Source organism: Arvicanthis niloticus, chromosome 13 (genome assembly GCF_011762505.2).
Source record: "Arvicanthis niloticus isolate mArvNil1 chromosome 13, mArvNil1.pat.X, whole genome shotgun sequence".
In the NCBI taxonomy this organism is placed as follows: Eukaryota; Metazoa; Chordata; class Mammalia; order Rodentia; family Muridae; genus Arvicanthis; species Arvicanthis niloticus.
Window position 1 is genome coordinate 76,152,849 of NC_047670.1, and position 141,126 is coordinate 76,293,974.

The following is a 141,126-nucleotide window of genomic DNA, read 5'->3' on the forward strand; positions in this document are numbered from 1 at the left end:
CTCACCCCCCTGAAAGCCATTGCTTTGGATTGTAGCCCCCAATAACATTCTTCTGTCTATTTGGCTACCAAGTCACTGAGAGATAGACATGATCATCTATACCAAAATCTCCCCAAAGGCTGGTCTAATTCCTTTTGTATTGAGATCTCCATTGCTTAGCACAGGCTAGGTATCCATAGCTTAGCACAGGCTAGGCATTTATCCAATGGCAGTTTGTTGGTTCATTCCATCAACATTTATTAAACAGCCACCAAAAGGCAAACGTGCCGTCATGAACAGCAGGATGAATCCAGGCAGGGCTTCTAGGCTGAAAGAATTCATAATCTGGGCCTATGTTGAAATGATGAATGGGTGCATATGTGCATAGATAGGTGGGTGATTGATGAGTAACTTGTCAGGTGACAGTTGAATATACACCTTTAATCCCAGTAATCAAGAGGCAGAGGCAGGCAGAACTTTGAGTTCGAGGTCAGGCCAGGTGACAGAGCAAGTACCAGGACAGTCAGGACACACAGAGGAACCCTGACTTGGAAAAACCTTTTTTTTTTTTTTTTTTTTTAGATCTTCTGCCTAGTGTGCCTATCTTTATCTGGCTTTTCTTTGAGTCAGACAGCAATGAGCTTGGAACCCTGGCTTCCCCCACCAAGGCTTCTTGGCCACATTCCTGTTCTCACATGCTCCCCTTTGTAAACAGAGTTCACTCCCAACCTTTATGTGCCAAAGGCTCCGATCAGGTCGAGGGGCCTTCTTCCCCTCAGCATCTCCTTTCCCTGGGCAGGCTACCAGACTCCTCAGAAAAGGACAAATGAATGCTTCTCTTCATCCTTCCTTTTTTTCTGGTTTTGTAGTTGCTTGTTTGTTTGTGTGCTGGGCTTGTCTGTTTGTTGGCTTTTGCCACCAGGTCTTTCTATGAAGCTCAGACAGGCCTGGAACTTTCGGCAATGCTTGTGCCTCAGCTTCCTCAGCACAGAGATTACAGTGTGTACCACACTACTCCAGCTTGGCTCCCCTCGTTTACTAAATACAGGAATCTTATGTAAACAAAATACAGCCACTTGACTCTTCGTGTACATTGACTCTAAGACACTCTTGCATGCATCTCATCTATAGCTGCCTTGGTAAACTAGATTATTAACTGCCCCTGCAGAGGCCAGGCAGACCCTAGTGCCCCGTGGAATGGTTACTCCCACACTCCTCTTAAACAGAAACATGAGGAGAAGGAACTAGGGCAGCCTTTGGAGATTTGCCCTCTCTCTCAACCCTTAACTTCTCTTCCCCACCCCAGAAACTCAAAAAAAAAAAAAAAAAAAAAAAAAAAGCTGAATGGGCCATTTCCCAGGGGCAGGGTACAATGGGGGAAGAAATGCAATCCATTTGACAGGCTCACAGGCTACAACTGCTTCCTGCTCATGCATGACACACAGGGCAACAAGCCCAGGTCAGACAATAGAGAGATCAGGGCTGGGCCCCAGAAAGACAGATCTCTCTGGGCCAGGAACCTCTCCCAAGAACATAGCCCCAGATTAAAACTCTCTGTTCTGTCCCAGAAGAAGAGAAACCCCATATGGCCTCAAGTTCTGCCTGAGGGCTCCATGGGTAAGTCCTGGCTTGAGCAATATCTTTCTACTTCCCCCGACTGGCACCATCAAGCCAGAGTTCAAGGGAAAAGTCTTCACTGGCAGAGAGAGGATTGGGTCAGGCTGCAGACAGGAGCTATGCCGTCCATCTGTTCTGGGGAAGGAGAAGGTAACAGTGTTCCAGATCCAGGACTGAAACAGGGAGTTCTCAAAGGCTATGCCAAACCCTGTCTTCAAACTGTCCTCTCCCCTGCAGCACTGTCCCAAGCAGAATCTCCAGGGACACCTCAAATCAAGAGACTTCCCACTTCCCTATACTCCACCCTTCCTCTTCCTCTCAGGGACAGCAGCAAGCTGAAGCCTGGTTAGCTCAAGGAGGTAGAAAAGTGAGCAAAGCCTCCCAGCCCTGAAAGATGGTGCCTGCTCTCCTCCATCCAGCACCCATGACCTTGCTGGTTCTTGGGATAGGTTTCTGAAAACCTCTCAGGCCCATTGGGATTTAGCCCAAAACATGGAACTGCACAGAATAGGAAGGCCTCTGGTGGGGTTTATAGCTCAAAGAACACACATGTGCAGGGCCTTGGGTTAGAACCCAAGCACCAGCAAGGATGAACGGAAGAGAGCTTGCTAGACACCAAGGCCACATGGTTCTATAAGTTTCGTGGTCTACATACATTAAGGCACTGGGCTATCAGATGCCCTGTATATGTCCAGACTCAGCCTCTTCCTCCAGGCAGATCCTAGGTTCAGCACTGAGACATCCTACCCTAGGCTGTCCTACAGCAGGCATCCTTTATACAGTTGGGGTTTTCATGAATCTGTTTCCCTGACCTCTGGGCAGTCTTTGGGTCCCTAACCTGCCTCTCTGGCAGCCATAGTTTCTGCACCTTGGAAACAGGAAGCCGAGGAGGCGGTCGATGACTTTGATCTGTACAGACAGATCCGCAGACCTTTACCTAAATTATCCGAGTAGATGGGCTTCCAGAGCCTCCTCCCAGGGAACAAAGCCAAGTCCTCAGAATGAATGACAAAAGCATTTTATTGGGGATGAATAGAGAGAGGAGCAGGGTTGCACGGGACACCAAGCAGTCTCTGTCTTAACCTGGCAAAGCCCGGTGCTGCCAGATGACAGAGAATGAGCATGGTTGTAGCAGATGGAGGTCCAGGATCAGGTGGACGCCGGTGTGACTAGTGGACCCGAGAGTGACCCTGTTGTCTGCAGGAGTTCCCATTCTTCATCCCCTCTGTCCATCGGGGTGAAATCAGACACCCCTCCCACACGGGGGCGGGGGGGGGTCACTTGGTCCAAGTTGAGAAGAAGCTACCAGGCTCCAATAGAGCAGAGGTCACACCATGACCAAGAAGATCATCCTGGAACTGAGGGACCAAGGCAGAGTGGGGGAGACTAACAGGATGAGCACCAGGAAGGAAAACTGGAGGTGAAGGGCACACAGGAGATATCAGGAACGGCCGACCCTGCCGGGCTCAGGGCCATCAGGATCCGGTCTTGTCTATCGTGGGGACCTCTTGGTGATGGTGGCGGAAGAGGTGATCTTGCTACCAGAACTGCCATAAACACCACCACCAAATCCAAAGCCACTTCCAGAACCGGAACCTGAGCCAAAACCGCTACCCAGGCCAAGGCCGATGCCAGCACTGCCGCCAATGCTGGCACTGCCACCGACTACCGCTGGAAGGAGACACAAAGTCCACAGTCATTCTCAATGCCAGCAGTCCCCAACCCAGACCTAGAGGGACGGATGGCAGATGGGGAGGTACTTACAGATGCTCACAGCACTCTTGCATTCTCCAGACATCCTGTGGGGAAGGGAGAGCCATGAGCCACACAGAACAGAACCCCACCTCCTTCAACACACAGATATTATGTGATTCTACCTCAGCCTTGAGCAGCCACACTATAGCAGCTGACTGTCAACCTGCTGGTCCTGGTCAGCACTGAAGTCTGAAGTCAGACGTCTAGTAGAGTCCTGACCCTAATACCCAAGCCTCCCTCACCTGCACTCCTCGCCCTCCAGCAGTTTGCGGTAGGTGGCGATCTCCACATCCAGGGCCAGCTTGACATTCATGAGAGCCTGGTAGTCCCGCAGCAGCCGGGCCATGTCCTCCTTGGCCTTCTGCAGTGCGGCCTCCAGGTCTGTGCGTTTGCTGTAGGCGTCTTTGAGGGCCAGCTCTCCACGCTGCTCTGCATCAGCCACAGATGCCTGCAGAGTCTGGCACTGTGGACAGGGACATTAATGGGTAACATCAGTGCCCTGCTTTAGAGAACTTCACACCTGGGCCAGCTTCCTTTGGTTAAGATGTTAGAATCCTGTCTGTTCTTCTTCTCATCTTTTTTGACTCAAGAGTCCCATTCCTAGCCTGCCTTTAATGGTAGTGCATGCCTTTAATCCCAGCACTCAGGATGCAGAGGCAGGTGGATCTCTGTGAGAGGCCAGTCTGGTCTACAGTGAATTCCAGGACAGCCAAGGCTACACAGAGAAACCCTGTCTCGGGGTTTGCATGGAAGTCCCATTCTTTCCAGACAGAACATACCCATGTCCCTGCAAGACTGCCAAGCCCACCCATAACATAACCTCACCAGATCAACAATAAAGATATGCAAAAAGCCAGGAGCCCTGTGTTTGGGTTACCACAACCACATTAAATAAGACACCCCGTGTGATTGGTATCATGATGTATGAAGGCCCTAACAGACAAGCCTAGTCTTCCAGTGCTCTGTCTGTTTATCCTCCATAAAGTTGCCCACACCCACCTGCTTCTTGATGTTCTCAATCTCTGCCCGCAGCCTCTGGATCATCCTATTGAGTTCTGAGATCTCATTCTTGGTGTTCTTCAGGCTATCTCCATGTTGGTCAGCTGACATCTGGAGCTGCTGGACCTGATACCCAAGGAAACAGGGCTCTAAGATTGTATGGCAGAGCCAGCGAGGGTAAACAGAGATGAAAGGGTAGCACCAGATGCCATGAAGTCCCCAGTGAAGTGAGGGTCGGTGGCACCTGGAGGATGGACTCATCTCACACGCCTACCTTGATCTGGTACCAGGACTCAACCTCAGCCTTGCTCTTCCGAGCAATCTCTTCATACTGGGCTCGGACTTCTGCGATGATGCCGTCCAGGTCCAGGTTCCGGTTATTGTCCATGGACAGCACCACAGATGTGTCTGAGACATGTGTCTGCATCTGAGACAGCTCCTACAAGGCCCATGTCCTCACATCAGACCCTAGTAGAGTCATCTTCCCCTGACACTAGCCTCCCACTGGTGGAAGTGACTGAGAAATGAACCTAATGGAGACAGAGGTGATATCCCCAGTGCTTATGGAGAGGGGAAGGAGAAGATGAAAGGTTGGCGACATTGCTGTGACATCGCTGTCACCAGAAAAACAATGGTTCTAGTCTCTAACGATCCCCAAGACCATAAACGTTCTGTGTGTAATGAGCCAGGTACTCTACGTGTTGGGTGGAAGGCAACAGAATGGAAACTTTTAGGACAACATGAGTTCTCTGCCATGCAACCTTCAGCTCTAAGCCTCTCCTCTAGGGCATCTGGTTCCGAGAAACTCTCCACTGAATTTCTCACTATACTCCAGTTCTTTTTCCCCACGACCTTGCCAAGAACCCACTGCCTTGACATAAATTGTTGAATCTATTAAGAACCATGACTTCCAACCCACAGCCTAACAGGGGTTGTCTCCCTCTACACAGAGAACAGGGGCCTCACCGCTTCATAGAGGACTCTGGTGAAGTTGATCTCGTCCTTAAGGCTTTCCATCTTGGCCTCTAGCTCCACCTTGATCATGTAGGCAGCATCCACATCCTACGGAGGTAGAGGAGGAGAGAAGGGAGTAGAATGATCATACTTCTGTGTTCTGCCTCTAAAACCATCAGGACGCACAGACAGAGCACAGTCCAGATGGGTTCTCACACAGTTACTTCCTTTTAGATCTCACCCACACTTCCTTTGATACCACCATTCCAAAAAGAGCCAAGGAAGATAAAGACAGGAAGAGAGATAAACCAGACACATGACTTAAGCCAAGGGCCACTTCAATGGGGAGGGAGGGATGCTACAAGCTCGTCCTGTCATCCTTCCTGTCTTACTTTCTTGAGGACCACAAAGTCATTCTCTGCAGCTGTTCGCTTGTTGATCTCGTCCTCGTACCTGGGGGTGGGGACAGGAAGACAGAGACCACCGTGAGATATTTCTCCCAGGTCCACTACTTCCTCTCAAACTCTGAGAGTTTGAAAATGCACAGATCATGAGCAACACTCAAGTGTTCATACGTGTACATCTAACATACTACCCATGAGGCTAACAGCCTCGGCACTGTTTATTCAGAGACATAAATAAGTAAGACTGTTTTGAAAGGACAAGATATAAAGGAGAAACCTCACTGCAGTGATCAGGTTAGATCATTGGAAAGACTGTCTTTCAGGCTGTGGCAGATTAAATGTCCTGATTTTAAATTCTGGGTCAGTTCCCTTTTCTTGGTGTGTGAGTGTGGTCATTTTCTCTGCCCCATCCTACAGAGGGCAAAAGAAAAGCTACTGCATAGTGTGAGTTCCTGTGTGTCCCTGTGTGTCCCCTATGTGTCCCATGTGTGTCCTTGTGTGTCCCGTGTATGTCCCTATGTGTCCCATGTTTGTCCCTGGGTGTCCCTGTGTGTCCTTGTGTGTCCCGTGTATGTCCCTATGTGTCCCCTGTGTGTCCCTGGGTGTCCCTATGTGTTCCCTGTGTGTCCCTGTGTGTCCTTGTGTGTCTCTATGTGTCCCTATGTGTCCCCTGTGTGTCCCTGTGTATTCCTGTGTGTCCCATGTGTGTCCCTAAGTGGCCCCTATGTGTCCCATGTGTGTCCCTGTGTGTCCCCTACCTACTTCTCATTCCACTCAATTCTCACAAACCATAAGGTAAGAATACTACCCCTATTAAAGATTATGAAAGCCACACTAATTGATATTCAGTTGGCTCTTTCCAAGCTATCTACCAGTCTCTGTTCCAATCTATGACCAGGCTAACGCTGCTACTGGTCCATTATATTTCTGAACCTCTTTGTACACAGCAAACCCAGGAACCTAAAACTATCACTGATTAAGGCAACTAGTGGTCACTGGGCGTCCACCTATAAAAATATGGGCATTTGAATATGGAAGCCAGCTTAGAGGAGTTTTCTACCCCAGCTTTGGATTCCTCGGAGCCTGAGGTCCCAAGCTACTGGAGAGGGGCCTGGGTATGGGCCAGCCCTCCCTCTCTCCACGTACTTGGTCTTGAAGTCCTCCACACTGTCCTGCATCATCTTCAGTTCTGACTGTAGGCGACCTTTGTCATTGCTCAAAGTGTCCAGGTTCTTCCTCAAGGCGTTGATGTAAGTCTCAAAGAAAGGATCCAGGCTTCTGGGGGATGTGGTGGTGGTCTGCTGCTGGAGGAGGTTCCATTTGGTCTCCAGGACCTTGTTCTGTTGCTCCAAAAACCGCACCTGCATTGAAAAAAAGACACAGGCCCCCAGTAAGACCTAGATGCTTTAGTAGGAGGGTGCCTGAGGCCAGCACCAGCCTAGGTGGGCCGCGCAGCCAGAACACCTAAGAGTCACACAGCTTGGGCCACCAAGCCCAGGGTACCATTATGACAGGCATGTTCCTGGGCCCATAGTGGTCTATGGGACACGCAGCTTGGAGAACACAGGCTGATAGTGCAGCAGCAGTTTTTAACTACAGCAGATCAAAGGCCCAGATGCAGGGCTAGAGAACAGAGCATCTGTGAAATAACCAAATCAAATAAGACCAGGAGGTACGAGCACAGTTGCCAGGCGCTTGCATTCAAGGGATACGGCCCCACAGTGAAGAACAGACACATTCCCTAAAGACTTTCAAAACAAGCTAAGCATGGTGATGCATGTGTGTGGTCCAGCACTCAGGAGGCTGAGACAGGAGGATGATAAGTTTGAAGCCAATAAAAGCTACATAGGAAAGCCTTGTCTCCTGAATCTGTATACGATTAAGTCTAACTACAAATGGCCCAGACATGTTCTAAGACTCAACTGGAATCCATCCTGACCAGGACTTCCTGGAGCCTTCACTCTCTAACGCACCTAGCCAAGTCAGCCAAAGGAGTGGCCTGGCAGAGCATCTCTGTGTTATGTTCAATCAACAAGACTCCCACCTTCTGAACTCAAAAGCAGAGATGAGAGGAGATGCAGCCAGCAAGCACAGAGAACTCTTAGTCTGGCGCTCAAGTCTGTGCTCCCAGGGTCACAGTAGCCTGCATGAACTACTACAGTCTACTTCAAGCCGGTGTACCCACTCATCCTTCCTCCAAGGGGTTCACTCTTGCCTCAAACACCTAAAGGAACCAAAACCTTGATACCCAGCAACCCAGAACAGCTTGGGCTAGAGTACCGCATAGGCCCCTAGCCATAGATCTCTGAATAGCCAGACTCCATGATGCATGGCTATAATTGAGCTACATAGGAAAGATCTCCAGGTCTTGCTTTAAAAAAAAAAAAAAAAATGGAAGCTGGGCTAGAAAAAGCAAAGAGCATCTCCTCTGCTCTTCAAGCAGTCTCAGAGACAAGGGGTTTCACCCAGAGTCAGAAGTAGGTATGAGGTGACCTCCTGGCTAAGACCCAGGGCCAAGGGCTTAGAAACCCTCACTCCACCACCCTCTGCAAAGGTCAGGCTCACTCGCCTTGTCGATGAAGGAAGCAAATTTGTTGTTGAGGGTCTTGATCTGTTCACGCTCTGCCGTGCGAACTTTCTGGATCTCTGGATCAATCTCCACCTGAAGAGGTGTCAGCAGACTCTGGTTGATGGTAACTTCCTGAATACCTCCAGCAGGACAGACGGGGAAGCCAGGACCTCCTCGACCGTTGAAGGAGCCTCCAAAGCCACCGCCAAAACCACCGGCACCAAACCCAGCACCATATCCTCCAACACCGAAGCCTCCGGCACCTCCGTAGCCACCACCTTGGCAGGACCCAGCCACGCTCATGGAGATACTCTTGTGACCCCCAAGGTTGTAAAGACTCCTGCTGCCGAAGCCCCCAGCGGAGCAGCGCCCTGCACCCCCAGACATGGAGGCTGAGCTGAAGGCCACCCGCTTGACTCCACCAGTAACAGCTGAGCCACTGCTAAAGCCCCGGGAGGCTCCGCGGACACTTGTCTGTCTGGCGATCATGGCTGAGAGAGGAGGCAGCTGTAACGAGCGTAGAACAGAAGCGAAGCAAATGCTAGGTCCTGAATGCCAGAACCCTCGGCCCTGGTAGCTTATATGGGCTGGAGGAGCAGGGCTTGGTTGCAGGGGCATAAAGGGAAAAATCTGAAGTATCTCTGGGCTGGGCTTTTGGCAACGGCCCATCTCTCTTGCACCTGCTGAACATGTCACTAAGCACACCTAGAAAAGTCATTGGGAGGGCATGGCTTACGGTCTCATCTCTCCCTGAGCCAGTGCCCCAGGGCCTCCTGTATCTCTGCCCACCTGACTCAGCTCTGCAAGGCCCCACTGCCCTTCCTCCTTCCTTCCTAGCCTCACAGGGCTCCTGCTACAGACACATAGTCTGATCACCCCTACTTTCACACCACAGACCCTGAAACCTAAGAACCTGGGTTCCAAGGCACAGCCTGCCATTGCCAGGCTACACACCCTGACCTGTGCAAGCTGCTCCCTGAGCTCAGCCCAGGGACTCATAAATTGGAAAGAATGCAAATATTTACCTTTCCTCTCAAGACAAGAGAGATTGTAATCACGGACGGGTGCTTGGTAAGCTGTCAGAATCTACTCTTACACCTGTTTCCATCATTCATATCCTCCGTATGTTCTTGGCCCTTTGTTCACCTACGAAACAAGGCTCTTCTCTTACAGTTCCAGCCTGGTAGCCTTTCTAACCAAGACCTAAAGGAGCTTCTAGACAGGATTCCACCGTGTGGCCCATAGCCATCCTGGGGCTTACAGGGCTTCCCCAGAACACAGCATGTCTGGTTTTTCTGATTTGGCCCCAGAAGTCTGGAAAAAGAATGTTAGGTTCCTAACATTCTTGAGGCTGAGGACCGCTTCAGCAGACGGATGCAAAATCATAGTTTTACCCCTAGAACTTGGGTTCTTCCTAACTGAGCACAACTGGCCTATACAGAGTCTATTCGTCTTTCGCTAACTAACTATGCAATCTGAGGTGGGTCACCTGACCTCTCTGAGACCTACCAACTCATATATAAAACAAGACATGTTCCTGTGCACAGTTGGTAAGACAGTATTTCCAAGGCGCCTAGTACATAGGAGGCCAACAGGCACCCGTTCTCATCCTGTCCAGAGACTAGGAAATCCAATATGTCTGTGCTCCCTCCTCCAACTATCACTGAGGAAATGACCCACATGTGGGAAAGAGCAGCCACCAGCACACGGTAACCCCACTAGCCTGAACTATACCCGTGTCCCCCCAAAACTTCCTTGATGCACAGAGAGTTCAGGGTAGAGGTCAGTACAGGTCAGGCCCTAAGGATGGAGCTACAGGAAAAGCCAGACAGTCCAGGAGCCCGACCAACAGTCTTCCCAGGTCTCCCCTCCACCTCTATCCTGCTGTCACTGTCCAGCTGGCCACTGTGAACCTACTCAAGGGCTGGGGAGACAAGAGCCTAGACCCATGACATACGCAGAAGAAGCTGGAGCAGGTAAGCATGGCCGAGCAGGGAGGTGCGGCCCCTCTGCCCCCAGTGTCTGCTGGGCACCAGTTTCGAGCCAAACTCTGTGATTCAAAGGGCAAAGGGGACTGTGGGACACTGGCAATCAAGACACTGGCAATCAGGCCTTTGTGTGTCCACCCTAGTCTGGAAGTGGGCGTGTCTTATCAGGAAGGTAAGAACAACTCTAGATGTCAAGGGCCACCTGAGGGGCTGTTGTGAGAGCCACCGTTCTGCACTTCTCTCTGCACACATCTCCACATCTTATCTCTGTCCTCCATGTGTGCTAAGGCCCTGACAAGGATTTGCCAGATGAAGCCTAGGGGCCTCATGCCACGTCTCTGGGTCTTGTATCTGAGACTGTAATACTCCAAACCTGGGAGAAATGACATCATCAATGGTCATGTCAAGTACTGAATAAAAAAGACTCCAGGACTGGAGGTGAGCATCTTCAGAGAAATGACACAAGCACCCTCACTTTGTGCCTGAGGTCATCCAAATGACAAAGCCATAACTGAAGATCTCCCTGACAGTTATCTGAAGCATGTGCCAGCCCCTTCAGACAAAAGGCAGGAGAGGGAAGCCCAGTGAATTCTGGGTAGAAGCAACTCTCTTAGAATGTTTGTCACATGCTGGACAATGATGGTTTTTCTTGGGAAAGTTTTATTCTTAGCCATTCTTGCAAAGAGATGATGAGACTCAGAAAGGTTGTGGTATTCACCTGAGATACAACAGCTCAAAAATAATGAGTTTAGGAAACCAGTGCTATAGGCGTAACCTCAAAGCTAATGACCTTAACTTTGGAGTAGACACTGCTTTATATGGGTGTCTACCCCATGCAGAATTCTCAACTATGCCCAGATGATGACCCGCCAGAGCAGCAGCAGAGTCTTGGGGAACATGGCAGGCTCCAGCTCAGCTCCCTTCTGTCCCTATGATCTCTGACGTCATTTGTGTGACCTTGTCCTAACAGGTCCTCAATAAGTTACAACAGTCTTCAATGGCCAGTCTTGTACCTTCCATTTAGCTAATTCCAAATTGATATAGTCACAAATCTTATGATAAACCCAGATCAAAGAATGTTCTGGTCTCCATCCACATCCTGTGAGTTTATTAAATCAGAATTGCCCATCCTTCACAGAATCCTCACCCTGGAGATAAGAAACTGCAGGAAGACACAAGCAAGAACTTCCCATTTGAGATTGTTTTTAGTGTCTGTGGGAAGAGGGGCAAAGAAGAAATGTTTCCTTTCTACACGGGGCACAAGCAAAGACAAGTGTCCACCAGGAGGTGACATCTGAAAGCCAGTCCCACACTCCCACTGCAGCCCTGTGCATAAACAGCTCTTGCTTTTGCTTCTGCCCTTGGTGACCCTGCTTCCTTTGGCCAACTGCCCAAACCCGGCTCTGGGGAGTAAGCCGGGTGCTGTCAGGCATGGAACAGGAGTGGGAGGGTGTGTTCGCTCGGAGCTTTCTGAATGCAAGAGGCGAAGCCTTCCCATTCAGCTAGGGATTACAGATGCTGAGGCCTCTGTCACTGTCAGCCCTAACCTGGGGAACAGTGTGGGAAAATGTCTTGCTCTCCCTGGTCTGGTGGGTGCTCTTGCCCCACTGGGTCACCTAACCCCAATTGCCCCATGTCCTGAGTCACTCTGAAGGAACCAGAGCCAACCAGAGGTGCTCAGGAGACCCAAGGAGCTGAGAGGAAGGTAAGGCCAGAAAAGCCCATGGATCAGTTGCTCGCTCTCCTGCCCCTGGCATGTGCCAGCAGGGGCTTTCAACACTTGCACTGCCAAAGCACACTCAATGAAGCTTTCAGGCAACAGAGATAGAAAACAGGCCGTAACACAGCAGCCTCACCCTTGCAGGTGGCCTTCTGTCCCCCATCACCCTTGCAGGGATTCTGTCCCTGAATCCCTCAACTGGGAGTGCCTTGTGGGAAGGTTCCAGGTCAGTAAAGTCACTTCTGAGCTTGGACAAACCAGGTAAAACTGTATCACTCAGTTTCTGGGCCCCATTTTACTGTCAAAGGAGCTGTTTTGACTCTGCTGTTAACGTATTGTGGCTTTCGAGCATGTGTGCTCTCTCCAGTCTCCCCCTACCACCAGCAGCCTGCTCTGGATCCTATGAACTAACAGTTTAGACGGCCTATTGATTTCGTTTTCTCTGTGGGCAGCATAACTCAGTGACAAACCTGGACTTTGGGGCAACATTTTTAAGGCTCTGCATGCAGCTCTGTGTTCCTAAAAAGTTACCTAACCACTCTGTGCTTTGTTTTACCCATCTGGAAATGGGGGTCAACAGTGTTTAAATCACCACGGGCTGTTGAAGAAATGTGTCAGAGAATCCAAGTGCCTGAGATCTCATCCCTAAAAGTCTAAAAATGCTGGTGAGGCCCCTGGAGAAAATGATCAGGGATGTTGGGGACTTAGGGGGTGTCGTTTGCCAAGTCAAAGCCCTGTGTCCCCAGACAGGGTTTGCTTCAGAATCTCTGCTTGTACAGGCCTTCCTGAGTCCTCTGGGGAGCACAACTGAGAGCCTAAGTTCCTGTGTGGAGTGTTCAGCATTCAGGCAGGAGGGAGGCTCTGACTGAGCTGTAGGCAAGGTTGAATGGTGCAGAAACAGCTGGACCTCAGTCTTGTGCCTGTCAGTGAGGAATGGAATACAGGCTGGGGAGGAGATGCAAGGGGCTGAGGAAAGGATGTGATCTCAGAGACAGGACACAGGGAAAGTGGAGGGAATTTCAGCAGAAAAGGGACAGGGCTTGAAACCAAAGTCCTAACCACCGTGATATCATCTGTCACTACAAGGGATATGAAAACTAACTCCTAGAAACCTCCATTTTCCAAGTTGGAAACTGGAGAGCCCTGTGTCCCTGTTGAATCCTGGGGCAAATCAATGTGTCTATAAAGTCCACAAGAGCCAGTTAAATGTGTGTTCGTATTGGTGGCTAGATGTGTGGGGGGGGAGGGGGGTCGCGGGGGGTTACAGGAGAAATCACCTGAGGTCTGTGCAGAAAATCCTGAGGTCTAGGGAAGGAAAGGGAGGGCTTCCTAAAGCACATGCTGTCCATGTCCAAGTCCCAGCCCCTCTTTCTACAAAGGAAGAAACTAGGCTTGGAGAAGATCAAGACTCTGCCCAAGTTCACACAGCCAATAGCGGCAAAAGGTGAGATCTACCCAAAGTCCTCCTGGTTCTGAAGGCAGCAGTGTAGGAGTCTGCCGCCTGCATTAGGTCAGCACCCCAGATGTGAGTGCTGCCCAGTTGGCACATTCCTGTTCCCCCGGGGGACAGACTGGAGCCACATACAGCTTGCGGTGGTTGCTGTTTATTGAGACACATCACAGGCACAGACAGGGACTTGGACATGAGGTGACAAGGTTGTTCTGGCGAGAGGGTTAGGAGCTGCTGGTCACTGGCAACCCCTTCTGCCTCCTCCGGCCTGCCCTGAACTCAAAGTAGATCTGCTGAGGTGAAAAAGTAGAACTGGACATCCAACCCCCTATAAATGGTCAGGTCACCCCAAAATCAACCAGCTGGTGACCCTAATCTGCCTCCCATTCCACTGCATAACCAAGGAGAAAAACCTGAGTAAATTCGAGCCCTTTCCCAAATGCAAATTATATGTAAATTGTGCACAACAAATACTCAGCCTCTGTGGTCCTGAGAAGCCATGGCCAGCGTAAGGACCAAGGCCCAACCCGCAAAGCCTTGTTGCTAGTATCTCCGACTAGAGGTCTTGACTGTAGTGGTCTTCCGCAGGATGGAGGTTCCCCCAGAGACCTGACCGCCTTTGGCAGCGCCATAGCTCACACTAGCACCGAAGCCGCCCTTGCTGGCCCCGCCAGCCCCGCCCAGAGAGAGGCCACTCCCGAAGCCAGCCGCGCCGCCTGCGCTCACGGAGGTAGAGTTGCCGGTCACCGCTGCAAACAAGTAAAGGCTCAGGACCAGAGAACTGTCGAGCCAGGAAGGGGCAGGGGGAAGCCCAGAAACCCACGAACGACTGGAGTGGGGTAATGTGGTAAACCGCTGGAAGCTCACACTGTCAGACCCTTTGACCCTGAATCTAATAGAAGGGCTCCTTAGGACCTAGACGAGGCATGGGAGGGGCGGGACAGAAGAGGGGCGGTGTGGAGGGTAGATACTTACAGATGCTGATTGCACTGGGACAATCTCCGGACATCCTAGGGGAAACAAGGGTCCGGAGCAATTAGCGATCTGGGAACCCATGTGAACTTCTTCCCTCTCTCCCTCTACCTCTATGTGCATCCAGCTCAGTGCCAAGGCCTGAGGACAAGACCCAGAGTCATAAGTAGTAGGAGTATGGGGCAATCCGGATCTCAAGGCCTTCCAGTGGAGCCTAAAGGCCGTTCTGCCAGAGGCTTTAAAGCCTCCCCTCTCTCCCTGCTTCCTGTGAGACCACTGACAGGTCCTGATATCCCTAAGGACAAATCTTCCTATCTTTCTCAAATGAAGGAGTTGAGTCTGTCCCAGCCAAACAAACCTTGCTGCCGAGCCTGGACACCCCAAGGGTTACAGATGGACAATCCATCCAAGAAATGAGCAGCAGAAACATGGAGAGCTAGGAGAGACACCCTAGACGACCACCACCACCCTCTGCCCCACAAACAGATCCAGGTTTCCAAAAGCTGTGCAGAGGGGCTGCCACCTGCTCTCTTCGCTCTCCAGCAGCTTTCGGTAGGTGGCGATCTCCATATCCAGGGCCAGCTTGACGCTCACGAGATCCTGGTATTCACGCAGCATCCGGGCCAGGTCCTCCTTAGCCTGGTGCAGAGCTGTGTCTAGATCTCCAAGCTTCTTCTTAGCATCCTTGAGGGCCATCTCCCCATTCTGCTCTGATTCTGCGATGGCTGTCTGCAGCTGCTGGCACTGCCCCCAGGAAAATGGTATTGGGAACATTGTCCGGGATCATCCCATTCACCCCTTTGCTCTTAAGCCAGGAGCCCCACGCCCTACCCAAACAGTCTGGGAAAAACAGAGACAATGTAACTGAAAGGGAATTTAGTAGAAGCAGTAAGGAAACACAAAAATATAACCTCAATTCTTCCTGCAGATCCACACAGGGCTTTGGAAAAAGTAAAACGAACAATACCTTACTGCCAGGCAAAAGCCTTGTTCTATCTATAGAAGAAGCCACAGGGTTTGGTCATACCTACATAGAATCAGCATCCCCTGCCCCCTACACTGACATCTTGGAATAGGATGTCATAGTCTTGTCCCTTGGAAAGAGGTCATACCACATGCTCTACCACACGCTGTGTGGCCTGTGGCAAGTCTCTTCCCCTCTCTGAACCCCAGTCACTTCTCTTGGGAGCCCCTTTCCAAAAGGAAAAGGTTGATCTTGATGAGCCAGACTTTGAGTTTTCCAGGCTGACTCCATGGCCCACCTGCTTCTTGGCTGCATCCGCCTCACCCTGCAGTCTCTGAATAGTGCGAGTGAGTTCTGCAATCTCGTTTTTAGTGTCTCGGAGGCTGTCCCCGTGTTTCCCAGCTGTCACCTGCAGCTCCTCATACTGGAGGCCAAAAAAGGTGTCAATGAATATTGAGAGCCCTGACCCGCTTGATAACCGTTGGTCCCAGAGCCTACCCTCTGCTGGAAGTCCCATGAGAGCTGAGTACACCAGGTCCCACAGCTCTGAGGACCCTGTGGGCCAGGCCTCTCCAGAGGAGAAGGTCCACCCCGAGCCTGCACACCCAAGCTGGTCATGTACTCACTTTGGTCTGGTACCAGGACTCAGCCTCAGCCCGGCTCTTCTGTGCGATCAGCTCATACTGGGCCTTGACCTCAGCGATGATGCTGTCCAGGTCCAGGCTGCGGTTGTTGTCCATGGACAGTATCACGTTGGTATCAGACACATTGGTCTGCACTTGGCTCACCTCCTGTAGAAATAAGAGCAGCTGCCACCAGAGTCCTGCCTTATGCCTTGGGCAGAAGCAAAGGATGCAGAACAGGACCCTTACATGGCCTCAGAGGGACATCCTAGGCTTCCTCGGGATCTTCCCTAGAAAGAATCTACCACTGGAAAAAGAACATTCATCTCCCTGTTGTGAGGTGGGCATACATCCTCCCAGTTGATCCTCAGGTCTTCTGCTGAGAGATCAGGGGAACAAGGAGAGTGTGCCTCCCTGCCCTGTGCCACCCTGGCTCTGTGCTAGCACATCCACTGGTTTCTGTTATTGTCAGATCCCCTGGAGACAGGCACTCCCCAGCTAGCCTGAAGGCTACTTCTGTGCCCTCAGGGAAAGTGGCATGTTCAGGAAACTACCTGCTCCACCATCTCTTGTGACCCTGATGATAACAGAGAAGAGAGGCTTGGCAGAATAGAAACCCCTATCAGGGTACTAAGGAAAGGGGAATGACACAGAAGCCAGACACTCGCAAACCTCGATGGCTTCCGACAGTCAATGCACTAGACCACGGTGTTCTCAAGTCCTCCTTGCATTTCTATGGCCACTACCTTTTTAAAAGATGCATCAGTGACCAGGAAGGTGATGTAAAGGTAACAGGAAGCTGAGGGTCTGTGATCCGTTCACTGGGTCACAACACTGGCTCCTAGGGGGCTCTCCCTCTGTCATCCCTCAGCTCCCTGAGCTGCTACCAGACTGCCCTCAACTCCAGCTGTCAAGTCACCTTCTATATTCCCACTGTAACCCTAGTGTGTCACACACATACATACATGCACACACATGCATATACACACATACATGTGTGCACATACATACATACATACACACACATATGTGTGCACACACACTTACAACCCAGGAAAACAGACAGAGAGAGACACAGAGAGAGAGGGCGGGAGGGAGAGAAGAAGAGAGAGACAGGGATATCAACACCCTTCACTTTCTAAGTAGCTGCTGTAGTTCAGGCACTAGCTTGGCTGTTCAGCAAGCACGATGAGTTAGATTTCAGGACACTTCTTTTTCTAGTTCCACAGAGAGACTAAGTCACTTGTCCCAAATCAAAAAGCAGTAAGAAGAACCCTTTTTAACCCTTGGGAACCTGACCTCAGATCCCGAAATGGCTCAGACAAAAAGAGTTAAGGGAGAAAGAGACAGAGACAGAGATGGCGTCCAAAGCCGTATCTGACAGCTTGGGACATTGGCTATGTTCTAAACACAAGGGTGGGAAGAAATAGGTCACTGAAACTGGAAATGAGAAGTGGCAGAAGTTAGGGGCCTAGGGTTCTGAGGTCACCCTCCAGAGGTGTCATGGACAAACCCAGAGCATGGAATTGAATTCTGAGAGCCAGGTTGACCATCATGAATGGCAAAAGAACTGTTGGCCTGGCCCTTCTCTTGCCCTGAAAGGAACTCTTTGACAGGAAGTAGTCCTTCCACATGGTCCACAGCTGTCTTTCCTTTCTATATTTTTACTTAAATCTCCCAACTTGCCAACTTCCTGCCACCACAGACACTGTGCCTTCTGATGCCAAGGCCACGCCAAGGTGATCCCTTCCTGTGCCTGCTTCTGAATGATAGCTCTTCTTTAAGATCCATTACAGTTGTGTCCTCAGAGGGCCTCCTCTCCCCTGCCCTCCAAAAGAACCCCCACCACAGCCTCCCTGTGTGCCTTGGCACCTTGAGCCTGTCTCGGCAGGGCTTTCCTTACTTAAGAACCTGACCCTAAGGGCAAGAACTTTGTCTTACTTGTTATGTGGGAGGAACCCCATAAAAGCTTGTTAAGTAAGTGAGGTAGAGTGATAGAAAGGGATGCTGGGTAAGTCAGCTCCATGCTTTGAGCAGAGCAGAGCCAAGCCTGAAACATGAGAACAGACAATAGAGCATGAGAGTGGACAGGGACATCCTAACTCATGAGAGACTGCCATGAATCCCCAGCAAAGAGAAACGGGGAAACACTCAGAATCCCTTCGGTTGAGCTCCACCTGGCTAACCAGAGCGAGGACAGCAGAAAAGCTGAGAATGCAAGGGGACAGGAGTGACACTGGACCAGAGTCTGCAGAAGACCCAGAAGTCAACAACTCCACTACTGTGTCATCTGCCTCGCACCTTTCACAGAGAACAGTCTTCAAACTGGAAATCCAGGAAACAGAAACCCAAAGGGGGCCTTGACCTAGGCAACCTCAGAGTCTAGCCCAGAAGGGCCGATCCTAGGAGGATGAACACTGAGCCATCCCAAAGAAACAAGGATGAGGAGTCCAGAGTCATATCTGGACCTCTGACCCCTGTGTGAACACACACACACACACGCACACACTCACACACACACTCATTACAAATAAATATTATTTAATTAAAAATAAGACAGGGTAATGTGCTCCAAAAGATCGTATATTAAAGATATTGGTGGTCAGGTGACAGGTCCTCACATGTATTGTCCAAGCTGGCCTTGAACCTGAGTCCTCTTGCCTCAGTCTCCCAAGTACGATATTATAGGCATAAAGTACCACACCATCTTGTTTAATTGGATGTTAAAGTACCCTGGGCCCTTTAACTATGCAATCTTGATTAATAAAACAATACTGTGTTGGGAAGTCACCAAAAGAGACCCCTAGGACTCTGTTCTTAACCCTCACCCCCTTATCACCTCCATCAGTCGCTTACATGGAAGTGTCATCAAAGACCTGAACAGGAGGAGCTAGCCTTGTCTTAGTTCATGGAGTGCTTATCTAGCAAGCACAGAGCCCCGTGTTCAATCCCCAGCACCCTATAAACCAGGAGTACCTATGCACACCTGTAATCTCAGCCCAGGAAGATCAAGACTTCAGTCATTCTCAGCTACATGGCCAGTTTGAGGCTAGCCTGAGCTAAATGAGCTCCTCAAAAACTAGTAAACATAAAAATATTTTTAATTTAAAAGTCAAAACAGAACATTTACCCAGTTTGAAAAAAAAATACAGAACAGAGCATAGTACCACCAACACATGGGATAGGGTGATCCAGTGCCCGAGGGCTTACATAGCATTGTATGATGGTATACACCTCAGTAGCATTAAAGGGGAGGAAGGGGGCGTTAACTCTTTTATTTTTATAAATACTCTACTGTCAGATGTGGTAGAACAAGCATATAATCTCAGCATCTGGGGAGCAAGCTGAGGCAAGAGAGCTGCTGTGAGTTTCAGACCACCCTGGACTACACAGTGAGTTCCAGACTAGGGTACATTATACAGCAAGGCCTTGTTTCAAAAACTAATAGCTGCAGATTTCTGAGTTTGAGGCCAGCCTGGTCTACGGAGTGAGCTCCAGGACAGCCAGGGCTACACAGAGAAACCCTGTCTCGGAAAAAAAAAAAAGGGGGGGGGGGTGGGGACTAATAGCTGGAGATACCACTCAGTGATACAGCACTTGCCTACTTCTTGGTTCCATTCCCAGAATGCACATACACACACATATACATACATATATGCATGCATGCATACACACATGTGCACACATGCATGCACACACATGCAAGCAAGCACAAATGCACACATACATGCAAGCAGGCATGTACACACAAACACACACACATACACACATACATGTATACACATACATACAAGCATGCACACATCTACAAACACACACATACACACACATATGCATGCATGTACACACAAGCATGCACACATGCACACACATATGCAAGCACACATGTACACACTTTTTTCAACTACCTAATTACTGGAGAAAAGTATGTGCACACCTCTCTTGAAAGCATTCATGTGAAAACCTCCAGCGATTGTCTAAGCACCTAGGACAATAAGATGTTCTCTAAAACAGTACATGAGCCACAGGAACGCTGAGGTGCATAAGTAAATACCCAATCTCCTTCCCCATTCGTCTTCTGAATACATTTCCTGACCTCTCAATGCCTCTTTTCATCATTGTCATAAAATTCATTCAAGTCACCTTTTAACAGAGTAACAACAGCTGCCCTCACAGGCAACAAGCACCCTGCACCTGGGGCATTGGGTAGAGGTTACACGAGCCCCCTGGCTGGCTGGCACAGAGGGGTTTTGCCCTAAACAGAAGATTAGCTGGGAGGTCCCTGCTGATCCTGGGAATATCTGCTTCTCTAGTAAATGCCCACTAAGCTCAACCCTCATGTTCTAGTCTGCAAGACTCCCTGTCTCCCGAGACCTGTCTTGGAGTTTCTGAACCATCCACTACCCTACTGCACCAACCAGGAACACAGTCCCTGTTGGCCCATTCCTGCTATCCCATTTCAAACTGAGCAACCAAAACAGGGTAGAGGGTTGGGAGGACTGCCTCGCACTAGTTCTGTGACCAAGAAGTAGTTACTCTAAACCACAGCACCATTGGTTCTCAAATGGGCACAATAGCACCTACATAGTGGAGTTTTTGAGAGAAGTATGCACAAAGCTGGCTCAGGGCCTAGCCCTGCTGAAAGCATCTATTTATGAGAGGTTGTACTCATTAAGGGGGTGGGGTCACAAGATTTTTTAGAGTGTCTCACCCTGGCTGGCCTAGAACATCTATGAAGACCATGCTGGCCTCAAATTCACACCACCTGCCTCTACCTCCAAATGTTAGGGTTAAAAACATGTGCAACCACACCCTGCCCCATCCCGTAGGCTCCAAACTTTTACCAGTTAAGTAATACTGGTAAGTTCACACCTCCGTGGGTGACTCTCCAGTGATACATGAATGTGTGCCAATCATGTCTACCCATCTGTCTCCTTACCATCTCGTAGAGCTCTTGCAGGAAGTCAATTTCTTGTTTCAAGATTTCCGATTTGCCATGCAGATCACTTCTGCCCAAGTATGCTGCATCTACATCCTGAGGTGAGAGGGAGAGCAAGCAGAGCGCTCACGCCCCAGATCCATCCAGACCCTGGCAGCCGAAGGACCTCCCCCAGTCTCGCCACCCCACGCACCTTCTTGAGCAACACAAATTCATTCTCCAAGGCAGTGCGTTTGTTGATTTCATCCTCGTACCTGTAATACAAGGAAGACTCAGGCCAGCTCAGACCAGTTCTGTCTTTTAGGCAGTGGGTTCACCTGCCTCCCAGCAAGTCTTGATGGGCTGAACTCTACCACCACTTTGAAGTATTTTGGGGAACAGTTCTTTAATGCAGTAAACAGTGAAGAAGCTTGGGGGTGCCATTGTTTAAATACTTCCTTCCCCTTTTGGAAGAAAGAGGTACTGAATTCACACACTATCATGAACTACAGGAAGTCATTCTTTGGATCAGAGCCCTTGAAAGGCTCTACCAGACAGAACAAGTGAGCCAACAATGACTGACCTCTGTCTCCACTTTCAACAATCAACTCCTTCCCAACCACTTCTGCTAATACTATTTAGAATACTATAACAATACTATAATAATACTATTTAGTTTAGAAACTACCAGTGTCGAGTTATAGGAAAAGTTATTTTAAAATTACCCTTTAGTGTTATAAATATGTGGTGGGAAGGCCATTTGGATCTCCATTCAAAGACTCATTTTTCTAAATTTATGATATTCATGGAGCAGTTGAAAATTCCATATTAGGTATCCCGAGAGGCTGAGGAATCACTATGCCGAACATTTTAGATGTGACTGTGGTATTTTGTTTAGGTTTTGTCAAGTCAAGTTAGGCAGATGAACTGCATAAATAGTTCACTTATATACCTGCTGGGAGTTGGATTAAAATTATGTGAGGATATGAGGAACCTGTGGCACAGACGTAGGAACGTCCAGGGCTGGTGTTTCTCAAGAAGGGACTCTGGAATGCTGGTAAGTATGGGCAAGAACACGGGGATGCCTGTGGCCTTCCTCAGCATCTAGAGAATGGTCATGTATATACTGTTCTTGTATCTCAGATGCTTTTCTGAAGAAAAATAACATTATTATGCTCTAGATAAACTTGAGCACACTGGGCTGTGAGCTGTTAACTCGTAACTGCCATCAAAGGAACCATGATATAAAAATGAACTTCGTGCTTGGCCACCCTGTTCTAGTTCGCCCTTCTCCAGAGGGTCTGTCTGGCCAGTCTCTCACATACACCTAGTAAACATATTTATGAAGAAAGTGATGAGGTGGCTAGATTTGCTTGGTGACATGAAGGGAGGCAGAGGAAAAAGAGAGAAACAAAGTGAGATTGGCTGAGCTGAGTGTGGATGACGAGCGTGGGGTTCAGAACACAATCCTCTCTACCTAATAAAAAGGACATTTTACAATTACTAAGCTGAGTGAGGTTATCATACATGTAATCCCTGAGGCTGAGCAAGAGGAGAGCAGAGAGTGAGACCCTGTTTGAAAATAATAATAATAACAACAACAAATCGACCAATAAGCAAACATGAAACACACACACAAACATGCCCCTGCCTCAGCCCCCAGAAGAAGCAGCTCTGCCTGGGTGGGGGTGGTCTTTTCCACAGTGTCACCCTCTGTCTCGTAGGAGAGCATGAGTGTCCCTCACTTGTTCTTGAAGTCCTCCAGATTATCCTGCACGTTCTTCAGCTCCATATTCAGCCGCCCCCGCTCGCTCTGCTGGAAATCCAGCTGCCTCCTCAGGTTGTTCAGGAAATTCTCAAAGAAAGGCTCCAGGCTCCTGGTGACCCCTGTGTTCTGGCTCTGCTCCTGCAGCAGCACCCACTTCGTCTCCAGCACCTTGTTCTGTTGTTCCAAGAAGCGTACCTGACCAGGGAAGGAAGGATGGGTGGACATCATCTGGGGAGCAGCATCTGGCACAGCACGGGCCAACATCACTGAGGTGGTGTGCATTCTACATCTCTCTGGGAGGGAGCACTCCTGCTCAAACAACAGTCCAGACAGACAGAAAGGACTCTAAGGAGTTAATAAAGGTGTGTGCTGGTCACCTGAGCTACTCATTCTGTTCTCTGTCTCACTTTCCCACTTGTCCCGGATGAAAATGGTTGAGGCCAGTGTTTATGAGACCAATTCTGCATCAGTCAACTGTCTAAAATATCACAGAGGCCTGGGGGTGACACTGCACACCTCTGAACCCAGCACATATATATATATATATATATGTGTGTGTGTGTGTGTGTGTGTGTGTGTGTGTATACATATACACAGAGAGCTACAGAGGATTCAACACACTAATACAGACATATGTGCACACATAAATAAAATTAAAATAAATAAAATTTAAAATGAATAAATAAATAGCATCAGAGAAACAGCTGGGGATGGATCACTAGTTAAGAGCACTGGCTGCTCTTCCATAGGATCCAGACTCAATTTCTAGCACCCACACAGCAGCTCACAAGAGAACCAAAAGTCACAAGGGGAAAGGGTGAGAAGTGGGTGACACTTACCCTTACCCTCTGCCTCCCGGTCCCTCCAGGTGCCACCTCCACAGAACCCCAGGCCTAGTCACTTGGCCAGGAGCCCTGTAGCACATATGCCTTGGTGCTCAGGACTGTGGAGTTCTGCAGCCTTCGTCACAGTTATGCCCGTGCCTCACATACCTGTGTGGTCCTGGACAAGTCTCAGGACCACTCTAAGTCTCAGTTTTCAAACTGTAAAAATGGCCAAAGCATCACCTATCCAGGCTTCTCGTGGAACCCCGAAGGTAACACAAGAGAGAGGGGAAAGGGCCCTTCTGTGTTGAAGTGCAAATCATGGAGTTATCCCTCAGCCCGACTCCTGCAGCCCAGGCTCAGAGCCAAGGTACACAGTGCTGAAGGAATGGAGCAAGAAATGATACAGGTGGCACCAGAGTGATCCCGGTCACCCTGGGATAGGGGTCCAGAACCCTCCCAGAGTGTAATATTCAAACTGTTCACTGGCCACCCTCCTTGTGGTCCACCCCAAACTGAAAATCTTGGCTGGAACAGGGCGCCAGGCAAAGGGCTTCCTCTTGCCCTCCCTGTTCTCATTGTGTGGGACCCTGAGGCTTCTTCAGCTGGAGAGGACAGACAGAATTCCAAGGCTCCAACCGTGGATGATATGTAGGTTTCCTGAGCCATGCACGGTTGCCCACGGCTACAAAATGACTCAAGTCATTAAAGGCCAACTCCCTAACAGGAACACTGGGGACCACACATCTTTTAATAATTGGGTAAGGCTGCTGCTTAACGGTATGAATGATACCATAGGAAAGGCTCCAATACAGTTGGGCTGGGCCCCTCATTCACCAAAGAAACCCCAGCCACCAGGTTTTAGCCCCAACCTCAGGTAGGCAAAAACCACAGTCAGTCACCCAACCCTAACAACCTAATGCACATGGTAAAAAACTGCCTTTGCCCAGACCACCCCACATTAGAGTTTCCGCTTCATCCCACCCCGCCCTGGTTTTGCCCACCCACCTTATCAATGAAGGAAGCAAACTTGTTGTTGAGGGTCTTGATCTGCTCGCGCTCCTGGGTGCGCACCCGCTGGATCTCAGGGTCTATCTCCACATTGAGAGGCGTCAGCAGGCTCTGGTTGACAGTGACTTCCTGGATCCCCCCAGGAGGACACACTGGCCCAAATGTCTGCCTGCCAGCCCCTAGGCCCACATAGGCCCCACTGCCAAAGCCTCCTAGCGCCCGGCCAGAGGAGACCCCACCAGCCACGCTGACAGAGATATTCTTGCCTCCCAAGTTGTAGAGGCTCCGGCTGCCAAAGGCCCCGGATCTGGACCCAGAGCGGACCCCACCGCCACCACCGCTGCTCCTAGACATAGTCACTGAGCTGTAGCTGGTTCGCATCTGACTCCCGCCACCTCCACTGGCTGAGTTAGAGCTGAAGCCTCCTTTAGTGGAGAAAGTCTGCCTGGACAAAGAGGACCGCATGATTGTCAGTGAGAAGGCAGCTGAGAGCAAGAGGAAGCCAGCCGTAGTGAACTACTGAGCCACCAAAGGGCTTTTTATCTTTACCCAACTGGGCCGGCCCTGGGTTCCACACACTCCTGCTGTGATTACCACAGGTGAGAGGGAGGGGCCCCGGGGTGGGGGGGAACCCCTCTCCCCCGGGATGTGGGAGGGCCTCGCCCAGCCATCACTGAGACTGAAGCGTTGCTCCTGAGCAGAGACTATTTGAGGTGGGAAGCACCCCACCCCCACTCTCCCCACCCCCACCCAACCCCACCCGGTAAGCTCTCCTCACTTGGAACAGGATGATAGGGCTGCTACAGTTACCCTCACCACCCAGTGGCTGGCTTGGTCTCCTCCTACGCAGCTCTGATGGCCTGCTGTCAATGGGGCTCTGTGTTGTGGGGTTTGTCCCAGGGCCTTGTGGTAAGCCAAGGCCCCAGGGCCCAGCGCTGTGCAGGTGGCAAGGGAAGGTGCATTGGGCAATGGGTTGTAGAGAGGGTGCCCAGGCCTGCTCCAGTCCCACCCCTCCCAGCCCACAGCCTCCTGTCTCTTGGCAGGTCCAGTGTGGGGGGCACAGGTGACAGTGCAGGGGTGGGGCAGGTGCTCTTCTGTCTATACTGGCAGGTGTCTGGTGGGTGGGAACCCTGTGTGAGGCAAAGAGGACCCAAGGACGAAAGGAGGGTCCCTGCCCAGCCATATGCCTGACTGGGCACACAATGTGGGTTAGATGGCTTTGGCTCTAACCAGGCATGGTAGTGCACACCTATATCCCAGCACTTTAGAGGTGAAGGCAGGAGGGTCAAAAGTTCAAGGCCACCCTGTCTCAAAACCAAAAAGAAAAAGAACAAAAAAAGAAAAGTGCTCAGTCTCCACAAGCAGGGTGTTGAGGCTTAGGACCCCAGCTGCCTTTCCTAGAACTGGAGGTAAGCAAAGAACTGTGACCACCCCTAAGCTTTTCCTTGGTGGAGCCTTTCCAGGGGGACCCAACCATTTTGGAATAACTGAAGATGCACACACATCCAAGAAGCCCTAAGTGGCTCATCAACCTTCTCCTTCCCTGTCCACGAGGACTCCGCCTGCTCAGTTTAGAAGAACATGGACACTCCCGGTCACTTCACGCCGGCCTCCACTCTCTTCCCAGTTCAGGCTTCTAGAACCAAGCTCAGTCCTAGCAGAGTTGGAGAGACTTCAGACACCGGATCACAGACAGTGGGAGTGAACCTTGAGACTGGCCCCCCCTCACCTCTCCATCATCCAGCAAGCAGAGGGCAGAAGGACAGAGACTGGGTTAAGGCAAAGATGGGGCAGTATTGATTCTGCCAGGCTAGAGCTGGGATCCCAACAGAGATGCAGAAGACCCGAGTGAGGATGGTGGCCTCTAGGCTCCAAAGGAAGCTGGGAATTTTTCCCTAGGGCCACTGGGATATTCAAGTGGCTCCTGTTCACTTGAACTGTTGAACCCAGCTCCTACCAGTCATGAAGAGCCACAGAAGTAGCCCCTTAATGCCACCAACAAGACTGCCTTCCCTGCTTGAACTTAGAACGGCAGGCATTTGGGAGAGCTGGGCTGAAAGACCAGTGCTCACTGACCTGCGTGCCTTTGGGATACTCTCCACCTCTCTGAACCTCATCTAAACATAACCCACCATAGAAGTCCTTCAGGAAAACAATGCCCTTGGAATGAGCCATCTTCTCCCACCAACCAACCTCCGTCTCCTTTCCCCAGGCTGAGAACACTTTCTCAGGCTCCCTTATCTCCGCCTGGCAGCGTGGGAGAAGAGATAGCTGTGTGAGTGGAGCCTAGCCTCCAGGCTGCTGCCATGGTCCTCTGGGCAGGAAGATGATGTCAGGCAGTGTTGTGAGTCACTGTATGGCTGGGTTGGTGGGAGTGGGAGTGGAACTGTAAATATAAACATACCCCGCCTCAAAGACTAGCATTCAGGCATGCGACTCATGTATGTATCTACAAGCATGCTCTCTGTGCCAGGCTTTGCACTGGGAGAGCAGTGGCAGATACCTATGCAACCCAGGCACACTCTTGGGAGACGAGGTTGCTTCTCACAGACAGCCTTCCCTTCCCAGCCTGATGGATCACCTCAGGCAGGGTCCTGTGTGGTCGCTTTGCCTCCTCTGCCATTTGTAGCTTGTGGCTCTGTGGCTGATTTTAGACGTCAAGCTCGATCGTTCTTTGGAAGTCTTTTTTGCATAGCACACACATACCCTGATTTTATGTGGACCAAACTGACCTTAAACTCTCTGGGTAGCCAAGAATAACATTAAACTCCTGATCCTCTCACCTGAAGTGACACCCATGCACTACTACACCTGGCTTCTAGAGTCTTTCCAGAGGAAACGCCAGAGCTTTGTAACTAACTAGTGGAGTTTATATGGGAACAATTGTAAACAGGAGTAAAGAACACAAAGATTCATGAATCAAGCCACCAGCTCTCCAGAGGTCTCCTGCTAAAAAGGATGCCACAGCAGCTCTGGGAAACAGAAGAACACTTGAGAGGTGATTTAATGGCTACTGTGTATGAATTAAGGAAGTGAGCCTCCTGCCAAGGTTTGGTCCATGGGCAGTAAACACCTAGGCTTGATCCACATCTGTGGCCACCCACAAACATTGTGGAGGAAGGTCCAGGGAGAGGGTTTCCAAACGAAGAACTACAGCCTACCAAGTCTTCGACTGCCAACTCCGGAGACGCTCACCTGCCGGCATTCCCCGATAGCAGGAGACAAGAGCATGGGGGATTTAATGCTACTGCCTCCAATAGCGTGGGTCAGAATAGCTGATAATGGCAACTTGTATCCCTAATGCCTAACAATGTGGATGCTGAACTGCATGGAAAACTCCGGGAAAGATGCCTCCCAAGAGAAGAAGGACTTTTCAGTCTAGTAAGACTCGGTGTTATCATCAGTGCGTACCAAGAGACAGCTGTGTGACCCAGTGTGCCCTGGGCACCTTACATGTAGGGTTGGCAGGCCTTCCCCCAGCTCTGTTTGTGCTCCCTTGTCTCCATCCTACCTTAGAGCCACCCCTACCTTCCTCACAGCTGGGCGCTGCTCTCTTGTTTCCTTCTTCCAATGAGGATAACCAAAATAGAGATCCAAAGGGAGAGAAATTCGGATTCTTGCTAACTCCCACCCTCCAGCGCACGCTTCTCCCTGGGGTCCCTCCCCACTGTTCCAGAAACTACTCTCTTGTTCCATGCCAAGTCTCATGCCTCCTCAACTCTGGGCAGGGCAAGGCTTCTCCTTGGCCTGTCTAGTTTGAAAGTCTCCTTGGTCCCAGGTAAATTGAAACAGTTAACCCATTCACTAGAGAGGTTGGGGCTGCTTCCCAGCTTCTTGTGGTTTTGAGTCCCTGGCCTCCTGGTCCTTGTTAAGATTCGGGAGGTAAAATCCTTCCTATAAGCTCACTTCAGCTCATGACAACAAAAAAAAAAAATCAGGGCTGTGAAAAGAGGTGAGGGCTGAGCACAGTTCACTGCATGGGCTAGACCTACTATGTGCTTTAGGACAAGACCATTAACAAGTTCCTCATCTGGGGACAGGGAGATGGCTCAGTGGATAAAAGCATTTTACTGTATAAACCTAGAGATCAAAGTTTCATCCCTTTCCCTCACACCTGGAAAGGAGAAAATCAAGTCCTAAAAGTTGTTACCTGGCCTAACTTACATACACACACACAGACCAGAAGAAGGAGGAAGAAGAAGAAGAAGAAGAGGAGGAGGAGGAGGAGGAGGAGGAGGAGGAGGAGGAGGAGGAGGAGGAAGAGGAGGAGGAGGAGGAAGAAGAGGAAGAGAAAGAGAAGAAGAAAGTAAAATTTAGAAAAAAAAATCTTCATTTGTTTTATGTGATGGCGGCTCATGTTTGTAATCACAGTGTTGGGAGGCTAAGGTAGGTTAATCATGAGTTTGAGAATAGTTTGGTTTACGTAGTTCCAAGCCAGCCTTTGACCCTGTAGGCTCAAATTTAATTATTTAATGAAAGAAATTTTTTTAGCTTTGATTTTATTTTAATGATATGTACAAGAGTTAACAAATTACAATTAAAACGAAATTTGTTATGGTAATTCTACAGAACTTAAAACCATGCAACACTGCATGGTAAAAACAGCTTCATTCATATACAAAAAATGTTCCTTTGAGACTCATGACAGTGCCTGGAAATTTCTGACATAAGCTTTTTGCAAAGAATATTTTTAAAAATGTAAAGATCTGATTAACCGATTAGTGCAATATTAGGAAAGGTAATAAACATTATTAGTAAAGAGGTTACAGTAATTTGTACCAGGTATAAACAGGGTTCAATGTAGTCTCATTAAATAAATGTTCAGTTAAGAAAATAGTTTTGAAAAAGATCTTATATTGAAGCCATGTATTAATTTTGTTGAATCAGCTTATATAAATCAATAGTCAAGTTTATTCAGTTAAAGAAAATAGGACTATGCTTTCTTATACTCATAAATAGTATATATATATACATATATAGCCTATATTCAAGTGAAAAAAAGTTCTTTGTAAAAAAAACAAAAACAAAAAACAAAAAACATACTGCCAATCCAGCTGCTAAGGTTGAAATAGTTCTTTATCCACATACTAGCTATGTTGGTAAAAATGTCTTATTTAAATCATATTCAACCAGCATAAATAGTTAAGATGAATATTGTTGTAAACAATAGAAAAACCAAATTTGTTTGTATTTTAAATTTCATCACTGAGTAACAATTTACTTCTCAGCTTAGAATGCTTTATAAAGGCTCAACATTTAATTTAATCAAGTCCAAAGCCCACTAAAGAGTAAACACAGTGAATGCTTTTCAAAGTGCATAATTTCCAAGGCTTCCACTTGTAGTATTTATCCAATACCAGCTCACCAGCAACAAAATAAAATGTGCTTAGCTATAAAAATATTAAGGAATGTTACTGAAAAGGAAAGGCTATTTGGTAGAAGTAACTACAAAAATAATTAGTTCAGAACTTTGCAAAGCTTTAAAGCAAGAACATCAGTACACTGTCTTTCCATAAAACTTAAAGCATGATCAATACCAAGACTGTAAATGTCTACCTTTTATGTACTTAAAAAGGAATTGCAACAAAGTATCTCTTAAAAAAATGTTAAGACAAATGATCATGCAGGTGTTGATCTGCAGGCATTTGGGGATGCTAATGTCTTGCTGGACTGTCGTTTTTGGCTTCACTGGCAGCAAGGATGGGCAAGGTGCTACTTGGAAATGCAGATATGGGACAAGGAGTGCCAACATTTTCATCAGTGTCGGAATCTGGCGTTGTAACTTCACTGTCCTGAAGTCCCAGGATCTCACAAACTGCTTGAGGCAATTCCTTGCACTGTGCCATCTGTAGGGAAATTGCTTCTGCTTTACACAGTATGTCTTCCACATCAATTTTCATGGACAATTCATTGATGTGCTTAAGGATTTCATTGAAGCCATAATGCTTTTCCATTATCTGTTGCTTTTCTGATTCCAGGATAGCACAATACAGAAGAAGATGAAAATTCTTACAGGGCAGTTCAGTCCACATTACCTCCCATAATCGCAGTATATCTAGAAAACTAAATTCCCTTTTAAATCTGATTAAAAGCCGTCTGAAGCAAATATATAGATATCCAGAGTCCTGGGATTCTAAGTAGCTACAAAATCCACTGTCCAACAATCTGAGTAAGGTGCTCAGCTGGATTAACTAGGTCTTCATGCCCTGCATTTGTTCTTCAAATTTTTGATGCATCTGGTCCATGTAAGAGGCAAAGCACCAAAAGGCATCCATTTCATTTTCCATCACATACAAAAGGGGGGAAAGTAAGTTGCTCATTCCTTGTACATATCCTAAATCAAAGTCATACATGCAGTAGGTCATCAAAATGTCGTGAAGCAGAATCAGCCCTGGGTTATCTTGGCCTTCATAAAACTTGTTTGTTCGATCTGTTCTGTTGACATCTTTCTCAATCAGACTCCTATAGTCTCTCAAGCATGAATTTCTCTTCTCTTGTGCCTCGCTGACAGACTTCCACTGCAGTTTCATCCTGAAGTACTCATCAGTTCTTTGGTTTTGTAATTGAGTTCTTTCCTCTTTGGTACTATCCCAGGGAAAATAACCCAGGAGAAATTTCCATGCTTGTTTTCTTAATGAATGACTAAGACCCCCTCTGAATATCCTCTGCTTCATGCTCTCTACCTTTAGGACTCTCTTCCTTCAGAGTCCAGGCTTTTGATCCATTCTTCCAGGGACACTGGTTCCCGCCTTTGAACAACAAGTCGCTCTCCCAAATCAATTCTTGTGATGACTTCAAATCCTGGTTCTTCTTGCTGATTTATCTTTAGACCTGGAATAGCATCACTAAGAAAATCCGCCACTTCTGAAGGTGGTCGTTGATGTGTAGAGGGATCGCTGCCTCGAAAACTATCAAAAATGTAGTTTGTAACTTTGGAAAATCCTGCCATGGTTTCTCTATAAGGATCCTTTTTAATTTTTTGTATTAAGCCATATGCTGGTTCATCAAGAAGATTTTCAAAAGACTGTGAAAGACTCTTTTTCTGACAATTGACAAGAAGTGTTCTACTATCTTGTGATGATTCACACAACACCACATATTTCTCAAGAGACTCGATCAGTAGTTTGCTATCTCCTTGATGGAAGTGCAGAGCAGGAAGCATGATGTCATCCTTTAGACAGAGGACCAAATACGACCAGCCCATACCCTCTTTGCTTTGCTTGATTGATTTCAGGTCTGCCAAACTGAACAGGAATGACCATTTGCTTTCCCCATTTCTATGGCTTGGAGCATCTCCATTGGTATGTGGTTTCTTCTTAAACGACACTGTATTAACCATGTCCCATTCTGCTTCATAACTGTCCTGGTGTTCCGATCCTCTGTGAGCTCGCTCTTTTGGAGCCTGAGTCCACTCTACAACTGAACTGGAGTCCTTTCCAGCATACAAAATACTAGAAGACTCTAAAGCATCATCCAATGGTCGCCAGTCCACTATTACTTCAGCATCCTTTTCTAAAACACGCAATATTCTGGAAATTAAGCTATCTTGGTCATTTGCCTTTCCACAAGATGAGTGAATATATACCCCTTCTTGTACATATATAATCTTCCCGCTCACAACGCCCGCCGCCATGTTCCTCGCACGTGCCTGGTGATGACGTAGCAGAACCTCATGTGTCTCTCGAAAGAAATTTTTTTAAAAGTCCTCCATTAGAAGTACAATGGAGGCCCCAGTAGTCAAGAACATTCCCAAGCTAACTTCTGTGATACACATGCTTCTCAGAGGGCAATCAAGAACTCACCTCCCAAACAAACACCCGTGAGTCCCTCCCTAAGACCCTCACCAAAGCACATTGTAAGAAGCTGAGCCCTTGTGATAAAATTTCCCTGGAGAGGAGAAAGAGAAGGTGTACTTCACTAGGACTCAGATGAATTACTCTGTCTGGGGTTGGGCAGTGAGAGGCGGCAGTGATGGTGGTGGTGGTGGTGGTGGTGGTGGTGGTGGTGGTGGTGGTGGTGGTGGTGGTGGTGGTGGCTGCTGCTGCTGCTTCTGTTGTGTTTGTCTGTCTGTTTGTCCTGAGATGGGATCTCACTTCACTCTGTAGCCTAGGCTTCTGGAACCCATGTAGCCTAGGCTGTCCTTGAACTCATGAAAATTCTCCTTTCTGAGCCTCTTAAATCTGAGATTGCAGACCAAGCTACCACTCTGGGTTGTTCTCAGAGTCTTCTTACGGATGAGATCACTGACGCATGGAAAGAGATTGTGTACTGAGTCAAAGTCACATCACCAGGAGTGTTAGCGCTTGGACCCAAGCGCCCTCCCGTGTCTTCTGCACACAGGTAGGCATGCATGGCTTCTTCCCAGATAAGAAATGAAGAATCCTGCAACTGCCCTCTCCCTGGTACAGAAGCAGAACTTCAAGACATCCCTCAGCCCAGGCCACAGAGCTGACAGCATGGTCAAGCTGCCTCTCTCCAGGGCCCAAGACAGTAAAGGGAACAGGGAAGAAACATTAAAGAGACCCACACAGCATGCAGAGTGGGTGGAGAATCCAGTCAATCCTCCCAGAACCTCCTAGCCCCAACCCTGACTCCCACATGAATGGCTTCCCTCAGAGTTTTCTGAAAGAAAAGAAAAACATTTCTAGGCTCAAGTTCAGACAGGTTCAGGGATCCACTGGAGCCAGGGATCCACTGGAGCCAGGGACATCATTTCAAATCCCCATGAGATCCCTTTCCTGTGTGCAGGGAGACAAAACACAGCCAAGTGGTGCCAGGCTAATAGAGACACAGGGTCTCCCCCATCAGAACCAAGTGTATAGCCAAGGACTGCAACAGAGCAACCATGATGTGTAGGGCACAGGAGGGGTCCTGCAGCTCAGACTTGGGACAGTAGAAAAGAGTTCTAGGAGGAGGAAAAACTTGATGCAGACTTAGGAAGAAGGAGCAGAGAGCCAACTAAGGTTGGGACCAGAGTAAGTTCAAGCAGACGGACTTAATGGGGGAACAAGCTTCGAGAGCCACCAGACATTATGGGGACATGGAAGATGGAATAGTGTGTTCAAGGGACACCTTGGGGACACACCAGAGCCCTAAAGGACTTCCTTGATAAGATGGTGTGTTGTCCAAGGAGATGCCATAGGACACACTTGGCACTGTAGATAGTTCCCAGGCTTCCTTCTGAGGAGAGTGGGCTAGGGAGATGGACAGCCTATGGTTTTCCTGATAAGGTGTACAAGCCGGGGCAGAGTTGTAATGCTGTAAGCATGGCATAGAATCTACACTTGCCATGGGGAACCTTGGTCTCTGCCCTTCTACCTCTCCTCTAAACGCCCTCAGAACCCATTTCAAAGCTGTTGCCAAGCATCTGGGCTGGACTGCACCAGCTGGGATGTTCCACTGCCACAGGAATGCCATGGCCAGGACAAGGCTCTGAGGTGGTGGGGAAGGGTAGCAGGAAGCAGGCTGGCTGCCCTAGGTATCACTGAGGCACAGAAAGGGGGACAGGATAAAAAGGAACCTCCCACAAACCCCCATTTGCAGCACAGGAGATCTGAACTCATGGCAGAAGGCCAGTCCTTGGCTGGAAAGAAGCCTAGTCTCACAGGTGGGAGGGACTGTGCTGGGAGTGGCCAAAGTGGACAGAGCAGGAGAGATGTGGAACCCAGTGCTTGTCAGAGGAGCCACAGTGCTGGTCCACAGCATCAAAGAGCCAATCAGACTGAGGCTCTGAGCATAGTTTGGGAAGAGGGGAAGGACAGGACAAGGACTGGGTGCTGTAACACTTCACAAAACAGAGAAACAGAGGCAGGAGGGTAGGAGAAGGGACCAAGTAGGCTCCTGAACTCCAGCCTCCAGCTTCCAGTAGGTGGCCTTTAGACACTCCTCCTACTGAAGCATATCTGAACTAGGGATAGAGTCTTGCCAAAGCCTAGTCTTCCAGGCCAGCCTGAAGACTATGGACAAGGGGGTAAAAACTCTGGCTGGAAGGCAGAGAGCATGCACCCTGTGGGGACCATGCACATGTGCATGCATGCACACATACACATGCACTCTCACACACACACACACACACATGCATATGACACACAAATGAGACACAAATGAGTTTGCAGAGCAGGACACTTTATTGACTTTCTCCAGTGCCCAGTGGACTGCCTTGGGCTGTGGACACTGGACATAGGGAATGGGCTCAGAGCAAGGCTACTGGGCTCAGAAGGGATGCGACTGCCTAGTCACTCAATAAATGACAGACATTTTCCTACTTGATTCCACTGTCTCCTTCAGGATGGTGCGGCAGCTGGAGCCAGAGCCAGAACTGAAGCCTGAGCCAGATACAGAACAGGAACCCATGATGGGGCTGTACCCAGATCCCTGGGGGATCCCAAAGCCGCCAGTTACGATGCTAGAGCAGCCTCCAGACCCAAAGCTGCCTTCCCAGCCTCTGTAACCAGAAGTGCCCACTTGGCCTCCACATTCTCCCCTAGGCATGGTCACTTGGCCCCCACATTCTCCCCTAGGCATGGTCACTTGGCCTCCACATTCTCCCCTAGGCATGGTCACTTGGCCCCCACACTCTCCCCTAGGCATGGTCACTTGGCCCCCACACTCTCCCCTAGGCATGGTCACTTGGCCCCCACATTCTCCCCTAGGCATGGTCACTTGGCCTCCACATTCTCTTCCAGGGATGGTCACTTGGCCTCCATGTTCTCTTCCAGGGATGGTCACTTGGCCTCCACATTCTCTTCTAGGGATGGTCACTTGGCCTCCACATTCTCTTCCAGGGATGGTCACTTGGCCTCCATGTTCTCTTCCAGGGAAGGTCACTTGGCCTCCACATTCTCTTCCAGGGATGGTCACTTGGCCTCCACATTCTCTTCCAGGGATGGTCACTTGGCCTCCACGTTCTCTTCCAGGGAAGGTCACTTGGCCTCCACGTTCTCTTCCAGGGATGGTCACTTGGCCTCCACGTTCTCTTCCAGGGATGGTCACTTGGCCTCCATGTTCTCTTCCAGGAAAGGTCACTTGGCCTCCATTTTCTCTCCCAGGGATGGTCACTTGGCCTCCATGTTCTCTCCCAGGGATGGTCACTTGGCCTCCACATTCTCTTCCAGGGATAGTCACTTGGCCTCCATGTTCTCTTCCAGGGAAGGTCACTTGGCCTCCATGTTCTCTTCCAGGGATGGTCACTTGGCCTCCATTTTCTCTTCCAGGGATGGTCACTTGGCCTCCATTTTCTCTTCCAGGGATGGTCACTTGGCCTCCACATTCTCTTCCAGGGATGGTCACTTGGCCTCCATTTTCTCTTCCAGGGAAGGTCACTTGGCCTCCATGTTCTCTCCCAGGAATGGTCACTTGGCCTCCACATTCTCTTCCAGGGATGATCACTTGGCCTCCATGTTCTCTCCCAGGGATAGTCACTTGGCCTCCATGTTCTCTTCCAGGGAAGGTCACTTGGCCTCCATGTTCTCTCCCAGGGATGGTCACTTGGCCTCCATTTTCTCTTCCAGGGAAGGTCACTTGGCCTCCATGTTCTCTCCCAGGAATGGTCACTTGGCCTTCATTTTCTCTTCCAGGGATGGTCACTTGGCCTCCATCTTCTCTCCCAGGAATGGTCACTTGGCCTCCATTTTCTCTTCCAGGAAAGGTCACTTGGCCTCCATGTTCTCTTCCAGGGATGGTCACTTGGCCTCCATTTTCTCTTCCAGGGAAGGTCACTTGGCCTCCATGTTCTCTTCCGGGGAAGGTCACTTGGCCTCCATGTTCTCTCCCAGGGATGGTCACTTGGCCTCCATGTTCTCTTCCAGGGATGGTCACTTGGCCTGTACCAATTCTTCCAGGGATGGTCACTTGGCCTCCACAAGTTCTTCCAGGCACAATGCAGCCATCTGCTATAGCTGCCAAGAAAATGCACTGGTGTCACAGCAGGGTCTTCAGCACCACAGGGAACCTTACTCTCAAATCCCCTCATACTCACAGACAGTGACCTGGCTGGTGTGCTCCTTGGATATTCTGGAAGAGAAGGAGCAAGAGGGGAAATGCTAAGAAAGGCTGTGAAGACTATACTCCCCCATTTTAAATCCCTCCCAGCAGAGTTGGTTACCCTTAGCAACTAACGGTGACTCTCAGAATCCCCTCTAGCAAAGAAAGGCCTGCACTGGCCTTCCGTCCTCCCCAAACTCAGTCTCCTAACCCCAGGTCCTCTCCAGTTCCCCCACCTGCACTCCTCACTCTCCAGCAGCCTCCGATACATGGCAATCTCCACATCCAGGGACAACTTTGTGCCCATCAGTTCCTGGTAGTCACGCAACATCTGTGCCATGTCCTGCTTGGCTGTTCTCAGAGCACCCTCCAGCTCATCCAGCTTGGCCTGAGCATCCCTCAGAGCCATCTCTCCTTGCTGCTCTGCATCAGCAATGGCTGACTGCAGACCGTCATTCTGGAGGGAAGTAGAAATGAGGGAGAGAGAGGTTGTAGTGAGCTTGACAGGGCCTCTCGAAACACCCACCATGGATATAATTTGATGTCCAAGATTGACCCTAACTTCATGCACTTAAAATTATGCATGACCACCCATGCCTAGCCCCTTTCATCCCAGGGGAAAACATTGCCTAACCGTCTCTTTTCCCATGGCAAAGGGCTCAGTAGGGTCCCCCAACCTCTTCATGTCTACCTAGAACCTCAGAACATGTTCTTTTTGGAAGCAAGGTCTTGACTGGAAGACTCAGTTAAACATCTCGTGATAACACATGATAATTAGGGTGAGCCCTAAATCCAGTCCCTGGACACTGAAAAGCTAGGTATGAAGAGAGAAGCAGAGATAGGTATGGGAGATTCAGCATCAACTCAGGTTCAGAAAGGAAGAGATCATCCAAAGGCTTTCACTGCTCTGTCCCCTCACAAATAACCCAGGACAGGGACAAGATCTCCTCTCTAGGTCTCAGAAAGGTGATAGGTGGCTGAGTGGGGACCCAGAACCCCGAGACAGTATCAGTCTCTCAGCCCTATGCAGAAAAGGGGGTGGGCTCTATCCAAGAAAAGGTACATATAGTGGGAAGAGGCTATGACTCCTCAGGGCTGGCCCTAGTGTGTTTAGTTTAAAAGTGGATTTACAAGGGCTGGAGGGATGGCTCAGTGGTTAAGAGCACTGACTGATCTTCCAGAAGTCCTGAGTTCAATTCCCAGCAACAACATGGGGTCTCACAGCCATCTGTAATGGATCTGATGCACCCTCTGGTGTGTGTCTAAAGACAGCTACAGTGTACTCATATACTAAAAAATAAATAAATCTCTTTTTTTAAAAAAGTGGGTTCACAGAATACATGCAAACAAAATACCAAATCACATAAAAATAAAAATAATAAGTAAATAGATAATTAATTAATTAAAATATAAGGCAGCAGGGTAGAGAGATGGGTTCTCGGTTAAGAGCTCTGGCTGCTTTCCCAGAGGACTCAGGTCCAATTCCCAGTACCCACGGTGGCTTGCAATGTCTGTAATTCAATACCCTTTTCTGGTCTTCATGGGCACCAGGCACATACATGATACACAGACATACTTGAGGACTTGCTGTAAGAGCGTGAGAAGGGGAGTCCAGATACCACTACCCTCGTAACCACCAAGCATCTTACACGTGCCCCACATAAACACTTACCTGACTACTCTATGCTCACCACCCACTGTGGGTCTCAAATGCAGGCTTCTGCTTGAAACGTGAGCAGAAACTTGACAGCTAATAAGCCATCGCCATTCCCCTCTGAGAGGGCAAGGCACTCTCTGGAAGGGCAGGCCACCTCAGACCTCCTCAGCCTTCTGAGATCTCCTGAGAAGGCTCCATACATAGCCCATCTCCTGTTCTTGGGCTCTCCCCACCCCCTCTCACACATACTTTTCCCAAAGGGAAACCAAAAAAAGCATTTGACCTTAAGTTCCGGGTGCTCTTGGAGGAAGAGTCAAAAGAAGAGATGAGCTGAGAGTTAAAGTAACTCTCTCCCCAAGAAAAGCAAAAGCAAGATGTCTACCTGCTCGTGGACTGTAAACGCTAGTACTCTTTGCAGCATTCAGCACAGGAGCTCTGCCCCAGAAAAGCCAGCATGCAGACTGGAGTTCACAGAGAAGGAGCAATTCAGAAAGGACTCAAAAATATGTCTCCACAAAATGATCTGAAGCCCCAACCGTTTATCCAGACACACACACACACACACACACACACACACACACATATCCCTATATGAGCCCAGCGGGGAAGCAGACAATTAGTGGCAGAGGAACAAGACACCAACCAACAATTGACACTGGGAACATACCTGCTTCCTGAGGTTCCCAATCTGACTCTGCAGCCTCTGTATGGCCTGCCGAAGCTGGGAAATCTGCACCTGCACTTCCTTCATGTTGTTCCCCTGGAGCTGGGCTGATTCCTGGAGTTGCTGGTACTGAAGACACAAAGGTAGCACCGCTGGCTGAGTTGCAGCTACCTCTAACCCTAGAATCAGGGACATGCCATCTTCCCACCCTGGGAGGTGCCTCCTGATGTCTGCATTTCCCCAGTGCCAGTCAGCAGCTTGAGCTCAGGACACAGTGGGCATGCCTGCAGAGGTCCAAGACTGACTCCTCGTTTCTGACCGTTGTCCCCATCCTACACTGTGAACACAGCCCTGCCCTCTGAGCCCCAAACCTCAAGGTTGTTATCAGAGCTACCCCAATGGGACCAGAGTCCGTGACCTCCCTGGTGTGTGAGTAGGACCACCCAACCCTTTCCAGCTTGTCCTTTGGACCACAGCACCTTGGTCTGGAACACAGCCTCAGCCTCGGCCTTGCTAGTCCTTGTGATCTCCTCATAACGGGCACGGACCTCAGCAATGATGTCACTGAAGTCCAAGCAACGGCTGTTATCCATGGACAGTACCACAGACATGTCGTCTGCCTGGGTCTTCAGCTGTCCCAGTTCCTATGGGAGAGGCAAGCTCAATGTCCACCTCCATGGCTCCCTGTCCTCTGTCTCCCTGAGGGGAGAAGGGTGCCCTAATGTTCATCCACTTGCCTATCACCCAGTGGTGGTCCAGATTCACAAAGTAAGGACCACTGAGGTCCTTTTGAAGTATGGATAGTGAAGGAAAAATACCCACAAGGCCCCAGGTCACCTGCCCCTAAAACCCTCTCACGCCTCATCACCTCCCTTCCCACAATCCTCCCACCCCACTTAGATTGGTCGCTTCACATTTTCTCTGGCTGAGGACACAACCTCTGCTGGAGTCCCAGCATCTACCTGCCTGAAGAACCCCTCCCTCCTTCACATTTCAGCATGAGTTTGCCTTTTGCATCCGGCTTCTTTGCAACTGCCGCCAGCCCATTATTTCCAACCCTCCCTGTCCCCCATAACATCTACCATCTTCTAGCACAGGACGGGATTTCTCTCTCCTGAGACTGCTGCCCCTGCCTGCCTTCTGTTAGGTGTGCCGTGACGGGAGAGTTTTGTCTGATTCTTTGTTGGTGAATTCTCATGCTAATGTTTGGTAGCTGATTGTCAAATGATGAGTGACCACAATGCAAAGCTACTCTAAAGGCTTCTTCTCCTAGTGGCTCCCCTCCTGGCTACAGGGAGCCTGTCCATCTTGTCCTTTTTTCTTAATTTCCCCTCTTCTTCACGGGTCCTTACTTCTTCATACAGACGTGTCAAGAAACAGATGTGTTCTCTCAGAGACTCCAGGTTGCCTTCCAAATCCATCTTGCTCTGGAAAACCTCATCCACATCCTGGGGACAGGAAACAGAAACCATGCATCCTCCACTTCCTCTTATGACACCCATACTGCTGTATCCAAAGGTTCCTTCTTCTCCTATCCACTGCTCAGTACTATCTGCAGGACACTGTCCCTGGTTAACCCCAACCCTCTGTGCTGCCTCCAGTTCGTCCCCTGCCTCACAACCTCTTGCCACTCTGCAGTGAGCCCAGAGCCTGTCAAAGAGCAATTCAGTCAGGTCTTGCTTTTAAGTTCCTGTGTCTAGGTAAATATCTCATCCTGGCAGAGGGTGACTCCATGCAGAGTGTCAGCATGTCCTCGGTCACTATCTCTATCCTCTGGCCTCCCAGCCTAGAAACAGGTTTAAGACACAGTAGGGGCTTCCTGAGTGGAGCCTTTAAGCCCCTCCCACCTTCTTAAGGACCACAAAGTCATTCTGCACCGAGGCGTGCTTGTATGCTTCCTGGTCATACCTGCAAATGAAAAAGGGGAGTCAGGCACAGGTCAGACCCCACCCCTGCATTCTGCACCCCCAAACTCTGAGCGTCCTTATCTTCAGAGGCCTCAAGTCAGAAGCCACCATTGACCTTTCTCTCATTTCCTATCAAGGGGTTTGTGTCAGACTCTCAGCCTGTATCCCAAAGGCCAGCAGGCCACATGTTTTGCTGGTTTTCCAGGTACTCAGAGGCCTCTGAGCATGAGAACAGGATACTCCACAGAAGACCTGAAACTTCAGGTGCCTCTTTCTCTATCCATCCCCACCCCTACCTTGCTGCTTCCCTACCAGCCCTGAAAATCACAAAAGGAGATGACCTTGTCCCAGAGTGTAATAGTAGAAACCACAGCTAGGAGAAGCAAGAGGCCTGCCCTGTCTCTCCAGCCCTCACCACCCCTCAGCCCAGGGCTGTCTGCCCCATCAGGCAGCCCAGGTAGAGAGACTAGAACCACAGTCCAGCTGTAAATCACACCATGAATCTGGGGATGGATACACTGAAGTGATTGTCCTCCACCCAAGACCAGAGCACGTCTGAGTCAGCTCCACGGCCTGCTAAACAGGAATTTCTCGAGAAAGCTATCAAGATGCTGTTTAAATAAGCCTTTCCCAGTCCTGACCAGACACATGGACCCTTGAGGCTAGGCCTTGGCCCTCTGGAGAGAGCCCTTAACATTTTTCCCAGGTCTCTCTGGGCCTGGAGGGGGATCTCTCTGCATATTACAGGTAACCCTTGTGAATGAGGAGAGAGGAAGTCAAGAGCCAGAATGGAGGTCAGTCATGCAGCACCAGGTGCTGGACACTCAGGAGACCCTCAGTCTGGCAGAGCATGTCACGTACACAGAAACTGCCCTACTTGGATTTGTATTCATCCTCCTGGTCCTGGTAGGTTTTCAGCTCAGAGTCCAGAGCCCTTCGCTCTCTCTGCAGCTCCTCCAGCTGCTGCCTGAGCCGGGCCAGGCAGGCTTCAAAGATGCACTCCAGGCCCTGAGGGCTACGATTCCCCTGCAGCTGCTGCAGCAGGGCCCACTTGGTCTCCAGGACTTTGTTCTGCTGCTCCAGAAAGCGCACCTATAACCAGACACAGGGTCCTGAGACTCCTGGGACTCCCTCCACATAACCTCTAGAGAAGGAAGCCTCAGAGACCCTCTTATGGGCCCCTTTTCCTTGCCTTCCACCCCTGTCTGTGCAGAGGAGCCTCAAGCCCTCCCATAAAAACCTGAGTGCATCTATGATTGGATGGAATAAGAGATCAGACTTCTCATCACTAGCCAGCTTCTCTCTGTCCCTGAGCCCCAGCCATGGAACAACAGGGCATAGGCACACCAGAAAGCCTCTAGCTAGACCCTGGGAGGACATCCTTGCCACTAAAGTGATTAGGAAAAAAGGCAGGAGAGTTGGATTTCCTCACTCTGGTTCATCTGGTCTAGAGCAGTTGTCTGTGGGAAGCCCAGAGGCAGGAGCCAGGCCCTCACCTTGTCGATGAAGGAGGCGAACTGGTTGTTGAGGGTTCTGATCTCTTGCGTCTCCTGCGTTTTCACCATCTGGAACTGGGGGTCAACCTCGATCTTCAGTGGGGTCAGCAGACTCTGGTCAACAGTCACTGCTTGGATGCCTCCTGGAGGGCAGTGGGAAAGCCCAGGCCCTCCCTTACCCTGCCCAAACCGTACCCCTTGCCTGGTTTCTGTCCCCCAGGCCCTCCCACAAGAGCTTCCTCTGTGTCTCCTGGAGGAGCTAAGGCTCCTGCTGCTGAAGCCAGTCCTGCCTCGAGCCCCCGAAAAAGTAGAACATGCTGAGCGAGCACTGAAGCCCCTCTGGACCCGGCACGGAGAGAGAGACATGGCAGAGACGAACAGGCCTGCAGCTTCAGACAGACTGGAGATGGTCACGGTGTGTGTGCTTCTGCCCTGGGGCCCTGGCACGAGACTTTTATCCCCTCCCGTCCTTGGGCTGGGCCTTGGAGAGCAAGATGTTCTCAGTCTGACTGTGTCTGCCACTTGCTGCGGCTGACCTGCTCTGACACACCTGGGGAATGGGTGCGTGGCACGTGCAGAGCCTGAGGTGGGAGACCCAGTCCCTGCCCTAGAAGCCAAAGACAAGCAAGCGTCTCGAGACCTGAGCCATGATTCTGGGCATCAACAACACTGGGGGTATTCAAAGAAGGTTTCCTGGAGAAAGAGTGAGAAGAGTTTGTGCAGAGGAGAGGGTAGCGTGGAGCAGCAGGACAAGGGAGACTGTAGCTCCCAGGGTGAGATACAACCTCACAGAGGCAGCACAGACCCTGAGCAACCAGGCTGGCAGAGGTGGTGCAGCAAGGACACCCCACGATGTAGAAATGCACAGAAAAGCAGGGCACCCAGTCCCTCCTTCAGCCCAACCCAGCAATCATCTGAGAAACAGCACCTGCCCCACACCGAGCAGGTATCTTTAGCTAGGATCTGTAGAGCAGCAGCCAATCCTGTGGCCCTATTCCTCCCACATGCTACCCCAGGCCCCTCCAGCTGGGGCTAGCAGAAGCCCTTCCAGTAAATAAATGAATGGCAGTCACTCCAAAATAAATCGTGTATCTAGGAAACTATGCCTGGGGGTGCTGAGAGAAGGAACAGAGAGTATAGGATTCTTCCAGGATGGATTCCATTCCTGTCTAGCAGAGATGTTTGTCTAATATTAGTGTTCGCCTAATACTGTAGTCCAACCTCCAACCTGAGGCAGGGTCTCCTCATCCTGCAGATGATCCAGCTGCTCCCTGGGGACTGATTCATGGGGTTGTCTTTAGTGGGACAACAGTGGCCCTGTTCTACTTCCTCTCCCAGCACCTGGTGAGTTCTGAGGGTGGGATATTTGGGGTCTTTGAGGATGCAACTCCAAATGAGAACAAACAGAAACTCACCAAACACTCGAGAGATGCTATGAGGAAGTCATTCTTGGCAATTAGCGCAACCCCACAGGCACTCCACCCAGGCCAGACAACCATGCACAAGCATGTTTCTGCTCCCTGCTCCCTCCAGGAGTGAAAAGCCCCTTCTTCCTTCCTCCTTCCTTCTTCCTCCAGACATTGGCATCACCTCAGGGGACTTGAAGAAGCCTTTGAGGAGACAGAGGTAGCAAAGAAGTTCAAGCAAGGTTTGAGGGTTTAGGGAAACCAGAGAAGAGGAGAGAAAAGGCCCTAGAGAAAGCTGATTGTACTGCAGGAAGTGGGGGTGGGGGCACACTGAGATGCCTGGAATCCACTGAGATGCCTGGAATCTACTTGGATCCCACTAAAACTTCAGCTCAAAATATCTCCACCACTGTCAGAGGCACTGTAAAAGAAAGCTTTGCCCACATGTAGAGGAGTGAAACTGGATCCATATCTATCGTCCTGTATATAAAGATCAACCCCGAGTCGACCTCAGTGTGAAACTTAAAACGCTGAACAGCTAGAAGAAAACATAAGAGGCACCCTACAAGATACGGGTACAGAAAAGGGCTTTCTAAGTAAGACTCATCCATTCAGGAATTAGGGCCAACAGTTGAGAAATATGACCTCAGAAAAGCCTCTGTGCAGCAGAAAAAAGAGTCAACTGAGCAAAGAGGAAGCCCACAGAGTGGGAGAGAATCTTTACCAGCCATACATCCGATCAAGGGTTAATATCCAGAATATATAAAATAAAGAGCTAAAAAAAGCAGAGCCAAGAAAACAAATGACCCCATTTTAAAAAAAAAAAAAAAAAAGTGGGCTATGGTTTTGAACAGAGGGTTCTCAAAAGAAGAGATAAAATGCCCAAGAAATATCTCAAAGTGTTCAACACCTTTAGCTACTAGGGAAATGCAAATTAGAACCATTTTGAGGGGCTAGTGAGATGGCTCAACAGGTAAAGGCATTTGCTACCAAACCCTAGGACCTGAGTTCAATTTCTGGGACCCACATGGTAGCAGGGAGAACCAGACTCTCACAGGTTGTCCCCTATCTCCATATAGCCATGCTACATATGCACACATGGACACAAGCACACACTCACACATAGATTGATTGATTGATAGATAGATAGATAGATAGATAGATAGATAGATAGATAGATAGATAGATAGGACAGACAGACAGTTATGATAGACAGACAGACAGATATGATAGACAGACAGATATGATAGATAGACAGACAGACAGACAGACAGACAGACAGACAGACAGACAGGATGTGAAAAATACCTTGAGTCTCACCTTCTGCAATCAGAATGGCTAAGATTGAGGAAACAACCAACAACAAATGGCGGTGGGTGTGTGATGCATAGACACCATGGATTACTACACAGCAGTAAAGAAAACTGAAGCCACAAACTTTCCAAGTAAACAGACAGAACTAGAACACTTTCTACCAACGAGGTAACCCAGACCCAGTAAGACTAACACCACATTCTCTCTCTAATTGTGGAGTCGAGCTCCGAATCTTTATGTGTATGCAGCCTGGGGTGTCGGACTTCATCTGGGAGAGGAAAGAAACAGAAGACGGGAGAAGACGGAGAGAAAACACCAAGGATGGTTGAAACCGCTTAGGGAAACACTATTTTATGTTTATTTTAAAATACATCAGTGCATTGTGTACACACATAAGTAATTAAACGGAGCTGTGCATTTGTGGGGATACTGCTCTTTCCAAGGACCACAGACTATCTAGAGCTAAAAATGGTGCCAAGCATGGGAAACCTCCCTCTGAGTTTTTGCTCAGGGCACTTCAAGAGACTCTCAAAACAATACCGGCTGTTGTCATTGCCCCTTGTTGCCTCACAGAAGGCAATAAACAAGGTAAGACCCTATTGATGAAGATGCCACATACTCAGGGACCTGGAGGAACTTCCTGTGGTGACAAAGTGCTACTACGCATGCCACCAAGGGAAAAGCAATCAACAGGCCTACCCAGCTGTAAAGCCTCAGATCACAGTGACTAGACCAGAAAGATCCCCACAATGGTGTAATAGGAACAACTTTATCTTAGGGTGACCAACACTGTCTAATTGGGCATAAAGTCCACTCAACAGGAGGGAATGCGTACCTGGTATTGTAAACCTGGAGAGGCTACACTGCCAGTTCCTAAGCCAATTTAATTCTAACTGTATCCTAAATGCTTCAGCTTATTCTCAAAGATGGATGTAGCTCTCATCCCTCACCAAAGTAGCTTTCTTTTTGCAAGAGATAAAAACTATTACAGATTACACTGGGGCTCAAAATGCAGAGAAGAAGAGACAGCGGGGTACCCAACCCCAACTGACACATGTGCAACACAAGCCCTAAGGCTCTGAGAAAACCATGAAAGGGGCCAGAAATGTAAGTGCCATGGGGACCAGGTCATCTGCCATGAAGTCACATCTTCTCCATGTGTCAGGGATGTTGCACGGTGACTCTCAACCGTGCAGTTGCCTGAACAAGACCAGCATTGTGACAACATCAGTTGACAGGGTGGGCATTGTACACAGAAAAAGATCTACAGGGTCCCACTCCCTAGATGAAGAGCTACAGTCTTCAATGCCTGCTACAAAGGGGAGACTCATTCTCCTCCAAAGGTGAGCCCCCATAGTGTTTGTCCAGTCCCAAATGGTTGGCACTGAACACATGTACATACGAGCAGAGCTAAAGAGACTCAGTAACAATAACAATACTAATTAAAAAAGAGATCATAAATTTGAGGGTGAGATGGGAGGAGCTGAAGGAGGAGTGAGGGGGACAAAAGTGATGTAGATACTGTGTTCTTGTATGAATTAAAAAAAAAAAAACATAAAAAACATAAAACAACCCTTTTAGTTTTTCCAGACAGGGATTCTCTGTGTAGCCCTGGCTGTCCTAGAACTCACCCTGTAGACCAGGCTGGCCTCAAACTCAGAGATCCACCTGCCTCTGCCTCCCAAGTGCTGGGAGTAAAGGCATGTGCCATCATGCCCAATGATATTAACTTGTTTTAAAGAGGAAAAAAAAAAGGAGTTAGGTCTCTCCTGCCTGCCACCTCAGTAGGCCTTGCTCAAACATCTCTGGGGTCCCACAGGGACTGAGATCAAACATGCTTTTTTCACTTTGTGTTGAAGGAGGACAGATGTCACATCTGTGACATTTCCCATGCCTGCTATGCTATGCAACATGAGATCTACAAGAAGCTCCGAGGTCACAGGATCTAATGTCTCTGTTTTGTACTTGAGCCTGCTCAGGCTCCTGAGGGTGTGAGGCAGGCATAGACCGTGCTTCCTTAGTAACCAGAGAGATTGCACCAGCTGAACTCACATGATGTCTGCTCTGGAACTCACTCTAGTATCTAAGGGATTTAACCAACAACACCCACACAGAGAGTACATGAAATGACGCCAGCGCGCCTCCTCACCTCACTCCAGGAGCCTCCAAACTACCCACATGAGCCTCTGTCTTTGCCTCGTGAAGCAAACCAAACCCTCAAAGACCCTCTCATTCCACAATGTGTGCTAGCCTGCTCTCCAGCCAGCTGAGGTATAGCCTTCACTAGGCATCCAACAGTATTAATGTGAAGAGATGAACTGTGTGTGTGCGTACCTCTGTGTGTGTCTATGTGTATCTGTGTGTCTCTCTCTCTCTCTCTCTCTCTCTCTCTCTCTCTCTCTCTGTGTGTGTGTGTGTGTGTGTGTGTGTGTGTGTGTGTGTGTGTGTGTGTTATACTGGGGGCACATGACTTTTTGAATGTGAGGTAAGCATTCTACCTCTGGGTTACAGCCTGATTCCTCTTTTTATTTTATCTTGAGACAGAGTCTCCTTCAGTTGCCTAAGCTTACTTTGAATGAACTCTGTAACTCAGATGCAGGCTTTGAACTTGGCAATCATCCTACCTCAGTGTCTGGAGTAGCCTATCTACACCACCAGGCATGGCAAATTTTGATCTTTGACAATCATACCGAGGATCTTCTAGAATCTTCCAGTGACAAATGTGAAGTCATTTATAAGACAATACAAGCCCACCAAGATGGCTCAGTAGATAGAGCCTGGCAGAGAAACAGACATTAAATAGGTTATCAGATCTTTATGTACAGGCTTGCCCAAAAGCCTGAAAATTTGAATTCTGTTCTTGAAATCCATTTGGGTAGGAGAGAACTGACTCCCACAAGCTATTTTCTTATCTCCACAAGTGCAGGCGCGCATGCGCTCGTGCACACACACACACACGCACACGCACACGCACACGCACACACACACACACACACGCACGCACACATACACACACGCACACACGCACACACACGCACACATGCACACATACATACATGCACACATACATAATTAACTTTAGGCACTGTCCACAGTACACGATAGTGAGACAAGTCAGAGGATGGGTAGAAACACCACAGAAAAGACATGAGAGTAGGAAGAGAGACCAACTGAAAGAGAAAAACAGATCTGTAGGTGTGAGAAGGGAACAGGTGAGGGTATTGGGGGTGAAATGATCAAAATCCATTCTATCCATGTGTGAAAGAGTCAGACGGAGAAAATAAGACCACAGGGTTTGGGGGTGAAGGGAGGTGCAGAGGAAGCTCCTGGGTCGCCAGCAGCATAATGGAAACTGGCTGGAATCATCGAACTGGACCTTGGTGCTCAGCGCAGCCCAGCGGTGCAGCCACACGTAGGTCGTGTGACATCTGTCCTCTGCCTCCCTTGCTCCAGGCCAGACACTGGGGGTGGGGTTGGTTTGATGTAATTGTTAGGGGTTGTTGTTGTTGTTGTTGTTGATGTTTTATTTTTCCCAGTTGCCAAGGATTCATTCAGCAAACATGGCAGGGCACCTACTGTGTGCCAATCCCTGGGCTGAGGATTTAGCCCAGACCAAAGCCCCAGTATGAAGAAACTTTAAGAGTCTGATAGAGCCAGGCGGTGGTGGTGCACACCTTTAATCCTAGCAGTTGGGAGGCAGAGGCAGGCGGATTTCTGAGTTCAAGGCCAGCCTGGTCTACAGAGTGAGTTCCAGGACAGCCAAAGGCTATACAGAGAAACCCTGTCTGGAAAAAAAAAAAAAAGAGTCTGATAGAGAAACGGACATTAAATAGGTAATTTATCAAGTCTTTAAGTACAGTTATTATATGAATAGAAAAGAACAGAATGTGAAAAAGACCTGAGCCAGGTCATCCCCTGGTTTACTCTGGAAAATGCCAAGAACACTGTGTCTCAAGACCTTTACCCTTTCTATTCCTCTTCCAGGATGGTCCCTCCCAGGATGGCCATGCAGGCTGCCCCCTTGCTACCTTCAGGACTGTATTCAAGGACTTCTTTACTTGGCTGCACAGCCTAAAGCAAAATGGTAGCATTGTGCCCACCTACCTTCGGCTGTTTCCTGTGTCCTCTGCGCTCCCTACCATGTCCAGTGTCAAACTGACTCGGTCTGTCTCTCAGCATCCTGATGTGAGGCCCTGAGCTCCACGGGAGCAGAGACTTGCCTGTAGCTCCCTTCTGTCCTCTGCACCTAGAACAGCAGCTGATGTCTATCCAGCAAGGGCTCAGTAAAGACTTGATGGCTGAAGAAATCCCAGCCCAGTCTCTTTGTGGCTTCCATATATCTTTCAGCCTCTGCCAACCTGTAGGGTCTCAGCACTCTTCTCTGAGGCCCTCGCTCTGTTCCTGGGCCCCACCAGCCCTCCTGGGCAAAGAAGCATCCTGAGACACGAGACACGTGATTGAGCATGAGTGCTTGCATGCATGCCTGTATGTGCATGTGTGTGTGTGTGTGCATACATAGACATGTATGTTCCTGTGTATATGTGTGCACAGATTTACATCTGCATGTGTACAGGTGTGTGTGTGTGTGTGTGTGTGCATGTGTGTGCATGTGCATTCATACATGTGTGCACATGTGTATGAGTGTGTGTGTGCATGTGTGCATACATAGACATGTATGTTCCTGTGTATATGTGTGCACAGATTTACATCTGCATGTGTACAGGTGTGTGTGTGTGTGTGTTTGCATGTGTGTGCATGTGCATTCATACATGTGTGCACATGTGTATGAGTGTGTGTGTGCATGTGTGCATACATAGACATGTATGTTCCTGTGTATATGTGTGCACAGATTTACATCTGCATGTGTGCAGGTGTGTGTGTGTGTGTGTGTTTGCATGTGTGTGCATGTGCATTCATACATGTGTGCACATGTGTATGAGTGTGTGTGTGCATGTGTGCATACATAGACATATATGTTCCTGTGTATATGTGTGCACAGATTTACATCTGCATGTGTGCAGGTGTGTGTGTGTGTGTGTGTGTGCATGTGTGTGTGTGTGTGCATTTGTGCATGGGTGTATAATAGATAAGGCCTCTTTGCACCCAGAGAATATCTAAACCCACGGAAGATCCACTCGTGAGCACAAAAAAAAAATCAAGAGTAGAAAGGACATGGGTGGAACTGCTTTGGTTGTAAGGTGAGAGGGGGAGGGGAGAGGGAGGGGAGGGGAGGGAAAGAGGAAAGGAGGAGGGGGGAGGAGCTGGTCCATTAGCACAGTCTTGAAAGTGGGAACAGAGCCCTGTGGCACATCTCTGGATACCTTCCTTTGGGATTCACCCAGTTGTGGTCTTACTCAGTCCCACTGTCCTAACTCTCCTGGAAGGACATCAAACATCGAGTCACTGTCTTCCTGATCCCAGTGAACCTTTGTCTGAGCTGCAGCAACTCCGTTCAACCAACTGTGTGTGGCCCACCATGCCCTCCTCACCCGTACTGAACTGTATCCCCTGGACTAAGTGGACAAGCATTCATTACATAAAAGTGAATGAGTCTTCCAGTGTGCTGTGTAGAAAAGAGCCAATCTCACAGAGAAAAGCCAATGCCTGCAGAAAGGAAAAAGTAAGTTGCGCAGGCTGGAGTCAAATACATCATCCTCCTGCCTCCTGTGCCCATGTGTCAGAATTACAGCTGTATGCATAAAACATTTGGTATAGGGAGTTTAAAATAGAAAAATTAAAGGCATAAAGGGAGCCTGAGTGAGCATGGTCTAGCCTCCAACCAGGGCCAGCTCCATCTTTACTGTCTGCTCACCGGATCTGAACCTCCATCCCCCTTGAGAAGACCTGGGTCTCCTGGATGGGGTCAGGAGCAGCACCCTCTGATGGTGTTGCTTCAGAAAGACTCCAGCTCTGCCTACTGATCCACACTTACTTCCTTGTGCTGTTTTGCCCTTCTGTTTGCCCTGAAGAGGCCTAGTAAAGGGGCAAACTTGTTTTCCCTCTGCCATGTGCAGCTTCACTGAGAAGGCTGTGCTCTGCATGAGAAGGCCACGCTCTGTATGAGATAGTCGTGCTCTACATGAGAAGGCAGGGCTCTGCATGAGATAGCTGTGTTCTACACCATGGGAGCTCAACCACCCTAGCAACCTGTTCTCAGACTTCCAGCCTCCAAAACTGTGGGAAGGAAATTTCCACTCCGACTACATGCAAAGGAGGATGGGGAGGGGACGGAATGTCAATGAGCTATTGACTGCAACAAATAATTAATTGTTAATTAATTAAAAATTAATGAGCCTACATAGCACTTTACATACATGAAGCATTCATATGCAGGCTAACATGCCAACTTTACACATGCCAACTCTGGCCCTGGCTCCCTGGAAGAAGCTTGTATTTCTAGCACCATCTTACAGAAGAGGAATCTACAGAATAGAGGCACACACTGAGAACAATCAATTTGCAGAAGGCTGCACAGCTTCTGTGTGGCCGGGTTTCCAGGTCTTTGCTCCTAAGACCATACAGTGCTGCTCCCAGGAACCTAGGAATGTCAGTGTTGAAGGAAGATACTTTAGCTAGGAGAAGAAGCCCAGAGAGGCAGGTCAACTTAACCTAAGACCACACAGCAGATCCAAAACTGAAATCCCATCTCAGCATAGACTCACTCTGTCAACATTTATGAAGCACACAGCACATTCAAGACACCGTGTGAGACCAACAGGTCAAGTGGAGATTAGTGACGGTCTCTGACTTACAGGCCCTTGCAATCTGATGAAGGAGGAAGAGGGAGTAGCGACCCAACATGGAACTAGGGCATACAATAAGTCACAGGAGTACCACTGGAACAAGTGTGGACTGGCAGGCAGGAGCTGGGGTCTTCCTGAAGCAACACCATCAGAGGGTGCTACTCCTGGCCCCATCCAGGAGACCCAGGTTCTCTCAAGGGGGATAGAGGCTCATAGCCAGTGAGCAGAGACAGAGTGAAGATGGAGTTGGCCCTGGTTGGAGGCTAGACCATGCTCACTCAGGCTTCCTGTCCTTCCCTGGCTGGTTATTGTTTGAGAGATCCACCCCCATCCTGCCTATTCCTGGCCATCTCCCCCCCACCCATCATGGACATATATTCCTGGCCATCTCCTCCCACCCATCATGGACAGTACAGTGACTTCCACTCACTGGTCACCATGGTCTGAGCTTTTACTTTTGTAGCTGAGAAACAAGCCAAATTCTAATCATCTTGGGTATCCTGATTCTCCCAAATATCCATCATTTGCATCTGCCCAGTACCAGAATGCCCCAGCTTTGCTCAGTCATTGAGGATTTGCCAGGTGGCCTTACCTGCACTCTTCATCACCATCACCGTCACCACCACCACCACCATCATCATCATCAACAACATCATTGTTATGAGGCAGGGTATCCTATGTAGCCCAGCTTTAAACTCAAGACACCTGGGGCAGAGGCCTGCAGTTCTCTGTGAGTTTGAGGCCAGCCTAGTCTACATGTCAAGTCCTAGAACAGCCAGAGCTACCCAGAGAGACCTCTCTCCCCAATTCTCCTGTTTCCCACCTACTGAATGGAATTCAAGCTAGTTTGCTTTTCTCCTAACCAGACTATAAACAATTACTTCCTACAAAATGCACATTGAGAAATTCATTCTAATTTTTTATGAATATGCAAGCAGGATTTCATTGCTAATATGTAACAGGTCTGTCTATGGCCACCTGGGTCTCCTGCAGGAAACACACACTTGTGTTGTTGATGTGGCTATGCGGGTACCAGAAGGCTCCAAGAGTCCCCAAGGCAGTAAGGCTCACGCAGGCAAGGTGCGGTAACCTATAGCCAGCCTATCTGGCTATCAGACTACTGAGTTCCAAGAAATTAGAATTCCCAGAAATCTCATGCTGGGAGAAGAAAGGGTTAAAGCCTGGGCCAGCCACAGGGTGGAAGGTGGGAGGGAGGAGTTTGTTTCCCTAAGAGTCACTTCAGTAGATGGTGATTCAGGGGCAAGACCACACTCTAGCCAGTACTGCCTAGCTATGCATAGGCCCAGTCCTCTGTTTAAACTTAAACCTATGCCAGACCCAAAGATGAAGTTAGGGGATCATTGTCCTGCCTCCCAGTGTGGCCACATTCAACAAGCAGGAAAAAAAAAAAAAAAAAAAAAAAAAAGGTTTGTTAAATTGCCTTAGGACAGGTGACTAAACCTGGCTTACTGTGGCTGTCATCCAGGCCCTGACCCTTAACAATACTTCCCCATTTCTAGCCTGGTACTGATGTCCTCTTGGTGTCATTACAGACAGTAGCCCACTCTTCCCTTGCCCTAGGCAGGACAGCATAGCTACCATTGTCTGTCCTGGCTCCTCTCCTGCTGTACTGGGGACAGAGAGCCATGTTGTCCTCACTGAGCTGTCACAGGAAAATGGTAGCAATCCCTAGCGGGTGGGTTCACTACAACTAGGTATGGGTATGCTTCAGGGAGCCACTCTAATGTCTGTGCTGCACCTCACCCATTCCCGAGACCAGCACTTCAAGAAGACATTTGCAAAACTGTACCTGGGGGTGAGCCAGTGACTTGTGTTCTAAGAGACAATGGGATTGAGGGGCTGACACTCAACTTTGGGGTGATAATTACACATTTACAGGCTGCACCATCACTGTGGGGAACAATCCTCCCCATCCTTACCTCCTGTCCCAGAGGAAGAAGGATGAGCCACTCTACAGACAACAGAAATCAGAACACTTGCCCAAGATCCCCAAGAGACCTAAGATAAGGGTCTTCCAAACTCAGTCTGGGAAGCCTCCCCAGAGCCTCCGAGCCTTCTCTGACGCAATGTGGCTGCCCCTGTGCTTCCTGACGAAGGGCTGGGGAGGAAGGCCAAGGGAGAATACAGTGTAGTCCTCTGCCCTTCAGTGGCCAGCGGCGTGGCCAGTGGCATGGCAACGGCAGACTCCAGTCCGACAGCTAGCTCTCCTCACTCTTGGTCTGTGACCTGAGGCTGTTTCCAAAATTTGCCATTTTTCTCTCTTCGTTTTCTTTTTCTTTTTGATTTTTGCGGTGCTGCAGCTCCAAGCTAAAACTGCTCTCATGCTGTGCAAGTGCCATATCTCTGAGCTGTGCCCTCAGCCCTCTCTTCTCAAGATCTACCTAAATTGCTCAGACTTGCCTTTGAGCTCACTCTGAAGCCTAGGCTAGCATTAACCTCTCAGTCCTCCTGCCTCGGCCTCCCATATAGTTGGAAGCACAGCTTCCATGTGCTGTGAGTGTGTCCACTGTGGCTGACTGCAGGCCATTTTGATGCCATTGAAGGCAGAGGAAGGAAGTGAGGCCACAGTTTCCTCTCCTTGTTCCTCACACCAAACACAGACACACGCACACACATACACACAGAGAGAGACACACAGACAGACAGACAGACAGACAGACAGACAGACAGACAGAGGACTATCCCAGACAGACTGGGAGGCAGGGACATCACACACGTTCCTAGACAAAACATGGAGGCCCCTGAGAGGGAAGAGGGAATTGTGTTCACACCACAAGACTTGAGCTGAGGGCCCAGACTTGCCCATCTGGGCCCAGCCCCCAGTGCTGCCCTGGTGACCCAATCAGGTTCTGCCGGTTGGGTGGTTGGGTGGTTGGGTGGTTGGGTGGTTGGGTGGTTTGGGTGGTTGGGTGGTTGGGTGGTTGGGTGGTTGGGTGGTTGGGTGGTTGGGTGGTTGGGTGGTTGGGTGGTTGGGTGGTTGGGTGGTTGGGTGGTTGGGTGGTTGGGTGGTTGGGTGGTTGGGTGGTTGGGTGGTTGGGTGGTTGGGTGGTTGGGTGGTTGGGTGGTTGGGTGGTTGGGTGGTTGGGTGGTTGGGTGGTTGGGTGGTTGGGTGGTTGGGTGGTTGGGTGGTTGGGTGGTTGGGTGGTTGGGTGGTTGGGTGGTTGGGTGGTTGGGTGGTTGGGTGGTTGGGTGGTTGGGTGCCCTACTGTTAGCAACAGCCCTGGCCTAGTAAATATTGTGAGGCAAGTTACCAAGGACAGCCTCCAATGCCCAGGGGCAGCCTGTCTGCTTCTGGGGAAATGTTTCCAGTGTTTCTGTACGTGGGGGTGACCAGAAAGGATAGGAGAGAGCTGAGGTTCCATGGGCCAGATCCCAGCCCCCACCAGTCTTCTTCCTAAGCCATGCAGGGGGCCCTGTCTTGTCATGGAGTGAGATACAAAGTACAAGAGCAATCCACAGCTCACTAACAGACACAGCTGAGTGTCCCCACCAGCTCTGAAGAATGAAGATGGCCTCAAAGCCAGTGAAGGGTGACACCACACTATGGCACACTGGGGTGCATCTGCCTAAGTAAGCCTACAACTGTGAAGTAAATAACTTTATTACCTAGTGTCATTGTCCTGGAAAAGCTTGGGAAACTCTGACAGAGGTGAAGGTCCATACCCCTGACACACACAAACCCTAGAAAATAAGAACTGGACCAAGTGTGCTGTCCTAACACTCAGCAGACTGGTGTAGACAGACCCTGGGTCCAGCTTGGGCTACATAAGAGCAGTGTTTGGTGTCAGGCCGGGGATAAAGGCCTAAGGGCTAGCTCAGTTGGTACAGTGCACGTCTTGGGCTCAGTCCCTAGCACTACACACGGTACCACTCGCCTTGAACCCCGGGTGAAGATGGAGGCAGGAAGGTCAGGTGATCAAGGTCAACCTCAGCTGTGTAGTTTGAGGGCAGCCTGGGCTACAAGAGCCTGTCTCAAAAAAATAAAGTTTAAAAACAGGCTTCATAGAGAGATAAGGCCTGGTGTGGTGGCACATGCCTTTGATCCCAGCACCTAGGAGACAGAGGCAGGTAGATCTCTGTGAATTCAAGACCAGCCTGGGATATAAGGAGCGTTCTGAGTCAGTTAGAACTACATATTGAGACTCAGTTTCTAATAATAATTATAATGTATAATATATATAATAATAAATGTGTGTGTGATGTGAAAGAAAGAGAGAGAGAAAGGGAGAGAGAGAGAGAGAGAGAGAGAGAGAGAGAGAGAGAGATAGGTTTGAGGGGACAGTTCACTGAGACACTGCTTCCAAACTGCTCTGAAGTTAAGAAATAACCTGAATTTCTTAACTAACCCCTAACCCACTCACTCCCTCAAAGCATAAGCATGAGCTCCTTACCCAGAGCTGAGTCACTCACATCATGACCAGCATATCCAGGGAAGACCTCTGGGCTGGGGCAGCAGACAGCGGCACCCTGGACCAAGCGTCTACCATAGCTACCTAAAATCTGGGCAGCCGCCATGCCTGACGTTAGGGAATACGATCCAAAATACCATACAACCAGAGCTCACCTGGGAACGAACCTGTCCCAGAGAGCCTGACCTGTGCAGTGGTCGAATGACAGAGCAGAGAGACCCAGCAAATGACCTTGTACAGTAAGAAAATGAGGCCGAGAGACGGTGTAAGCTACTACCTGCTAAGGTCACACAGCAAGAGTCAAAACGTCCCCATCCTGCAGAACCTGAGGTGGGGGTCCTGGAACACAAAGGGTGACCTCAGCACTGCTGTTTCAGACAAATTCACTGTCATCACCATCTGAAAGCTAAGCACTGTGGGTACTTCAGATTCAGTGACGACCTGCTGCCTCCAGCAGTGGGGACAGCTTTGTGACCTCACCAGCTTGCACAGCCTCCTATACAATCAGGAAGCTCTCCTGTCTAACCTTAATCCTTGCTGCTGCAACATCAGCCTGGTTCCTCTCAGTCCAAGAGCTATTCACTCTCTCACTGGCCCAGCCTATGCTACCGAGGGCCCTCTCCCAACTCCTGACTCAGCTAGGTCATGGCTGTATTGCCTGCTAGGGTGCCATGAAAGCCCCAGGAGGTGAACCAGCTTGTGAGCTGGAGCCTGGAAGGAAGTGGTGAGGAATGAAGTCAGTGGAGGAGCTGAAGGGACAAGCAGATTCCCCACAATGCCTGACTTTTTAAGTCTAGTCCTGTCATTCTAAATGTGGATGGGGACCCAGGGGGCTAAGCCTTGGTGTCTCTTGTCCTATATACAAATAATACAAGCCCACTGTTCACATTTTTAAAACAACAGACAATAAAATAACATTTGAAAAAAAAAAAAAGTGGGTTTGGAGAGCAGGAGAGATGACTCAGTGGGCAAAGGAGCTTGCTGCCAAGCCTGAGGACCTGGTTCAATTCCAGGGACCTACAAGATAGAAGGAAAGACAAACTGTCTTCTGACCTCCACGTGTGGATGCCCACACACATACATACAACAAATCACACATAAAAACAACAGAGGCAAATGACTGACCGTAAGACGCTTTTAAATAAGAGCAAAATTAGAAAAAAAATAAATAAAACAAAACTCTTTCAGAAATTAGACTCCCCTGAAAGTAGCCGATGGAGCATTAGGACCCAGCTTTCCAGGCACAAACACAAACTGTCAGCATCCTCCAGTCAACGTTCCTTTAGTTTATACTAACCCTGAGCCAGATGCCGCTCCATCTGGAGGTACAGCTGTAAGCAACAGCTGTAAATCCAGGCCTGCGTCAAGGCCACAGCTCAGGAGTAGTGTTTACCCAGCATGCACCAGACCTTGGATATAAACAAGGAAAAGCTGAGAGAAGGAGAAAGAAAAGGCAGACAGCATGGGTCTCGTGTATTACAATTACACCTATGACCCGTGCTTAAGCATGTGCGTATATGTATATGCACATGTCTAGAGAGGCACCACCTCCCATACAGTGGGATCATCATCCACCCCATCTATATGTATTTTTATAGTGAGGTCACACAACACATGAAGATTTCCACAGGCTTCCCTATCTGTGTCTTATAAATCATAGTGTATGGCTGAGTGTTCTCTGTCTCTGTCTCTGTCTCTGTCTCTGTCTCTGTCTCTGTCTCTCTCTCTCTCTCTCTCTCACACACACACACACACACACACACACACACACACACACACACACACACACACACACACACGGGAGCCTGTGGCAGCAGCATCCCAGGGTTTCCCAGGACAGACTCATTCCCAGCATTCCAGGCTGGGGCAGGGTTCTCACACACTCGACTCCCCCTACAGGTAGCCTAGGTTCCTGCAGCCCGAACTGTCCTGGGAGCCTACAGTAAGATCTCCCAGAAGCCCCTTTTCCCCACCAGCTCCTGGATGCCTGATACCACAACAAATCACTGATATAAAGGAGCCTCAGAGAGAGGTGACTCTCCTCAGGACTTAACTGTCACAGCTGGTCCTGGGCAAAGTCACCAGACTTAGACTCTCTGAAGCCAGGGATTCTAGTAGTGTTTCAAGCAAGAAGCTAAGCAAGGCTGAGAGTCAAGAGAATGGGTTTCTGTGAGGCTGGGGGTGAGGGTCAGGTGCTGCCTCCACAGAGCAGTGGGGCCTGGGGCAAAAGGCTTGGCCTCCCTACGTTTCCCCATCTGTGACCAGAGAATAACAATCTGTATTTCTCCTGAAAACACGGTGTGTGTGAATCAAGACTGTATCTGCAGAGAGAGCCCTCAGAATGAAAGCCAAGCACCTGCTGTTCACTTTCATCATTAACTTCCAGCCCCTGCCCCTTGCTCACCTACCAGGCCTGCCCTATCGGACACCAGCCTTCCTGGGACTCCTCTGGCTCTGGGGGAGCTTGTGAGAAGCATGAATGGAAAGGTGTCAAGAGATGGAGTGTGCTCTCATGGAACTGTGTGTGCGTGTGCATGTGTGTGTGTGTGTGTGTGTGTGCTCACAAGAACATAAATGAATGGGTAGTCAGACATGGTGGTACACACCTGAGATCCCAACCCTTGGGAGGCTAAAACAGGAAGATAAGAAGTTTGAGGCCAGCCTGGGCTACACATACAGACTGCCAGCCTGGGCTACACATACAGACTGCCTCCAGAAAAAAAATAAAATGGAGAAAATATATAAAGGCATGACCTGTGTGTGCAACATTAGTCGCATATTGGGTGTGTAAAGAGTGTGAGGGGCATGCAGGATGGAGAGTGTACATATTGGGTGTGTAAAGAGTGTGAGGGGGCATGCAGGATGGAGAGTGTGTTAGGGGTCGCATATTGGGTATGTAAAGAGTGTGAGGGGCATGCAGGATGGAGAGTGTGTTAGGGGTCGCATATTGAGTGTGTAAAGAGTGTGAGGGGGCATGCAGGATGGAGAGTGTGCATATTGGGTGTGTAAAGAGTGTGAGGGGCATGCAGGATGGAGAGTGTGTTAGGGCCAAGTGTTAGGAATGTGTAAGGGCTGGTATCTGAGGTTGTATGTGGAGGTCTGGGCTCCTCACACACATCCTAGACACAAAGCGCTTGGCATGGTGGCTTCGTGATTGACAACAAGGTCCCATGCTGCAAGACAGTCTCTGACCTGACTTTCTTCTCCTCCTAAGCTTCAAGGGTTTCCAAAGAAAAGCCTCCAACTCCACCCCTCCCAGCCTCACACCGCCCTCTGATCGAAACTGGAAGGAGACCAGAGCCAGCCTGCATGAGGTGCTCTCTGTGGGTAAGCCCCGTAGGCTGGTGCCCTTTCTCCACCCTTGCTCCTGTGAAGGACTGGCTGAGAGCTTCAGCCCCCTCCTAGCTGTGAAAACCTCTCAGGCCATCTACTCAGGCGGGCCCACTTTCCATTACCTGCAACTGGCAGGGACCTTCAGAGCCCATCACCATCCCCTTCCAGGGGAGGCCTCTGCTCCACCCACATTTCTCCAGAAGCAAAATAAGGAAAGGGCACTGAGAGGACATGGGATGGGGAGAAAGAAAGGGGGACTTTCTTCCTGGCCTCTCTTCCAGGAAGTCACTCTGCGTGGTTGATACCATGCAGGAAGATCACCATTGGATTTGAAGCTAGTTTCTGCCAGGTGCTTTACACAGGACACCTCCGGTTAGCTTTGTTTTATAGCTGAGGAAACTAAGGCTTTGCAAATCAAAACGACTTGTCCTAGATCCCACAAACAAAGGTGGCCAAGCTGGAGTTCACAGCTGTCTGGAATTCCTCTCCAAATCCTATGTCTGTCTTCCCTCTGGCTGGCATTGATATTCCCCTCTCCCTCAGCTGGGCAGTGGTGGTGCACACCTTTAATCCCAGCACTTGGGGGGCAGAGGCAGGCGGATTTCTGAGTTCGAGGCCAGCCTGGTCTACAGAGTGAGTTCCAGGACAGCCAGTGCTACACAGAGAAACCCTGTCTCAAAAAAACAAAAAATAAAAAATAAAAGAAAGATATTCCTCTCTCTTGGGGGCCAGGGAAGCCCACAGAAAGAGCCATGCTCAGACCACACGGAAACATCTGGGGGAGTATTAGGTGTACAGTCGACAAAGGTGCAGGAATGACCTCAGGAGTGGGGAGGTGTGTGAATGAAGGAGAGCGGTGAAGAGGTAAAGGTATGGTCACCTCTGTGGGAACAGTGGCCACAGGGGCTTGCGCAGGGTGCAGAGAAGGTGGAAACAGAAAGCAGGTGTGTGCCTAACCCCCGCCCCCAGTTCAAGTCAGGTTACAACATAGTAACCCCAAAATAGTCCTGAGCCTCTGTCCTTACAACTACGCCAGGGCAGGAGTCTAGGGCCCACAGAGGCCCAACTGCTGGTAACATTCAGACATCCGTCCACGTAGCCTCCCAGTCTCCAGGAACAGTAAAGCCTGGGGAGAAAAAACTCAGGGGAATTCAGCAACCATAAAAGTGCATCGAGAAGGGGGACCTGGCTGAGCAGGCTGGCGGGGAAGAGCAGGACCCAGAAAATGGAAAATACTGGAGAGGTAATGGTGTGAAGGAGCCAGAGATGAACCCCTCACTGAGACCAAGCTAAGACAAAGTTCACTGCAATGGGACCTGAGATTCCTGTGTAAGGGAAAATCGATGCCACAATCTGCCAGGTCTTCCTCCCTCCCTGAAATGTCACCTACAGCCCCTGGGCCTCTTGAAGACAAATCAATGATAAATTAGATAGGACAATTCCAAACCCCAGGCTCCACCGTGAACACCAAGGATAAGGTGCAACTGACCCAGCAAAGGGCTAGAAGTTGAACAAGTGACCCCCATCATGAGACGACAAAGTCAGGAAACAGTGGAGCAGGGGACCCAGATAGAATAAAGCTGGCACCCCTTGTGACATTCTCCCCTTCCTGCAGTGTTTTGGGGGTGCTCAGTATTTCTGCACTGGAGATCAAAGCCTCATTCCTATTGTCTCAGGAAGACCCTACTGGAATAGAAGGGTTGCTTGCTGAATTAGTCCCAAACTCACTTGCAATCTGATTTGTAGAGGAAAAGGGGAGAAAGCAAAAACATTTATTGGAGCCGTCTGTAAAATAAGGTCGATCGCCCCTGCCTGGGTTATAGTGGCATTTAAGGCGAGTAACGAAGCATTTAGCTCATGTCTACACAGTCAGGGAAGAGTCAGGCACTTCTCTCCTCACCCAGGGCTGGGAAGAGGGTGCCTGCCTAGGCCCAGACTGGCAGGTGCTACCCAGGGCGGTCCAGACATACCATTTGCATGCCATTTGCATGTGCTCTTTCTAGCCACCAACATTTGTCACTTCAGAGCCTCTAGGTCACAGCCTGTCTCTGTCCCTGCTTCATGCCCGTTCCTGGACCCCTGATAGCTGGAGGACCCCTGAAGAAGGAAAGAATTCAAATTGGAGGACAGAGGGTCCGAGATGCGACCCAGAGTCTGAAGAAGCAATGAGCATCTGCTATCTGTGGAAACCTGGCTTAGGGCGACCCCTACAGGGCAATCCCAGAATGCAGGGAGACTGAGAAATAGCCTGGCTCCTCCCCTCTCCCCACTCACGGTCTGCTCGTGGCGCTATTCGCCTCCCAGTGGCTCTAACGCTGCCTAGCACCGAGGATCTCCCAGATCTCGAGTCAGTCCAGAAAGTTACATTTTGCCCCTCCACTAAATAACCAAGACCAAGTGAGTCAGCGTGGTCTTCCAGCGTGGTATTTGGGAGCGTTGGGCTGTAAGAACCGTCATTAAATATTCCAACGTGAGTGTCAGAGCCCACCTTAGGCTCACATGGCCACGCGGCAGACCAGAGTGAAAGGAATTGTGACCACACTTTGGGGAAAGTTTAGGGAGCAAAGAAGATAGTGATGCGGAGAGGAGAGATCCTCACACCACAGTACATGGTGGCCCTACCAAGTTCTCTCCAGTGAGGCCCACTCCACAGGGGATGGAGCCTGAGAGCTGGACCGAATCCCAGCCAGGGGAAGATTTCCTCACAGTAGCACATCTATTGGGGCGGGGGCGGGGGGCGTATGACCTGGGAAGACACCATCTTCCTTCCCACCCAGAGTCAGTTTCTGCCTGTCAAGTTCAGCTGGGAGGGGACGATCGAGGAAAATGCAGCCACAGCAACATTGATAGGAGGGGAAACACTAAAAAATGCTCTGAGCCTGCACTTGGCTTTTGGACAGACACAAAGGCCTTTGCCGTGGGCTCCTCCACCTGCAGTAAGCTCCGGCGTGTGAATGGGGCCATTGGAGAGGGCAAGGCTGAAGGGTGTGTGTGTGAACAAGTGAAGTCATTCTCTCTGGGTGGTTCCTTTTAATTAGCACCCTGAAAAACTCCCAGCCAGCAAAATTGAGTCTTGCCAACAGGGAGCCCCACCCTTCTGGCTCATCCAAAGCCTTAGGGGGCAAAGTGGGGGACAGAAAATCTAAAGGCACAAAAGAAAGGGCCTGCTTAGGGTCCACATACTGAGGGGGGCCCTTCTTAGCCCTCTAGAGGGCCTTCAGAAGGACAGGACAGGGCTTCTGAGGCTGGGGAAACTTGGCTAAGAAGCCAGAGATCAGAGAGTAGAATGATCTCCATGTCCCAGAACCTGTGGGAGTCCAGACCCTGAAAATGACCAGTGTCCAGCCAGCCCTGGAGGTGCCCTGAAGATCAGACATCAAGGACCAGGCGTGAGAAAGGAGTCTGAGCTCCACCTGGTCCTTTCACCTTTATATATATGGCTTTCTAATCAAAAGATCACCTGGTCCCTGTGGTCAACCTTCAGAACCAGCCCAAAGGGCTAGAAGCCGCAGAGTGCTCCATAAAGGGGGCAGAACGTGTATTGCCCTCTTCTTCTAATAGGTGCAGAGGTCAAAGTCAGAGTCCTTTCAGAGCTCATCTCCCACCCCAGACCCTGGCAAACTCAGACCATAGTGGGACACAGATCTGTTCATGGGAAAATGGCCAAGGACTGCTTAGAACAGACACTAGCATTCAGGACTTTCCTAGTCACAAGGACTGGAGCCTTGCTCTGAATCCTGGCCCTATTCCTAAAGAGTCACTGTGTGGCCCCCAGTGTAAGTCTCTTCCTCGCAGGGCTGGACTCAGTGAGGTGGGAGCCAGTCTGACACACTTTGGTGCTCAGTGCAGGGCGGGGGCGGGTATGAGAGCAATGGGGAAATACTGAGTGGAATGCTAGGCCAGCGTGGCCTAAGTTCACCAGGAAAGCGGTGCTAGTCCAGGCCTAGACGTGGGGCTTCCTCCTGGCTCTGACTTTAAAGTTTCTGCAGCCCCAAGAGCTCAGGACAGGGACCACAGGGCAAAGTGGAGAGAGACTACCCGCAGACTGTGCAGAGCCCGAAGTCCTTTCTGTTCCCTTCCAGCTGAAGAGGGTTACGCAGCCAAATCCTCAGAGCTGAACCCTCAACCCAGAGGACTGTCAGGGAAAGAACACCTACCTCTGCAGACCCCAGAAAGCTGTCAGGTCCTGCTAGCAGGGTACACACGGTGGGGCGGGGGGGGGGGGGGGGGGAATAACCTAGGGCACAGTTGTCGCAAGAGGGTGTGGCCTGCTTTTTAGGCAACAGTGGAGAAAGGATGGGGTGACTGTTCTTGGGGACAGAGGAGGGCGTGTCAGAAAATGAAGGCGTCCTGACCCTGAGGCTGAGTGGGAGCTGGGGCAGATCAGGCACCGCCCAGACGCTGAGGCCTCCTGCCCCCGCCCAGCTGGCTGCTGGTTCCCAACACACCCTGGGCAGTAAAACTTGATTTTATGATTGCTGTGGGGGTTGCTGCTTTCCTGGTTTGGGGGTGGGAGGGTTAGTTGTGTCTGCAGATCTGTATTGATGTGTATCTGAACATGTGTGAATGTCTGAGGTTCTTGGGGGGGGGGTGTTTGTGTCCCCATGGGCTGTGTGTATTGTGGGGCTGTATCTGTATGAGAATCATACCTACCATTTCTTGAGGATTTGTCAATTACCAGACACATTATCTTCACAGCAATTTACAGTATTAAAAAAAAAAAAAAAAAAAAAAAAAAAAAAAAAAAAAACGTGGTGGGTCTTCTGTCTCTTCCTGTGTTATAACAGGCCTCCCATACTTGTATATAGCTTGTGACAATGTAGGCCTGCCATCTGCACTTTCCCGTGTTGTTGCGCCTGTGTGTATCAGTGTGCCAAGGCCAAAGCCCAGACAAGGCTGGCCAACAGCTGGGGTCACTAGAGTCTGAGGAACATGACCTTCTTGGTACAGTGACTATTTTCTGAAGCAGAAAGTAGTTGGTGGTGTGGCTGTCTGGGAACATAAAACTTTGGCCAAGGAGACTGTGCCAGGGTTCAACCAGAACAGCCTGGCAAACAAGGGAGTCTGCCCCCTTTGAGAAGGTGCTGGGTACCCCAGTGTCACTACCTGGAAAGAGCCCAGAGGGGCACTGTAAGGACCCAGAGCCCCCATTCGGGGCAGAGCCTCCTGGGGAAGCAGGCCCTAACCAGCAGGTGTCATGGGAACAGTAAGGACTCAGAGTCCCCTTGATCGGCAGGGCCTCCTGGGGATGTGGGGTAGCACTTATCAGTGAGTGTTGTAGACACTTAAGAACCCAGAGTCCCACCAGGCAGTGGTGGTGCACGCCTTTAATCCCAGCACTTGGGAGGCAGAGGCAGGCGGATTTCTGAGTTCGAGGCCAGCCTGGTCTACAGAGTGAGTTCCAGGACGGCCAGGGCTATACAGAGAAACCCTGTCTCAAAAAACAAAACAACAACAAAAACAACCCAGAGCCCCCATATGGGGAAGGGCCTCCTGGGGACATGGGATGGCCCTAACCAACGGGCATCGGGCATCGTAGGCATAGTAAAGACCCAGAGCCCCCATACGTGGCAGGGCCTCCCGGGGTCGTGGAGTGATCCTCACCAGCGGGTTTACAGCAGAAAGGACTATAGAAGCTACTCTCTGCTCAGCTCCCTAGCCCTGCGCTGCTCCCCGCAGCCTCCCTAAGGAGGGAGAGTTCCCAAGATCCGCAGGTCGGTTGGGGGTCGTCGGGGACCAGGCACCTGGAAACTGAGGCGTTGTGCCCCGGGGGGCGTGGCGGCATAGGTCGGGTGGCAGCCGCCCATTGGCTGTACCCGAGCGCTCCCACGGCGCCCGGGCCAGGCGGCGCCACCACGCCTGATTCCGGTGACTCACCAGCCACCGCACCCTGCTCTGGCCCTATGCCAGGCCTCTTCCCACCCCGGCCCGCCCGCTAAACCTGGCCAGCCTGAGTCAGCAGGGAACCGCCCAGGGGTGGTGGGGGTGGTGAGTCCGGACCTCTGTAACAGTTTGCCCGCTGGGGGAAGGGGGAAAGTTTAACCTAACCTTGGGGGCTAAGAAATTCCAGTGCCTCTGGGGAGTGGGGAAGGGGGCTTCAGTTACTTTGAAATGGGTAGTGTTGTACCAGAAATATTCTGTCTAACCCCTTGAAGCTTACAGCCATTACCATGGCAGGCCCAGACAACAAGCTGTCTTTCTGTAGTCTACAGGTTGTTCCTTTGTGGCCACTCCATGGCCACCATTTTCAGGATTCCCTTTGCACTCTCTACCACAACACCAAGTTTCTGCCTATCTCAGAGGAAATCTCTACCTCCCTCCGGGTGGCCAGGGCGCTTGTAGGTCATGCCAGATTATATACCATAACCTAGACTCAGTGTGTCCATTCCAGCCTCATGGCCAGCTGGTCCTGCAAGACTCCAAAGCAGTCTTGATGTAATCTCAACACAACAGGGTGTGTGGTCCTCAAAACCTACATTAAAAAGAAAAGGGGAAAACAGACAGTCTTGGTGAACTACTTGAAGCCCAGCTCCAGCACCCTCCAGGCTGTGAGAGGTGGAGATAGGGAATCCCTGGGGCAAGAGACCTGGCTACCCTAACTGAATCTCCATGCTCTCAGCAAGAGACTCCGCCTCAGTAAACAAAGTGGAGAGCAATCAAAGAGGGAATATGTTGTCAACTTCTGACCTACATATGCATGCACACACACCACACAGACAGCAACACATACACACTACACACACACATACACACACCACACTGCATACAAAGGTAAAGTGAAAAATAAATAAGGTGGACAGTTGAAGAAAATACCTGCCACTGACCTCCGACTACATACATACATACATACATACATACACACACACACATACATATACATACATACACACAGACACATACATCCATACATACATATACACACATTCATACACATACATCCATACATACATATACACACATGCATACACATACACACATACCTACACACACATACATACATATATAATATACATACATATACACAGACACATATACACATACATACATATACACACATGCATACACATACACACATACATATACACATATATACACACATACAAACACATACACACATACATACACACACATATATACATATATACCCACACACATATATTCATACATACATATTCACTCACAATGTGTCATACACTCAGGTAAAAATAATTTTTAAGGCTTATTTGTGTGTGTGTGTGTGTGTGTGTGTGTGTGTGACAAACAGATCCAGAGATGGTGGCAGATATCTGTCATCCAAGCTCTTAGGAGGGTGGGTGAGAGAATAATGTGTTTGAAACTAGCCTGGGCTACATAGTGAGACACACACACACACACACACACACACACACACACACGTATGCTGTATATACAGCCTAAATCTATAATCAAGAAGTTGCAGCTTACTGCCAGGAACTCTTCTGATGATTTTCAGCATTTAATCCAGTTTTCTATGTTGTAAAACAAAATACACCAACATTTAGAGGATCTGCCTAATTTTGTGAGACAGTACTTTCTAGTTGCTAGTGCCTGGCATTATAAGATCAAATGGGTGTAAAAGAAAAAAAAAAAAAAAAAAAAAAAAAAAACCCACAACTCAAAGTGAGCTAGACCTGGTGACAAAGGCCTATAATCCCAGCTCCCTTGAGGCTAAGGCAGAGGATGATGGTTGAAGACCTACCTGAGCTAAAGGGTGAGTTCATGGCCAGTCTGAGCAACTTAGTGAAACTCTGACTCAAAAAAAAAAAAAAAATAAGGCTCAGGACATAGCTCACTGTCCAAGCAGTAGTCTACTGTCTGGGAAGCCCTACATTCAGTCCCAGAAGGAATATGACAGAAGGAATATGATACAAACACACATGGATAAAAATGAATGAGAAGACACAGACTCACAATCGCTCGACACACACACACAGAGAACCAGCAGTAGAGAGGCAGACTATCACAGCTAGAAGACTCAGGAACAAATTGGTCCAGATCCACTCAAGCCTCAGTCTAAAATCTTAAACATTCTGTTCTCCAGATAACTCACATGACAGGTCACAGCCAGCTCTTGACTCTGGGCCTAACACCTGGGCTGCTCACGTACATAGAGAGTGTCACACAGGTGTGTATGCACACAGATACACGTGCGCACACTCACACATGCATATGCACAAATACTCTCACACACATATGTACACGCATGCATGCACACTCACATACATACACACGTGTACACACATGCACAGATGCCTTTAGAAAAGCCATCTGAGCACCGGTTCCCGTGGGTGTCTTCCCTGATCACTACATACAAAAGCCACATAGGTCTTTGGGGAGAAACAGCACACAGGACAATCCTCTGGGCACTTGGTCTTCCCACAGACTTGCATCCACTCTAGACCTTCACACAGCACCCACTACTTCTTGCCTAGACCCACGGGTGCCTAGGTATGGCACAGAAGGACTACAGACATATATGTGAACCAAATGCATGGACAGTCATAAACACAAGTGTGCCCAGACTACAGAAGTGACATGTTTCATCCCTGCATACAAGGAGTCCCTACAGGACACACCGCTGCCCCCACAACTTTTCTTCCATCTTGGCAAAAGCAAAGCCCAGACTTGCCCATCACCTTTCCTCCCTCCCTGCTGGAAACTGGCCTGCCCTACCTGCCCCAGCCTGCTTGGGTGGGGCCCCATCTGCTCTCAGAACCAGCTGCCAGCTCAGCACAGGGCAGGCTGCCCATGCTCCAGCACGTTGCCAGTCCCACCTCCTCCTCTGCCTGCCACCTCAGCATCTGGCCTGGGCCAGATGGGGCTGGCCCTTGTCAGCAGGCCAGTGGTGGGAGGAGAAACAGGTCTTCCGACAGCAGGGTTGGGGGCCTGAAGGAGAAGCCATGCTGACTAGGCCCCACAGGAAAGGGCCACTCAGCTCAGAACTCCCCTTCCCTGAATCCTCTTCTTCAGATTGACCCCCTTCCGTGAACACTGATCCCTTCTGGCTCAAGTAGCTTCCTGGTGACAGAAAGCAAACACTCAAAGCTATGCTAAGCCTAGGAGACACCACTCCAGAAGCAATGTCCTCTCCCAGGCCAGCTGCTGGGCCAGAAGGAGAAGCACAGAGCCACAAGAACCAAGGCACTGTGGCAGGTCAGCTGAGACCTGCTGCCCAAGAGGAAGTTGGCTATGAAGAAATTCTAAGAATAACCAAAAAAAAAATCCTGTAGTTGGCAAGATGGCTTAGTGGACAAAATTAATTTCCCAAACACGTTCTCTCTCCCTCTCCCTCTCCCTCTCCCTCTCTCTCAGACACAGATATACACACTCACACATGTACACTCACACACACACATACAACATACTCCCACACATATAAAAACACACATACTCATATATACACACTCATACACAAACATACATATATATATACACACACATACATATTCACACACTCATACATACACACTCATACATACACACTCATACATATACACACACTCACATACACATATATACTCTCAATACACATACATATATATATATATATACACATACTTGCTCACTCACACTTACACATATACACACTCATCCACACATATGCACACAGACAAACATATATACATATATAAACACATGTACACACTCTCACACATACATATACACATCCCAGTGCTGGAGGAGAGGGAGCACAATGACAATAATAGAACAGGAATCAGAAAGGCTGGGTTCAAGATTCAGGAAATGGGGTTGGAGAAATGGCTCGGTTGTTACGGGCACTTGCTGCTCTTCCAGTGTTGGGAGCCGACTTTAGTAGAGAGTGGCTAGATCAACTTTGCAGCCATCTGGAACCATATACCCTGATGAAAGACTTGGTTGTCAAAAGCCTATAACAGCTGAAGCACACTCTGATAAATATATTGTTTATCCCACATAGCTTGTTTTGCTGTTTAGTGACCTCAGCTGTATGGTGCACATGGTAAAATGGTTTCACCTGTGTTCTCCTGCTTGTGTATATAAATACCTCAGAATTCCCTTCAATAAGAGAGACATGAGAAAATAGAAGAGAGACTGAATCACACCCTGTCTTGTCTCCATTCTTCGCGTCTCTTGCCCCAAGAGCCCCACACTCTCTCTTGACCAGAGCACTTAGCCCCAAAAGTGTTGAGGCAAAGTGTTGAGGCAGAGTGTGGGCCTCAACATTCCAGAGGACCAGAGTTCAGTTCCCAGCATAGATATCAGTTAGGTGGCTTTCAAACCACCAGTTCCAGGGGACCTAACAGACCTACTCTGGCCTCCACAGGCACACAAACACACACACATACATATATTCATACATTCATACTCTCACACATACAAACATATACACACACACACTACACACACATGTACACATATTCACACACATGTACATACACACCACACATACACACATCCATACATTCATACACTCACACACACATATACACACATACACACACACACACATATATACACAAATTCACATATTCACACTCTCACACATGCACAAATGTGCACACACATACACACATTCACACATACATGCACAGATGACACATACACTTTTTTCAAGAGTCAGGAAAGTTCTTTGAACAGCACTGGGTGACATTGTGAGGATCATCTGCGCTCACAGTGCTAGCTGTCAATCTAGCAACACGGTGTAGCAGCCCCACTGTAGGCCTTGGGCTGGATCCCACCTCTGAACCCCACTACTGGAGCTCAGTAGCATCATACTCCAGGTGTGAGGCCCCATGAAGCTCTGTGCCCCGTGCAGTGCGTCTCTCTGTGCAAGTAACACATCAACAAATGTCTCTCTCTCACACATGCCTTTGTACCCAGAGCCTCATGTTTCCTGATTCAATGTGAGCATGTCTGTCTGTGCCTGCCTCTACCTGTCTGTGCCTGCCTCTACCTGTCTGTGCCTGCCTATACCTGTCTGTGCCTGCCTATACCTGTCTGTGCCTGCCTATACCTGTCTGTGCCTGCCTATACCTGTCCGTGCCTGTGCACATACAACCTCTACAAAAGCTTGCCTCTGGTCCCAAAGGCATGCAAGTACTCATGAATACATACTCATACATGCACATGCCCACCTGTGTGCACACACACACATACACGCACATGCACACACACATACACACACACACACATACACACACACACACACACACACACACACACACATACTCCCTGTCTAGCTTCCCTGGATGGGAAGGCTGTAGCTGCAAAGGGTAAAGGAAATGCCAACGGGTCTTGTTTCCATCTCGACAGCAGGTGTTCAAGACCAGCCCTCCCCTGCCAGGTGCAGGGACACAGGTCCTGACCAAGCTCTGTGTGAGTTAAGGGATGTGGGCCTTGTGGTAGATACAGGAAATGCAGGCACAGCCTCTGGGGGCAAAGGACTTACAGAGAGGGTTATCTCCGAACTAAGAGACCAAATGCCCACCGAATGGACAGGCAAGGCACTGGAGGCATGTTTGGGGTCAGGCATACACAGTCGCAAAGAGCAGATGGTGTGTGGTTTCTTTGAGGATCCTGACAGGAGCTCGGCTCCTGTTGGCAGCAGAGAGAAAAGAGCAGCGTCATCTATGGTCTCCAGTCCCGTCAGGCAAGCCCTGACGCTCAGGCTTCCTGTGTGTTCCTACTGAGTAAAATGGAGGGACACACACTAAACTGGAAAGCAAAACATTTCAGCTCCACTCTGGCATGACCCCAACTGCCCTCCCTGAGACACCAGGACTACAGGGAGCTGGACCTGTGAGCTAGGAACTCACATAGGCCAACTAAGCCCTAGTAATTCAGGTGTGCCCTTCTGATGTCTGCCATGCTTGTGCCCCCTGGGGTCTGGTCTACCTCTTTCTCTGTCTGCCAACCTTATGAGGAGTCATGGACCTCCAGCCTCAGCCTCAGAAAGCTCTAAAGATGGTGCTTGGCGCCAGGAGCCAGGTGCTGCCCCCTGCTGGACAGATGAGGAACAGCAAGCAAACGAGGCAATGTTACTACTACAAGCCCTTGGTGCCTCTCCTTTGATATTTAAACCTGCAATGCACAGTTTCCTTCACAAACAAGGCTGCCCGGGACACCTCACATCTCTTGGCATTCAGCTCCACCTCCCACCCACCCTACAACAATACAAGGTGTGGGACTCCCGTGGATAGAGACTAAAATCCACACAAATGTCATTCATCACGTCATGTTCTATCCAAAACAATGGGAGCTTCCCCTGATAAGTACAAAGCATGCCTCTGTGGCCAATGATAGGCTGTGACCAGGAACCGCCCAGGTCTGGCTCCTGGAATAGGAGCTGCACGTGGCTGGCAAGTTCAGGTCCAGTTTCCTCCGTGCTCCTCTGCTGCCCCCTAGTGGACAGATGGTGTACTTCCGGTGTCCTCAAACACTTCCCTCTGTGGAGAGATGCCACCTTTAATGTACTGAAAGGCACTTTAGGGCAGTTTATGTATAATGCTAAACAAAGACCATCAAGAGTTTTTATAGCTATCCCAGGCTCCCTCTGATACGCTTCTGTGTTCTGAGTCCCCCAACCCCACCGCAAGCACTGTCTCAAGACTGGCAATGACTCTCAAAGTCTGGTGAGCAAAGAGATTGGTGATGTTCCTTTTCAAGGTCCTGTAGAGCTGTCACCGAGGCAAGCTTGTCCCTCTGGTCTCTGTATTCCAGCTAAGAGTAAATTTTCAGAAACAGTTTCTAGTGACTCAGCGAGGATGGCCAAGATGGCTTCCTTAAGTATTTGGAGTAGTGGCTAGCATTTAGAAATCAGGTTTCAGGCTGGAGAGATGGTCAGAAGTTGAGGACACTGGCTGCTCTTCCAGAAGATCTAGGTTCAATTCCCATCCCCCGAATGGTAGCTCACAACTGTCTGTAACTCCAGTTCAGCGAATCTCACACAGACATACATGCAGGCAAAACACAAATTTACATAACATAAAAATAAATAATTTTAAATAAATAAATAACAGGAATCGAATTTCATAGAAAACTTCAGATCTCTACTGCAAAGATCTCTGGAACCACATTCCTGGGCAGAAACCAGGAAAGGGTACAAAAAAATGAGGGTTGCAGCTCCCTGCTCTCCTTGGACACTGGACTCCTGGTGGACACTGGACAGACAGAAGTATGAGCCTTAAATGAGAGCTGCCAGTAGAATTTAGTGAGAGATTCACTATGTGTCTCTGGCTGTCCTGGAACTCACTGTGGTCTCCAACTCACAGAAATCCACCCACATCTGCCTCCTGAGTGCTGGAATTAAAGGGGTGCACCATCACTCCTGGCTCATAAACTTATTTTAAAAGTAAAAAGGAGCAGAGTCATTACCTTGGTTTTGGTTTGTTTTAGACAGGGTCTCCGCCTAGGCTAATCCTTGATCACTGGATCCTCTTGCCTCAGCCCCAAGTGCTGACATGGCAGGCCTGAGACAACATGTATCATGAAATTATGTTTAAAATAATACTTTATATAATCCCATGTATCTTAAGTCTGAGTCTAACATGCAACCGTCCTACAAATATAAGTATGTGTGTGTGGTATATGTTTGTGTGGGTATGTGCATATGTCCATACACATGTTCATGTGTGTGTTTCTGTGCATGTCTCTGTGTGCACGTGTGCATGCATGTTGCAAATGTATATGTACATGTGTACATGCATGTGTGTACATGTGTGTGTGAATGTGTGTGAATGTGTGTGAATGTGTGTGTGCATGTGTGGCTGTGCATGTGTATGTATGTGCATGTGTGTCATGCATGTGTGTATGTACATGTATGTGTGAATGTATGTGTAAATGTGTGTGCATGTGCATGCATGTATGAATGTATATGTGTGTGTGAATGCATGCATGTGTGTGCATGTGTGAATATGTGTGTGAATGTGTGTATGTGCATGTGTGTGTCCATGTGTAAATGTGTGTGAATGTGTGTGAATGTGTGTGCATGTGTGTAAATGTAAATGTGTGTGCATATGTGTGTAAATGTGTGCACATATGTGTGCATGTGTGTGTGAAGGCCAGAAGCTAACATCAGGCATCTTTCTCTATCACTCTCCACCTTACTTTTTTATTTTTATTTTTCTGCATTTATTTGTTTCATGTTTCATTTGTTTCATATGTGGGCACACATCTGTCACAGTTCACATGTAGAGGTCAGAGGACTTCTGGGAATTGATTCTTTCCCTCCACCATGTGAGTTCCAAGGATCCAACTCAGGGCATCAGGCCTGGTGGGAGCGCCTTCACCTGATCTTAGCTGTCTCACCAGCCCCTCTACCTGAGACAGGGCTTCTCAGTGAACCTGCAGTTCCTCTATTCTCCTAGGCTTCCTGGCCAGTAAGTACCATGGATGTTCCCATCCCCACCTCCACCCAACACTCCCAACACCGATGATAGGTGCAGCACACATGCACACAGAGTTACAACACTCTATATTCTTTTTTCTGATACCAGGTCTTCCAAATCTGATATACGATTTAGCACTGATAGCAGGTCTCAGAGCAAACCAGCTGTTCTGAAGCAGCCCTGACCAGTGGCCACCACAGTGGCAGCCTTTAACGGTCTCCCCCCACCCCCACCCCAGCCCCACCTCAGCAGGTAGAATGAGGAAAGAGGGCCAGCAGCTCTTGGTGGTGGCTTGGGCCATTCAGAGTCCCACTAGTCCCATCAGGAATTGGGAACACAGGCTCTGTCTGGGCGATTATGCACCTCTGGCTCCTTGGATTCTTCCCAGTAGAGATGATCCTGCGCCTTAGCCAAAGGACTGACAAAATGAGAGGTGCTACAATGCCTTTTTTTTTTACAGGGTTTTTTTTTTGTTTTGTCTTGTTTTGTTTTGTTTACATTTTGGCTGTTTTTTATGTTTTTGTCAGGTCCAAAAGAAACTCAGGATAAATGGCTAACTGTGGTGTCTATTTAACATACCAAAGTGCAAATAGCTGGCAGCCAGGCTCTCCGCATTGCAAGTACCTGTTACATATTCCTGGCTCCTCAGCATTTCTCACTGTTCCCTGACACATTCCCCCACCCAGGACCCCCCCACCCGCCATACCTACCTTAAACCTCTCCCCCTGAGCTTTGATCCCCTTCCCCCAGCTTCTCTTTTCTCTCTTGGTTCTATTGGTCCTCAGCTCTCAGTTCCTGGTCCCCTCTTTTGCCCTCTCCTTCCTCTTCCTCTCTGATTCACATCCCACCCCCCATGGCCTGATCTATTCTGCTGGCAGTGTTCAGCCCGCTACTTTCTCTCCCTGCCGGGCACTTCCAGATGCCTCTGGCTGTTCTCTCACTCTCACATATCTACAATAATACATACATACATACATACATACATACTTACATACATACATACTTACATACATACATACATACATACATACATGCATACATACATACATACATACTTGCATACATACATACTTGCATACATACATACATACATACTTGCATACATACATACATACATACTTGCATACATGCATACACACTTACATACATACATACATACATACATACATACATACATACATACATACACTTCCCCTTAGCCACACCCCAGTTGTGGTCATGTTCTCCTTTTCTTTACATTTGGTTGGTTTTTGGTTTTTGATTTTTGGTTGTTTTTTTCTTGGTTTGTTTTTTTTTTTTATGTTGTTTTGTTTTTGTGTGAGACTGAGTCCCATGAAGTAGACAAGGCTGAACTCAGACTCAAAGGCTGCTTTTGTCTCCCACATGTTGGGATTAACTGCATACACCACCATGTCCAGCTTCTCTGTTTTTTAAAATCTGACAACCCTTAATATGTGGCAAACGATTCCACTCCCCTCAACCCATTGTCCCTGCCTCTCCCGCTGAGATCATTTCTAATTGTGAATGAGCCATCTTTTCTAGAGATTTAAAAGGAAGCCATCCTGTGCTCTTCACTGAAAGAAAGAAAGTCCCATGCCATCCGCGGCATTTTGTGAACATGAAGAACGGTCTGAAGTTGTTCCAGTGCAAACCAGGGGTGTCTGTCCAGTTTCTTACCCCAGACCCACTCCACTCTTACCTTGGCTGCCTGGCTCATGTTTGTACTTGTAAATTTGATCTTTTAAACCAAAATCTCTCTTCAAGGTATCCATGTTATTGCTAGCCAGGTCAACTCCAAAGGTAACCAACCAAATGAACGTTTGAAATGAGAAAGGGAGCCGCTGCCTACACTGCAAGACAGTTCTCATAGTGTCCACCAGGAGGCGCCCAAAACCTGCACAAAGAGACCCATACAACATACTCAAAAAGTGCAGCTTACTGCCTTCTTCCTATACTTTCCTCAGTCTGCTTTCTTATTAGAACCCAGAATCACCAGCCCAGGGATAGCACCACCCACCATGACTGCTTTCTTATAGAACCCAGGACCAGCAGCCCAGGGACGGCACCACCCACCATGGACTGGGCCCTCCCTCACTGATCACCAATTGAGAAAATTGACTTACAGCTGGATCTCATGGAGGCATTTCCTCAACTGTGAACCCTTCCTCTGATGGCTCTAGCTTGTGTCAAGTTGACACAAAACCAGCCAGCACACCACTCTTTAGGAGATAGCCAGCCTAGGACAGACCCTGTGTTCAAAGTGATCTCCACTAGAGGACAAGAGCAGGTGAGGTCTTCTGGCAAAAGCTTGGGCCTAGATCCAACCTGTTGCTCTGATCTAACCCTACTACCAAACGCCTCGGCTTCACAAGCCACTGTCTGCTTCTGGGACTCTAAACGGAGAACTGAGCTTGCCACCAGAGAACATATTCAGAGGACCAGGTGAGGTGAAGCCCACTTTGGACTGGAAGCTAGTAAGAAAAAGATGAAGATGGGACTGACGAGAAACCTCAGTGGTTAAGAGCACCTGCTGATCTTCCAGGTTGGATTTCCAGCGCCGACCAAGCAGCTCACAGCCGGCCATAACTCCATAACGCCCTCTTCTGGCCTCTGCAGGCACTACAGTCATGTGGTGAGCAAACATACACACAGGCAAAACACCCAAATACATAAAGTAAATCTTTTCTTTTAAAAAGAAAGAGAATCTCTCTCTCTCTCTCTCTCTCTCTCTCTCTCTCTCTCTCTCTCTCTCTCTCTCTCTCTCCCTCATTTTCAACAAAACCGGGAAGTGATGAAGCCTCACCGAGAAGGACACAATCATGGATCAGAGAGGCGCCTTCTCTGGCCCTCTGTGTTTTCGCCACTCCTGTGGGACCTGACAGGGAGGAGAAGGCATGGAGATAGACTATCTCCTAAAGAGTGGTGTGTTGGCTGGTTTTGTGTGTCAACTTGACACAAGCTAGAGTCATCAGAGAGGAAGGGCCCACAGTTTTGGAAATGCCTCCATGAGATCCAGCTGTAAGGCATTTCCTCACTTAGTGATCAATGGGGGAGGGCCCAGCCACGGTGGGTGGTGCCATCCCTGGGCTGGTGGTCCTGGGTTCTCTAAGAAAGCAGGCTGAGGAAGCCATAAAAAGAAGGCAGTGAGCAGCACCCCTCCATGGCCTGTGCATCAGCTCCTGCCTCCAGATCCCATCACAGCAATAGGAACCCTAACTCTGACAAGCACAAATGTCATTTCCCTTGTTAGTTCGCAAACCCCTTGTGTCATCAGGGTGCTGCCATGCACCACTTCCATGACATGGCTCAGTTGTCCTCACTTCGTTGAAATGAAGACATGGGAGGTAACACGGTCATATCACAGCTCCTATAGGTGACAGAGTCCTAATGTCCATCCAGGTCTTTGATTCCTTCCCAGGGTTCATTTTTTTGGTCCGATTTGAGTCATGTGTCCCTATCTGACAATGCCAGGATTGTTCTTTCTAAAACTAAACCCTGCCTACCTCCTACCAAAAAGAAAAAAGAAAAAAGAAAAAGAAAGAAAGAAAAGAAAACCCTCCAGTGGAACCCTGTGTTCCCGAGATCAAGTTTGGCTTTCTCAGCTCAGAATCTGAGCCTCCATAAACCACCCACCAAAACATCTACAACATAAGAGGGAGATTCTGGGCATGGTGCCCCACACCTTTGGTCTCAGTGTTCATGAGGCAGAGGCAGGGGAATCTCTGTGAGTTCCAGGCCCAGCCTGGTTTACGTGGTGAGTTCTTGTCAGCCATTGCTACAGAGAGAGATCTTGCCTCCACCTCCCAAGTGCTGGGATGATGGTCACAAGAAGCAGCCTGGTCTCTGTGCTGCTGGGGGTTGAACCCAGGGCGTTGTGAGTGGTGGGTAAACACCATCAACCGAGCCACAGCCCCAACCCTACCTTTTCTTTGGAGATGGTATTGTGAGTAATCTTGCAAAAGCCTCCCAAGTAGACAGGATTACACACTCCATATTTAGCAACTTTATTGACAACCTATGAGCTTCTTCACCCAGAGGCCCCATCACTCCCTCAGAGAGGAAGAACCAAGGCAGCAGTGAAGACCAAGCAGAGGGTGCAGCCCTGTCCCGTGGAGCTCGAGTGTGCAAGCGAAGGCTGTCATCAATTACCCATCCACAGAGGCGCAAATGACCTACTAGGATGAAGCACAGGCTAACCAGACAGCTTCGGGTTGAGGTGTGGTCTGTTGCTGCCTATTGTGATACTAAATTCTGTACCCGAAGATCTAGTTGCTTACGAATTAATTCTCACATTTACCAGCTTTTGTAGTGCAGGCTTTGGTCCTTAATTTGAAACTGTTGGCTGGGGGTCCTGGAGAGATGGCTCAGCAGTAAAGAGAGCTGACTGCTCTTCCTGAGGTCCTGAGTTCAAGTCTCAGCAACCACATGGTGGCTCACAACCATCTGTAATGGGATCTGATACTCATTCAAATAAATAAATATTTTTAGAACTATTGGTTAAATTAGAATGGCTATGGCCAATTACTGGAAGGATTAGAGGTAGACAAGTCCTGAGTTCAAGTCCCAGCAACTAAAATTTTATTTATTTATTTATTTATTTATTATTGTTTATACAAGTACACTGTAGCTGACTTCAGACACACCAGAAGAGGGCATCGGATCCCGTTTCAGATGGTTGTGAGCCACCGTGTGGTTGCTGGGAGTTGAACTCAGGACCTCTGGCAGAGCATCAGTGCTCTTAACCACTGAGTCATCTCTCCAGCCCTCCCAGCAACTACCTGTTGACCAAAGGCAACTTGAAGGGGGGCAGGATTTAGGCTCTAGGTCATCATCAAACAAAGTCAAGACAGGGACTCAAGGCAGGCACTTGAAGCAGAAGCCAGAGGAGCACTGCCTGTGATGCCAGAGGAGCACTGCCTGTGATGCCAGAGGAGCACTGCCTGTGAGGCCAGAGGAGCACTGCCTGTGAAGCCAGAGGAGCACTGCCTGTGAAGCCAGAGGAGCACTGCCTGTGAAGCCAGAGGAGCACTGCCTGTGAAGCCAGAGGAGCACTGCCTGTGAAGCCAGAGGAGCACTGCCTGTGATGCCAGAGGAGCACTGCCTGTAAAGCCAGAGGAGCACTGCCTGTGATGCCAGAGGAGCACTGCCTGTAAAGCCAGAGGAGCATTGCCTGTAAAGCCAGAGGAGCACTGCCTGTGAAGCCAGAGGAGCACTGCCTGTGAAGCCAGAGGAGCACTGCCTGTAAAGCCAGAGGAGCACTGCCTGTGAAGCCAGGGGAACACTGCCTGTGAAGCCAGAGGAGCACTGCCTGTAAAGCCAGAGGATCATGGACTGTGAAGCCAGAGGAGCACTGCCTGTGAAGCCAGAGGAGCACTGCTTGTGGCTCTGATCCCAAGCTCCCACTCAGGCCTACCAGCCCGGGGATAGCACTGCCACTGTGGGCTAGGGCCTCCTACATCAATCAAGGAAATGCCTCACAGATATGGCCACAGGCCAATCTGATGGAGGAAGTTCCTCAGTTGATAGTCCCTCTCTCCAGTTGATGGTAAGCTTGGGCAAGTTGACAACTAAAGCTAATACAACAGGGCGTGGGGGGCTCTAAAAATTCCACTCAATTTCCTTGTCTCTTCAAATGCTCTATAAAGGTCTTTCTGGGGATGAGACATTGGAGGAAGTCCAGAGGGTGATCCCTCGAACCACAGAACAGGTGGCACGAACACATAATCCCAGCACTCAGGAGACCAGAGGATCAGGAGTTCAAGACCATCGTTGACTACATATAGAGTTTGAGGCCAGCCTGGGCTACATGAACCCTGTCTCAGAAAGAAAAGGCAATATGTATTAGTTTGCTTCTCTGTTGCTGTGATTAAAAACTCTGACCAAGAGCCACTCAGGGAAGAAAGGCTTTATCTGCTTTTCAGGTTACAGTTCATTATCACGGGAAACTGAGGCAGGAACCTGGAGGTGAGAACTGAAGCAGAGATCAGAAAGGAGCAATGCTTACTGCTTGCTCGGCTGCCTTCCTAAAACAACCCAGACCCACTTGCCCAGGAGTGGCACCGCCCACAGTGGGCTAGGCCGTCCTCCTTCAGTTAGCAATCAAGAAAATACCCCACAGACACATGTCTGTGGCCAATGGAGGCAATTCATCAATTGAGGTTTCCTCTTCCCAGTTGACAATAAATAGCCACACCCACTATGGCAAGTAACAGGAAAGATCCAGATCTGGGCAGCAGGAAAACTTGGGGAGCTGGATATTTCTCAGGGAACATCTGGATCTGGGGGTATGGCTAACCGATGGGACATTGACTTAACACAAAGTACCTCAGTAAAAGAGCAGAGGGCAAGCATGGTGGTACATGTATTTAACCCCAGCACTTAGGAGGCAGAGCTCTGGGTTCGAGGTTAGCCTGGTCTACAGAGCAAGTGCCAGGACAGCTAGGGCCACACAGAGAAAGAAAAAGGAAGAGAGTGAAGGGCCCTGGGGTTAGCCAAGGCTAGCCCCTTCCAACCATGATGTGTCAGGGTCCCAACGAAGCTGTCCTGTGGCTAGCATTTCCAAGTCCCAAGAATGGAGCTGAAGAAGAACAAGTTTGGAAAACTGGGGTGATAGCGGGTGGAGGAGAGTCCTGGACTATGAGAAGGAAAGATGCAAGAGGGGTGAGCCACTGTGTTGGCACTGAGCATCTGGAGATGCAGCACCATGACTGTCAGGGCCACCATGTCAAAGCAGGAGGATGACAACATGCTATGCCCTGCCCTTTGCACAAGCCAACACTGCTGAATGTGTACGCATGTGCAAACCTGAGGAACTGTACATACACAGACATCACCAGGGACAACTCACAAGAAACACAGCCCAGCTGTTCTTCGAAAGAGAAACCAGGCGACGGGGCAGGCCAGAGCCTTCTCGGACTCTTGAATTCTATATTACAGGCTCGTCTGGCCCACTCAAATGCAGAAAGTAATTTTTAATTTAAATTATTTTAAATAATAGATTTATTTTTTTAATTTAAAATCAGCTTATATGTGATTTTTGAAAATAAATAAATAAATAAATAGAGTGTGACCAAAAGGAAATTGGTGACTCTGGGACCTAACCTGCCTTTCAGGATCATCATTTCAAGCTGTAAGGGGGTCAGTGTTAGGTTTTGAACCCAGAACAAATGATTCAAGTGTCAATCTAACACAGCAAAGCAGACCTAGTCTCTGGGTTCTCCTAGCACCCCTGCATCCTCTACAGGCCCCTCCTGCCTGGTGTGCCCTGCCCTCTACCCTAAACTTCTCTTGTGCCGGACTGTCCTTCCCTACATAATCCAGCCATTTTGGTTCCCTGGTCTTTTCGCCTACTCTCTTGGCCAGTCTCTTGGCTCAGGCTGCTCCTCTTGGTTGGCAGCTGTTCTTTCCTCTCCTTTCTCCCCTCCCCATCTCCTCACAGGCTCAGGGTCATGTTCACTCTGGACTCCCTCAGATCTCGCTGCATAGACGATTCTTCTTATCTATCATAAACTTCCTCCTCCACCTTACCTAGGAGTGGCCATGTTTGTTTCTTTCATTCACTAAGCACAGGCCCTGCAGGAATGAAGCCCTTGGCCCTTGTAGAAACTGACTTCAGGACCCACTGGGTACCAAATACTGAGAGTTTGTCTCCCAAATAAAACCTTGCAGGATCTGCACTGAACCTAACACGCCCTCCTGTAACTTGGTCTCCATTTTGCTTTGATTGTATTTAGTTTGTATGGGTTTTTGGTTTGGGTTTTGATTTTTTTTGTTTTTTGTTTTTTTTTTTTTTAAGGAGGTGGGGGTTTGGGTTTGGGGGGGCATGGAAGGTTATTGTTTTGGGGTTTTGTTTTGTTTTTTTGGTTGGTTTTGGTTTTTGATTTTTGTTTGGGTTTGGTTTTGGCTTTTGATTTGAGACAAAGTCTAGCTATTTAGTCCAGGCTAGCATTGAACGCACATCCTCTTGCTCTCAAGAGCTGTAGTTACGAGCATGGGTCACACCAGCTCCTTATGCTGTGAGTTCTCACTAGTCTACGTTTAATATCATGTAAATGCTACATAATGTTAGACTGTCTTATTTAGGTCATAAGGACAAGAGAGGAAATATGAATGTTTGAGAGATGGGTGCCGTCCCTTCTCCTGGAATGTCTTCTGTCCATGGTTGGCTGAATCTCCAGATGGAGAGCCTACGAGTATTCAGGGCTATGTGTGTTTTAAAATGTTTATCTTCTATTCTCCCAAGTTTCCTCATGTAAATAAAGACTGTATTTCATTCATTTATTCATTCATCAAGACACGATCTCCTGTAGCCCAGGCTGGCCTCAAACTTGAACTTCTGATCCTCCTGCCTCTACCTCCTGAGTGCTGGGATAATAGGCCTGTGCCACCATGCCTGATTTATATGGTGTTGGGGATCAAAAGTAGGAGCTGGAGAGATGGCTTAGCACTAGTTTCTGTTCCAGAAAACTCTGGTTCAATTCCCAGCACCCACAAGACAGCTCACTGCTGTCTGTAAGCCCTCACATGGCAACTCACAACTGTCTGTAACTCTTGTCCCAGCACTGTCTTCTGATCTTTATGGGACACATACGTGCACATATATGCAAGCAAAACACCTGTACCCATAAAAGTAAATTCTTTAAAGAAGACTAAAAATAAATAAATGCATAAATTCTGACAAGAAGGGTCCTCCTGAGCAGTAATGGCCTTACCCCGTGGTGAGTGCACATGAAAGCAGATAGGTTCCAACATGGAGGAGCTGTGTTGCCTTCCCTTCAGCAAACATCCAGAGTGTGAAGATCACCTGGGAACTATGAACGGAGGCTGCACCCAACCTGCCCATTGCCTGGCAACGGAGCCTGATAAGACAGGTGGCTGGCTTCAAGGACTGGGTGTGGCAAAACTGAAAATATTGACTTGGGGCACTAGTGGGCAAGAGGTCTCTCAGCATGTTCCAGTCGCCCAGGGCGATCCTAATAACTCTCCTCCTGTTTCCTGGGACTCGCTTTGGATGTGTTTGTAAATGGTAATAAAACTGCATTTACCTCCAAGGGTGTTAGTGTACACCTGTCATCCCATCTAAGGCAGGTGGACAGGGACTTCAAAAGCAGTCTAGGCTACAGTAAGACCCTGTATTAAAAATAATAATAACAACAACAACAATAATAAAAGTAAAAGTAGGAAGACCGTGGAAATGACTCAGATGATAAAGACACTTGACGCCAAGCCTGCTGACCCGAATTCCACCCTCAGGACCCAGAGTGAAAATGAGAACAATTCCTACAGGTCATTCTCTAACCTCCACATGGACACACACGCCTACACACAATGAGTAAATAAAAAATAAAATGTAAATGTTTGAAAGCACAAAGGGTGGTGTGTCTTCACGCTCAGATTGACAAGTTGTCAGACCACCTTGCTGGAGGCAAGAAAATAATGGTCCAGTGGTAGGCAGGACTATTCCCTGGCCATGACTGCACAGCTATGCCTAACTCTGGTGCTCTACTTAACCCCAAAACTGGAGCCAGGATCCTAAAAATGGACTTGGGGGTTTCTCTGTGTTTCTCTTCCCAAGGTGACCATGTTGAAGAGTCCTTTTTCTGGTTTTTACTATTATTTGGTTTCTTTAATTGCTTTATAAGTAAGGATAGGCTGCCAAACCCAACCTACTGGGGCTGTTGGTGCCCAAGCTCTGCCTAACACGATAATGACTGAAGTCCCTTACTTAAGATCCTTACTTAGGCTCCTTGGCCCTGGCTGAGCATGGTAGAAGGCTTGGAAGGACAATGACAGCCTAAAAGCCCAGATCCACAGAGCCAGGTAGTTAGGAAGGTGATAAGGCTGATGCCAGGGAACTGGGAAATAATTGGGAGTTTCCTGTACCAGTCTGTTCCTACTTCCTGTCCAGTCTGTTCCTACTTCCTGTCTAGTCTGTTCCTACTTCCTGTCCAGTCTGGCCCTACTTCCTGTCCAGTCTGTTCCTACTTCCTGTCCAGTCTGGCCCTACTTCCTGTCCCCTCTGTACCAGTTCTCTACCACTTTTCAACAAATCTGAAATAGCAAAAGCCTCATGCACACCTAGCCTGGGGCTGCATGGACCATGTGACTGTGGGAATCTCCACACTGATGGCAATGGTGTTGGTAATGCCTCATGGACCTGTCTCCTAACACTCTCCTGCCCTGCTCTAAACCTTGGGATACTTGCTTGACAGATAGGCATACCCATTCACACACTTCAATGAACCTATACACACCCATAAGCACACAGTCCACCCTCCACATACAAACACTGGGCTCCATACACACCCTTTCTATCAAGATTACAAGGGAGGGGGAGGCAGGAGTGGTTAAGAGCCATGTGGGTGGGTGTGTTGGTGAGGAGCAGGGCAAACCCATGTGTCTGTGCCAAGTCCTATAGTAAACGATCGTGGCATCTAGAAATTGCAGGCCCAATACACTCCATCACTAAAAATAGACTCTGGACATCTGGAAGGGTGGGAAACCAGACCTCCTAGGTCCCTGGAAAGTACATAGGAAAGGCAAACAAATACACCTAAACACAAGGAAGCCGTGTCTCTGGCCAAAGACAGGCTGGAGAACTGGGAAGTCTTTACTTTGATGCCCCACTCAGCCACTCTAATGCCTGAGGTCTGGGGAGCAGCACACTGAGTCTCTCTGATAGGACCACCCAAAACCTGATTCCTTGCCAAGTTACTGCAAAGCTTGATGGAACCTGGACATCTGAGACCCTGCTGTAAACTGTGAGAGGCTATGCATTGGTGAAGAACCATGCTCCATAGCCAGAGTATAGACATTCTCTTGGAACAGCCTGGAGAATAAAGACATCCCTGCCCAGCACACTCGGCTTCTGTTTCCCAGGAAGGAGCCTCCTGCCCAACCCCTCCCACCTACATGAATACAAACACACCAAAGCCAGTTAGTTGATAGAACCACCTGAGGCTTTATTTTGAAAAATACAATTGAATTGGGTTTGGGTGGGAGGCAGGGGCCATTGGGATATCCCAGATACAAAATTCCTCCCAAGGTTGGCCATAGGGTTAGGGCTGACCCTAGGGCGGGTCTCTAGTTCCCTGTACTCTATACAGGGACGCCATACAGCTGTCTCCCCATGAGCCCTGAGCAGCTGCAGGAGCTCAGGCTGGCAACGACTTCAGTGGCCATTCACTTGGACACAACATCAGAAGACTCGGACACCAGCTTCCCATCTCGGGTTTCAATCTTCTTCACGACCACAGCCTTGGTGCGGCTAAAAGTGCTGGATCCCCCAACAGAACCGAAGCCGGGCTGGAAGGAGCTCACTCCATAGCTGAAGCCAGGGCTAGTGAGTCCTCCATAGGATGAGCTCAGTCCTCCTGCTCCACGACGAGGGATAGAGACAGCCATGTGAGTACAGGCTTAAATCCCCTTCTCCCTAGTTACCCCCTGACAACCACAGATGGAGAGGCTGGTCTAGGCTGGTCTAGGCTGGTCTAGGCTGGTCTAGACCTGACCAACTCCTGCCTGGGTCACTCCTTATCGATACGGAGTACTGAACATCAAAAAGGCTCCCCTTTTAGCTGCATGTCTTTGACTACATCTTAAATGATCCCATCTCTCAAGCTATATGGAGGGAGTTTTGAGGTTGCAAAATGTGAAGAAGCATAGAAGACAATAACACACGTGAGGAACTTAGCACAGGTCCGGCACACAGCTAGCATTTGTGGGGGACTCTATTGCCGAGCATATTGTGCCCTTAATCTGTCACCAATCACTCTGGAATTCTGCCAAGAACAGGAGTCAAACCCCTTCCCTTGTCAACTGCTTTTGAGCACAGCATCTCTCAAAGCCCTGACCTCCTGGGCCCCCCACCCTCCATCCCCAAGGCCCAGGACACTCACCTGAGTAGCCACTGGTGGTCTTCGTATGGATACTCATGTTCTGCATCCCAGACTCCAGCCTGTAACCAGATGTGTAGGGTGTCAGGGCCAACTCTTGGCCCTTTTCATCCCAGTGCAGAATCCACATCCCAGGAGGGCCCCGGACAGCACCCACTCCTCCCCATTCCATGTTTTCTGAGACCTCCAAACCCACCTGCTCTCCTCGCCCTCCAGAAGCTTGCGGTAAGTGGCGATCTCGATGTCCAGAGCCAGCTTGACGTTCATGAGTTCCTGGTACTCGCGCAGCTGCCTGGCCATGTCCTGCTTGGCTCGTTGCAGGGCAGCCTCCAGCTCAGACAGTTTGTCCTGGGCATCCTTAATGGCCATCTCCCCGCGCTGCTCGGCATCAGCAATGGCTGCTTCCAGGGTTGCCCTCTGTGGCGAAGGAGACACATGAGCACCAGGTGGTATCTGGTGTACGTCCCTCCCTAAAACCCATCCTCATTGAGCTTTTTTGTTGGTCATTAGTTTTGAAGCCCAGGCTAGCCTGGAACTCACTATATAGCCCAGGCTGGCCTTGACTTTACAACCCTTCTTTTGTAGCCTACCAATTGCCAGTGTGTGTCGCCACACCTGGATTTAAGCCATACTGAACCAGGGCTTTAGGCAATGCTAGGCAAGTCCTAGAGCTGCTCCCAGCCCCAGCCCCAGCCCCAGCCCCAGCCCCAGCCCCAGCCCCAGCCCCAGCCCCAGCCCCAGCCCCAGCCCCAGCCCCAGCCCCAGCCCCAGCCACGCCCACCCAGTCCCAGCCACGCCCACCAGTACCTGGCCTTTGAGGGCTTCAATCTCCGCCTGCAGGCGGCTGATGTTGCGGTTCATCTCGGAGATCTCCGTCTTCGTGCGGCGCAGATCATCCCCGTGCTTCCCAGCCAGGGTCTGCAATTCCTCATACTGCAGGGGCAAGAAGGGAAGTGAGGTTTTTAGCTGAAATCTCACCCACGCTCACACGCATACATGCTCACATGCTCACATGCACACACCACTGAAGGCCCCTCTCCAGAACTCCAAGCTTCCATTGTGCCGAGCCAGCCCACAGCAGGCAGAGTGAAATTTGGAATTCTGTTCCCTCCTCATGATCCAGGGCACAGAACTGGCCAGGAAGGGAGGCCCGGCTTGTGATCCCACTCTTTACCTTAATCTGGTACATGGTTTCAGCCTCAGCCCGGCTGCGGTTGGCGATCTCCTCATACTGGGCACGAACTTCAGCGATGATGCCGTCCATGTCCAGGGAACGGCTGTTGTCCATGGACAACACCACAGACGTGTCTGAGATCTGAGACTGCAACTCACGGATCTCCTGTAGGGCAGGGGCAGGTGGTAAGGCTCTGTCCCCGTTCACAGGGCCCTTTGCAACGTGACAAAGGAGCAAGTGAGAACCAGGGTTTGAAGACATTAAATTTACAGTGGAAAGAAGACTCAGGATTAGTGTTAGGGTCAAAAAATCTGAGCCATGAAGGGAGGCATCAAGAGAAACCTGAAGTTAGGTAAACAGCCAAGGAGAAAGAGGGTCTTCAAAAAAGCTCAAAGAGCAGGGGAGGGGCTTTGAGGACACCATGAGCTAAGTTAGGCTGGGTTCCCACTCTGTATGAGGACCTGGGATGGGTTTGTTCAATCCTCAGCCCATTTCCCTAACTCAAGTAGTGGACAGAGCCTCTATAACAATTTTAACCGCTGCCTATAGTCATTGAACAGAGCCCTTGCTGACTGGTGTACTGGAAGACAGAAACAACCTGTTGACTGGGTGCCAGAGCCAGACACTGACAGGCTGGAGGGCCAGTCCACTCCAGCCCCTGAGAACGTACCTCTTCATGGATCTGTCGGAGGAAGTTGATCTCGTCAGTCAGTCCTTCCAGGCGGGACTCGAGTTCCACCTTGTTCATGTATGCTTCATCCACATCCTGAGGGTGGGGTGAGGAGCCCAAGTTCAGTGCTCAGGGGCTCCCAACATCTGCCCATGGTTGACACTTGCTGATCCTCCAACCCAGCCTCTTTCTATTCCCCTGGATCCCAGCCATGCATTTATTATTATTATTATTATTATTATTATTATTATTATTATTATTATTATTATTATTTTATTTTATTTTATTATAATAATATTGCATTGGTACTCTGCCTGCATGTGTGTCTACATGAGGGTGTCAGAGTCTCTGGAACTGAAGTTACAAACAGTTGTGAGCTGCCATGTGGGTGCTGGGAATCGAACCTGGATCCTTTGGAAGAGCATCCAGTGCTCTCAACTGCTGAGCCATCTCTCCAGCCATGTGTCTTTATCTCTGCTTCCTGCAGGCTCCTACCCCTATCCTTCCCCCTCCAGAAAGCTAAGGCTAGACTGCTTACCTTGTCCAACTTGATATCTGGTATACTATCTAACTTCAGGAAGCTAACTCTCTGTCCTGTCTATTGCTATCTAGAAGGCATTGGATGGCAAAAGAATCTGTCCTATTACTTGGAAAGCAATGAGTTCAGTAGAAAATCCCAGAGAATTTCTAGTCTAAGTCCCAAAGCCACGCCTCCCATGTCTGCATATAGATAAGATGGTCTGTCCTTCTTCTCTATTTTTTTAAATTAATTTTTATCATGTTTAATTATGTGTGTGTGTTTCTGCATGTGGTTATGCACACAAGAGTTCAGGTGCCCTCAGAGGCCCGAGGCACCGGATCCCTGGAGCTGCAGTTACGGGCTGCTGTGAGCCATTTGATATGGGTAGCAGGAACTGAACTCAGGCCCTCTGGAAGAAAGGCAGGTCCTCTTAACCTCTGCACCACCTCTGTAGCCCCGCCCCCAGGCTCTCACCTTCTTGATGAGGACAAAATCATTCTCCATCTCTGTACGCTTGTTGATCTCATCCTCATACCTGGGAAAAAAAAAAAAAAAAACAGGAGTCAGTGGGTAAAGGCGAAGGCTGCCCTGGGTCTGCTGCTGCCAGGGACGGAGCCCAAGGCTTTGTAAGTGCTAAATGTGTTCATGAAGGGAGACGCTCCTACCCCACCTTGCTCTCTGATGGGAAGATGACTGTCTCAGTTCAGACATGTAGGGCATGCAAGGCTGATCCTTCTGCTCTCCATACCCATTCCCCAACCCCCACCCAACCTTGTACTCAGCCAGTGGGGAGCCCTGGAGCAGAAAAGCACTCTCCAAATACACATTAGATTTGGCTTGCTGAGAGAGTTAGCATGGAGCCTGTCATGAGACCTCAGAGCACCCTCTGGAGAGCTAGCCAGATCGTAACTATTAGAATAAAAGTGAGTGAGGACTGCTAACTGCCTCTCTCATCTTAGTGCAAAATAAATACATAAACAAGCTAATAAATAAATAAATCTTACTATGTAGCTCTGGCTGGCCTAAAGCTCACTGTGAAATTGGGCTGTGTTTGTGCAATCCTCCCACCTCTGTCTCCTGAGTGAAATAATTACAAAGATGTGCCACCATGCCCAGCTTAGGCACACTATTCAACCAGGGAATTTGTTGCCCTGAGCTAGACAGTCCTGAGACTGAAGCAAAACTGACTGTATGGCCACAGGACCAAACTGCCCGTAAGCAGAGGGCCACGGGAACTTAGGCCTCTGTCCCCAAAAGTGAGACAACGTGAGAGGACTTTATTCAGGGAGGGGCTCACTTGTTCTTGAAGTCCTCCACCAGACCCTGCATGTTGCCGAGCTCCGCCTCCAGCTTCAGCTTCTCCTGGCCCAGGGCTTCCAGCTGCCTGCGAAGGTTGTTGATGTAGCTCTCAAACATGTTGTCCATGTTGCTCCTCGATGTCTTCTGCTGCTGCAACAGGCTCCACTTGGTCTCCAGCATCTTGTTCTGCTGCTCCAGGAAGCGCACCTGCGTGGGGAGGACACGGCCAAAAATAAAAGTCCACATCAGGCTAGGGTCTGGAGGGAGGGAGACAATCATTCTCTCTTCCCATGGTCACATACAACCTGGGGAAATAGCACAGTGTCATGGTGGTGGCATTAGAAGCCATGTTCCTCCAGCACTTGGGATGGGAGGGGCTGAAGCTGTAGCTGAGGAGGGGCTTTTATTTGCATAGACGATACATCCCAGCCTCGGTTTCTAAAAGTCTGTTCCTTACCTTGTATGTAGGATTGAGAATGGCATCTATTACACTATTGATGAATATTTGAAGAGATCTTGAATAAAGAACCTTTCTCCCTGCATCCGGAAATGCTTGTTAAGGGTTTCTACAGTAACTTGATCTGGGTGGGTAGGGGCTTTTGGGAGTCCCTTCTTCACAGAGGGCCCACTTTTAGCACATGATGAGGCAAGAGAGCAAGCAGGTATGTCTCCTTTCATCTTTCTCACCCTGCTGGAGCAGCCTTGGAGACCCCTCAACCTTGGGATTCCTGCCACCCTCTTGCCCACTTGTCCACAACCAACAAACCCCCCCACCCCCCACCCCCCACCCCCACCGCCTTCACATCTTAAAGCATGCAATCCAAGACGTGGTACAGGGGAACGTCTTTTGTAAGGATAATAGCCTGACCGCTCCAAAGGAGCGAAATGCACTTTGTACTCTCAGCCCCGAGCTCTAACTTTTTAAACTGGGGAAACTAGAAAGAAGACATCCTGATGGAACAATCCAATTACTTTCCCACACCCACGCTATAAATACTTTCTTCCCCGTAATTACAAAAAAAAAAAAAAAAAAAGACAAATAACCCAAGTAATTCCAGCATTTCGTCTTAATGGAATGCTGAATTCCGGCCAGGTGCTGCTAAACCTCTTCCCACTTTGAGCTGAACAGACCGAGAAACTGATTTGGGGCCTGTCATGTCCGTTTTACAGATAAGGAAGTCAAACTTGACAAGATGGCCCATCGGAGGAAATTGCGGGACCCTGTAACCACAAGGCACACGCTATGTCTGTGCCAACTGCTCTCCATCGGGACTCAGTGAGAAGCTAGGGGCCCTTGGAGCTAGCAAGCCCTGCTGAAGAAGAGGCAGACGCTCCTGGGTCGTCCGATTCCAAGGGCTCAGCCCCGTGTTTTCCCTCCTCCCGTTCCCACACCGCCTCTTAGGAGCCAGTCAGCAGAAAGGGCCAATCGTCCCGGGGCCACGAAGGCCACTGAGCCACAGGACTGCAAAACCTGGCCTGGCTTTCGGGTTGCAAAGGAACCAAGCAGTTGGGGCGGAGCCACGGTAGAAAGAGTGAAAGGGGTACAAGGGCCAAACTCGCAGAGGGGCGTGGGCAGGCCGACGCTATCTGGGACCATAAATTCCGGTTTTAACAAGTCATGAAACAGGAGCGGAGTGTCCAACGCCCGCAGACTTTGAATCCTGCCAGGGCCTTCCCGAGGCGGAGCCCCGCGACTCCCCCTCCCCGCGCTCCACCCCAACACCGGAGCTCCTCCTGGTGGAAGGGCAGACCCAAGACCTCCGCCTTGCTCCGTAGCAGCCCCGCCCACACTAGAGGAGGACAGGGACCGAGCAGTGACTCAACCTGGAGCCCCCACTCTCTGGCCTTGGGCACCAAAGAACTCCATCTGCGTTTGTCGGATTCTATCAAGATACCTGTAACCTTCTAAAATCTTACGCAACCCTCCATTATTTAACAGGAAGGTAGAAAAATGCACAGGGCACCAAGAGGAAACCTTGGGGGCGAGGGATGGGGTGGGGGTGGGGGTGGTCATCCCTGCCACCAGAGTGCAAAGCGACAGGGAAGGGACCAGGCCAGCCGGTGGAGAGGGAGGTGCCCCAGGATTTAGTCACAAGCACTTCAGACCCTCTCGGCCCAAATCAAAGTGTATAAGAGAAGGATGAGTGGGTCTCAACGGGAGCTCATGGGGGGCAGAGGTGTACGCAACTTTGTGAAGGCAGAAGAAAGAGCACTGGACGGTTAGTCAGAAAGAGAGGGCTCTCACCTTGTCAATGAAGGAGGCGAACTTGTTATTCAGGGATTTAATCTGCTCCTTCTCCTGAGTGCGCACAGCCTGGATGGTGGGGTCCACCTCCAGTTTCAAGGGGCTCAGCAGGCTCTGGTTCACCGTGACCGCTGTGATGCCCCCGACACCAGCTCCGCCAAAGCCACCCAGGCCCACGCCGGTACCCAGGCCTCCCCGGAAGCTGCTGCTGCTGCTGCCCACCCGGGAAAAGCTGGAAGAGCTGATGCGGGCACCGGGTCCACTCGTGAACGAGCGGCTGCTGAAGGTCCGGGGACCGGAGGTGGACATCTTGTAGGATTTCTGAGTCACCCTGATGGACATGGTGAAGTTGGGAGTGAAGGCAGTGAGCTCAAGACGGAGGTTCGAGAGCGAGCTGAGCAGCTGCTTCTAGACGGTGGGACAGCGCCCAGCAAAGGCCCTTTATAAAGGAAGAGCCCTGCCCCAGGGGAGGGAAAAGGGCCTCTTACCTGAGTGGCTAGACACTAGAGGGCAGGGCCTAACCCAACATCTACAACCTCCAGACAGGACTCAGGTGAGGGCAGTAGAGAGCTGCTCCCACCCGCAATCCCTCTCCAACCCCACCCTAAAAATCCAGGAGAGAGCGATTGAGCCCTGTGAAGGCAGGAAGTGAGCCTGGGGTCTCTGAGCACAGGGATCTAAGCTGTCCTTTCTCCTGCCCTCCGGTGAGAGCTACTCTGGGAGGTCTGAGCAGAAAGAGTTCCCAGGCATTTTAGTTTGTTTTTTTTTTTTTTTTAAAGGGGGGGGGGGGACGGTGTCTCAAGTCAAGCAGGTTACTAGAACTCACTAGAAGTTGAAACTCAAGGAAGGTCGGAAGGACCCTTCCTCAGGGGTCACATAACAGATATGCAGCAGGTTCTCCACCAGTGGGTTGCAATTCCTCTAGGCATAGAGCTACACTTTCCCAGAAGTGACATATCAAATATCCCGTGGTTCGGAATCTGGGGGTCACAACCCCTTTGGGTGTATAAGTACCCTGGAGCCTAACCAAAGCTGGCTCCTTTACCACCCAGCACTGGGACTGAGGGTGTTCCCCACCACATCTGGCTCATCTCTCCTAATACCTCCATTAGGTGGGGCTGGCCAGGCAGGCGAGCAGAGCCTTTCCACTCCCAAGCTTCTGTTAGCCTTGTCTGTCCAGGACACAGCTAACATTACCACCCCACCCCGCTACCTGTGGGGCATCCAGCGCCCATAGGCTGGCAAAGGGAGATATTTGCAGAATGAATGAACACATGCTTCTAGCTGCCTTCTCTCTGGGTGCAAGGTAAAGAGAAGTCAAACACAGTTCTTTTTCTCTGGACACGGCACTATATATCACAGGGGCTTCGCTGCAATTTCTTCTTTGGAGACACCTTCCCAAGGCTCTCAACACAGTGAGTCATGGTACCTTGGACCAGGATGGCCCTACTCGTGACTCATTCTCCAGCCACCTGGACCCTTCCTTCTCTGCCCTGGCCCCAAGCTGGCCAGATGTGATGGGGATAGTACCCTCTCCCTGCACCTGTCTCTCTGAACTCATTATCCCATTATCAGAGTGAGTCAGGAGAGCAAGCTGGGGCACAGCCTGCACCTGTGGGAGGTTAGAGACAGGGGAGCTGAGCAAGGCCCTCCAGGTCTGGGAGGGGCAGGCTGTGGCATGCTGTCTGTAGAAGGCAAGAGGTTTGGGTCCCCAAGGCAAAGATTTCACCTGCAATTAAATTACCTGATGGGCTGGGCTCTCTGGAAGGTACTTCAGGGAGTGATGTGGGGATTGGATGCATCTCAATTAAGGAAACCAAAAGATGACAGATATCCAAATCCCCTGGGGGACAGGGCAGCTAGCAGACACCACCCCACAGCCAGGGGAAAAAGTAAGCACCTACTAAGAGGACTATGGATTCCTCCCCTTCTCCAGGAGAAACACCCAGGACTCCAGAGGAATGGGCACATATAGGCAAAGAGACAGAGACCCAGGATGGGCACCTATAGGTTCCTACCAAAAGGGACACAGACCCTAGAGACACATAGGCAAGTTCCCTTCACAGCGCCTCTCTCTCTCTCTCTCTCTCTCTCTCTCTCTCTCTGTATGCGCGCGCGCGCCTGTGTGTGTGTGTGTGTGTGTGTGTGTGTGTGTGTGTGTGTTTGAATCTCTGAGGTCACTTCCAGAAAGACCAATCTAGAAATCCCAAAGGGCACACAGTGACCGGTTTCCTTCCTTGCCTGTCCTTTGCCAGGAGCCCGGCCCACAGCCCACAGCCTTGGGCTTCCAGCTTCCTAGGAAAAGAGAAATCCTATTTACACCAGGCCCTCTCACATCCTCTGAATCAACACTCCATTTTAAGGTGAAAATCGACTTGGGTGTGTGTTTACCACCCCCTCTCTCACACAGGTCCACACCCAGCAAGACCAGAGACTTTCTCCTGCAAACCAAAGGGAGGGAACCTTGGCTGGTGCCCCAAGCCAGTGAGAGGAGAAAGCGGAAGGAGAAAGGGAGCAGCTGGTCAGACAGGTATGGCAGCCCTGGGGAGTGATGGCCAACTCTCCGTTTCTTCCCTTCCCCCACACCATTTTTGGAGGGACCTGAAGGGAGAATACTCAGAAGGAAAAGCTAGTCAGCCAGCACCCTTCCTGAAAGCTTGGCTTCCTCCACCCTTAGCTGCCTAGTTCCTTGGTCCCAGGAGTGGGTCCTTAAGGTGTGGGTAAGGGGGTCAATAAAGCTGAGACCCCTATGCTGTGCAGGCCACAGGTCAGAGCAGCAGCCCAAAGCTCAACCCGGGCCAGAAGCATTTGCTTATCCTTTGTCAACTCTCTGTTTTTGTCCAGAGACCCTCAACCAGCCCCTCCCAATATGGCCCCTGCTCCACCACAGAATCCAGAGCTGCTCTGTCCAACAGCTTCTGCCTGGAACTTCCCCAGGGTAGAGGCAGAAGGAAAAGGCCTCAGGGACTAGGGACAAGTGGTCAGAGGAGAAGGAACCAAACTAGGACAGCCACAGGTATAACTCCTTGTAAGGCTGTCTCTGGCCACTGTGGTCACAAAAGCCTGCTCAACAAAAAAGGCATACATGCTTGTGACAAGATGAGGGTGCCCTGCACAGACAGCTCTCTTCCAATAGGTCTTTCCTGAAGAGCCAAGAGGGGAAGGAGGTCTCCTATGTTAAGACTAAGCCCTCTCCTCCCACTGCACAAATATACACAAGTAAATAAAAGTAATTTTTAAAATATAATCATTAGGGGGGAAAAAAGATTAGTGGCTAAGGACATAGCTCAATTGTTTGCCTAGCACGCCACAAAACTTGGGTTTGGTGCCAGTACCACATAAACTGGGTGTGGTGGTCCACGCCTATAATTCTGGCACTTGGGAGGTTGGGGCAGAAGGAACAGAAGTTCAAGGTCCTCCTCAGCTACATTTTGAGTTTAGGGTCAACCTGAAAACAAGAGACCCTGTCTCAGAGCAGGAAGGGTGGGGCACGGAAGCACAAGGAGCTCTGGAGTTTGTACACCAGACCCTGGGCTAGGAATAGGAGGCAAAGGAAAGGCTGATCCTGCATGAGGGTGATGTCCTAAAAGCACCAAAATCACTTTGAACTGCGGAGCAATTTTAAATATTGAGAGCAGCACATAAACAGCTGGGGGTATGCAGCAAACAGTTTAAAAAGGAAGCCACAGGTGGTGTGGACAGCCATCTGGTAAGCCTTGGAAAGAGTAATTAAGTTGATTGTTGGTTCTGTGCTGTGTGCCTCCAGGCAAAATTGTTCATTGTCTGTGCCTAACAAAGGAAGGCTTCAAGTGATCCACCACAGAACTATGTCCCCAGCCTTCTCTGCATTCTCCAGTGTTTTGAGACCATCTAGGTTGCCCATGCTGGCTGGGCTCACTATGCAGTCCAGGTCACTTCATCTTATCACCTTCCTCAGCCTGCCAGACAGATGCAAGGGACTGCAGACAGGTACCACCAGGCTCAAGTAATTGATTTTTTTCTTTTCTTCATCGTAAGTCATGGCTCTGATAATTAAAACCTCAGAATGGAGCCAGGCAGTGGTGGCACACACCTTTAATCCCAGCACTTGGGAGGCAGAGGCAGGGGGATTTCTGAGTTCAAGGCCAGCCTGGTCTACAGAGTGAGTTTCAGGACAGCCAGTGCTTATACAGAGAAACCCTGTCTCAAAAAAACAAAACAAACAAACAACTCAGAATGGGAAATGGACTGACTATCCCGAAGAGATGCAAGCTTCCAAGTCAGGGAGTTGTTCATTCTAGTACACATGGCAGCAGAAGATGCCGTATAAATATTATAAATGCCTTACAATACTGTAAATATCACTTCTCATAAGAATGGTATAAAACAGGCAGAACAAGGACTCCCATAAATTGGTCCTCTGACCTTCACAGGCATAACTCGGTATTGCACACATGCACCCACGCAGACATACACAAACAAATAAACGTAAAGAATCATACCCAAGTCAACAGCCTCGTGGCTCTGTCTCCCTGCTCAGAGCCGGGGCACGCTTCCCATCGGGTGATGAAGAACAGGTTCAGCAGCCATGACACTGGCATCCAGCAGGGCAGGGTCTGAGAAGAACAGACTGTGACCAGGCATAGCTGTTGGGAAGAACAGTGTTATCAGCCCCAAGAAAGCTGGAAGACCCAGGGTCAAGTGAGAAGGCCAAGCCTCCTTCTTCACACCACTGCTGCCGGAAGCCCACCTGGTCTACCATGAAAACTTCCAAGTTTTCATTTGTCCCTCTCCTACCTTCCCCAGTCCCTCAGAACATTCTAGAGCCCACCTTTAAAGGGAATCTTTTGAAGTTGGGAAAAAAAAAATCTTCCAGTCACCACCTCTTAATAGCCTGTGCTTTGTGGGGCCTGTCTAATAATCTCTGAATGCCTAGCTTTCCCATGGCTTACCAGGGTACCCCAGGAAGCTAACAAGTCAGTTGCCGATGCTTCTGGTTCTGGGTGTTCTAGGCTACCCCAGAAAGAGACTCTCAGGCTCAGGGCTATTCAGTTGACAGAGTGCCTTCCCAGCATGTACAGAACTTTCACCCACAATACCACAAAAACTAAGCATGGTGGTGCACACCTGTAATCCTATGTCTCAGGAGGAAGGTACAAGAGGAACAGATGTTCATACTCGTCTTCAGCAACATAGCAAGTTCAGGGTCAGCCTGGACTGTATTGATCTCTCTGAGCCACTGACCTGCCCCCCCAGATGAAGAGAAGTGTCCCTTTTCTGTTTTCTGGGTACGTAGGATCAGTGACATAAGGAAAAGCCTCAGAGACCAAAGCCCTGAAAAGACAACAGCAGGGTGGCCTCTGGGAGGTGTGTTAGCCTCAGTGTCTCAGCCCACCATGACCGAGGCCATCATCAATCTTCCCCCACAGTCATGTCGTGTAAAATGGCCGCTTGTGAATGGCAGGATGAAGAACAGAGGATTTTGAGAGTAGGGGTAAGAAGACAGGGGCTTTGGATACACAGAGGGCTGGATGGCCATTGTGTCCCTGGTCAGAGCCCACTATGCACAGCCCTGCCAGAAGGTTCTGGCTTAGGAAGATCTCTCTGATTGATGTAGTGAGACATAGACAGCAAAGAAACAGCCACAGTCAGGGCTGCCTTGGAAACAGATCAGACCTGGAGGCCACAGACACCCGGATATCACAGGAGCTTTAGATTACCAGCCATAAAAGCAACCACAGCCTTGGAGAGGAAGGGCTGGGGGTTCCTCAGAAGGGAGTGCCCCAAGGCCAGCCCTGCCCACAGTCCCCATCTACATGAGGGAGCAATGCCTCTGTTCTGTGAAACTCTTTTTGTGCTCCAGCCTCTCTCACCTGTCAGCTTCCTCCTCTGATTCTCAGGGGTGTGTCTAAACCACCTCTGATCGGTCCAGCCTCACCAACATCAACAGAAGTTTTATGAGTCTCTGTAGCATTCGAATATCTACGGGATTTGGCTTTGGTCATTGGAAAGCACTGATGATTTTAGTTGGGCAGATCTGATAATAGACAGGCTATATGTTTAATTATTAGTAGTTTTAGGGGTGTGTGTGTGTGTGTGTGTGTGTGTGTGTGTGTGTGTGTGTGTGTGTGAAAGAGAGAGAGTGTATGTGAGTATGTGAGGAGTGTATGTGAGTGTGTATTGTGTGTATGTGTGTGACTGTGTGTGTGAGTGTATGTGAGTGTGTTTGAGTATGTGTGAGTATGAATATGTGTGTCTGTGTGAGGATATGTGAGTGTGTATGTGTGTGAGAGTGTGCATGTGTATGTGTGTGTGTGAGAATGTGTACATGTATGTGAGTGTGTATGACTGTGTGTGAGCCTGAGTGTGTAAATGTGTGAATATATGTATGGGTGTTAGTATGTGAATGTGTGTGTGAATGTGTGAATGTGTGTGCATATGAGTGTGTATGAGTTATGTATGAGTGTTAGGAGTGTGTGTATGTGAGTGTGTGTATGTGTGAATGTGTGTATGAGTATATGTAAGAGTGTATGAGTGTGAGTGTGTGTGTGAGTATGTGAGTATGAGTTGTGTATGAATGGGTATGTGAATATGTGAGTGTGTGTGAGTGTATGTGAATGGATGTGTGAATATGTGTATGGGTGTGAGTATATGTGAGTGTGTGTCTGTGTGAGTGTGTGTCTGTGTGAGTGTGTGTGAGAGACAGAGGGACTGTGAGGTCAAGCTGAGGCTTGTGTGTGAATGGTTGAACATGGTCAGTTAGGGGAAACTATGGAGTCTCTTCTCTCTTTTCACTTTCATGTGTCTTCTGGAGATGAGACTGAGGTCACCAGGCTTGTGCAACTCATGGCTTTTCCGGTTGAGCCATCCTGCCAGCTGGGCAGGTGCTTTTGGAGGTATGTATACATTTGAATGCAGAGCTGGGCAGACCTCAGGTTCTCTCCCAGAAGAGCAACTCACACATCCACTCCCATGAGACACAATCTCAACTTGTCCTCAAAGCCCCACCCTACCCTTCACCATGTGTACAGCACACATATGCACTCACACACATACACATGTGTTCTGTTCTCTCCCATACATGTGGCCCCGTGCACATTCCAAGGAGCACAACCCTCTGGCATGCTCCCATTCCCATAATTTGTATGATCATAAGTGCATGTGCCATCCTTTCAGCCCTCCCTGCCACCCACCATCTCAGACTCATAAACACTGCCTTCCTATACCTGTCACATGTGTATAAGACACATGTGCACAGCAACACATACCACACATACACACATATCCAACACACAACACAGAACTAGGCTCTTGACAGCAAATGACTGATACCCAGTCAACCCAGCTTCAGCGTAAAAGGTCATTTATTTGCTTTCTCAGTCGGGAAACTCTGATGTAGTTGTCTTGTACTCTTCCTCCTCCTCAGCAGGCTGTCTCCAAGCAGTGACAAGGATGGATATCACCAAGGGACTGCTTATTTCCAGATGCGTCTAGCTGAAGTTCCGAGGGCGATGCTCCTTCAGCTGACAGATCACATGTTTATCTCTGAACCAAGCCTTTGGTCAGGAGAATAATAAAATGCTATCATTTGAGCTAGATAGATCCCAAACTGAGCCAGTGGGAAATCGGGGAGGGTCAGGCCCACCCAAACTAATGCAAGGAGGGAAAAGAGACCATTCACCAAAAAGAGAAGGGGGAAAGGCCGGGCAGACAAAAACAACAGATATTCATTAAAGGCACTAACCCAAATGTACACAAAAAAAGATGTGAAGTCCCAAAGAGCTACAGGCTCATGAAGATATCCCAGAGAGCTACAGGTTAATGAAGATATCCCAGAGAGCTACAGGCTCATGAAGATATCCCAGAGAGCTACAGGTTCATGAAGATATCCCAGAGAGCTACAGGCTCATGAAGATATCCCAGAGAGCTACAGGTTCATGAAGATATCCCAGAGAGCTACAGGCTCATGAAGATATCCCAGAGAGCTACAGGCTCATGAAGATATCCCAGAGAGCTACAGGCTCATGAAGATATCCCAGAGAGCTACAGGCTCATGAAGATATCCCAGAGAGCTACAGGCTCATGAAGATATCCCAGAGAGCTACAGGCTCATGAAGATATCCCAGAGAGCTACAGGCTCATGAAGATATCCCAGAGAGCTACAGGCTCATGAAGATATCCCAGAGAGCTACAGGTTCATGAAGATATCCCAGAGAGCTACAGGCTCATGAAGATATCCCAGAGAGCTACAGGTTCATGAAGATATCCCAGAGAGCTACAGGCTCATGAAGATATTCCAGAGAGCTACAGGCTCATGAAGATATCCCAGAGAGCTACAGGCTTATGAAGATATCTGCATACACAGGGAGCCAGCCTCCGGTGTCTTGCCAACAAAACATTGATGTCAGATAAATAAACGATTAAGACATGTGCTGTAGAACTTTTGGGGAAAAGGGACCTTTGAGCAAGCTGAATTAATGATGATGATGATGATGATGATGATGATGATGATGATGGCGGCTCAGTAGGTTGGCTGAGTCAGACTCTGTAACCCAGGCCGGGTTGGAACTTGCTATGTAGTCCAAGCTGGCCTTCAACACATGGCAATGTTCCTGCTCAGCTTCCTCTCCAAGTGCTGAGAATACGGACATGCACTACCACACAAAGACTAGAAAAATAAGGTGTAAAGGCTGAAGGGTCAGTGGTAGAATACCTATCATTCATTGTGAAGTCCTAGGTTCAAATCCAGCCCCATAAAAACACAACAACAAACCAAACAAACAATGACTACAAACCAGAAGCGTGTGTCGATACACTCCTTTAATCCCAGAACAGCAGCAGAGGCAGGCGGATCTCTGTGACTTTGAACCTGCCTGCTCTACACAGTGCAACCCAGGACATCCAGGGCTATGTAGAGGTTCTGTCTTTAAAAAAACAAACTAACTAAAATCTGAGATGTAAATATAATATCCAATAAAAAAATTAAAAACGAACAAACAACAACAACACAACAGAAACCCAAAAGTAAAGTGGATAGAAAGGTCTGGAAATGTAAAAAGCCACTGGGCAAGCCCAAAATTCCTATGGAAGAATGGAGTGGAGCAGGTAGTGTATGTGGTGTGTGTGTGTGTGTGTGTGTGTGTGTGTGTGTGTGTGTGTGTGTGTAAGGCCAGAGTATACTCAGTAGTTAGCAAATGGTGGCCAATGATGGTGACCTAGTGACCTATTTTCTCCCCTACTGATCATGACACACTGAAAAACAGTGACATTTTCTTGGGGAGGGGGGCAGGGAGTTAGCTAGGCATCAATCCCAGGACTTGGGGCATGCTGAACCTCTGCTTGACCGCTGAGCTACGTCCCTAGCTTTTCTGCACTTACCTAATTTTCACAACTGGCCTGAAGAAACAGGACAGCAAAAAAAAAGAGCATCTAGGATACATTATGAGCTCAAGCTCACACAGCTGGGACAGAGGAGTGACCTGTTAGACACCTCATACTTAGGGGAAGTATCCCTGCTTTTTCTCAAAAGTTCGAGTGGCCTGCTGCAGCATAGGGCAGGTAGCATAGGGCAGGTGCAATAAGAAGTTTCCTGTGTGAGGTGAGCAGGATACTTAGCCTCTCCGAGATCCCTTTTCACCAACCAGAAATGTACGTATGTCCGTCCATCCTTTAGAGAGAGGATAAGAACAAAGGGCAGGAACAGTCTCGGGCTTCAGTTCAGGTTAGTTTGACTGTTATCATCTCTGCATGAAACAGCCTCCTTGGGACAGCCAGGTGTCTTCTCTGCAGCACGTGCCAGGCGACAAGAGATGACTTGAGGAAGAGAGTTTGCTCAGGAGGAGGCTTGAGACCACCTAAAAGGAGCTGCAATTGGGGGTGAGGAAGGGAGAGAGAGAGAGAGAGAGAGAGAGAGAGAGAGAGAGAGGATTCTACAGGGCTGTAATAAAGAGATAACAGGCAAAAGTCAGCCTCTATGCAAAGCAGATGGTTGCAAATCCAATTCCTAGGGAACACGCCATGTAAATGGTGCCCTGCCTGTGACCTAGTCCCTGCCAATGGTGAAGGCAGTTCTGAGGGTGGACAGGAGAGTGGCAATGGCGACTCTCATTGGTTTGGCCCCTTCTAAGTGTCAAAGTGCCCTTTTTTCTTGGGTATGTTACTTAGGATCCTAAAATAGCCAGTGGGAGAGACAGCACTCCCATCTGCAAATACAAACAGTGAAGTTCAAAATTCCTCTTGCCAGAGTAAATGTAGTCAGAGCTCCAGCCTCCGCCCAGCGGCCCAGCCACTTCCAAAGCCTCTGTGCACTTTCTATAGTGGTTCCACTTAGGAACGGTGTCCAATTAAAAGAAGCAATAGCCAAGCTGGGTGGTGATGGTGGTGGTGGCAAGCACGCCTTTAATTCTAGCACTCAGGAGGCAGAGGCAGGCAGATCTCTGAATTCAAGGCCAGCTTGGTCGATAGATCGAGTTCCAGGACTGTCTGGGCTACACAGAGAATCCCTGACTGGGAAGTGGGGGTTAGGGGGCCAATAGTAGGGCTGGCAAGACAGCTCCATGGGTTAAAATGCCTGCTGCAAGCCTGGTGACCTGAGGCAAATCTGCAGGCCCCACATAGTAGAAAAGAACTAACTCCACAAGTCCCATAGTACATGTGTTCCTCTCACGTACACACATAACACACATAACAAGTAGAAATAAATGTAATTTAAAAAACAAAGCAATAACACAAAGAAACTGATCTCAAATCCAAAGGCCACACAGATGGAGTCACACAGTCACTATCTGCCCAGCCTCTAAACTATTTCCACTGAGGAATTTTTTCAGCAGGAGTAAGGGACCCCTGCTCAGTGCTGTGGAATGCTGCGTGGGACAGAAACCTTGACTACCTCGAACACTGTGTATAGATTGCATTAGAAAACCCTCTAGCCAAACTCTGGAACATACTGGTTGAGTGGATCCAACGGCTGACATGGCATTCTCTACCATGAGATAAAACCAGACAGGACTAGGAATACAGCCCAGTGTAGGGTTCTTCCTAGCATGAAGGTGGGTTTCATCTCTACCTGGAGGGAGGGAGGAAAGAAGTAAAGAGAAAGGTAGGGAAAGAGGGAGGGGGGCTTAGCCAGAGAAACCTCTGACCTGCTACTTCCTACCCTTTAACACACATATTATCCACATTCCCTGGTCTCTATGGGCTCAGATAACTCCAAATCCTCACACAGTGACCCATTCATAGGTCTTAGAGAAAAATCTGTTGACTTAGACAATGAGATTGGACTGGCTTAGGGCCAGCCAGAGCCAGTTTAGCCTCTGGGACTTGTTAGCTGCGTTCCCATGGCAATACAAGTCACCGTGCAGTTTCTGTATTCCTGACAGAACTTTGCCATCCAGTCCCTAAGGTATCACCCACCTAGCCTGCCCTGGTTTCCCAGGTGACAGCTAGAGAACACCAAGAGTTACTGGTGAAAAAAAAACAAAAACAAAAACAGCTTCAGGAACCCGGAAAGCTAGGGACAACCCCAGCAGCAGAGGGGAGGTAACTCTTCACTTCCAGACCAGTATTCCTCACTCCAGTGGTACCTCCCCTGATTTCCCAGACATCTTCCTAGACCTGTGGGCCCGTGGCACCAGTGTTGTCCAAGTCCAGTCATCCCCTACTCCCCGGTGGCCTGAGCCTGTCCCTTTTAACTGACAGCTTCTCATGAATGGTCCACCTGTGCAGTTCTAAGCCCCTCCCCCGCCCCATCCACCCATCCCTCTACCTTGGCCTTGCCTATAGCCTCCTCCAGGAAGCCTCCAACATGGATGACTCCCTCTGGTCCTCCAGCTCGGAGCCTCTACTGTGTAGTCTTTGATCCTACAGGACATCCTAGGATTGGACATGGGGTATGCACAGGTATGCCACCACCTAGGGTTTCCTTAAGGTAGTAATCCACACAGCAGATGAAAAATAAGCCAAATCTGCATTTTGGAGCTGAGAAACCCAAGCCTGGTGGTTAAAATTTAGAAGCCAGTGAATGCCAAGTTCAGGGCCCTGTGTCCTCTGCCCCAGGTACCGCCCCCCCCCCCATGCGTGCTTTATAACCCATTAAAACCTCTCAGCTAAAACCAGGAGGACTGTATAAACACTGTTTTCACAGACACGGATGTGGAAGAGCAGACACTGGACATTCCCTGCAGCCACAGAGCACACTGTACCTGGGCAGAACCACGGTTCTCTCTCTCTAGCTCCAACACCACAGTTGGGCTCCCTCTTCTCTGGATCTGTCAGCACCAGGACTCTGACCAACCAGCATCTCTGATAAGGGAGGTGGTGTCCAGAGACTGGGAAGCCGGGTGGGGTGGGGGGAGCCCTAAACATAGAGGAGCCACCTTTCCCACTCATTCCCAACCAGCTACCTTCATTTTCTCTCATGTCTGCAAATCCACCCACCACACACTTCCAAAGAACACTAGGATTTGTCGTTAAAATCCATTTGTTTTGGGGGTTATGACTCAAATTAAACAAAATTCTGGTCAGGAAAATGACTCAGCAGGTAAAGGCATTGCCACCGAGCCTGAAGACCTGAGTTTGATCCCTGGGACCCAAATAGCAGGAAAAAAAAAGTTGGCCCCCAAGTTGTCCTCAGTCCTTCACCAGCACGCCATGGTGTTGGTGTGTACACACGCATCCATTAATTAAATTATTTAATTAAGTAAAATATAATACCAGGGTGGTGAAATATGCCTTTAATCCCAGCATTAGGGAAGCACAGGTCAGCCTGGTATATGTAGAGTGTCAGGCTAGCCAGGGCTATATAGTGAGACTCTGTCTCAAAAAAAATGACACACCTGGCAGGAGGAGGGGGGTTGGTATTTTCTTTTAAACAAAATTCAATAAATTTTTTGTTTTGAGAATTGTCTAAATGTAGAACAATGTAAACTAGCAAAAAAAAAAAAAAAAATTCCACTTGGGAACAAAATAAGCTGAATTCCAGTGCCAGCGAGTCTCTGAGTTGCTGAGTTATACTGAACAGGCTGCTTCCTTCTGATGAACAGCAGACAGCATGAGAAAGGCATCAGCTTCTGATGAACAGCAGAGAACAGCATGAACAGCATGAACAGCATGAGAAAGGCATCAGCTTTGATCTGGGCCCTTGTGTAAAATAAAGTACACAATTAAAAGGTGTCCTCAGCTGGGCAGTGGTGCTGCTCACCTTTAATCCCAGCCTTCGGGAGGCAGAGGCAGGCAGATGTCTAAGTTTGAGGCCAGCCTGGTCTACAGAGTGAGTTCTACACAGAGAAATCCTGTTTCAAAAAAGAAAGAAACAAAGAAACAGAGAATTTTCTCTTTCCTGTCTCTCTCCCTCACCTAAAAAGATCCAAGCTAGTCTGCCTCAACTTACTTTCTCAGTACACTGACAGCCTGTGAAAAAAAGGAGCAAAAGGCTAGAATGAAGAAACGACTTTCTAACCAAGAATCGATTGATCAATCAATCAATATCTCCCTCTCCCCCTCCCCCACTCCTTCTCCCCTTTCCTTCTCCCCCTCTCCCTCCCTCCTCTTCCCCCCTCCCTCTCCCTTTCTCTCTCTCTCTCTCTCTCTCTCTCTCTCTCTCTCTCTCTCTCTCTCTCTCCCTCTCTCAGAACTGAGAGGAGTGATGGGGAAAGGAAGGGAGAGAGTCTTGTCAGGATCAGGCTGCCCAGCAGCCAAACACATAGTGGGCAAACCCAGCCTCCACAGGGCAGGGCCTGAGCATGCAGATATGACCTCCAGAAGCTGAGATGCTTAATGGGCTTCTGAAAACAGAGCTGTCAGACAGTCCGAATTCCTGGGGAAGCCTGAGTGATCCATCCCCCATCTCACCAGTGGAATGCAGCTGGGTGGCCTGTGTGCAGGGCCTTACCCAAGCCAGAGCCATAAACCTTATCTCCCAGGCTCTCCTGAGGTTCCAAGAGCTCAGGCTGAGTCAGAGCCCAAGGCTGGGGCCTGAGGCACACCTGACTCACTCCCGGATATGTGGTCATTCTGAAGTGAGATGGGAGCAGAGGGGATCTGCCTCTCTGCACAGCTGGGTGAAGAGGTGGGCCAGGTGACTGATTCTCATGAAGGCTAGGGGCCTAGAGTCTTACCAGCCAGCCCTAAGCCAAAATTCCCCTCCCAGGAAAGCAAGGCACAACACTGTCTCTCAATTTCCCCTCTGTTCTGAGTTGACAACCAGTTGTTAATGGGGCCGAACGGTTTCTCTTTCTGTGAGTTTCAAAACCTAAGATTCAACTTAGGAGACCAGAGCAGGGTTGAGAAACAAAGGGACAGCCTACTGCCAGGCCGGTGCCCCCTGTCACGCCTCCACCCTAAGCAGATCTGGGAAGGGACAGGGGAGAAAAAGGAGGCTCTGTTCTCTGGTTCCTGGTGTCCCTGAGAAATTCCCCAGCCCCCTGCCAAGCTCCCCTCCCTTCTCACAGGCAAGCGAGACCAGTCAGGAAGACGTGCAAATCAGCCCCTCTGCAGGTGGTATCGATGACATCACTGACCTCTGGTAACCACACTTTCCCTAGCCAGGTAAGGAAATGTTCCCTTCTCCTCCCCCACTCGATCGGAGCAGTCCTCTGCCAGCACGCAGGCTGGCCAATCTTCTACAAACACCGCTTTGATCCTGCCATTCCCAAGCCCGAGCTTCCCATCACCTTCTGAATAAAGGTCATAGCTCTCATCTGTCCCCTGAGGCTGAGTCTTGCCCACCTGGCACTGGCTGCCACGCTGAGCCCGCCCCCCAGGGCTGTGCCCTCCCTCCTCCCTCGTCCTGTGCCTCTTGGCCAACTACACCTGCTGCTGAAGCCTGGCCCTCCCTGCCAGCTCCACACACCCAACATTCAGCAAACATTTACTGAATGAACACAATATGGCAGCCCTCCTCCCCCCAGCATCCAGAGAGAAGCCACCCGAGACCCTCCCAACAAGCCTCCGTCGAATCCCTGGACTGGATTTCACTCGCTGTGGGCACAGCTAAGCACCCCGATTGTAACTCCAGTCTATGTGTGGACTGTGGACATTTTTATTTGTCCCGGCGGATCATCACCATGATCCTGGGAGTTCAGTGTTATTATCTTTATTTTTGTGTGAGGAACCCAGTACTTTGAAAAGCAATTTGCGCCATGAACAGTGATCAGGGTTCGAGCGGGGTCTGGGATTCTATGCCCACAGCTCTCGCACTGCAAACCGTAGCACCTCAGGACACTGCCACGTTCTGCTCTGCAGAGCGGGCGTGCGAGCCAGTTCCACCCAGACAGGTCCTGTTGTCCACTTTTCTCCCCGCCTTCTCGCCCTCAATCTGGATCCAAGAATGTGGAGAATAAGGAAGAAATGATCAATGACTGCCTCTCTCCGATCCCGGGAATGGCAGCAAAGTCTCTGGGTAGCAGGGCAAAAGCCAACATCCCTCCGCCCTACCACCACCCCGCACGCACGCACTACCTGTGCTAATGCCCCCCCCCCCCAAGTGAGTCCCAGCCCTTTCCAACTCTAGGAGGACACAGGTTGGGTGAGGGGCAGCAGAGCAAGACCAAAAAAGGTAAAGGGCCGAAATGCAATGATTCACCCTCCTTTGACCTCCCCTGAGGGTTTAGGGGCCGCCAAACAGTTGAAACTCCAGCCTATCCCTGGGGAGACACTTAGGTGTCAGTTACCTGGACAGCATGAGGATGACTCTGTTTATACAAACTAAAGGTTGCCATGGCAACTAAAGCCAGCACAGTGAGGGCTGGGAGCAAAGGTCCTGAACAAGGGGTGGGGCCATGCCCAGCCCCTAGGCTCTGCTGCCAGCCTGCCACATGTGTGCCACCGAGGTCTGCTCTAACCCAGCACCCTCTTGTGGCCAAGTGGGAGCCAGCCCCAAGATGAGGAGGGGCCACTCATTTTATAGAAACATTTTATCCCTTCTCAAGCCTTCTTGTGTGCTTTCTCAACTGAGACCAGAGACAGATACTGCCTATGATAAGAGGCCTTCCCGACTTCTGAGTCAGAGGGAATGAGGAACCGCTCTGACTGCAGAGAAGGGAGCCTGTGGACATCATCTAGGAGGGAAAGACTGCAATGCCTTCCGAGGTAAAGAGGGGCCTTCTTGGCTTGTATGAAGGACCAGAATCTTCACTGCTATTTCCTGTCACCAAATCACAAATTTTTGGCCAATCAGGTCCCCCATGTCTGCCACCATCAATCCTTTTTCAAGATTTTATTTTTTATTTTATCTTAAGCATGTGAATGTCTAGCCTGCATTATGCATAGGCAGCAAGTGGGTGCCTGGTGTCATTGAAGTCCAGAAGAAGGTATCAGATCTCCTGGAACTAGAATTGACGGTTGTGAACCACTACATGGGAGCCAGGGACTGAACCCGGATCCTCTGGAACGACAGTCTTAACCACTGAGCCATCTCTCCAGCCCCAACCATCATTCTGTTGTTGTTTCATTTTGGTCTTGAAACAGGGTTTCTCTGTGTCACCCTGGGTGTCCTGGAACTTGCTTTCTAGTCCAGGCTGGTCTCAAACTCAGAGATCCTCCTGCCTCTGCCTCCCGAATGCTGAGATTAAAGGCATGTGCCATCAGAGCCCGGTTCAAAAGGTTTATTTATTTATTTTATATGTGAGTACACTGTAGCTGTCTTCAGGCACACCAGAAGAGGGCATTGGATCCCATTACAGATCCATTACATGGAGCCACCATGTGTAAGAATTGAACTCAGGACCTCTGGAAGAACAGCCAGTGCTCTTAACCACTAATCCATCTCTCCAGCCTGCAACCATCATTCTTAATAATGCACTTTTTTGGCAGGCCATGTACCCTTTGAAACTCTGACATGCACTGCTAACAGCTAGTGACACAGGGAACTCCCCCACAGAGGCTATTTGAATCTGCCTCCATCTCTTTTCTTCTGGGTAATCCTCCCTGGGTGGTCAACACCTTGGGACATTCATGACAGCTGCCCATCTATGTCTTAGTGGTCACCTGATATCTCACCTCAAATCTGCAGGTGCTGTGGTGGGTGACTTTGTCTACCTGACACAAACCCAAATATATCTGGGAAGAGAAAATCTTAATTGAGAAAATGACTCTATAAAATCTGTCTGTAGGCAAGTCTGTAGGGTATTTTCATGAACAATGATTGATGTGAAAGGGCCCCCCACCCACGGTGGTTGGTGCCATCCCAGAGTAGGTGGTCCTAGATCTTACAAGACAGCAGGCTGAGCAGGCCATGAGGAGCAAGCGAGTAAGGACAATGGCCTCTGCCTCCAGGTTCCTGCTTTGAGTTCCTGTTCTGACTTCCTTCGGTGATAGACTGTGATCTGGAAGTGTAAGATAAAAGAAATCCCTTCCTCCCCAAGCTTTTGGTCCCACTGTTTTATCACAGCAACAGAAATCCCAACTAAACAGGTTCCAAACTGAATAGCCAAGTAACACTAGCTAAGGACCATTAATCCCTGCCTGGCAGGCAACATCTCCTGCCTCCAAAGCCAGAAGCCTGGCATTGCCTGAAGCTCAGACACAAGAACTGCCTCACTGGACTAGTGGAGACAAAGCAGTGTGATTTCTTTAAAGTGCTGTGCCTGATACACCACACATGCGTAACATGGGCTACTGTTGTTTGAGGAGGTAGATACTGTTTTGGTGGTAGTTGAAGTAGAGGGGGAGGGTTAGAAGTTCAAGGTCATCCTCAGCTGCACAGCTAACCCAAGGCCAGCCTTGTCTCAAAAGCCAAAGCAACAACAAAACACTAAGAACACCTCATTAAAAGATGTTGTTAAGAGAAGAAAAGGATGGGCCAGCAAGATGGGTCAATGGTAACAGTGCTTGCCTCCAGTCTGATGTCTAGTTCGATCCCCAATGACCTACATGGTGAAAGGAGAGAACTGACTCCACAGGTGCTCTGTAGGATGTGTCCATCACACACAGCACTCATGCGTGTGCACACACACATATACACACAGAGACACACATACACACATGCACAAACACAGACACATACACGTGCACATGAGAGAGACAGATATATATATATATATATATATGTGTGTGTGTGTGTGTGTGTGTGTGTGTGTGTGGAGAGAGAGAGAGAGAGAGAGACAGAGAGACAGAGAGACAGAGAGACAGAGAGAGAGAGTTAGTTAATATAATACAAAAATTTGAAGAAAGAAGCCAGGCACAGTATTGCACACTTTTCACCCCAGCAGGGGGCACAGGCAGGGCACTCTGAGTTTCAGGACAGCCAGGGCTACATAGTCAGACTCTATCTTGAAAACAAAACAAACAAAAAACAAAATAGGAAGAAAGAGGAGAAAAAAAGACATCATAAATCATATATAATGAATTTGAATATAAACGTGTTAATATATATACATACAAATTTATTTAAAGTCTCGATTTTTCATAATTTTTAAGCCCATAATTTTCTACAATGGGCAAAAGCGTTGAGTGAGCAGATCAAGGAAGAGATATAAGCTTGGCGTGGGGGTTCAAGCTATAACTATAGCACCTGAGAGGCTGAGGCGGGAGAATTGCCTCAAGTTTGAGACCAGCTAGGTTGTGTAGTAAGTCCCATGCCAATTTTTACTACAGATAGAAACCATTTCATCAATAAATAAGATAAATTTTAGAAGAAGAAGAGACTGAGGAAGAGAAGGAGATGTAGACCAGAAGCTGGTTCATGAGCGGTGCTTAAGCCAAGCCTGATGAGTACTCAGAGGCTGAAATGGGACAGGCTGGGCTACATAACAATGTCCCGTCTATGAGCTTCAGTCATCCTTGTTCAGACCCAGATTCCTCTGATAATCTCCCTCCCCCAACTCCCCTCCAACCTATTTATTTATAGATTTTATCTGCATTGGTGTTTTGCCTGCATGTATGTTTCTGTGATGGTGTCAGATCCCCTGCAACTGGAGCTACAGACAGTTGTGAGTTGCTATGTGGGTGCTGGGAATTGAACCTGGGTCCTTTGAAAGAGTAGTCACTGCTCTTAACCACTGAGCCATCTTTCTAGCTCCTTCACTTGGTTTTGTTTTGTTTTTAAACAGTCTCCTGTAGTCTAGGCTAATCTCAAACTTGCTTTGTAGCTGAGGCTGGCCTTGAACTCATGAACCTCCTGACTCACCCCAGTGCTAAAATTATAAAAATGAGCCACTATGCCCAACCTTCTCTTGCTTTTCTTTTTATTTCACTTGTTTGTTTGTTTGTTTATGTTTAATCAGATTCTCTCTGTGTAGACCTGGCTGTCCTGGAACTCACTCTGTAGACCAGGCTGGCCTTGAACGCACAGAGATACACCTGCCTCTGCCTCCTGTGTGCTGGGATTAGGGACAAGCAACACTGTGCCTGGTGCCTTCCCTTGTTTTTCACACAGCTGGTGTCAACCTCAGACATCTGGAACTCCACTCTCACTCCTAACCAGCTTTCCACTGAGGCCTCTGGTTGCCTTTCACACACCTCCCACACCCTTCCCGCTGGAGGAGAGAGAGCAGCATGGCTACCTGAGTCCCAGCTCCGCCACCTACTAGTACCATGTTTCTGTTTGAATGTCACTTCCTCAAGGTTCTTTGCTGGGCTCAATGGTTGCTGCTACCAACTTCCATTGCCTCTGGTCTTCTCACCATAGAACCGTAAAAAGCAAGTGTCAGCAGGTCTGCTTTCTGTAATGGCTGAACTGTTAGCTTTCCTTCTAGGCTCTGCCCCACAGTTACCTGGCAACACTATAAAGGGGGCTGTTTGCCTCCTCCTCCTCCTCACTCTTTTGCTCTCTTACCCTCTTCCCACTCTGTCTCTTCTCTCCCCATTCCCTTCCCCCTCCTTTCTCCACGTGTTCATGGCTGGCCTCAATTCCTCTCTCTCTCTCTCTCTCTCTCTCTCTCTCTCTCTCTCTCCTACCCCTTCAACTCCCCTCCCCATGCCCTGAATAAACTCTATTCTATACTATATGGTTGTCGTGTGGCTGATACCTCAAAGGGAAGGGCTGCCTCAGCATGGGCCCACAGAGGCGCCCCCTTTACCAGGCACCATCCCTCGCCTCCACCAAACTTGGAGGAGTAGCTTCTTTTTATTTTTTATAAAACACAACATGAGCAGCCTTGCTATACAGTGCCATGCTCCCTAGGGAAACCTTCCACTCACCCTGCCACCTCCGAGGGGGTGGTCCCCTTCCTGTTTCCTTCTCAACAGTCTGGTGCTTTGTTCTGCTGTGACACTGGGGATGGAGCCAGGGCCTTGTGCTTGTGAGGCAAGCACTGCACCACAAAGCCACATCCCATCCCCTTGGAAACCTTATTTTATTAAAACTTCATTTGTTTTGAGATAGGGTCTTACTATGTGGGCCAGGCCAGCCTTGAACTCACAGAGATCCTCTTGTCTCTGCCTTTCTGTGCTGGGATTAAAGGCCTGCACACCAGGCCAGCACTTGTTCATTTTTTATATTTATACATATTTATTTGTGAGTGCACACATATGTGGAGGTCAGAAGATGACTGTTAACTTCTTCTACCATTCGAGTTCCAGGGATTGAACTCAGGTCTTGAGGCTTAACAGCAAGCACCTTTACTGGCTGAGCCATCTCACTGGACAGTCTCTCTCACTTCTTTTCCTTCCCTTCACACTCAAGTTCTACCTAAATCCTCTTAGACGGTGGATCTAGAGAGGACCCTGCATGGTGCTGTGCAGGGATCCAGGACCCCCCAACCAAGGATACAAAGGGTAGACGCACCTCTTTTCAGTTTGCATGAAGGCCAGTTACACCTACTGCTTCCCTAAACTCCAGCCTTTGTTTTCTAGGTACTTATAAGGAGATCTCTCCAGGCACTCACTGCCTGAGGCTCTGCCAAGTCAAAAGGCTGAAAGAGAAAAAGTACCGGTCACAGGAGATTGGCTGCGTGCTTTTAAGAACAGATTCTTGGCCACACTACTGCTCTTTTCTGTAGACTCCCTCTTAGGACCACACCCTTAGCCCTACGTTGCTACTGCTGAAGAGACCAAGACTCATGCTGTTTGCTTAAGATCATGTCGGTTGCTTGGTGTGGCGGTGCTTTTAATCCTGGCGCGCTCAGGAGGCAGGGGCAGGTGGATCTCTGAGTTCAGAGCCAACCTGGTCTACATCGTGAGTTCCAGGGCAGCCAGAGCTGCACAGAGGGACCCTGTCTAAAAACAGAAGAGGGACTGTGAAGGTTCTCCTCTGGGCAGACTCTAGGGAGGGAACTCTGAGGTATTGGGGTTGCACCTGAAGACAGAACAGGAAGGGAAGGGAGGGAAGAAGAGATCGGGCAAAGCCACCCTAAGGAAGGAGGCCGCGCGGAGATCAGGAGCCCCCGCGGAGATCAGGAGCCATGGAGTTTCTAGGGTATCAGCTTTAGCACCTGGAGAGCCCTGGCAGGCATACAGGTGCTCTTGAGCAAGAGTGTAGAGTTTTCCTCTTCCATTAGCCTGAGAAAGCGCCCTCTGAACAACTGAAAGCATCCTTGCATCCCTGCCCTCCCACTCTGGGGGAGCATTCCTTCATGGAGCCCTTAGGACCCCAACTCCATCCTGCAGCCCTAGGACTTCAGATGGAAGGAGACCTCCACGGACTTCTGAAGGTCGCTCCCCAGTGCCCCCTGCTCCCCAGCAGCACCTGAAGCTGTGCGTTGTGCTCCCCCACCCTCCAGGCTCTCTTCAGTCTTCCCAACTCTCTAGAACCCACTTTATGATACTGGTCATCCAGGTAACTGAGACTGGCTTCAAATTCCCTATGTGTTTTGGAGGACTGGTCCTCCTGTCTCTGCCTCCCAAGTGCTGAGATTGAAGGTGTGGTCCACCTACCTGCCCAGCTCACCCTTTTCAATAACTGTTTAAACCCAAAGCATTTACTGAGCTGCCCCTCCAAGTCCATTCTCCACCAACTCATTTTACCCAAAGTTCCATCTCATTTTTCCAGGTCTCAGAGCTGTGCCAACCCCTGCTCTGAGGGAGACTGAGTCTCCCTACCTCTAACACTTTCCCTCACCTCATCCCCCATTTTCTCCAACCCTAACTCACTTAGTCCTTCAAGGAGAGGCTCAGGCTATAATCCCAGCTCTCTGGAAGATCATACATTCAGGGCCAGCCTGGGCAACATTTTGAAACCGTCTCAAAAAGGATAAATAATCACAGGGCACACCCCAGGCCAACCTGGACCACATAGTGTGCTCCAAGAAAGATGGTGGAACCCGTAAAGACCCTCCACATAGACCTGGAGTGACTTTCTGAACACTTCCCACCCCACCCCCCTTCTTGGAGCTGGGCGGCGGGGTGGGGGGGGGGAAGTGTTCAGAAAGTCACTGGGCGAGGGATAGCCAGACCGATAACAATCTCTGGGGCAACTAACTCCAGACCCTCAGAATCCTCTCCAATCTCCCACTATCAAGTTTGTACAGAGCATGGTTATAGCCCCTAGTAGGAGAGTGCATATGAGAATGCGGGGGGGGGGGGGCTGTTGCTGTGGGGAGGCAGCCGCAGCCCACCCCACAGTCACCACCGCTGAGCTTTCTCCTAGTTAAACCTGCAGTGCAGGTTCCCTCCCCTTCCGCGGGACAAGGGAATGCAGGGCCTGGGGGAGGTGACCATTTCCTTCTCCTTCCCCCCTCCCATCTCCCCCAGCCCACCCCACATCTCCCCCACGCCACTCTTTTCAAGTCTTTGTTCTGAGTGCTCCTTGGCTGGCCGCTTGCTCCTTCCTCCCCGCCCCCCACCGCCTGGTTTTGCTGCTGCTCCATTACCTTCACCTGGCCACCCACAGCCCCGAGGCCCAGGCCCGGGGATCTTGGATCGAAACTATTCCCTCATGCTACTCTCCCCAACCCTTCTAGAGACTGTCTGGAGACTGTCAGGTCAAGCTTTAAGGTCTGATTCCAGAGAAATCTGGAACTGCTGGGGAAAAGACCAGCTGGCACTGGACTCCGGAGGTCGGTATTTGCCCCGATGCTGCAAGAGGTCAGGAATGCGACCATCTACGTTAGCTATGAGATAAGGAGATACTGCAGCTCTCCAGACCACAGCAAACCTTCCTGCCACAGAAGGGCCAGCGCTGCAGGGGTGGGGCAAAATCAGAGCAGGATCTACCCAGGGGCTTAGAGAAGAATTCTAGGGTCTTCTAGTCATTGTTGAAAGAATTTAAAGTCCACCAGTGGTTGGACGTGACTTGAAGTCTCCCCACGCCCTCCTAAGGGAGGCCTCACTCTGCAATAAGTAATTCCTGTTTCTTCAGGAATGAGTGCTGTATTAACATTCCCGTTAGGACTGCCTCCCAAAAGACTAAACAGACGAACAGTTCTTTTTTTCTTTTCTTTCTTTTTTTTTTTTTTTTTTTTTTTTTTTTTTTTGTCCTACCCATAGAAGTAAAAAACAAACCTGAAATTCAGTTTAATGACTTTCTTCCTGAAGTCATCCAACCAGCAAAGTACCCAAGTTGGATAAAATAAAACTTAAAGACAGCAAAAAGCTGTCCACAGAACATTTAATCATTACACTTCCATTGTATAGTTATATAAAATAGACCAATTGTGGAATTCAGGGTGGGGGAGAGTTTGTAAAATTGAAAGCCTTTTAACTGGCTGGGATCTCCAAACACACACACACACACACACACACACACACACCAGCTTTCATGCAAAGCCTGTGGGCATTTGTTTGTATGTTATTTTGCATTCCATTTGCCTGGCTGTCTCTGGCAACACCCAGCTTCCCCAGCCAAGTTCCACAGAGTCTCCCAGGTTTTCCCATCCAGAAGGAGGCAGGCTTCGAACAATCCATTCGCACCCAGCATGCATCAGTCCTGTTCTTTTCTCTTGCCTGATCTGCAGACCTGAACTCTTTCTAGGGCCCCTCTCTCTCCTGGTTTTACTTTTCTGTCTGCACACACACACACAGAGTCAGTTCAGCTGGCCGCTCGATAAGGATCAATAGGTCCACTCCAGAGCAAAGAGCATGGCCACAGGTATAGCAAACACCAAGTCCTGCTGGAAAAACGGGCTCCTGGTGCTGATCGACTCCAACCTCAGGGTTTCTCCCTCCTCAATTCAGCAGGAGTGGTCATCCAGCTGGCGGGGCCTCTTTCCCCCAGGGAACAAGTTGGAAGGCCAGAGAGTATTATAAAGACTGACCAGGAAGGAAAGAAGAAAAGGCCCAGAAGCAGGAGAAGGCAGATTTAAGGGAGTGGCAGAGGTCAGGGTGGGGGATGGAGGGACAGGCAATCTGGTTCAAACTTAGTAGGCTGTTTCTACACATCTGGTCTATTGACTCAAGACCCCAACCTGTCCAGACACATACAGTCTATAGGAGGGACAGTGGTCTCTCTTCCTTGCTGTTCCCATGGCTACTAGAAGGTGTCTAGCAAATACTGGTTAAATCTATGTGCTCTTGGGCTGGCTATGTTCTCAGCTAGTAAGGTGGTCTACCTGTGGACTCGAGGCCTTGGATTTGATCCTCCGCACTCTGTAAGCTGAGAGTGATCGAGTCTCAAGCCTGGGATCCCAGTAGTTCAAAAGTGGGACAGGAAGATCAAGAGTTGAAGGTCATCCTCAGCTGCCTGGAAAGTTCAAGACTAGCCCAAGCTACATGAGACCCTGTCTCAAAAAAACGAAGGGTGAGGAGAAGAAAGAAAATGGTAGGTGTCCGGACATAGGGCTACCTCTTCTACATGATCACAAGGGCCGGGCTAAAGCCTCCAGGGAATGAGTTGAATGAGGACACGTGTTCCCGCGTGTTTGAGAATATGTATTTCCATGGTTCCCTATGGAGCCACAGCAGTGTCTTGGGACCATGGGACCAGAGCCGGGAAAACCAAGAGACCTCGTTTAGGTTCGTGTTTCTCTTCCTCTTCTTGAGCTCCCAATTTTCTTTCCCCAGGATTCCTGGGGTTCCAGGACTGCCTCCAGACTTAAATTGGGGACACGCCACAAAATCTTCACCCTAGTGGACCCCTCTTCTATCTGTGTAAACGGATATTTTAAAACGCCATTTCCTGCTCTGAAAACACTCAAGGGCTAACACCACCTGCTATCCTTTGTGCACCCATTAATCACCCCCTCCCTGTGTCGGTAAGGGTGGCAGGTATGCTGAGGGCGTGTGCAGAAGCCAAAAAGGGCTGCGACCCGGTAGGTCACGGGAATCCTGGTCTTGGCGCCCGCGGCTCCGGTGGCGGGGCGGGGCCTTCGGAGGAGGTCCCCACCTCTTCTCGCGGCGATATAAAACGAGTCGAGGGCTGCTGCCCACCGCGACGGAACTCCTGTCCTGGTCTCCCGCTTCGCTATCCTCTCCAGACAAGATGAGCTTCACCACCCGCTCCACCACCTTCTCCACCAACTACCGGTCCCTGGGGTCGGTGCGGGCTCCCAGCCAGCGGGTCCGGCCTGCCAGCAGCGCAGCCAGTGTCTATGCAGGTGCTGGGGGCTCCGGGTCCCGGATATCCGTGTCCCGCTCCGTCTGGGGTGGCTCTGTGGGGTCCGCAGGCCTGGCGGGAATGGGTGGAATCCAGACGGAGAAGGAGACCATGCAAGACTTGAACGACCGCCTGGCCAGCTACCTAGACAAGGTGAAGAGCCTGGAGACTGAGAACAGGAGACTGGAGATCAAAATCCGGGAACATCTGGAGAAGAAGGGGCCCCAGGGCGTCAGAGACTGGAGCCACTACTTCAAGACCATCGAAGACCTGAGGGCTCAGGTAAGGGGCCTGAAGGTGGGGGGGAGCAGTAGCTCCCAGCTGTCCTGTGAATCCTGTGTGCCCACACTCCCAAACTTGAATAGGGTGTGGGCGGTTCACTCCCTCCACTCTTACCACATTCATCACATCCCCCCACTCTATGGGATGCAGTTAGGAATACTCTGAATTCCCACCCAGAACCTGTAGGAATCCCAAGCGTAGTGGCTACACACGGGAGCCGGCTTCCCCCAGCAGTGTAGTGGGAAGGGAACAGGATTGAAAGCGGGGTTGGGGGGGGGGGGGTGGGGGTCATAAAATGAACCCAGACACTCACTTCTTTTTCAGTAGGGACAGTTAGAGGGTTAAGCGGACGTGGCTAAGGCTGAGTCATCCAGGAGTAAACAGGAGCCTACCTGTAGGAGGGGCCAGTGGGGCGGGAGGCGGGGGCGTCCCAGGACAGGGAGTTAGCAGGTGCACCTGGAGAAGATGCCAGGAGAGGATCAAAGAAATCTTGTTGGGAGCTGCTTTTATAAGCAATCCAGATAGTGCAGGCCCAGAAAGAGGGACAAGGAGTCCCCAAAAGGACAGGAGTCTCAGGTAGAAAGGGAAGATAGAAGCACTAGCCTCTGGCTGTTCCTGGGACTGGGATGGACTCATTGAAACATAAGACTCATTTTCCCACTGACCCGGAACTCTCAGAGCAACTCTCTCCGCTTTAATCCACCCAGATCTTTGCGAATGCTGTGGATAATGCCCGCATCGTCCTGCAGATCGACAATGCCCGTCTTGCCGCTGACGACTTTAGAGTCAAGTAAGTCTGGGGCTGCAGCTGGACCTAAGGACCGCCCACTCCAGGAACTGTGTTAGAGTGGGGTTCCTTTCCTTTCCGAGGCTTATTAGGGTTAGGGTCCACTGACTGCTGGGTTAGCTCTTCATCTTTGCAGCCCAGTTTAAGCTCCACAGCCAAGAATCAGAACCATGCTGAGGGAGTGATACCTGACTGGGTGACTGGTTTATGGTGGTCACGAGGCTAGTCAATGGAGGTGGCACTGGTTGAGAAGGTTCTAGATCAGGTAGGGCCTGCTGATCACCATCACTCCTTCAGGTATGAGACAGAACTGGCCATGCGCCAGTCTGTGGAGAACGACATCCATGGACTCCGCAAGGTGGTAGATGACACCAACATCACAAGGCTGCAGCTGGAGACAGAAATCGAAGCGCTCAAGGAGGAACTGCTGTTCATGAAGAAGAATCATGAGGAGGTAAGTGGGGCCACTGACTAGGCCTGGGAGCTAAGGGCCAAGACTAGGTGGACCAGGCTGCCCCCAAAGCAGCCTCACATGGAAACAGCAGCCTGGGCTGTTAGCCTGTTTTAAGAGCAGAGCCATGGGCTCACACTTGTTCTATAGCTCACCCAAGTTATACTGCTATGAGATCAAGATATGTAGGTCAAGGCCTGGCTTGTACAGCCCTACCATGTGGAAAGCTGAGGCAGGAGAATTGAGTTTAATGCCAGCCTGACTTACTAGAGTAAAACAGAGATTGTGTAAGACCCTGAATTGGAGACAAACGTGGGAACTGCCAGTCTTAGGAGCTGGTGCTGATGCAGGCCTTCTGGAAGAAACTTAAGGTAAGATTTGTGGAAGGAAGAAGAGACAAGGAGAGAAACAAGGAGAGACGATCACCTGTGAGTTGGCAGGTTCAGGCTGTCAAGAAGTGAGTGGCATTCCTGCCCAGCTGGAGTAGAAACCCAGACCTAGGCTTGCCAAGAGTTTCCTCTGCTCTCTTCTGCCTTCACACTCAACAACATCACTGTCTAGAAAAGAGCATCAGTAATGAAATGCTGGGTTGAACTCTGACCTTAAGTGCCCCCTGCCCTTGTCTCTGCATTCTTTAGGAAGTCCAAGGTCTGGAAGCCCAGATCGCCAGTTCTGGGTTGACTGTGGAAGTAGATGCTCCCAAATCTCAGGACCTCAGCAAGATCATGGCGGACATCCGCGCCCAGTATGAAGAGCTGGCTCAGAAGAACCGCGAGGAACTGGACAAGTACTGGTCTCAGCAGGTACAAACTAGGAAAGGCTGGCTGCCCTCATATGAAGGGGAGGTGCCAAGGACAGCAGGTCCTGAATGACCCTTCTTACCCTTCAGATTGAGGAGAGTACCACAGTAGTCACCACCAAGTCTGCAGAAATCAGGGACGCTGAGACCACACTCACGGAGCTGAGACGCACCCTCCAGACCTTGGAGATTGACCTGGACTCCATGAAAAACCAGGTGAGTGGCCTCCAGTTGTTTGCTGTAGTTCTGCTGGGTCCAGACCTCAGAAACTTGGCCTCAGCCCCAACTGTCTCATCCCTCAGCCTCCTCCACAACCCCACTCCCAATCAAGAGATTCCCTAAGATGAGTCACTTCTATTTGATTTGCCCATTGCTCCCACACGGTAGCCTAGCATTTGATAGATAAGAGGCATCAAGACCCTTTCAGAGAAAGAAGGGTTGAGCAGACTAGGAGTAGAGACTCACCCTCCTATCTCTGTGTCCTACAGAACATCAACTTGGAGAACAGCCTCGGGGACGTGGAGGCCCGATACAAAGCACAGATGGAGCAGCTCAATGGGGTCCTTCTGCACCTGGAGTCAGAGCTGGCACAAACTCGGGCAGAGGGGCAGCGCCAGACCCAGGAATATGAAGCCCTGTTGAACATCAAGGTCAAGCTTGAGGCGGAGATTGCTACCTACCGCCGCTTGCTGGAGGATGGGGAAGACTTCAGGTGAGTGGTCCCATGCTAGCCATACAAGCAAGGGGCTTTTCTCCACTCCTGGAGCTTTGGGAAGTCCCAGGGTCTGTTCGTTGGTAACCACTAACCAGTGGCCTCCAGTGAGTGAGTTATGGGCTCCCTCCTGTGAGAAAAGAATGATTAAGTATTACCTCTGGCTGTCCTTGGGATGGCACTGAGTTTCTTTTTTCTGGAAGAAATGGCTGAGGAGACTTTGGAGGTAAAGAAGGGGCTCAGGGAACCCTTCTTCCACATTCTCTGTCTCCCCTCTATTCTGAGCTGTTTATAACTAAGGCTTGGTCATCTGTTACAGTCTCAACGATGCCCTGGACTCCAGCAACTCCATGCAAACTGTGCAGAAGACAACTACCCGTAAGATTGTGGATGGCAAAGTGGTGTCTGAGACCAATGACACCAGAGTTCTGAGGCACTGAGGCTGAGAAGGAGGGAACCTCTGGGGACTGAGGAACCAATAAAAGTTGAGAGTTCACTGGACATCACTTTGTGTCTTCCTTGGCTGTCTTCCTTCTTGCACACATGTATATTAGGCAGAAGTCTCTTGACCCTAGGGTTTTACATGGATTGGACTGTGGCAGAAGAGTTTGGGTTCCAGAAACATCTAAAAGAAGACAAAGTAGGAGATATGACTGTCCTAGGTAGAGGTGAAAGTGTAATAAAACTAGAGCCTCCCATTCAAGAGACCTGGTGAAGAAACCAGGCATGGTGGCATGCACATGTGATTTAGGTTGAGGCAGAAGGATCATGAGTTCAAGGCCAATCTGGGCTATTTAGCAAATTCTAGGGCAGCCTGCACCACATGCCAATATCCTCCTAAAAGAGCTGGGTGTGGGTGTGCACTTCTAAAACCCTAGAGCTTGGTAGTGGCAAGAGAATCAAGAATTCAATGTTATCATAGCAAATTTGAAACCAGCCTGGGCTAGATGAGACCTTGTCTCAAAAGGAAGCCTAGGAAGGAACTTAGTAAAGCCCATGTTGGCACAGGCCTATAATCCCAGTACCTGGGAAACAGACACAGGAACATCATGAGTTCAAAGCCAACCTGGGCCTAAAGCACCTTCTCTGGGGGAAAAACAAGAAAGAAAAAAAAAAAGTATACGTCTTTAGCAGAGTCCAGAGAAAACTGACCCCCTGCTCTACTACGTTTTCCTTTGCCTAAATTCCAGAGTTTCCCACCCAAGGATTCCCAAAGCCCATCCCACACTCATTACCTAGAAACCTGTGCTCCCCTAGGCCCTGCTCTGGCACTCAGTGGAGACACACACTTCTGAGAGCTGGAGGTGTGACCAGAAGTGAGGAGACATGAATACAGAACATGAAGAGGCAATGTACATGGTGGATCCCAGGTAGGCACCAGGGCAGGCACCATGCTAGTAAGAATAGGAGCCCCATAGCACCATTCTGGGCTTTGTATTGGACGAAGCAATGGAAACAACACATGTCTGAAATAACAATCTGGCCAGGCATGGTGGTAAACACCTGCAACAGGAGACAGAGGCAGGCAGATCTCTGTGAGTTTGAGACCAGTCTGGTCTACATAGTCAGTTCATGTCAGTCAATGCCACATAGAGAGACCCTGTCTTTACTACTACTAATAATAATATTTAAAAATAACAATATGTTTTGATTGGGAACATAATGTATCTTTCTTAGTTTAAAGAATTATAGAAATTAACATATTGTCCAAAAGGAAAGAAGAAAATTAAATTGAAAACACATCTCTGTTCAGTTTTTTTGTTTTGTTTGTTTGTTTGTTTTTAAAGACAGGGTTTCTCTGTGTAGCCCTGGCTGTCCTGGAACTCACTCTGTAGACCAGGCTGGCCTGGAACTCAGAAATCCACCTGCCTCTGCCTCCCAAGTGCTGGGATTAAAGGCATGCGCCACCACTGCCCAGCAAAAACACATCTCTGCTCTCCCAAAGTACTTTACCCCAGTTAAACACTTCTTTAGGACATGCATATACAAACATTTTCTTTTGCTTTATAGATGGAGAGTTGTACTGTAAGTTCTGCACCTTAATTGCTTCAATTCTACATCCTTCACTTAACAATGTATCTTGGAATGGGGCATAACAATGTTTCTTGGCCTGGGGGATAACAATGTATCTTGGAATGGGGCCTGTGGTGGCTCAGGTCTGTAACCCCAGCCCTCTGTAGGCTAAAGTGGGAAGATTACCCTCAGTTCAGGACCAGACTGGTTACAAAGTAAAACCTTTGCCTCACTCATTTGAGCAGCTGTGTATTGCTATAGAGTGGTGTACAAAGTTACTTAACCCAAATACTCTAGTTCCTAGAAATGTCTTGGTCTCCAGCAGTTTTGATTTAGCGGAAGGCTGGAGCTAATGTCCATGTGTACTTTTGCTCCCCGTGAACATATCTATGGAGTAAATTAGTAAAAAATGGCACCATGTAAACACACATATGAAGGACTTACTTTGGACCAGGCCCTGTGCTAAGCTTCACTATACTCCCTGAATAAAGCGCCTGTTAGTTTTCCCTCACAAAACTCACAGCTTGAGACCAAAGACATGGAGGTTTCTACTCATCTGCTCCATACCGATCACTCTGATTGGTGCTTGGGATTCGACCGGCAGAAAAGAACCCTTATCGCTGTGGAAATTACATTATGGTGATGGGAAGGGACAAAAGCCTATAGAGATGATAAGAAGCCAGATTACACAGCATGTCAGGGGAGGATTGAGTGTTACCGGCTGAGATGAGGCAGGCAAGGAGCCTCGGAAGTGGAGTGTCAGGAGAGAGGGAGAGTAATAATCACAATTCACACAGTTTGCTGAGAAAAGCAGTGTGTTTAGGGTTTCCCGAGTGGGTAAGCTAAAGGGCACGCTACTTGAGACCTTTGCTTCCTGAGATCCAGAGGACAGCACTGCTCAGAAGGCCCTGGCATCAGCACCCAGAGCAGCCAAACACTAGTGCAGGCCCAGAGAGTCAAGGGAGGATGTTCAGTGGGCAGATCAGGGCCACCCTGCCCTTCCTGAGCAAGGTCCGAGTTACACAAGAAGTTAACTGGAAGTTTCTGAGGGAAGGGCCCCTAACATCTGACTTCCTGAGAAAATATTCTGCTTGAGAGCAAGGGAAGATGATTCATACTGTTTACACCTGCCTCCCCTGAATGAATAGAGCAATCGATTCCTTTGTTCCGTTGATCCCGAGATCCACTTCCTCAAGCTGCTACTTTATCTTCCCACCCTAGCAGGTGTCTGCAGGAGACAGATCTGTGGGGAGAGACACTGGGCTGTACTTCCTGAGTTTGTATGGGAAGAGCGATTGAGATGGTTCCCTCGCCCCATCCCTCTTCACTGTCTTCCAAATATGCAGGTATGGCATCAAATATGTTTTCTCAAAGCGGGATGCCAAAGCTGCTCAAAGCCAAAACAGAAAGTCCCTGGCAGGGCCTGAGTGGTGGCTGCAGCTGAATCAAGCTGAATCAAGCTGACCCAAGAAACCCGAGCCGAGGCACCTGACTGATTATCCCTTCCCGTATAGACAGGGCTTCACAGTTCCCAGGGCTCTTACGCATTTGATCCTCATTACAATCCTGTGAGGTATGCAAGCCAGCGGCTATTATTGGCTCTGGATCAGAGTTGGACACTGAAGTCCACAGACATCATGTGACCTGTCTGAATTTGCAGAGATAGGAACTTGGAGCAGGAGTGAGCTCACATCTCTAGGTTCTTTCTAGAGTGAGTCTAACTTGATTTTGGTTCTATTTTGATTTGTTGGCGGGTTGGGTTTTGCTGTTGGGTGGGTGGGGGGTGGGGGGTCTGAATGACTCTCTCTCTCTCTCTCTCTCTCTCTCTCTCTCTCTCTCTCTCTCTCTCTCTTTCTCTGTGTGTGTGTGTATGTTGTCAATGTAGCCCTACCTATGACCCTCCAGTTTCTGCTTTCCTACTGCTGAGATTGTGTGTTCGAGTGGTATTGTGCGCCACAACACCTGGTTGGTGAGTACTTTGACTTAATGGCTGGCTGGCCAGGTTCATGCAGGAAGCCTTACACAAACACTGCTGACACTTGAGTCCTCAAACACAGAGATTCTAACTCAGTTGCTCAAGGGTGAGGCTCCAGGGCTCAGGGGAAATATTTGAAAATCTCCCTTGGAGATCCTAACAGGCAAGCCATGTTGTCCCTAGAGTCTGCACCACCACATTCTTTCCTGCTGCAGATCAAACTGTGCCTATTTTAATTGAGCATGGACCTGTGACCTGCAGTAAAGGCCCAAATTCTCCTCATTCCCCAGCAGGGAAAGGCAACTGCCTGCAGGGCAGCCCATGATGTCCCTACGCACTAAAAAGGAAGATGATCCATCCCAAGATGATGATGTAGGGTCACCTGTCCCAAGATGTACGTATTCCATTCCATCCAGCCCAGATAATAAACTAGTCAATGGTACCGAAAGCTACAAGCAACATGTATCATACAATGCCCCTGGGGCAAAAATAAAAATACGTAGCTAGATAATTCCTGATTATGTAAAAATCTCCTGAAGTATACACAAGAAACTGGAATTAATGGTTGCATCTGAGGGAAAAATTTGGTGTGGGGAGTAACCAAGTTTGGAGACTTGTTTCCAAATCTGTGACTATCGACATCTTCCAAATCGGTTATAACTAACACAACCTTTTTAAGGTGGGGGGTTAGCTAAGTTATAGTGACACATGCTTTTAATCCCAGCACTTGGGAAGCAGAGGCAGGCAGATCTCTGAGTTCCAGGACAGCCTGATCTACAGAGAGACTTCCAGTAGAGCCAGTACACAGAGAAACCCCATCTCAATAAAAAAAAAAAAAAACAAACAAAAGAAAAGAAAAAAAAAAAGAAAAGAAAAAGAAAGAACAAAGGAAGGAAGGAAGGAAGGAACAAAAAGATGGGCATTGTATATATAATAAGTTGCTAAGCTGAGCATGGTGGGGGTTGCCTTTGATTCCAGTGCTGCAGAGGCAGAGGCAGAGATCTCTGTGAGCTCTAGGACAGCCTGGTCTACATAGTAAGACTCTGTCTCAAAACAAACAAACAAACAAACGTTCTGGGGATTGAAACTGGAGCCTTCTGCATGTTAAGCAAACACTATAGCACTGAGCTATACCACCAATTCTTTGTTTGTTTTGTTTTCAATTTTGGTTTGAGACAGGGTTGAACTTACCCTGTAGCCCAGGCAAGCCTTGAACTTGTGATCCTCCTGCCTGAGCTTCCCAAACAGCTCTGCAAGCCAGCCTTACTCTGTTCTGTAAAGTTACAGGAACCCATAGCATGCCAGGAAAACAAATGTTGCAGCCATCTTTGCTTCTGCTCCAACCCTGGATAAGTTGCACAGCATACATTCACCAAGAACAGCTCCACACACCAGGGATACAGGGCTGAAGAAAATATATATACATTGTGTGTGCGTGTGTGTTTACTATGGAGTTCGTATATTAGCAGATAGAGAGGGACAATACAAGGTAAATAAAATAAATAAATTGTATAGTATGTTAGAAAGTTAAGTATCGTGAAGAAAAGCAGATCAAGACTGGGGAGTCAGGAACTGTGGATGATATGAATTTCCTGTCACTGTGGTAAATACTTGTCCCAAACCCAGGTGTAGTGCTGCCACATCTGGAATGCTAGCATTCAGGAAGCAGAATCAGGAGAATGACTGCAAGTCTGAAACCCACCCGGACTACACAGCAGGTTCTAGGCCTGCCAGAGTTACATAGCAAGGACTGCCTCATAAACAGAAAAATATAAGCCATAACAAACCAACCTTCCCATAAGAGTGGTATGTTGTGTCTCATCACCAGACCCATCAGTTAGTCTACAGAGCTCTGACCTGAGGTGAGAGGACCTGGCCTTCTACACTGTCTGCTGATTTACCTGTGCCTTTGCTCAAGGTTCCACCTCCAACCACCAATAACAGAAAAGCATGGTATCAGGAGTTTTGTGGTGCTGGGATTTGAACCAAGGGCCTTCTGCATACTTGGTAAATGCTTTACTTCTGATCTATACAGTCAGACCCACAAACTACAATCAGTATCTTTCAATCAGACTTTCTCTCTCTCTCCCCCCTCTTTCTCTCTCTCAGACACACACACACACACACACACACACACACACACACACACACTTTCCTGTTTCACATAACTCTTTCCCTGGGTTCTCTTCTTTCTCTATCCCACAATTCTACTATCTTTTCCTGACTTTCCTGACTCCACCCTCTTCCTTCCTTCCTTCCTTCCTTCCTTCCTTCCTTCCTTCCTTCCTTTCTTCTCTTTCTTTCTTCCTTCCTACAAGATTTCTTTTGGTATGTATGTGTGTAAAAGAAAGACAAGATCTCATAGTCTCTTATAGTCCAGGCTGGCTTCAAACTCACCATATAGGCATTGATGACCCTGATGCCCTCCCTCATGCTGGGATGACCGGAGTGTACCACCCTTGCATGGAACTCTTCCAGACCCTAGGTTACGCTCCTCTTCCTCTGATCATGTATTTGTATTGAATCCAGGGCTTTGGGCATGACAGGCTGGGACCCAACAGCTGAGCTATAGTCCCAACAACAGCAAAAATGAGGGGTGAGGGAGAAAAAAAAAAAAAAGAATAAAGGTGCCTTATCGTTCTGAGCCTCGGGTTTTTCATCTGTAAAATGGGTTTTATACTATACTACTGCCCAGTTCACAGGGTTGTTAGAATTAAGTGAAATAACACAGTGCCTGTTTGACACAGATAGAACACACTAAATGTTGGTTGCTGTGTGTGTAATTTTGTGATTACTATTCTTATTGTGATATTGTTACAATTCCTCCAGGATGGTTAGGAATGTAACCTTTTCATTACCTCTGATCCATCTAGACAATCTAGAATTCCTCTGGAGGGATGTTTTAAGACAGGGTCTCATGTAGCCCGAGCTGGCTTCAAACTCCAAACTTGCTCCAGTATATAATGGAGGTTGGCTTTGAACTCCTGATCCTACTGACTCCACCTCCCAAGTGCTAGGATTATAGGCATGTACCAAACCCACCCAGAATAATGTTTTCATCTCAAGATGCCTGCTTTACACGGCACGGTCTCTTTTGCCAGGTCACGTAACATGTTCACAGGCCCCAGGGATTAGGGCTTTGATATCTTAGAGGAGGAGACCATTAGGCAGGGTAGACTGGGTAGAAGGTGACATTTGAGTCAAGGCTGGGGGAGGTAGGAGTGGGGGAGGTAGACCTGGCACAGTGGTAAGGAAGGACATGATCCTGGGTGTAAGCTAGTATCCTTGCCCTCACCCCTTCCTGTTAGATCCACCACACTCCTTCCTTGGAACCCTCAGGACATTACAGAAAGGGTAGACAATCAGTCTGCCTTACTCACAGTTTTTCTCCTGCCTCTCCTATGCTCTACACTGCCCAAGGCGCTGAAGTCTAGCATCTTCCTCTGTGTTTATCTTTTCAGCCTCTGTGACTGTGGAACCTTCTCCTATGAGGACCAGAATCACTTCACTGCTGACCCCACCCCTGCCTGCCTGCTTTGCTAGTCCTCTGAGCCCTGGCCACAGGCTCTCCCTAGCCTTTCCTCTCCTTGGACCATCAGTACCATCAGTTTGTGTCCAGTACCATCAGTTTGTGTCCAGTTTGTGTCCAGGTCTATTTTATTTTATTTTTATTATTATGTTACTAATCTCCCGTTATTTAGTGGTGTGTGTGTGTGTGTGTGTGTGTGTGTGTGTGTACAGAGGCCAAAGGAGGGCTCTGGATCCCCAGGAACTGTAAGTCACTTGACACTTGACATGCTGGGTTCAAAGAACAACAGGTGCTCTTTTTTCTTTTAAGATTTTTTTTTAAGATTTATTTATTTTATGTATATGAGTCCACTGCAGCAGCTGTCTTCAGACACACCATAAGAGGGCATCAGAGCCCATTACAGATGGTTGTGAGCCACCACCATGTGGCTGCTGGGAATTGAACTCAGGACCTCTGGAAGAGCAGTCAGTGCTCTTAACCTCTGAACCATCTCTCCAGCCCCCACAGCAGGTGTTCTTAACCACTAAGAAATCCCACATCTCCATCCCTCCAGCTCTATTTCTTGAGCTTCAGATTTGTATTTTTCAGCTGCTCTGGTTTTGATCTGCAACATGACCACTTGGCTATTTATGTCACCTCTCTTATGAGGTTATAAACACCTTGAAGATAAACAGTATGTTATTCATGCCGTCATCATCCTGGAAAGACTCTAATGGTGGCAATAACTGTAGTAATCACATAATTGTAGTCACAATAACCAGCATTCAGTGAACACTTTCTGTGTCAGTGACTGCGCCAAGCGCTTGACATGTGCTGTGTTAACCCGTTCAACTCTGTAAATCAGACAGTGTGAAGGATCAGAGACATAAAGTGTTTTTCTTTAAAAATAATTTTTTTTAAAGAAAAGGACGGCAGCATTGCAGTACAACCTACAAGAGAGACAGAGAGACATTGCCTTAATGAGGTAGGAGATAGCTGACTCCTGAAAACTGTCCTGGCTGTCCTGGAACTCGCTCTGTTCACTAGACTGCCCTGGAATGAGAGATCCACATGCCTCTGCCTTGCAATGTTGGAATTAAAGGCAGCACCCCCTGGCTTCAATAAATAAATGAATAAAAATCATAGGTGCTGGAGAGATGGTTTAGCAGTTAAGAGCATTTTCTGATCTTGCAGAAGACCTGGGTTCAGTTCCCAGGACCCATATCACAGCTTACAAGAGTCTACCACCAGAGAATTCCATGCTCTTGTCTAGCCTCCACAGGCACCAGGCGTGCACTGGTGCGCATGCAGGCAAAATACTCACGTACATAAATAAATGCAACAAAGCTGCAGCACTGCTTTGATCATTACCGCATCTGCATACGATGGTGTGTGAGTGTGAATGAGTGTGTGTCCCAGCATGCTGTGGTGTTCGGAGGGCAACTTTCCCAAGCCAGGTCTCTCCTACCTTGTTAAGGCAACCTCTCTCTTTGGTTGTGCTACTGTGTGGCCAGTCCTGGCTCACCAGCCTGCCCAAAAGCTTCTGGGTAAGTCTCTTTGCTCTGTCTCCCATTTCCTCTCAGGAGTGTGGAAATGACTACCACACTTGTCCTTGCATGTGGGCACTGTGTGGAACCACAACACTTGTCCTTGCATGTGGGCACTGTGTGGAATCACCACACCTGTCCTTACATGTGGGCACTGTGTGGAATCACCACACCTTTCCTTGCATGTGGGTACCAGGCATCAGACTCAAGTAGTCAGGCTCCCTTGGCAAACACTTCTACCCATTGAGCCATCTAACTGTCCCCCCCACTGTATTTTCCTTCCTTCCTTTTTTCCTTTCTTTTCTTTTATTTGAAATAGAGTTTTGCTGTGTAGATTAGGCTGGCCTTGAATGTCCAGTGATCCTCCTGCCTCTGCTCCCTGAGTGCTCAGACTATCAGTGTGCACCATCACACCTGGATCTTCCTTCCTTCCTTCCTTCCTTCCTTCCTTCTTCCTTCCTTCTTCCTTCCTTGTTGTTTTATTTTGTTTTGTTTTGCTTTGTTAAGACACGGTCTCACCATGTCGCTCTGGCTGCTCTGCTCTGGAACTTGCTGTGTGAAGATCTGTCTCCTGAGTGCTGGGATTGAAGATGTGCACCACCACACTGAGCTTCTTTTCTTTCTTTTTTTTTAAATATAGAATATCACCGTATAGCCCAGGCTATCCTCAAACTTAAGAATCCTTCTGCCTTAGCCTCACAAGTTCTGAGATTCCTGGTGTATTCCCCAGCACCTGGCTAAAATATCTGGGTTGTTATTGTTGTTGTTGTTGGTGGTGGTGGTGTGTGTGTATCTAAGGAGGTCAGAGGAATATCAGATTCCTGTCGTTGGACTTACAGGCACTTGTGAGCTGCCAGATGTGGAGGCTAGAAATGGAACCTGGATCCTCTGCAAGAACAACGCACTCCAGCCTCTACATAGCTTTCCCAACGTCTCACAGCTACAGATGTACAAAGCCAGAATTTAACCCCAGGCTTTCTGGTGGCAAAATCAAAGGAACTAAATGGAATGGGTTGGCACTTAAATCTGAGCCTTCCCACTTGAGGCCAAAAGGCTAAAAGGTACATTCCTTAGACATCTCTAGGATGTGACCAGATTCAGAGAAACGGTGTCTGAAAGGCAAAAGCGGGGTGGAGCCCATCTCCTGCCAATTTGACTGCTGCTGGTAGCAAGCTGGTCAGGGGGCTCCCAGGTGTGTCTAAAGCCATGTTCAGCAGCCAGCCCTTCCTTCTGTGAGGACAGAGAGACAGGGACAGGGAAGGGAGAGGGCAAGACCCATGGGTAACAGCTACAGAAATGCATGGGCTTTCAAACGCCCCCCCACCCCAAGCTTGGATGGCGCATGCGTACTGCAATCATGAGTTCTTTGAGAAAGGGACCCGGCTTGACTGGGTTTGAAAATCACCTTCTAGTAACTGGCCAAATTGGTATCTCTGTTTTCTTCAGTTAGCTCCCTCAGAGGGAACTGGCCTTTGAGAGAGAGTCTGTGTTTGTTGACAGACACTGTTATGGTGGGGAAAAAACCCAAATGCCCTAGAGTGGTCTGGATGCTCAGGCTGTGCTGGCCAGTTTACAGGGAGAGCTCTCGGAAGCTGACAGTTCTAAATGCTTAGCCAATAAGAACTGGGCTGCTCCTCCCAAGTAGATACATCAACACCTGAGGCTACCGGCTTGTAGCTAAAGCCAGACCTGTGGGTTGGTGAATTAGGTCTGGATCTTAGAGACATCCTGGAGGAAACGAACTGAGGTTTATTTATTATTTATTTCCTAAGAATACGGTTTGGGGACAGACTCTTGAATACTTTGTGACCAGAACCTTCTAAATCTCACTGGCTGGCAAAGGCCACTGATTTTCTATCAAAGAGGCTGGTTAGAGGTTCTACTTCAGCTTTGCCTGAGGAGGCTAATGTGTGTGGGTCCCTCCAAAGTATGGTGACAGTGACAGGCACGAGAGCTAAGCCTAAAGAAGACTCGTGAGTACAGAGAATCACAAGAATTTTGAAGTTAATACAGAATGAACTTAGAGACTGGGTGTGGCTGGATCCTAAAAGTGCTAAACTGGAGAGGAAGAGTCGGGGTTTCAGGTAGAGCTGTAGTTATGTATAGTGTTCAGGGAGCCCAAGCATCACGTGCTAACTCTAGTAGGTAGGGGTCATGTTCATCTCCTTCATGACTGGGTAAATCATGGGCTCAGTAGACCTACCATAGTGAAGCAGAAAGACGTTTCATAACATGGAACACAGAATCCAAAAGCCTGGGGAGAGAAGAATGTTGGACAAGATTAAGGGTGGGCGGTCCAGTTCACCCACCCACCCCTCAGTCATTTCCCCCAAGGGGACCTTGAGGATTTTCCTTTCTCAGAAGCTCTGACAAACATACCAGTGAATGAAGCATCTGCCTGTTTTTGAGATGAGATGTTACTCTCTAGCCCAGGCTATCCTCAAACTTACAGCAATTTCTGGGCTACAGTATGCCTCGGCTGTTAAGAGCACCTGCTGTTCTTCCAGAAGACTCCAGGTTGATTCCCAGCACCCACATGGCAGCCCACAACTGTCTGTAACTCCAGTTCCATGGACTGAGTACCTTCTTCTGGCCTCTGCAGGCACCAGGCACAAGTAGTACATAGACTGAAATGAAGACAAAACACTCATACACACAACATTAAACTAAATTAAGTTAAATCATTTGTAGCAACCCCTTGCTTCAGTCTATGGACTTAAAAATATTTATATTTATTGGTTTAATGGGAAGGATTTTTAAAAAAATGCTTAGAACTGAGCCCAGGCTGTAGCATATGCTAGGCAGCTACTCTACTGTGACCTACATCCTCAGTCCTGAAAAGATATTTAAAAGACATAATAGGATTAAAGAAATAGCTCAATAGTAAAGCAGTTGCCTAGCATGTACAAGGTGCCCTGGGTTCAACACACACACACACACACACACACACACACACACACACACTTCTATCCTTAAGGAGTTGGGGTTTGTTGCCAGCCATCAAGCAGATTTGTTGTTAACCTTTTCAAGAGCTGCCCACCCTTGCAGCTGTGTATAACTTTACCACAGAATCCTTTTTTCTTTCTTTCTCTCTTTCTCTCTTTCTTTCTTCCTTCTTCCTTCTTCCTTCCTCTTCCCCTCCCCCCCCCTTCATCCCTTCCTTCCTTCCTTCCTTTGTTTTTCTGAGACAGGGTCTCATTATGTAGCCTAGGCTGGCTTGGAACTTACAGAATTCTGCCTGCCTCTACCTCCCAAGAAAAGTGGGCATCACCACACCTATAGCTGTATTCATATACATAGACTCAATATGTAACACAAGCTGGCTACAAACTCACAATCCTCCTGGGATTATAGGGATGAACTACTAAAAGTAACATCCTTTTAAAAATGTTGTACTAGAGGCTAGAGAGATGGCTGAGCATTGAAGAGAGCTAACTGCTTATGTTGGGTAGTTCTGTGCCAACTTGACACAACCTAGAGTCTGAGAGGAAGGAGTCTCAATTGAGAAAATTCCTTCTTAAGCTGGAACTGTAGCCCATCTTTAAGCGTGCCTTTAATCCCAGGACTCCCGAAGCAGAGGCAGGTGGATCTCTGTGAGTTCGAGGTCAGCCTGGTCTACAGAGTGAGTTCCAGGTCAGCCAGGGCTATACAAAAACAAACAAACAAACAAACAAACAAACAAACAAAAACCTTTTGTTTGTGGAGAAAAAAAAATCATTGGGGCTGAGAAGTGGCTCAGCTGTTAGCACAGGCTACTCTTCCAGAAGACCTAGGTTCAATTCCCAGCACCCACATTGCAGCTCACAATTGTCTATAACTCCAGTTCCAGGGCTTCTGACAACCTCACATGGACAGAAAGATGTGCAGGCAAAACAAAGTGCACATAAAACTAAATCTTTTTTTTTTTTTAAGAACTCTGCCTTACTGTTTCATAAGACTATAATTGTATCATGCTAATAGGTTCTAGATGCCTTGGCTAGATTCACAATATGCCAGACTTTTGCCATACATAACCCCCTGGAAAACTCAAAGTCTAGTAACAGTTCTGGGGTTCAGACATGGAGAATGCCAGACCGCTCCTGCAGACTGTGGGCTTTGTAGTCCCTGCCACTAAGAAAGAAACACAAGATAACGAAAACACCTGCTCTACCCAGTTGCCAAGTAATCAAAAATCCACGGGGCTTTCATGTGTGAGGCTGCAGCTGGTCCAGCTCACAGTGTAACAGTCAGTAGGCTTCAGGACCTTCCTTTCAACAAATGGCTCCTGGTTGCCTCCTACACTCTTTCGAGAATTCACCATTCCACAAGACATCAAGTGAGAAAGACTGAAGCACCCAGGACAAACTAGACATGATCTAAAGCCTTAGAGTCAGGCATGTGACATGGCTTCTCATCCAAAGAGTAGAGACTCGTGTGACTTCTTAACTCCTAATTCATGGCCCTCCTTCATGCTCTCATGCTCTCATGCTCCGAAGTAAAAGTGGCCAAAGGTCAGATCCAAATTGATTCCTGGGTAGTGGTTAATTTTGGCCAGATTTGGAACACTGGGGGATTGGTGACCAAGAGTTCTCAGAAATGGAGTTATGGACTAAAGAAAGTCAAAAATATAAGACTCTTCTTATGTATTGTGAATGTTCACCAAGATGGGGGGGGGAGGCAGCGGTCTCTGGGAGACAAAGAATTTAAGAACCTGTGCATTGGATGTTCTGGTCTTGCTATTATTGGTAAGCTCCATTTCTCAGCCACCTCTGACTCTGCTCCTATGGTATGAACACAGTAGCCATGGTAACCAGGACAGAGACAATTACGTCTTTCTATCATGAGAGATAGAGTGGTTTGTCCTCTCTGACGGAGATACAGACAACGTTCAGTATGTCCTTAGATGGTGAACACCGCCTTTGCCGTCACAGCACCTCAGGTAACATTGCTACCGGGCAGTCTCATGGGAATCCAGATGGAAAGGCATCCAGATCCTCCCCTTATGACAGTCCGGTGAGTCATGGGTCAGACTTCTGGCCTACAGAACTGAGAGATGAAAATATGCTTTGCTTTAAGGTCCAGATGAGTTGTCTCAACGGTAGCAGGAAATGAAGGCGACTCAGCTCCAGCTTATGCAAAGAATGTGTTTGTGGCTAAAGGGACAGAGGTACAGTGAGCCTGAGAACTGTGTTTGAGGTGGTAAGCTGTGCAGCAGACTGAAGTGGGGCTGGGAACGTAGCTCGGTCTGATCCCCAACATAGCATAAACCTGTGGTATGCATCCTGTGGTACTAGCACCCAGAAGGTTAAGCAGGAGGATCAGAAGTTCAAGTCATCCTTGCCTACATAGTGAGTTTTGGGGCCATCATGGACTGTAGGTGACTTTATCTAAAGAAACAAACAAAACCTCTAAGTGGGCATGGTGATACACACTTGTGATTATAGTATCTAGAAGGCAAAAGCAGAAAGAGGAGTAGCTGGTTCCAGGCCATCCTGGCCTACATAGTGAGTCTGAGGCCAGCTTGGTCTGCAAACAAAACAAACAAACAAAAAAAGACAACTAAAATTTCATGAGCCAACAACTATCTCTGGGAAAAGACTCATTAAACTTCCATTAATAACCAGTGGTGGTGGTGGCACAGGTCTTTAATCCCAGTACTTGAAAAGCAGAGGAAGACAAATCTCTGAGTTGGAAGCTAGCCTGGTCTACAGAGTAAGTCCCAGGACAGCCAGGCCTACATAGTGAAACCCTGTCTCAAAAAAACAAAAATAAATAAATAAATAAATAAATAAACTCCCATTCATAGCTGTATTTGCCCAAGAAAATTTTATGTAACCAAACTTCATAGGTATATTAGATGGATCTATAAATCAAGTATTTACTAACCATAGATCATAAATTTATTTTAAAATACTTCTTTGATATATTTATTTTAAGAAATCAAATTTGCATGGTAACTTGATGAACATACTTGTTTATTTTACTTTTTTTTTTTTTTTTTTTTTGAGACAAGGCTTCCCATGGCTGGCCTTAAACTCCTGATCCTCTGCTTCCCATGTGCCAGAATTACAGGTGTGCATCACCACATCTGTCTTACTGTGAACATAATGAATAAATCTCCACTGAAGGTTTTGCAGTAAAGGATACGAAGTATTCCAGTGGCTTCCTGAGTTGATACACTGTGATTCTATAATCATCCATGCTGATGGCATTTCACACAAAACACAATGCAATCACAGACATTTAGTGTCATTTTATGAATTTATGAATGTGAAAATTTTGTCCTAACCATAAATCAAACTTCATTTAATGCTTTTTAAAATAAAACTTAAGGTGTTAACTCAAATAGCAATTTAAAAAATTCTTTAGATTTATTTGTGTGTGTGTATGTGTGTGGTTTGTTTAGATATATGTATGTGCACCATGTGCCTGCCTATTACCTGTGGAGGTCAGAAGAGCTTGTTAAATGTCCTGTAACTAGAGACACACGTGGTTGTGAGCCACTTTATGGGTCCTGGAAGTTGAACTCAGGTCTAACCGCTGATCCATCTCTCCAGCCTCAAAGAATGCATTCTGGCTTGTTTTTAACCACTAAGCCATCTCTTCGATCCCTCAAATAGCAGGGACCGAGTTTAAAATTCATACCTTCTGTTTAGTCTCAAACCTGGGACAAACTGTAGCTGTAGTATGGACACATCAAAGCAGATGCTGCCTGCTAGCTTCTCTCAGCAGCCCCAGTATGTCTTACGGAGACATCCTGGCTGGCATACCTGTTTCCTCCCTTGTATCTACCATAAACCCTCTCCTCAAACCATACCTAGGAGCCACCTGGCCTCAGCTCATTTTTTTTTTCATCCATTTGGTGCCTAAATCACGGGAGTGGCATGAATGGGTTCCTTTCTAAGGAACTTGGCAGCTCTGAACCAAGCTGCTGATTTGACTCTCCCAAGATATGTACAGATCAGATTGTTTCTGCTGGCTTCTGCCACACAGAAAATCTAACTCCCAATTCTAAGGTCTACATCTTTTGCTGCTTTGTAACTATTCATCTCCCCCTCTCTACTTTGTAACTGTCTCACTGGTTTCTGCAGCCTGCTATGCCTCCTGGGCACTCTCTGGTCTGCTACACCTGTTTGTGTATCTTTTTACACCCACCTGGGCACATCTTTCTACTAAAGACACTTAATATCTCTATCCCTCCCACATACACACACAAAGTATCTCTGCTTCTTCCTGCCACATATAGCAACCTTTACTCGGCCCACCCCCTAGGAGCTGCAGACCACCAGCCCTGGATCTATCCAACAGCTCCACATAAAACAAGGTGTGGTGGTCTCTGGCTGTACCTCCAGCATACATGAAGTAGAGACAAGAGGATCAGAAGTTGAAGGCCATTCTTACAAAGTGAGGAGTTTGAAGCCAGTCTGGATATATAAGACCCTGTTTCCAAACAAACAATAACAAAACCAATCCCCAAACTCAAAATGCATGACCCAATTACACACTGTCTACAGAACATTCACACTTTAAATAGGGATATGTTTTGTCATGATGTATGCCTGTAATCCAAGCACTTGGGAGACAAAGGCAAAGCAAGTGTCAAGTTCAAGATCTACCTGTGCTACATAGCAAGTCCTTCTCTCAAACAAACAACAATAAATAACTAAGGTGAAAGCAGAAAAATAGGGGGAAAGTTCAACGAAACAAACAAACAAGAAAAACTAGGTGTTTTTGTTGTCGTTTTCTATGATTGAGTAGTGAACTCAGGGCCTTGGGAATGCAAAGCAGGCATTCTGCCATATGGTCACACCCCCAGCCTTAAAGATGTACTTATTTTGAAAAGACCAATAAAATTGACAAGACTAGCAAATTTAAACAGAGAGGAGACAAGCTATCAAAATCAGCAAGTAAAATGGGATTTTGCTTTTGTTTTTCTGAAACAAGGTTTCATGTAGCCCAGGCTAGCCCACAACCCACTGTGCAGCCTTCAGCTCATCATGTTGATCCTAAACTCCTGATATCCTGTGTCTATCACCAAAGTACTAGGACTATAGGCAGACACCTGCCACGCACATGGCCTAAAGATCCAGACAAAATTACTCTAAATCTTAGAAATGTAAATGATCTAGGATAGAAGAGGCTGTTTTGGAAGGTGAAAAGAATCACTGAAACAATCTGCAGGTGTGAGGTCATCCTGTAAGTGCAGTAATTCAAACTGTATGTCAGTCTGGCAGAGGGTTCACAGATGACAGACACCTCTACCAGGGGAACACCATGAGGAAGCCAGGAAACACACACAAAGATGCCCAACTTGCTTTTGTTTAGAGAGCCTGGCCTCAAACGTGCCCTCCTCCTAGTCAGGCCTCTCCAATGCTGGATTACACATTGACCTTTGCTCAACTGATTTTTGACAAAGGCATAAATGCAATTCATGGAAGTAGCCCAGACTTTCAAACAATTGGTGCCAAGGAAGCTGGAGGTAATTCAAACAAAGAACAATTGTCTTGACCCTTCGCATAACCTTATACAAGCATCGACTCAAAGTTATCACAAATTCAAGTAAAAAGCGGGGAAAGGTATAGACTTTTAGGAAAAAATAAAGTGGGAGAAAAGCTTTGGGATCTAGGAGCAAGCAGAGTTCTCAGACTTCATAGCTATGTCTTCACATCGTAGAAAAAAAAACTTGGTAAGTTGCACTTAAAATCGAGGATGTTGGGCTGGAGAGATGGATGGCTCAGCACTGGATGCTCTTCCAGAGGTCCTGAGTTCAATTCCCAGCAACCACATGGTGGCTCACAACCATCTCTAATGGGATCTGATGCCCTCTTCTGGTGTCTGAAAGTAGCTAGAGTGTACTCATATAGATAAATAAATAATTCTTAAAAAAAAAAAAATCAAGGACATTAAAAACCATCTGTAGCCTGGTACTCCAAGGCTGAGGCAGAAAGCTCAAACGTTCAAGGCCAGCTTAGGTAACTGAGTGAGTTCAAGGGTAATCTAGACAGTTTAGTGAGACCCTGTCTCAAAATAAAAACAAAATACCAAAAAGATGAGAGATGTATCTCAGTGATAGAGGGGTTAGTTAGCATCTGTGAGGCACTGGCTCCGCCTCTAGTATAGGAGAAAGGAAGTAGAAGGAGGGGGAGGAGGAGGGAGAGGAGGAGGAGGAGGAAGGGAAGAGAGAGACAGAGAGGATATAAGCATACATATGAGCATGACTAGGAGAGGGTCTGCAACCCTTCCAATAATGACAACCACAAAAGACATGAAGGACTCGAAAACTAAGCAGTAAAGCCATCCAGCTAGAAAGCTGACAGGGGATAGAAACTGTTCTAGTCTCGGTCACTATCACTGTGATGAAACACCACGACCAAAAGCAACTTGGGAAAGAGTTTATTTGGTTCCATATTACAAATGCTTCATCATCAAAACCAGTGAGGGCAGCAAGTCAAGCAGGGCAGGATCCTGGAGGCAGGAGCTGTTGCAGAAGCTGTGGGAGGGTACTGCTGACTGGCTTGCTCCTCATGACTTGCTCAGCCTGCTTTCTTATAGAACCTAGGACCACCAGCTCAGGGATGGCTCCACCCACCATGGACTGGGGCCTCCCCCACTGATCACTAATTAAGAAAATGTCTTACAAACCTATCTTATGGAGGCATTTTCTCAATTGACTCTAGTTCATGTCAGGCTGACATAAGACTATCCAGTACAAAAATCTCCCCAGAGGAGAATATAGCAATGACAAATGAACATGTGAGGAGATGTTCAGCATCATTAGTCACTAGGGAAATGTGTATTAGAATCACAAGTGGGGGCCTGGAGAGATGGCTCAGCAGTTAAGAGCACTGGCTGCTCTTCCAGAAGTCCTGAGTCATGAGTTCAATTCCCAGCAACCACATGGTGGCTCACAACCATCTGTAATGGAATCCAATGTCTTCTTCTGGTGTGTCTGAAGACAGCGACAGTATACTCATCTACATAAAATAAGTAAATAAATCTTTTGAAAAAAATCACAAAGAGGTATCAGTATAGCTGTAATAGAAAACAGTTAAGAAGAGTACTGGCTGCTCCTAGTGCCCACATAGCTTCTCATGACCACCTGCCATTCGAGTTTCAAGAGATCCAGTGTCCTCTTCTGGCTTCCAAGAGCACTGTATACACACGGTATACAGACATACACACAGGCAAAGCACACATACATATAACTTTTTAAAGATTTATTTATTTTATTTATATGAGTACACTGCAGCTGTCTTCCAACACACCAGAAGAGGGCATCAGATCCCATTACAGATGGTTGTGAGCCACCATGTGGTTACTGGGAACGTCTGGAAGATCAATCAGTGCTCTTAATAGCTGAGCCATCTCTCCAGCCCCATAAAATAAGAATTTACTGACTCTCTTATATAGACCACGGGTCAGAATGTAAAATGCTGCAGCCATTGTGGAAAATGGCTTGGCAGTTTCTTTAAAAACAAATATACAACACAACAATTGTACTTCTGGGCATTTGTCCTAGAAAAATAAAAACTTAAACTCACAAAAACATTCTACAAGAATAACAGCTTTATTCTGAAGTAAAACTGGAGCTAACCCAGATGTCCTTCAGTGGGTAATCGGTTAAACAAACGGGGGTTCATCCATCCCGTGAAATACTCAACAATGAGAAGAAATGAACTATTGATGTCCAAGAGCCTGGGTAGATCTCCAGAGAACTAGCTGATTGAAAACAGCCAACTTCCAAAGTCTGCATGCTGTATAATTCCATTTAGGCAACATTTTTAAAAAATTATTTTATTTATATGAGTACACTGTAGCTGTCTTCAGACTCACCAGAAGAGAACATTGGACCCTATTACAGATGGTTGTGAGCCACCATGTGGCTGCTGGGAATTGAACTCAGGACCTCTGGAAGAAGTTAATGCTCTTAACCTCTGAGCCACCTCTCCAGCCCTAGGTAACATTCTTGAAATGGAAACAGCCTGGTGAATGCCAGGAAAGAGGGTCAGAGAGAAGTGTGGACCGTCTGTCATACAGGAACAGGTGAGGTCCTCGTGGTCATGGAAATGTTGGGATTTTTTTTTTTTTTCTTTTTGAGACAGGGTCTCACTATGTAGCCTTGGAACTGATGTATAGACCAGGCTGGTCTTGACCTGGTAGAAACCTGCCTGCCTCTGCCTCCCAAGTGCTGAGATTATAAAATAGTACTGAGATTATAATCTGGCCTGAATGTTGAGCTCCTCCATATCAATATCTTGTGATATTATGCTATAATTTCCCAGGTATAACCATCAGGTCTGGAACTGAAGAGATAGAGGCAGGAGGATTAGGAGTTCAAGGCTAAGCTTAGCCTATATAGTGAGTTCAGGCCCCTCTTGGGCTAGAGTGAAACCTATTTAAAAATAAAATAAATAAAAATTAGAAGAAATTGGATAAAAAAAAAAGTACATGGATCTCTGTTTTACCTCCTACAGCTGCATAACTCTCTTTACAGTGATGTCAGACTAGAATTTTAATTTTGAAGGTACATAAACAGGGCTGGAGAGATGGCAACTTAAGAGCATTTGCTGCTCTTCCAGAGGACCTGAGGTAGATTCTCAGCACCCACCTCAAGTGGCTCACACTGCCTGTAACTCCTGCTCCAGAGCATCTGAGGTTCTCTTTTGGCCTCCATGGCCATATACACACGTGACACACATGTGACACACACATGTGCTACACATATATACACATATATACAAAATGATTAGTTCCAAGTCTAACAACCTAAGTTCCATCCAGGGGCCGCGTAGATTCCCAATTGCTCAAATTGTCCTCTGACCTCCATGCATGCACCAAGGCATGTGTACATAGATACCCGCACATGCACGTGTACACACACGCACACACACACACACACACACTAAATAAATAAGTGCATGTAATTTTAAATGTTTAATAATAAAAGTAAAAATGAAAATATATAAAGATTTTGTATTCATCCCATACCCCCAGCTTGTGGGGCTCGAACTTACAGACTTTACCAAACTATAACAAAATTTGTGTTTGAGACAGGA

The 141,126-nt window shown here is 48.8% G+C and overlaps 5 protein-coding genes, 3 long non-coding RNA genes and 1 pseudogene across 10 annotated transcripts; 2 read left to right on the forward strand and 7 right to left on the reverse strand.

Annotated features, from left to right (window-relative positions):
• Positions 1-2,598: 2,598 nt before the first annotated feature.
• On the reverse strand, positions 2,599-8,847 carry Krt4 (keratin 4). The gene is made up of 9 exons (XM_034516614.2): positions 8,278-8,847; positions 6,855-7,069; positions 5,697-5,757; positions 5,317-5,412; positions 4,625-4,789; positions 4,351-4,476; positions 3,594-3,814; positions 3,361-3,395; positions 2,599-3,267 (listed from the first exon to the last, which is right to left on the reverse strand). Exons 1-9 carry the CDS (start codon positions 8,764-8,766, stop codon positions 3,089-3,091), a joined length of 1,587 nt encoding a protein of 528 aa, XP_034372505.1. The 5' UTR covers positions 8,767-8,847; the 3' UTR covers positions 2,599-3,088.
• A 4,759-nt stretch (positions 8,848-13,606) lies between these two features.
• On the reverse strand, positions 13,607-24,980 carry Krt79 (keratin 79). The gene is made up of 9 exons (XM_034516613.2): positions 24,513-24,980; positions 22,658-22,875; positions 21,127-21,187; positions 20,934-21,029; positions 15,998-16,162; positions 15,670-15,795; positions 14,931-15,151; positions 14,411-14,445; positions 13,607-14,184 (listed from the first exon to the last, which is right to left on the reverse strand). Exons 1-9 carry the CDS (start codon positions 24,978-24,980, stop codon positions 13,979-13,981), a joined length of 1,596 nt encoding a protein of 531 aa, XP_034372504.1. The 3' UTR covers positions 13,607-13,978.
• A 4,951-nt stretch (positions 24,981-29,931) lies between these two features.
• On the reverse strand, positions 29,932-32,140 carry LOC117719310 (TBC1 domain family member 15 pseudogene; annotated as a pseudogene).
• Positions 32,141-34,619: 2,479 nt separating this feature from the next.
• Positions 34,620-42,837, reverse strand: LOC117719071 (uncharacterized). Its single transcript, XM_034517161.2, has 9 exons — positions 42,222-42,837; positions 41,603-41,817; positions 40,666-40,726; positions 40,171-40,266; positions 39,298-39,462; positions 38,822-38,947; positions 36,734-36,954; positions 36,493-36,527; positions 34,620-36,412 (listed from the first exon to the last, which is right to left on the reverse strand). The coding sequence occupies exons 1-9, from the start codon at positions 42,585-42,587 to the stop codon at positions 34,755-34,757; spliced, it is 2,943 nt and encodes a 980-aa protein (XP_034373052.1). The 5' UTR covers positions 42,588-42,837; the 3' UTR covers positions 34,620-34,754.
• Positions 42,838-49,067: 6,230 nt separating this feature from the next.
• LOC143434176 (uncharacterized) lies at positions 49,068-63,660 on the reverse strand. Of its 2 annotated transcripts, XR_013103510.1 has the most exons (4): positions 63,605-63,660; positions 61,418-61,544; positions 57,412-57,523; positions 57,051-57,131 (listed from the first exon to the last, which is right to left on the reverse strand). It is a non-coding gene; the product is annotated as an uncharacterized LOC143434176 (long non-coding RNA). The 2 variants fall into 2 exon arrangements; XR_013103509.1 differs by lacking the exons at positions 57,051-57,131; positions 57,412-57,523 and adding an exon at positions 49,068-49,187.
• Positions 63,661-71,730: 8,070 nt separating this feature from the next.
• LOC143434244 (uncharacterized) lies at positions 71,731-82,671 on the reverse strand. The gene is made up of 4 exons (XR_013103587.1): positions 82,543-82,671; positions 75,531-75,725; positions 72,819-72,913; positions 71,731-71,890 (listed from the first exon to the last, which is right to left on the reverse strand). It is a non-coding gene; the product is annotated as an uncharacterized LOC143434244 (long non-coding RNA).
• A 2,100-nt stretch (positions 82,672-84,771) lies between these two features.
• Krt8 (keratin 8) lies at positions 84,772-92,064 on the reverse strand. Of its 2 annotated transcripts, none has more exons than XM_076912134.1 (9): positions 91,634-92,064; positions 89,387-89,595; positions 88,564-88,624; positions 87,570-87,665; positions 86,900-87,064; positions 86,533-86,658; positions 85,922-86,142; positions 85,729-85,787; positions 84,772-85,206 (listed from the first exon to the last, which is right to left on the reverse strand). In XM_076912134.1, exons 1-9 carry the CDS (start codon positions 91,973-91,975, stop codon positions 85,013-85,015), a joined length of 1,473 nt encoding a protein of 490 aa, XP_076768249.1. In that variant the 5' UTR covers positions 91,976-92,064; the 3' UTR covers positions 84,772-85,012. The 2 variants fall into 2 exon arrangements, with proteins under 2 accessions (XP_076768249.1, XP_034372828.1); XM_034516937.2 differs by having other exon boundaries at positions 84,772-85,203; positions 91,634-92,063.
• Positions 92,065-93,832: 1,768 nt separating this feature from the next.
• Positions 93,833-99,558, forward strand: LOC143434177 (uncharacterized). Its single transcript, XR_013103511.1, has 3 exons — positions 93,833-94,163; positions 98,427-98,508; positions 99,039-99,558. It is a non-coding gene; the product is annotated as an uncharacterized LOC143434177 (long non-coding RNA).
• Positions 99,559-116,803: 17,245 nt separating this feature from the next.
• Krt18 (keratin 18) lies at positions 116,804-120,554 on the forward strand. The gene is made up of 7 exons (XM_034515947.3): positions 116,804-117,299; positions 118,007-118,089; positions 118,384-118,540; positions 119,176-119,340; positions 119,427-119,552; positions 119,825-120,048; positions 120,368-120,554. The coding sequence occupies exons 1-7, from the start codon at positions 116,904-116,906 to the stop codon at positions 120,486-120,488; spliced, it is 1,272 nt and encodes a 423-aa protein (XP_034371838.1). The 5' UTR covers positions 116,804-116,903; the 3' UTR covers positions 120,489-120,554.
• The last annotated feature ends 20,572 nt before the right edge of the window (positions 120,555-141,126 follow it).

What these genes read in the sequence shown, in the direction of transcription:
- LOC117719071 (XM_034517161.2), bottom strand. Translation starts at nt 42,587, where the DNA reads ATGTCTCTCTCTCCGTGCCGGGTCCAGAGGGGCTTCAGTGCTCGCTCA. An exon ending in ACTTTGTGGTCCTTAAGAAG is followed by an intron (nt 40,267 to 40,665) that starts GTGGGAGGGGCT and finishes TCCTGTCCCCAG; the next exon opens with GATGTGGATGAGGTTTTCCA. An exon ending in CTGGAGAGTGAGGAGTGCAG is followed by an intron (nt 36,528 to 36,733) that starts GTGGGGGAACTG and finishes CTTCTCTTCCAG; the next exon opens with AATATCCAAGGAGCACACCA.
- Krt18 (XM_034515947.3), top strand. Translation starts at nt 116,904, where the DNA reads ATGAGCTTCACCACCCGCTCCACCACCTTCTCCACCAACTACCGGTCC. An exon ending in ACAAGTACTGGTCTCAGCAG is followed by an intron (nt 119,341 to 119,426) that starts GTACAAACTAGG and finishes CTTACCCTTCAG; the next exon opens with ATTGAGGAGAGTACCACAGT. An exon ending in GAGGATGGGGAAGACTTCAG is followed by an intron (nt 120,049 to 120,367) that starts GTGAGTGGTCCC and finishes CATCTGTTACAG; the next exon opens with TCTCAACGATGCCCTGGACT.
- Krt79 (XM_034516613.2), bottom strand. Translation starts at nt 24,980, where the DNA reads ATGCGGTCCTCTTTGTCCAGGCAGACTTTCTCCACTAAAGGAGGCTTC. An exon ending in CTGGAGAGCGAAGAGAGCAG is followed by an intron (nt 14,446 to 14,930) that starts GTGGCAGCCCCT and finishes TGTTTCCCCTAG; the next exon opens with GATGTCCGGAGATTGTCCCA. An exon ending in TCCCAGTGCAATCAGCATCT is followed by an intron (nt 14,185 to 14,410) that starts GTAAGTATCTAC and finishes ACTTGTTTGCAG; the next exon opens with CGGTGACCGGCAACTCTACC.
- Krt4 (XM_034516614.2), bottom strand. Translation starts at nt 8,766, where the DNA reads ATGATCGCCAGACAGACAAGTGTCCGCGGAGCCTCCCGGGGCTTTAGC. An exon ending in CCAGAGTCCTCTATGAAGCG is followed by an intron (nt 4,790 to 5,316) that starts GTGAGGCCCCTG and finishes TGGGCCTTGTAG; the next exon opens with GAGCTGTCTCAGATGCAGAC. An exon ending in TTGAGAACATCAAGAAGCAG is followed by an intron (nt 3,815 to 4,350) that starts GTGGGTGTGGGC and finishes CCCTGTCCACAG; the next exon opens with TGCCAGACTCTGCAGGCATC.
- Krt8 (XM_076912134.1), bottom strand. Translation starts at nt 91,975, where the DNA reads ATGTCCATCAGGGTGACTCAGAAATCCTACAAGATGTCCACCTCCGGT. An exon ending in GTGGAGGACTTCAAGAACAA is followed by an intron (nt 88,625 to 89,386) that starts GTGAGCCCCTCC and finishes TTTTTTTCCCAG; the next exon opens with GTATGAGGATGAGATCAACA. An exon ending in ATTTTGTCCTCATCAAGAAG is followed by an intron (nt 87,666 to 88,563) that starts GTGAGAGCCTGG and finishes CCCCACCCTCAG; the next exon opens with GATGTGGATGAAGCATACAT.